The 142,026-nt window shown below is 47.3% G+C and overlaps 24 non-coding genes and 1 pseudogene across 24 annotated transcripts; 11 read left to right on the top strand and 14 right to left on the bottom strand.

The window, feature by feature from the left end:
* The first annotated feature begins 22,856 nt into the window (after nucleotides 1–22,856).
* Nucleotides 22,857–23,015, top strand: LOC121438107. The gene has a single exon (XR_005973054.1). It is a non-coding gene; the product is annotated as a U1 spliceosomal RNA (small nuclear RNA).
* A 1,506-nt stretch (nucleotides 23,016–24,521) lies between these two features.
* Nucleotides 24,522–24,592, bottom strand: Trnag-ccc. The gene has a single exon. It is a non-coding gene; the product is annotated as a tRNA-Gly (tRNA).
* Nucleotides 24,593–29,403: 4,811 nt separating this feature from the next.
* Trnah-gug lies at nucleotides 29,404–29,475 on the top strand. The gene has a single exon. It is a non-coding gene; the product is annotated as a tRNA-His (tRNA).
* Nucleotides 29,476–35,341: 5,866 nt separating this feature from the next.
* LOC121438094 lies at nucleotides 35,342–35,505 on the top strand. Its single transcript, XR_005973041.1, has one exon. It is a non-coding gene; the product is annotated as a U1 spliceosomal RNA (small nuclear RNA).
* A 1,033-nt stretch (nucleotides 35,506–36,538) lies between these two features.
* On the top strand, nucleotides 36,539–36,612 carry Trnan-guu. Its single transcript has one exon. It is a non-coding gene; the product is annotated as a tRNA-Asn (tRNA).
* A 5,940-nt stretch (nucleotides 36,613–42,552) lies between these two features.
* Nucleotides 42,553–42,716, top strand: LOC121438095. The gene has a single exon (XR_005973042.1). It is a non-coding gene; the product is annotated as a U1 spliceosomal RNA (small nuclear RNA).
* Nucleotides 42,717–59,404: 16,688 nt separating this feature from the next.
* Trnan-guu lies at nucleotides 59,405–59,478 on the bottom strand. Its single transcript has one exon. It is a non-coding gene; the product is annotated as a tRNA-Asn (tRNA).
* A 3,130-nt stretch (nucleotides 59,479–62,608) lies between these two features.
* Trnah-gug lies at nucleotides 62,609–62,680 on the bottom strand. Its single transcript has one exon. It is a non-coding gene; the product is annotated as a tRNA-His (tRNA).
* A 986-nt stretch (nucleotides 62,681–63,666) lies between these two features.
* On the bottom strand, nucleotides 63,667–63,738 carry Trnae-uuc. Its single transcript has one exon. It is a non-coding gene; the product is annotated as a tRNA-Glu (tRNA).
* A 4,534-nt stretch (nucleotides 63,739–68,272) lies between these two features.
* Nucleotides 68,273–68,344, bottom strand: Trnae-cuc. The gene has a single exon. It is a non-coding gene; the product is annotated as a tRNA-Glu (tRNA).
* A 4,748-nt stretch (nucleotides 68,345–73,092) lies between these two features.
* Nucleotides 73,093–73,166, bottom strand: Trnan-guu. Its single transcript has one exon. It is a non-coding gene; the product is annotated as a tRNA-Asn (tRNA).
* A 3,482-nt stretch (nucleotides 73,167–76,648) lies between these two features.
* Trnaq-cug lies at nucleotides 76,649–76,720 on the top strand. The gene has a single exon. It is a non-coding gene; the product is annotated as a tRNA-Gln (tRNA).
* Nucleotides 76,721–81,715: 4,995 nt separating this feature from the next.
* On the bottom strand, nucleotides 81,716–81,786 carry Trnag-gcc. Its single transcript has one exon. It is a non-coding gene; the product is annotated as a tRNA-Gly (tRNA).
* Nucleotides 81,787–82,535: 749 nt separating this feature from the next.
* On the bottom strand, nucleotides 82,536–82,618 carry Trnal-cag. Its single transcript has one exon. It is a non-coding gene; the product is annotated as a tRNA-Leu (tRNA).
* A 391-nt stretch (nucleotides 82,619–83,009) lies between these two features.
* Nucleotides 83,010–83,081, top strand: Trnad-guc. Its single transcript has one exon. It is a non-coding gene; the product is annotated as a tRNA-Asp (tRNA).
* Nucleotides 83,082–83,797: 716 nt separating this feature from the next.
* On the top strand, nucleotides 83,798–83,869 carry Trnag-ucc. The gene has a single exon. It is a non-coding gene; the product is annotated as a tRNA-Gly (tRNA).
* Nucleotides 83,870–84,277: 408 nt separating this feature from the next.
* Nucleotides 84,278–84,349, top strand: Trnae-cuc. The gene has a single exon. It is a non-coding gene; the product is annotated as a tRNA-Glu (tRNA).
* A 4,445-nt stretch (nucleotides 84,350–88,794) lies between these two features.
* On the bottom strand, nucleotides 88,795–88,958 carry LOC121438111. The gene has a single exon (XR_005973056.1). It is a non-coding gene; the product is annotated as a U1 spliceosomal RNA (small nuclear RNA).
* Nucleotides 88,959–91,948: 2,990 nt separating this feature from the next.
* Nucleotides 91,949–92,019, top strand: Trnag-ccc. The gene has a single exon. It is a non-coding gene; the product is annotated as a tRNA-Gly (tRNA).
* Nucleotides 92,020–107,647: 15,628 nt separating this feature from the next.
* Trnaq-cug lies at nucleotides 107,648–107,719 on the top strand. Its single transcript has one exon. It is a non-coding gene; the product is annotated as a tRNA-Gln (tRNA).
* Nucleotides 107,720–113,276: 5,557 nt separating this feature from the next.
* On the bottom strand, nucleotides 113,277–113,467 carry LOC121438112 (annotated as a pseudogene).
* Nucleotides 113,468–114,108: 641 nt separating this feature from the next.
* Nucleotides 114,109–114,181, bottom strand: Trnav-cac. Its single transcript has one exon. It is a non-coding gene; the product is annotated as a tRNA-Val (tRNA).
* Nucleotides 114,182–118,411: 4,230 nt separating this feature from the next.
* On the bottom strand, nucleotides 118,412–118,575 carry LOC121438100. The gene has a single exon (XR_005973047.1). It is a non-coding gene; the product is annotated as a U1 spliceosomal RNA (small nuclear RNA).
* A 5,226-nt stretch (nucleotides 118,576–123,801) lies between these two features.
* Trnan-guu lies at nucleotides 123,802–123,875 on the bottom strand. Its single transcript has one exon. It is a non-coding gene; the product is annotated as a tRNA-Asn (tRNA).
* Nucleotides 123,876–132,391: 8,516 nt separating this feature from the next.
* Nucleotides 132,392–132,462, bottom strand: Trnag-ccc. The gene has a single exon. It is a non-coding gene; the product is annotated as a tRNA-Gly (tRNA).
* Between the last annotated feature and the right edge of the window lie 9,564 nt (nucleotides 132,463–142,026).

Raw genomic sequence — 142,026 nt, 5'->3', positions numbered from 1 at the left:
AATGTTAGGAGCCGTAGATAGTGTGAGAGATCAGGGAGGTAAACTCTTGACCATTATCCGACTGAAGCGAGGTTGGTATTAGAAACTGGGGACTAATTTCCTGGAGCAGGACTTCAGCAACTGTCAGGACCCTCTTATTAGTGATGGGAATCCCTTCAATCCACCCAGACATGGTCTCTACCTAACCCGGGAGATATTTAACCCATCTGACTGTGGGCACATGAGTAAAATCAGGCTGTCACTCACTTCCTATAAGGGAGCTCATTTCCTGGTGGGTGTGAAAAGGGAAGCTACAATACCTGGACTTGGAATCTGACTTTTGATAGATTTTATAAGAAGCAATGATAGTTTTGAAAACTCTAAGTTCTCCGGGGTGTGTTAGAGGTGAGCTTTGACAAAGTAGACAGAGCCTGACTATGTGGATGAAGAGTTGACGTAGGTTGGACAGAATTGGCCAAGTGTCAGTTGGTGACTGTGAGAATGTGGGCCGTACTGTATGAACCCCCTGAGGTGATTGAGGTAAGTCTGGGCCTGGAAGGCTGCTGCCCTGGCTGCTTGGTCAGCTCAGTTATTTCCCTTAGAGATGATGGAGTCTGATCCCTTAGAGATGATTAAAGTCTGATGAGACCAGCAGTGAATGATTCCTATAGCTCTGCGGAGATGGAAGGTCTTTAACATGGCCATAATGAGGTCTAGTTAGTTATGAATCCTCCTTTTGTTGTAAGAAGCCCTTGCTCTTTCCAGATATCACCATTGGGAGGGAAAATAACAAAGCAAATTTTTATTTGGTGTGGGAAGAGATGGGACCCCTGTGGACAACCTCCACCTGCTGTCTGGTTTATTAGGACAAGGAGAGAGTGGGAATCTATTCTTAACAAAGGAAAATTATGGACAAGTCACCAAAGCACAATAACCTGAATTTAACTAAACAGGTAAATTTTACACCACTGGCTAAAGATTTACATATGGCAGAATGATCAAAATGTAATTCATAATCATAAAACCCTAGAACCAAATTATTTCAAAAACCACTTGGTGTGAAAACACCGAAATAAATCCAATAAACGGCCAGCCTCTGTCTTGTTTGCTAAGGAGTCCAGGGACTGGTAGTGACTGTTTTGGCCTCTGCAGGTGTGTAGCATCTGCAGAAGGTGCAGGATGGCTGGTTTGCTCCCCAGTTCTTCAGAAGGAACCCAGAGCAGTTTGTCTCCTCTCCAGGTACCCCATCCACCATGGAGAGAAGAGCCATAGAGGGTTATCACGTGCTTGGGGAAAATACTGCACACCTACAAGAGTGGCAATGACCCATGGACTTCTCAGTAAGTGACTGCCCTCACCACCCTACCAAGGCACAGAGGCATTTACTCGGTGCAGCTCACAATGCATAGGCATTGGAGAAATCACTTCTGCAGGACAGGCCAGTCAGAAGGAAGCCATCCGGTCTGAACAGGGCTGTACTTGACTGAGACTCTGGTGAGCACTGAACATCTAGTGCATGGCTGGCCGTGATCATATAGTGGTTAGTACTCATCATTGTGGACGCAGCAACCTTGATTCGAATCCGAGTCACGGCAATCATTGTCCTTCCTTTCTGGTGTGCTGCTTTCTTTCCCCATAAACCTACGCCTAGCTAATGTCTAGACACAGACTCCAGACTCTCTAGTTCAAGTCCCGCAGACAGGGAGGAACTCAAACACTATTAGTACAGTTTGCTGCTTGGAGGCTTCACTGTCAATCACGCTGTCTCAGGTGGACTCACAAAATCACCTTCACTGTCAGTCACCCTAGGCCCAGGGCATAGTAAGCACCATCTTTGAGCAACACCCCTAGCCCAGGTTTTGGTCATGTCAGCATGATGCAGGGTCTGAATTTTCATATCTGTATTTGTCTTAGTAATAACACATTAGTGGGAAATCTTGTTTTCTTTGTCCTGCCCTCCCTTTATGTGTCCTCCCCCATTCCTAGTGATGGCTCCTAGTAATGGAGTCTCAACTGGCCATCTCCTTCACCAGGCAAGGATTCCAGTGGCAGGACTGGGCTGCATTCAATTCAGTTGTTGGTCAAGGGTGCCCCATGTAAATCTCCAAACCACCCAGGCTGCCGCTAAGACACAGCGCTGCTCTCCAGAAACTGCCAGCAGGTCCCATTGCTGAGGTAACATCCAAACATGGAACATGATGAAGTCAAGCTTGCTCATACAGGAAGCCTGCATCCCTATGTTCTAGTATTTGGGTGTGGGAGGGTACTCTGTGGTGTATTGAAAGAGAAAAGCAAACGCCAACCAACCAAGTCACAAAGCCCTTGACCTTCAAAGTGTCCTGCCTTCAAAATATGAAGGACAATGGTGGCACAGAACTTGTGAGAATAGCCAACCGGTATCTGAATTGATTAAGGCCCACTCCACAAGAAGGAACCCACACCCAACACTTGCTTGTGTACCCAAGAACCAGAGTAGATAGATAGATAGATAGATAGATAGCCCAGTAGTAGACATCCCAGAGACCAAGGGAAAACCAAACACTACTGGTTTATAAAATATACATATATATATATATATATATATATATATATATATATATATATTACCATATGTCTCTGGATATCTACTGCTAGGCTATAAAATATCTATACATCTATCAATTCACCTATCTACTGGGGTATCATCTATCTATCTATCCACCTATATATTGGGCTATCAACTATCTATGTACGTATCTCTTGGGCTATCAACTATCTATCTATTTATCTATCCACCTATCCCCTGGACTATCAACTATCTATCTATCTATCTATCTATCTATCTATACCTATCAACCTATGAATCATCTTTTCCCTTTTTTATAGTCTTGCACAGAAACACTCTCCACAGGAGGTATGTGGCCACTGATACAGGCTCCTTTTACTCCAGCTAGTCATAAGGCTCCTCATAATATTGCTTACTTAGACTACCAAGAGGGGTTCCTTACGCCACCTCTACCCATAGAATGTTTGTCTCAAATTCTGCATGTGATTAGACAGTCCTAATCTGTATTGTTAACCTAAATAAAAGTGAAGAAATCCATTCCAATCAGACAGTCAGTGATGCTGGGGCTGGGTCCGGAACCTCTGTGAGCCCTGCATGGATATGTGGCAGCCTAAGACAATTAGCATGCCTACTTCATGAACCTGTCCCTACAGGTCTCAAGAAACTTGTGTCTTTGGTTGGAGCTGATCCAATCTATTGATAGAGCACACAGGACAGGGAGGACAAAGTCAAGTGCAGGGACTGGAGAGATGGCTCATGCATTAAGAGCACTTATGGATGTCTCAGGAGACCCACATGACAGCAAACAAACCTCTTTAATGTGCTTTCCAGGTGGAATCCACTGCCCTCATCTGGTCACATGGAGAATTGCATGTACGTGGTGGCAAAACACCCACAAGTAGAAATAAAAGCACCACAAAATGAGCCAACATGTCTTGAAGGACATTAATTCTACTGTGTGGTTATCATTTTTGCGTATCACTCACAATTCAAGAAAACCAGAGGCAGATTGCTTTGCATTTTCTGATTTTTATTGTACATTCCTTTGTTGAATGTTCTCATTTCCTGAGAGGCCAGGAACAATGTAGTTGTGTGATTTAAGACGCCCCTCTGTATGTTGTGAATATGTTTTACTTTCATTTCTTAATAAAGAGGCTGATTTGGCCAAGGGTAAGGGAGAATATAGCTATGCAAATCCTAACAGAGATACAGAGAGAAGGAAAGCAGATTCCAGGAGATGTAATGAAGCCACCAGAGGAGTGGGATGTCAGAGAATTAGAGGTAAATCATAGCCATGTGGCTATACACAGATTAATAGAAATGGGTTAAAGTAAGAACGAGCTAGTAATAATCTGAGTCGTTGGCCTAATAATTATAATTAATATTAAACCTCAGAGTATTCTTTATAAGCAGTCATGAGACCGGGCAGAACACAGAAAAGCTTCAGACTACAGTTAGTTGTGTTTCCCTTCAGTTTGCTCTGCATGATGATGTCATGAACATGTTGTACAGTGTGTGTACCACATTTTGATGGTAGCAAAATATATGACCTCAGGGATGTAGTTTGTCTAATTTTCTATAGACTAGTGGGAATACAAGGAGGAGGCCATGCCATCCGTATCCATATCCAAGGTGCCATCTGCCTGTGTAGACCATGGTTGAAAAATCATTGTGTATTCCAAATTGCCTGGAACTTGTTGATATTGAGCCATGCCTGAAAGTTGTGTGTTTACAGGATTGTGACAGCTTATCTGACCAAAAAGAGTATTAAGAGTGAAAAGTTGAAAACTGTTTTTTATTCATAAAACATTCATTGTATTCTATGGGCGCTTCAAAATAGCGGTCATTACAGACAGTGTATAGCCTTAGCAAACTACTAAAACTATGAAAATTATAAAAGAAATAACAAACTATAACAAAAACTTACACTAAAATGTAGTAAACCAAAAAAACTAATGCACAGATATCCCAAGATATAAACCACCCAAAGAAACACAATCTAAAACATAACAAAAACAATCAACCAAACAAAATTAAAATTCCCACTTTCCCTTGAAATATTCTTTAAGAAAAAAACAAATCAATAACACAAGACACGAAGTAGATTAGTCTCTGTAGTGAATTATCATCACCAACACTTGTGAGTGATATGGGGTCAGCGTCAGCTCTGCACTAGAGAGAATCCTGGGCTTTAGGGTGTGGTCTGTCTGGATAGCAGTGTGACAGAGTCTTCCTTGTCAGATTCCACATCACATATGCAGTCAGCTTGCCAAAGCCTTGACAGTAGCTGACAGAATGACTCTTGCTCACCCACATATCTCCCTCCATGATGTTTTGCCCACACTAGGACCACTTGGTGATGGATGTTTGGCTTCTGACTAATTTGCAGGGTGTCGTCTGAATTTCAAGCTTATTTCTGATGCAGTCTTTTCTCTGAAAATTGTGAGCCAACAGAGGTGAATCAGATTGTGGCTGGATCCTCTGATGATTGGTTGATATTTGCCTCAATGTTGTGCTCACAGCAGAAAGGGACATGGTTTTTTCAGAGGAGGCCTGGATCCTGGAGTGTAGAATGTCATGCCTTCAAGGTGTCTCTGGTTATCTTCAGGCTTCTCAGTTCCCTTACGAGGTGCTGTCAGAATGAAATAGAAACAGTCTCTCTGGGGCACGGGCAAGAAGAAAATAAGGGCTATTCAACCCTAGTAAAAAAAAAAAAAAAGTCAAGGGAGAAAACCCACACCGTGAACCCCTGGTTGGTGGGAATGGGCTCAATGGTGGCTCACTTGCCTGGCACATAGTGCTCCTGCTGCAGCAGCTCCATCTGCAGGAGGCTCTCCTCCTGGGCTGTGGTCTGTTCCAGTTCATGCTGGAGATGTTCAAACCTAGAGGAGGAAGGCAGCTGGAACACAGGCCTGGTGGGGCCCTGCCATGTCAGCTTTTGAGTCCCCACCAGCTAGACAACCCAGCATCACCTTTCAGCTGAGCTCATTGACTGCTTCCCTAAGGGAAAAAGTCGGAGTGCCCCTGGGATTGCTTTTTTTCTCAGTGTTTAAAAAATGCTATTAGTTGAACTGAAAAATACACTGTGCTGGACATGAAGAAAACGGCATTTTTTCAACAGTCCAAAAACATTATTTGGAGAAATATCAGTATCTGAGTCACAGTTCAGAAAAGATATTCCTGGCCTGAATTAGACACCAGGTGAAGGTGAGCAACCTGTCAAACTCTATGTCTGCCCTCTAGTGGAGCCCACACAACACTGCAGAGAAGGCTCTGATTATCCCTACAGCCCAGAAGGTGCCTTGGACTAATTTGTCAACTCCTAATCTGTTTATGGCCAGAGTAAATCTTCTCACAGGAAACTGATGAACCCTGCAGAGAGCCTGCAATCAGCAGGAGTGTGCTGCATCCAAGTTAGCAAGAAGATGAGAAACTTCTCTTTAAATGTGATGTTCCTGAAGGAAAATAAACTGGCAGAGGACACACTGTCCTTCACAGTTGACCTCCTGCGTCTCACAAGAGAAGGAGGGGACACAATCCCCAGAAGAATAATAACCAAGCATATGGTTTCCTGGACAAAAGTTTCTGGTGATTAGAAAAATCATATTCTGAGGTATTTTGTACCAGGATGTGGGTGTGAGCCTTGCCAAATAGACTAAAACCCAAACAGGTCAGAGACCCCGAAACAGAGAATCCACTAGACTACAACTGGTTCTGTCAGTCTGTGCTCCTACCTCGTCTGGGACTCAGTGAAGTGATGCTGCAGCTTTACTGCCGAGTCCCTTTGCTGGGTAACCAGTTTCTTCTGCTTCAGCAGGAATTGAAGGTGTTCCTCCAGTCGATGATATTCCTATTCATTAGAGGATTGTGTTCTTAGGGCAGGGTTGTCTGCGCACACGTACACGTGTGCATGCATGTACACAAACACAAACAAATATGTTTACACAGTCTTAATCATCACAAGGACATGGATGCTCACATACAAGCACACTGCATTGCATCCACATGTGTAGTTCCTAGCTAACAATATGGAAGAAGAGATCACCTGGGATCCTATGAAGAAGAGAGTTAACTTTTATTAGCCCACACCCTCTCCCCCCGTATTCTAAACCAGGCACAGGGGTGTGGTGATGTGGTGAGGATTCTGTACTTTGTCTCTGTTTTGATGAGTTTTCATTCTATTTCCACTTTATATGTGTGGGGGTTTTGCCTGCCTGTGTGTCTATGCACCACATGCACACCTGGTCCCTGGGAGAAGAACACAGTGGGCAGAGCAGTGAATGTAGTGCTTGCCTTGTGCACCCAGGCCACCAATGGTGGATGCCAGGGTTCCTTGATCTATTAATTAAGCTTGCATAGGTAGTTTTACAATCTGTACCTTATAGGCCTAATTCTGTGGTCCAGGACCACTGCCTGATGGTGGACCAGCTCCTTCCTCTCACTCAGTGTTTCCCCGTGGCTCCAAAGAGGGCAGCTTCCTCCAATAGGAGCTCTCTAAACCACAGGTTACATCATTTTCAGCCCAATGAGTTCAAGAAAAGAGTTCAGAAAACCAGAAAATCTCTACAACCAGATTCAAATATATCTTTGTATCCAGTAAGATGATTATGTCAGGAATTTGTCTAAGTAAGAGAAGAAGGCTGACTCACGGCCTAATGGGTGCATGAATTGCTTCATGCTTAACAATATTCCATGGAAGGGCTTGACTTCATTGAATGTTTACTCATCAATGAAGGGCAATTGAATATTATCTGGTTTGGTGGTGCTATGAGGAATACTTCTATAATCTGGGTATCGCCTAGATTCTCTGTGGACCCTTACTTCTGCTTCTGGAATCACAGAGTCATCTTGGAATGCAATCCATGTTTCTGAAAAATTATACATAGCTCAGCATGGCTATTGGACTTTGGCTGGGGGGGGACACCTCTGCAGTTCAGAATATCTTAAATGATAAAATCCATGCTGAGCTGTGAGAACAGGCTGTCTTAGTGCAGCCCGCTCAGGCTCATCATCGTCTAAAGCACTCACTGCGTGTTGTGTCTGCAGCGCTCAGAAGCTGCTTTCATTCCAACCATCTTTACACTGTGTTTAAATTGGCCTGATGGGGGTTGGCAGAAATGAGGCTCCTCAGTTATTGCTAGTGGCGTAAAACGGTGCATCCCTGTGAGAAACTATGTATAATTTTTGAGAGAAGACCGTGATAGCACCAGAGAATGAGACTGACCCATGGTCATGACCCAACAACTTTGAACCATAACACAGAACATATAATATGAAAATAGCCCCAGATCAGTCAGTAGGAGCCCAGTGAGGTCAGCACAGTGTTGTTCTGAAATGCAGCTCTCTGTACAACTATGAGGGATCTGTACTAAGACATAAGCATGCACATGATAGAGTGAGCATCACATGTCAGCAAAGAGACTGACTGCAGGTTCTGTGTTGTGAAGCCAATGAGACAAACGAGACATTTCCTGGGAGGTTACCTCAGTTCAGTGAAAGGAAAGAAGTCTACTTTTTACTTTCAAAATAGCTCTGGGGATTGATTTTTTTATTACAAAACTCATTAACTCCAAAGTAGTAAAAATGTGTAAAAATTGAGAGAAAACACCTAGTCCTTTCTCTTTCTTACCAAACACACCAGTTAGCATAAGATGAGAGAAAAAATGATAGGAATCTCTACTTGTGAGGAGACAGGAGATCCAAAGAGCTCTGGTCTAGTACCTTAAGCCGAACAAAAATCTTATGTTCTAGCAAACAAATGATCCCCAGGCCCTTGTCCTCACTTCCTAACTCACACAAAGCTCTGTGTGATTCTCTCTTGTGGATCCCACCATAGAACCCTTCCTACCATACTGACATGTAGGTGTGTGATATGTGATTTACCAATTTCCCTAATGGACTGCAGCTTCTACCAGAGCAAAATGGTTTGTTTGCCAGTCAGGTTGTGTCTTCCAAGAGGTGAACTCTCCAAAAAGACTTGTGAAGGATCCCAGAAATGAACTCTTAGATGAAATGGAGGTGGTCAGCTGGGTAACTGAGTGGATGGTTACATGACGGTGTACATGGGTGTGCGTGTTGTTAGATAGGTGGGAGGCTTGCTCCTGCTGCCTCAGCTTACCTGCTGCTGCTTTGTCAAGAGGTCACAGATCTTCTCAAGGGCCTCCTCACACAGCCTCTTTGTCTCCTCACAGGACTCTTTCAGGAAGATCTGCTCCTGCTGCAGCTTTCTGTTGTCCTCTCTCAACATGCCCACTTTTTCCTTCATCTGTGTCCTTTCCCTCAGAAGCCGGCTGTGGAGGGTGCTTAACCATCACAGAAAATGATGAGCTCCAGTCCACCTCCATCTGCCACTCCTACCTACTAATACCATCATCCCTGCAAGGTCCCATGTTCTCAGCCAGCCCCAGACTGCAGCCCACATTAGCCATGTCAGTATCACCCAGGTGATGTACCTCTGAGAACAGGATTCTGCACCCCAACATACACCGGTCCTACACTGATCATGGTATTGGGAGACCATCAACAGGTATAGAGCAAACATGGTCTGAGGGAGGACAGAGATTCCAAGAGGAATACATTCCACATCTGTGTCCCTTAACAAAAGGATCTGAAAGCCCCTGTCAGAGTCCCAGAGACCATTCATGGTGCAAACCATGTTTACTATCTAGAAGCTCTGGAAGCTGACAGGACAATGTTGAGATCAGACTCCTTGCACTGGGAGCACAAGGACAAGGTAAACAAGCTAGAAGCAGAGCCCCCACTTTGGTTCAAAGAGAAATAAGTGCAGCAGCTGTCCTTTCAATGTGCGGGGTCCCATCCAATCAGACACTCACCTGTAGGAGTTGGTCTCAGTCAGCTCCTTGCACTTGGAAGAATCCTCACTAATTTCCTTGGGGAATTTCTCCAGCTCTGACATCTTCTGATGATCCATTTTCAGCTCCTCAAGCTCAGAATTCAGCCTGTGGTAGAACATGGACTCAGGAACAAAGAACCCCACAAAAACATGAATTAAGGCCGTGTCTCGGATTATCCTAGTGCATTGGCTGTCACATCCTGAATCCCAGGTACTAGGACCTGTTGATGTTATTAGACTTGCTAAGCTGCCCCAGTGGCAGAAAGGCAGAGCATCAAGAGGGAGAGAGACAGAGCTACGTGAGCTTCCAAATTAGGCCTGGAGGAACAAACTAGCTCTTTTTAAGCTGTCCCAGGATTCTGTGTTATGGGTTTGGGCCTACCTGAAACCTGTGATGTCATGTCTCCTGTCTTCAGAAAAAAAAAATGTTTATTCTGTGTTCCTTTTATCAAAAGGATACTCAGAACTCATAATCAGGATTTCCATGGAGGAGACCGTACAGTACAATGACTTTATAAACTCCCCAGGGAATTCCATTCCATCACCAAGCATAGCACAGAGAATGAGGGCAGGGATGCTCAAGGTGGGACTCCAGGGCCTCATCACTTATATCACCTGAGACTCTGAGACAGACAAATCCTCAGCTCTGCCACCAATCTCTGACTCACAGGATGTGGATCTCACACACACACACACACACACACACACTCGGAAGAGGAATCATGGAACTTGGTGGGGGAGGGGGCTTCCTCTGTATCAGGCAAGTGCTGAGAGCAAGCAATGGGTTTTATTTTTCAGCAGTGGGTTTTTTCTTTTCTTTTTTTTTTTTTTTTTTTTTTGGATTTTTCGAGACAGGGTTTCTTCCTAGCTTTTGGTTCCTGTCCTGGAACTAGCTCTTGTAGACCAGGCTGGCCTCGAACTCACAGAGATCCGCCTGCCTCCGCCTCCCGAGTGCTGGGATTAAAGGCGTGCGCCACCACCGCCCGGCTAGCAGTGGGTTTTTAAGGAAACAAAGGGAACTCTGTGCAGGGATGAGTTTCTGAGAGCTGATTGGACAGCTAAGCCAGAATAGACAAATAATGAATTTTAATTGCTGGACCTTAATGTTTGTTTGGAGTCAAATAAGGGTATGAACCTTGGCGACAAATTTTAGGAATTCAATTTTATGTTTTATCAAGGGAAAAGGAAGTGAAAAGGGCAAAACCCACCACTGCCGTATTGGCAATATTTAGGACTGTTAGCTTTCACTCACATAAACCCATACACAAGTAGGATGCCAGAGACATGTAGGTAAGTCGCATGATTTCAGATTACAAGGAAGAAGGGCAGAGATGTGCAGGGTTGAGATCCAGGTCTTCAGGTCACACATTGAGAAAAACCAAGTGGGCCCAGGCCCTGCTCACAGAGAAACCACCAAGAAATACCCCAGTCAAATACAAAGACTCTCATGAACTCAGCACCCAGCATATCCCACAAGCCAACACCTGTCAAGGCCTCTTTGAAATGCGTGTTGTGAGCTCACACAGTGGTGCCCCATCCATAGAATGTGACTCAGGACGCAGGCTCTGCTTTTCATTGGGAGGAAGCAGAACAGCCTGTGTCCCCATCTCACTCCTACCCCGGCTTCAGTCCTGCCTCTCAGATGCACTCGGGAAAAGTAGTTTGGGAAGGAGGACACCTTGGAGGTGCAGCCTCAAGTGCCATGAGGAATGCTGGGGTGGACAGAGGAAGGTCAAGACATCACCAGAGAACTGGACATAATGACTACCTGTTGTTCTCATCATTGTTGGTATAATTGGCCAGGATTGCACGAAGTTCATTCCTCTCATTGGTCATCATCTGAAGCTGAAGGCTCAGTTCATCAACCTTGTTCATCTGCTGCTCCTGCTCAGTGAGGGAGGCTGAGGTCCGTGCCTTTCCAGTACTCCCTGTAAGTAGACAAACATCAGTGAATTTGTACAGTTAGATGGTACAGGGCCTTGAGAGACCATGTTGAGTCCCCAGAACAGGCCTGAGGAAGAGGGAATGCATGACCCACTGAAGACCTCACAGAGTAGACAGCTATCCTCTAGTTGAGACCCATAAGCCATGTCTCCTTTCCCAATCACTGTTGCTATTGATGGACCAGATATGTCCATCAGTGTTGGGGATTATGATTTTCAGGTGTGGGACTTTTCTTTGTGCTGTATTTAACTCTGTGAAGCTGCATTACTGTGCCTGTCTAAAACATCTGATGGTTCTAATAGAGAGATGAACAGCCAATAGCGAGGCAGGAGCAGGGATAGGTGGGACTACCAAGCAGAGTATAGATAGAAGGAGCGAATAAAGAGGAGCATAAGAAGAGGGGAGGATTCAGTGGCCAGCCACCAACTCACTGAGCAGCCATGGAGTAAGAGTGAGTCCCACTCCTGAAAGAATCAGCTGAAGCCTTCATCCTTCAGGAATCTCTGTCCCCTGCCCAGGACTCACTGTGCTTTCTCCAGAACCATTTATTCCTTGATGTGTGACTCGGAGACTGAAGGCCATCTTCCCTGTGCCTCTCTCTGGCCTCCCTGCGCTCTCCATCCTGTCTCCCAAGCAGCCTGTTCAGTCGTGTCAGCATGGCTGTGGGTGAACCACACAGGCACTGAACGAATGCCTCAAGGGCAGTTGGCGTTGCCACAACACAGGTGACATCACAGAATTCCAGGCTCTCCAGGATACAGTAGAATGTCCAGGTGGGGGACTGCTGATGTCATATGATACAGCTCTTAACCCCTGCTAACTACTTCACCCAAAAGTGACCTGAAACTAAGGTGCCATTTCCAACAGCCTCTCTGGGGTCACCGGGGAAGCCTTTAGACACATTGTCTTCCTAAAGCCGGAAATCTAGCCCTCTGCTTCTCACGTTTTATGTGAAATTGAAAGCTCACTTCCCAACCGCTGCCCAGGGATGGCTTTTCCCTCCTTAAGATCCACACTCAAGTAACGTGAGAAACAAAGGATGCTTAGAAATGAGGTCAGGATAAAGGGAGTAGAACAGATGAGGTCTCTGAAGTGAACGAGCACTGGTGCCGATCCTCAGACTTTTAGAGATTGGAGGGTTCAAAACAAAGAGAAGACACATAGGAAGTGATGAAAATTTCACTCAGAATGTCACTAGAGCTCACTCAAGCTATGTGGTTGGTAGTGAAGATGTGACTAGCTCTTGGCAGGTCTATCTGGAACCACTGAGCCCAGCGGAGCCTTCAGATAGTGAATGCAAACAGTCGTAGAAAGAGTATGATGGCCCAACCTTGAATCAATGGAGTGAAGAAAGAGTAGTGTCGAACAGAGGTCAGTGTGCGCCATCTAGAGGAGGCATTAGCGATGGAGACACAAGCACACACACATACATAAATACGAAAACCGGCACACTCACACACATATGTAAATAGAAAAACCTGCACATAATCACACAATTCCGTTGCAGAACGAGATGTAGATCCTTGCTATGCTGTGTCAACCAGCAAACAAAAGCCAAATTCCTTCTCTGGAGGCAACTGCTCCAATTCCCATGTTCTTCCATAGGTGGCGCTGCTAGCTTTGGTGTAAGATACATTAGGAGAGCTTAGGAAGGGCAGGCAAGGGGAGAGACTTAGAGTTGTTGCACCATACAGGTATTTTATAGCCATCACCACCGTTCTACGCATCCTGACCGTCCCTGTAAAGAGAAGCCAGTCCATGGTCAGCCTGGAATGCATGTTCTCCAGATATAACCTCTGCCACTGTTGACATCTGCAGATACCACTACATGGGACCTTGCCCCTCCCAGACTCTCCATCAATCCCCACAGTGTCCCTATCTGATAGTAGTGGCTGTCCAGCTCCTTCCCACTTTTGTGGAGTCTCAGGATCTGACCCTGTCTTTTTGCTTCCTCTCATGTCCACACTGGATGCTCTGTTACCAAACTAGCCCCAGCTGGCCTGTGGCTCACATTCCCCTCACATTGGTCCAACCACAATGTTCCTCGTATTCCTGGATCCTTCCAGCTGTGTCTGGTTCTTGCAGATTCCATGCTTTTCCACTTCCACACGTCAAAGACACATTGTGACATATAGATTTGTGGGTCTCTCCAGTCCTCAGATATTTCTGACGAGTCCTTCTTTGCTATAGCAGATGGTTTTCCCGACACCGGAGGACCCCGAGCAATGCCGAGGGCCTGGCCTCATCCATGCCACTAGTGTTCCATGCAAGAATTTGCAGCCAAAAATGGTCTGAACAAATCAGTCCTGTCCAGGCTGCCTAATAACTGTGTGACTGTGGGAATGCACCTTTTCCTGGCACCCCAGGTGGTTAGTGTCATTCACCTTCCTCGTGGACACATTCTCATGGTAGTGACCCAACACCAGACCCTGGGATGCTGGAGAGCTGTTCATTGACTGGAAGGAAGATGTGTGAGACACAAGCCTGTCATGCCAGTGTTGGGGACAACAGCATAGGCAGATCAGGAGTTCCAGACCATCCTGGACTACAGAAACTTTGGTTCAAAGAAGACAGACAGACCAGGATGGGAGCTCAGGTGGTAGAGGGCTTCCCTAGGACATTAAACCCCAAGCTCCAATTCAGCACCATGTAAACATGCCTTGCCATCTAGGCAAAAAGATCACAGCTTGCATGTTAGCCTTAGCTGTATGGTGAGATGGAGGCCAGCCTGGGCTACATGGGAGCTGTCAAGACACAGAGATTTATTTAAAGAGGGGAGCTGGCTTTTCAGGACACAGGCAGGTGACCCCAGACGGGAGATCTGCCATGAGAGATGGAGAGATGGGTGGCAGAGTTGGTGGCAGATGATAATTAGGGTGGCCCAGCACAGTCTTGGAGGGCTGCTGTCTCCAGGACCTTTCCTCCTTCTGAGGCTGAGCACCCAACAAGGTCCAGCAATCAAAGTCTTGAAGTCCAGTCATCCAAAGCCCCAGTTGGCTTACCAAATCTACCTGCCCAATTAAAATTAAAGACCTCATCCTAACATGGGGGTTCCCATTTTACCCTCATTAATCACCATTTTCCTATGTGCCATGTCTGTCTCCTCTCCATCAAGAGCCAGTCCTTTGTGCTTCCAGAAAGCATGCCTGTCTCCTTCCCTTGTCCCTGTCCCCTTCTCCCTCATTCCCTATCTCCTATATCTCGTTCTTTTTCCTGCCCTCTGTTCCTCTGGGGTAAATAAGTCTCTTGTGTGCTAAGAACTTGGTCTTGAGGGTCCTGAGTTGAAACTTTACCTTTCAGTGGGTGTTCAGACACTGCAGAAGAAATGGGGTTCTCATGGGCCCCATGAGTGTCAAGTCTGTCTTGTGTGATGTTTGCTTTACCATACACCCAGGTGGTCCTTGAGAATGAGTCTGATTGTGGAGGTGTGGACAGGTCAGCCCAGCACACAAAATGCAATGGCTGCAGGGGCAGGAAACTGATACTAGCCTGGGCTACATAGCAAGGCCCTGTCCCACACACAGTTATTTCAATTGTGATAAACACACAATTAAACTATCAGCTATTTTTAGAGCCACCCTTCACTACCATAAAAACATTTATGTTCATCAGAGTCCTGGGGATATACATCTTTCACTCAGGAGACAGAAACAGGCAGATCTCTAAGTTCCAGGCCAGCCTGGTCTGCATAGTGAGTTATGGGTTAGCTAGGGCTACACAGAGGGGAAAAAGCCTTCATATTAAACAGCTAAAGAGATAGGTTTTTGGTTAAGAGCACTGGCTGCTCTTGCAGAGGATCCATGTTTGAATCCCATCACCTACATGGAGGCTCACACCTATCTAACTCCAGATCTTGGGGGTCCTCATCCCTTTTCTGATCTCCTCAGGTACCAAAATAACCATGAAGATTGCATACATGCTATGTGATGTGTGTGTGCGTGTGTGTGTGTGTGTGTGTGTGTGTGTGTTCATATTGTGTCAGAAAAAAATAGTAAAGTTTCCATTAAGGCTGAAGACTTAAGTTCAACAACCAAACAGTACTGGTTCATTAAAAAAAAAAAAAAAAGGTTTTACCCTAGGTGCCTGGACTATCTACTTCTGGGTTAACTACTATCTATCTATCTATCTATCTATCTATTTTGGTTCTTGGCTACACAAGCAAGTGTTGGGTGTGGGTTTTCTTGTGGAGAGGGCCTTAAGTCAATTCAGACACTAGTTTGCTATTCCCACAGTTCTGCGCCACCGTTGTCCTTCATATTTTGTAGGCAGGACAGTTTGTAGGTCAAGGGTTTTGTGACTGGGTTGCTTGATGTCTGCTTTTCTCTTTGAATAGCACTCAGAGTACCCTCCCTCACCCAAGAGACTAGAAGGTAGGGATGCAGCTTCCTGTATGACCCAGATGACTTCCCCATGTTCCATGTGTAGTGTTACCTCAGCAATGGGTCCTGTTGGCAATTTCTGGAGAGCAGCCCTGTCCTGTGTCTTAGCAGCAGCCTGGGTGGTTTGGAGATTTCCATGGGGCACCCTTGACCAACAACTGAATAGAATGCAGCCAGGTCCTACCACTGGAATCCTTGCCTGGTGAAGGAGATGGCCAGTTGAGACTCCATTACTAGGAGCCATCACTAGTAATGGGGGGAGGACACATAAAGGGAGGGCAGGACAAAGAAAACAAGATTTCCCACTAACGTCTTATTACTAAGACAAATACCAGATAGGAACATTCAGACCCTGCATCATGCTGACATGACCAAAATCAGGGGAAGGGGTGTTGCTCAAAGATGGTGCTTACTATGCCCTGGGCCTAGGCTGATTGACAGTGAAGGTGATTTTGTGAGTCCACCTGAGACAGCATGACTGACAGTGAAGACTCCAAGCAGCAAACTGTACTAATAGTGTTTGAGTTCCTCCATGTCTGCGGGACTTGAACTAGGGAGGCTGGAGTCTGTGTCAAGACATTAGCTAGGTGTGGGGTGCAGGGGACAAGAAAGCAGCATGCCAGATGGGAAGGATGTTGATTGCTGTGTCTCAGATTCGAACCGAGGTTGCTGTGGCTACAATGCAGAGTACTAACCACTCATAGTATCGCAATGAGCCTCGCGCCTGATGGTGGGTGCTCACCAGAGTCTCAGTCAAGTTCAGATTGGCTCATGCCGGGTGGCTTTCTTTAGACCAGCCTGTTCTGCAGAAGTGATTTCTCCAAAGCTTATGCACTGTGAGCAGTACCGAGTGCAGGCATCTGTGCCTTGGTTGGATGGTGAGGGCAGTCACTAACTGAGAAGTCCATGGGTCGATGCCACTCTTGTAGGTGCAGTATTTCCCCCAAGCACATGAAAGCCCTCCATCGCCCTCCTCTCCGCGGTGGCTGGGGCACCTGGGTAGGGCACGCACTGCTCTGTGGTCCTTCTGAAGAACTGTGGAGCAAACCAGTGGCCCCGAGCCTTCCTTCCATCGATGCTGCTTACCTGCATCTCTTGGATTTATTTTGGTATTCCCACACCAAATGGTTTTTTTAAATAACTTGGTTCTAGGGTTTTGTGTTTACAAATTACATATTGGTTGCCCTGTGATATGCATATCTTTAGCCAGTGGTGTAAAGTTTACCCGTTTTTTCCTGTGCTTTGGTGACTTGCTGTCCATAATCATTTTTTTTTTTATTATTAAGAAAGGAGTCTCAGCTGAGCGGTGGTGGCGCACGCCTTTAATCCCAGCACTCGGGAGGCAGAGACAGGCGGATCTCTGTGAGTTCAAGGCCAGCCTGGTCTACAAGAGCTAGTTCCAGGACAGGCTACAAAGCCACAGAGAAACCCTGTCTTGAAAAAAAAAGAAAGAAAGAAAAAAAGAAAGGAGTCCCATTCTCCCCATTCCCAAATAAACCAGACAGCAGGTGGAGGTTTCCACAGGGGTCCCCTCTCTTCCCACACCAAATAAAAATTGGCTTTGTTATTTTCCCTGCCCACTCTGCTATCTAGAAAGAGCAAGGGCTTCTTACAACAAAAGGAGGATCCATAACTAACTAGGCTACATTATGGCCATGTTAAAGGCCTCCCATCTCCGCAGAGCTATAGGAATTATTCACTGATGGTCTCATCAGAATCTAGTCATCTCTAAGGGATCAGACTCCATCATCTCTAAGGGAAACAACCAAGCTGACCAAGCAGCCAGGGCAGCAGCCTTCCAGGCCCAGACTTACCTCAATCACCTCAGGGGGTTCATACAGTACGGCCCACATTCTCACAGTCACCACCTGACACTCGGCCAATTCTGTCCTACCTACATCAACTCTTCATCCAAATAGTCAGGCTCTGTCTCACTTTGTCAAGGCTCATCTCCAATCCACCTGGAAGACTTAAAGTTCTTAAAAATGATCACTGTGTCTTATAAAATCTGTCAAAGGTTAGATTCCAAGTCCAAGTATGGTAACTTCCCTTTTCCCACCCACCAGGTCAGGGTTTCCCTTCTAGGGACTGAGTGGCAGCTTGATTTTACTCATATGCCCACAGTCAGATGGGTTAAATAACTCTTGGTTTTGTTAGATACCATGTCTGGGTGGATTGAAGTGTTTCCTGCCACTAACAAGAGGGTCCAGATAGCTTTTGATGTTCTTCTCCAGGAAAATAGCCCCAGATTGGAATCCAAACCTCTCTTCAGTCAGATAATGGTCCAGGGTTTACCTCCCAGATCTCTCAAACTTTATCTAAGGCTCTTAACATTCCCTGGCATTCTCATATTCCATACTGTAGACCCATATTTCTACATGGTATGGCGACCAGAATCCCAGGCCACAGTTTGCACCTGCAGCACAGGAGGTGGTCACCTCCCTAACAAAGGGTCAGGATATGCTAATGTTGTTCTGCTCCTTCTTTGTAATGTGGAGGATGCTTGGGATAGAGATGCTAATTTGACCTATGTGACAGAGCTGGCATCAGTGCAGGAAGATAGGGAGACAAAATGGGCATAGAAAGGTGTGGTCAAAAGTGGGGACGAGACCAGAGACATTCGCCTGGTTACCTCGGAAGCAGAATGCCAATGAATTTCCCCCTCAGTTTATGTTCTGGTATATAAGTCTATTTGGAGAAAAAATGCAGAGGAATTTTCAGGATGTGAACTCAGGATTTCATGAGGGATTCCTGAGAATCTCCTTCCCGATAAAGCCATTTGAGTTGTGAGTTTATTCCCACGCCTCTCCTCAGGTCCAGGAGAAATAATTTAGGCTCCGGGCTAGCACCAGACCCTGACATAATGGTGCCCGTATGCGAGACTGATTGGTGAACCCCAAAAAACATGGAAGAAGTGACCAAACGTACAGAGGAGAACGTGAGGAACCCACGAGAAAAAAATTGCAGTACAGGTGCATATGTGAGTAATGTGCACTCAGAAATAAAGAATAGAGTTTCAAGAAGTATAGAGAAGTGGGAAGTTTAAATCAGGAGCAAAAATTTGTAAATAATAAGTTTCATATATGGGATAAGGAAGGAGTATTCAGTAGCTATGTTGATAGCTAAAGGGAGTTAAACTGGAGCAGAAACAGAGGCAGAGAGATTTAGAGCCTGTAAGCATGCTAGCCGCAGAAATGCAACTTTTATCGCTAGCTAAACAGGTAGGAGAAGTAAAGGAACTATGGCATTTGGCCCAAGAATCGCCTAGGTTACTGCTAAGATTGAGACGCCAGGTGCCGGGGGCACACAGTAACCAGCTGAATCTAACCCACCTGCGGGAGTACGTTTAGAGAACAAATTTTACCCCACACAGTTGGTAGCCCAGAGTCGTCTAATAGAACAGCGGAGAGGATTCAGGAATTCTCCTAATTTTACGATTACAAGTTAAAATTAAAAAAACAAAGTTTAAAATCGGTATGACTATACACACCAGAGCTTGTGATGGCAGGCTGGCAGACGGAGGGAGCCTGTGTCCTGCCCCCTGCCAAGTGGCCTGGCTTCAGCAGGGAGTTGAAAGGCAGGTTTGAAAAAGTAGCCTCAGAAAGCTGCAGCTTCAGGACAATTAAAAATAAACAAGCAGGTTAAATATGCTTCTTTTTCCAGTTCACAATTTTGCTTCTTTGTCAAAAATCTGCTGTTAGTAGGCATGTGGATTCATACCCAAGGTGAACTGATACCAGTTCTTTTGATCCTCATACCTTCTCAATGTGTTTTCAGTACTGTGGCTCTGTAGTGAAGTTTAAAACCATGGATTGTGATGCATTCAGAAGTTCCTTGATTTACAGGATTTATAAGATTGTTTAGGCTACCCTGAGTATTTTTTTCTTACAACGTTGAAGATTGTTCTTTTGAGGTCTGTGAAGAATTTTGCTATAATTTTAATGGGCATTGCATTGAATCTGTAGGTTTCAGTAAGATTGTCATTTTTGCTGTGTTGGTTCTACCTTCACAAGAGAATAGGAGATCTTTCCATTTTCTGGTGTCTGAAATTTCTTCTTGAAAGATTTAAAATTCTTATCATATAGAATTTTCTACTTGTTTGGTTAAAGCTACTCCAAGATATTTTATGGTATTTATGGCTATTGTAAAGGGTGATGCCTCTCAGGTAACATATTGTAGAAGAGGTGCATTTTGGGTAGTTTCCAAATTCTGTCTATGACAAAGTAATTTTGCTATAAACATAGTTTGGCGCATGTCCTTATTGGTTGAGCATCTTTGTTGCATAGGCACAAAACTGGTATTGCTGAGTTTTAAGGTAGATAGTTGCCTAATTTTCTGAAAAATCACCATACTAGTATCCAAAGTGGCTGTGCCAGTTTGCACTTCCACCAGCAATGGAGAAGTTTTTTTTTTTTTCCTTTACCGCACATTCTCTTTTTTTTTTTTTTTTTTTTTTTTTTTTTGGTTTTTCGAGACAGGGTTTCTCTGTGGCTTTGCAACCTGTCCTGGAACTAGCTCTGTAGACCAGGCTGGTCTTGAACTCACAGAGATCCGCCTGCCTCTGCCTCCCGAGTGCTGGGATTAAAGGCATGCGCCACCACCGCCCGGCTCCGCACATTCTCTTAAGCACAAATTGTCAACAGTGTTTTTAATCTTGGCAATTCCTACAGGGATAAGATGGAATCTCAGAGTTTTGATTTGCATCTCTCTAATGGTTAAGGATGTTATACTTGAGCATTTTTAAGTGTCTTTCAGACATTTTAAGATTCATCTGTTGAGAATTGTTGGTTTAGGTCTGTGCCATATATTTTTTATTGGGGACTCTGGGGACCGCCCCCCCTTCCATCTTGGGACCTTCCTCCCTCAATCTCAAATTTTATCACCAGGAGAAAAAATTTTTCTAGACACAATCTTCAGCATTGCCAGCATCTTGTCAGGTCCAAGCTGCCTGTCAGCCAGTTCCCAAAGACCAGGAAACCCTGAAGTAACCAGCTACCCCAAGACGTGGTCAAGCATCCCAACTGTCTGACGCCCACACATCAGCAGAAAGTAGTATTGTTAGACGTGATGCCCCATTCCTGCCCATCTGTTACCTTTAACCTCCCAATTTTCATAATAAATATAAGGGTGAAATGTTATCATTTCTATCACCCGTAGTTCTGCCAAAATGTCTAGACACCTGAAGCACTGGCACTTCTGGGTTCCAAAGCAAGGCACGCACCATCAAGTGCTGTGGCAACGTACATAGCCATCCAGGGCCTCAAAGCCTGTGTGATCTTGATCTACCCTGCAGAAGCTACAGCTATGTAAGCCACGTCAGTATGAACATATGCTAGGCGGTTTCAAAGCTGAACTCGCCCACTCCGTATTTTCTTCTCAGCACCAGCTCTCCCCAGGCCTGTGCACGCACGTGTCTTTTCCTCTCTCTAATAAACATCCTTCCTGTGTACACATTCACGGCTGTGGGATGCTTCAGATGTCATGTCTGTGGTTTCCATGCCTCACATCTTGCTGCCTCACTTTTAACAACAGAGATGAAACAGGGCCAAGGAAAAGGATCTCAGGCCCAGAGCTGGGACCAAGCAATGGCCGTCACCTTAGGGAGCAACACATTTCCGGGCCATAAGGACCTGCCCGCACCTACCCGCGCCTACCCGCACCTACCCGCACCTACCCACACCTACCCGCGCCTACCCGCGCCTACCTGCACCTACCCGCGCCTACCTGCACCCTCAGAGAAAGCCCAGACATTGTATAGCTGTGGTTTCAAATCCACAACACGAGGAGAGGATGGCCCCAATTTGAGTTTATTGTTAGGACTTGGAAACAGAGGTGATCTCTGTCCATTGCTAACTGTCCTGAGAGCGTCTGTTAGCTTGACAAGTTCAATTTTCTTTTATTTGGCTTCCTTAATGGTTAACAAATCTGCAGATAAAAAAATATGGTTGTCATTCTGTCTACTTGCCTTATTCCCCGGCAAAAATCACAGACAAGATCTAGACTGTAAAGCAGACTGGTAGGAGCGCTGGCTTCACACGGGGTCCCAAATATTAAAGGACACTGAGGCTGAGACGTGGAGTCTGAGGACTCAGTGAAAGAAATGTTTTCTTAGTATTTGTACTTATTATTAATGGGTGCTGCCATTCCTGTTTCGAGAATTGACATCAACAACTTCTCAGATAAATACGTTCTTTTTGTAGTGAGAGCGAAGCCCATTTATCTAGATATTTTCTCATCACAGACATGGATGTGGTCCCTGCATTTATTATCACCAGTATTACTGTTGGAAGTCAGGCATGGTGCTACACATCTCTTAGCAGCATTTGTGGTGGCGCAGGCTTTTAATCCCAGCACTTGGAGGCAAAGGCGGGCGGATCTCTGTGAGTTCAAGGCCAGCCTGGTCTAAAAGAGCTAGTTCTAGGACAGACAGGCTCTGAAGCTACAGAGAAACCCTGTCTCTGGGGAAAAAAGAAAAAAGAAAGGAAAAAAATGAGGGTATTACTGAAATTTTGTTTGGGGGGGGAAATTACTGATGCCAGGAAGTAGTGATACAGGCCTTTAATCCCAGCACTCGGGAGGCAGAAGCAGGAGAATGGCCTGGTCTACAGAGAGTTTCAGGACAGCTGAGGCTACACAGAGAAACCCTGTCTTAAAACAATAAAACAAAAAGTTTAGAAATTGACTGTTTAGACAAAAATAGTAACAATAAATTGTGGGGTCTACAAACTTGGAAGAAGCAAACTTCACGGTAAGAACTGCATAAGCACAGGGAAGGAAGAACAGTCCTTGAGCACAGGCTGTGGGAAAGTAAAAGGTGGTGCTGTAAACCTTAAAGCAAAATTTCAAAATTTATCACGGCCAATGAGCCAATAAAATAGCGAAAATGTCATGAGGGTAAACCCACAGACTAAAAGCAGGACCCATTGCGAGAGGGGCATGATGTTTGCAGGTAAGTGGCGCGCATGAGCCTCAGGGTCTGCATCTCTTTGGAGACCATGGAGATTTCTCACGACGCGGGAAGAAAAGCCGGGCTGTAGGTGGCAGATAAACTTAGAACATAAATGTGCGTCCAAGAAAGCTAGCACACGCATGCGGAGAAGTGACTGCGTGTTCAGAGCACAGGGTGGGTGGGGCTGAGTCGAGGCTGCGGAGGGGGAAAGCAGGAGAGACACTATGATCAGGTGGGTGGGCTTTCCCAGGCTGAGGCTCACCCATTGCACTTGGGGTGTTCTAACCTCTGCGATTTAGCTCCCAAGTGCGGGAAACTGGACTGCATAATTTGTGGCAGTGGGGAACTGTGTTCGCTCTCTCCCCTAGTTTTCCTTGTAGTTAAAAAGAGGTGGTCTGATTTTGTTTGGGGGGGGGGGGAGGCTGATGTTTAACTACAGCACTGCTCGATACGTGTTCTCTTGTGGATGCGCTTCTCCTTGCTTTCTTTTCCTTGCGGTGGTCATATTAATCCGAGTTCCATCTAACGTCCTGTGTGGGTGTACGTTTGATGTGTACAAAAGGAGCGAAAGCAATCCTAACGTCCCCCAAAGACGGTAAAGATGTTTCTGTCACTGGCAAGTGCCTGCTTTTGTTTGTCTTTTCCGGTCTGTAACGCTTGGAATGAGAATGTAATAAAACAAACCAACAAAGGTTTTGCTTTTGAAGCTTTCGTGTATGAATATTTTGCCTACTTTGTACATGAAATACTTCTCAGTTGTAACACTGGTACCGTAGAGGTCGGAAGAGAATCCTTATGTGGGTTGAGAGAATGCTGAGTTAATCCTGGTGGGGACTGTAAGTTTTAACCAAGTGTGTAGTTGGCATTACAATAGTCCTAGGGCTCTGCGGTTTGTGTCTTCTAACCTATTTTTTTCCAAGTCTGCGTTTAGGATACTATTTAGTTGCTGTCCTCTACAAAATTGTCATCAGAAAGGATGGTTGCAGTGAGAGACATCCAGCTCTGAGACTTCTATTTGGCTCCATTAACTGCAGTTCAGGGATGCTGAGAAAAACCAGGACAGGATCCACAGACATGAAAAGCCTTCCAAATCATTCCACTATTTTTTTCTTTTTCTTTTCCTTTTTTTTCTTACTTTTCTGTTATTGTTGTTTTTGGGTGGTGGTGGTGGAGAATTTTTTTTTTTTTCCTTTTTAGGGACAGGGTTCCTAGACATGAAAGGCTTTTGTTGTGGTTTTTAAGACAAGGTCTCACTCTTCAGTTTTTCCTGGCTTGGAGCTCACTATGTAGGTAAGGATGATCTCAAACTGACAGAGATTCTCCTGTTTCTGCTGAGTTTAAATTTCCTGAATGCTGAAACTAAAGATGTGTGCTACCACATCCAGATTCACAGTCCATTTTAACCCCAATTAACTTGACAGTCACCTCCCTTTTCTGGCTCTCTTGCAGCCTGGTGTTACCCTATAACTCAGTTACAGTCTAGAGCAGATAGGCAGAAGCCTCTGGGGATGGTACTCTTCCCTGAACAAACTGTTTGCATACCTTCTGCCTGCCCATCCTAGTCTCCTTTTCCTGCCCAGAATATCGGTATGAAGTCATCTTCTGCTATGAGAATAAAAACCTCAGGGTAAGGTGTCTGAACGGAAACAGGAAGACTCTGTTTAATTACAGCTGTGGTAGCGATATTCGATATTCACAAATTTGTGCCGGTACTCATTGACAAATGAGAGTACTTAGCTGTTTGAGCCATTGCTAATTAAGTTCACTGTTAACATTTCCAAAATCAGTCTGAAAGGATAGAGTACTGGTCCATTCTCTGGTCGCACAGAAAAATTGCGAGGGTGGCAGGCAGAAGAGGAGAAAAGAACAAGTTGCATTGGCCGGGAATCGAACCCGGGTCTCCCGCGTGGGAGGCGAGAATTCTACCATTGAACCAGCAATGCATCCTCATGAAGGCTCTGTGAAAGCACATTGAGAAAAGGTGAGAGAAACCACGTGTCTCAGTGAATTTTTACTGAAAACAGCTATGTAAACGTTTTCCTCATGACTTTTTGAATTTTCCAGTCCTGACGAGGAAACACATGTCCTCCTACATGCTAGACTGTGATAAATCTGGGCCAGATTTGCCACTCAAGGACTTTCGGGGCATGACTTTCAGCTCATTAGAAAGGAAATGCTAATTCCGGTTCCAAACTCGTACGTGGCTCTGAAAAGCCTCCCTTTAAGTTTGCCAGTGTCCAAACCATGCTCAGTTCAGACGTCGTGGAAACACCCTGGACGTAGATCCTGGGGACAATTCTATACCACACCCTATCTGTGTGAACAGACGGAGGAACACCCTTCTCGGGCAGGCCTCACTCTCGGTCCACTGGAGTAGACAGGAAGAGGGAGAGGTGTGAACGAAGCCTGAGCCTACTTCCTCTCTGCATATGCTTCCTGGTTTGTACTCAGTACATCTCAGGCACCATCCTGCCCTCACCTCTATTACGAATTGTGTCCCCTTGTACTGTAAGCCCAAAAGAACCCTTCCTCTCTTAATTTTCCTAATGTCAGGTGTTTGGTCAAAGCAACAAGGAAGATAACCAATCCGAGGAATAATAGAGAAGGTTGTCAGCATGATAATTCTGCTTGTACGGAGAGAACATGCATCCCCACATCTAACACAGACAAAAGCAAGTCATAAAGAAAACAGAAGAGCACTGGGCATGGCTTACACCTTTAATCCTAGCATTTGGGAAGCAGATCTCCATGAGTTCAAGGTCAGTCAGGGCTACAAAATAGAGAGACCCTGTCAAAAAAAAAAAAAAGAGAAAAGAAAAAGGAAAAAGATGAGGAACAAATGTCTGGGACCATCAAATTTCCCCTTTCTGTTGGACAAGCTGTTTGCAGGAGGGAGGTGGGCTGACTTCAGTCAGTCTTCTCTGGTCCTGTGCCAACCCCAAGGACTCAGTTATCATCACTGGGAAGCAACCATGGAATACCAGGCATGCCAAGGCCCAGGGAGCCATTTCCATCAGTGAAACAGAATCAGACATGTCCTGGGGTTAGCATTAGGAGACAGGACTTTCAGTTATTATGCCTAAATTCCATAGGTCCAGATCTTCAAAACGAGATTCAGAATGTGTAAAATCAACCAAGTGAGACAGCAGAGATTAAAAGTAAGATGTTAGAGAAGGCAGCTTCCCTAGAGGGATTAGTCGCAAGTTACACATCGCAGACCACCTGATCAGGGAAATATATCCTTGAGCAATTGAGAATGTCCAATCTGGGGCTGGAGATGGCTCAGGGGTTAAGGCCACTGACTGCTCTTCCAAAGGACCCATGTTCAATTCCCAGCATCCACACAGTCACCCATAACTCTTACTCCAGTCTCAGGGTCTGGTGCCTTCTTCCGGCCTCCTAGGGCATCAGGCACACATGGGTTGTGCATTTATATATGTTGGCAAAACCCTATACATATATAAAAAACTTAAAAATGTAAAAAAAAAATATTCAAACTGAGATTTAAGGACAAAAAAGAATTTTTAAAAATGGACAGATTCATGAATTCTAAGACAAACTTAAATGATCTAATATGGGAAAACTGGGCCTCATGAAAACTGTGGGTAGAGGAGAAGGAAAAATGTTTGAAGAAACAATGGCTGAAAACCCCAGCCATGGCAAAGATTATAGTGTGGAGTATCTGCCAGAGAAGATTACTCTGGTGTGGGAGGTCCTTCTGACTGTGTGTTGCTCTTATTGCTTAATGAATAAAGAACTGCTTTGAGCCTATGGCAGGGAAGAACAGAACTAGGCAGGGAAAGCTAGGATGTATGCTGGGAGAAAGAAGGGCAAAGTGATGTGGGAGTGATTTCTTATTAATAAAGAAACTGCCTAGACCCATTTGATAGGCCAACCCTTAGGTGGGCGGAGTGGACAGAACGGAATGCTGGGAGAGGGAAACTGAGTCAGGGAGTCGCCATGATTCTCCCACTCCAGACAGACGCAGGTTAAGATCTTTCCTGGTAAGCCAGCTCGTGGGCTACACAGATTAATAGAAATGGGTTAGATCAATATGTAAGAGCTAGCCAATAAGAAACTGAAACTAATGGGTCAGGCAGTGTTTAAAAGAATACAGTTTCTGTATAACTATTTCGGGTAAAGCTAGCCATGCGGGCGGCCGCATGCCAGGGACGCAGCCCCGCCGCTTGTAACACAACAGCAAAGTCAGAGAGAAACCATGGAGCTGCCAGAGATAGACACCAGAACTTTAGCCAGTAAGCCACAGCCACATGGCAATATACAGATAAAAAGAAATGGGTTAAATTAATATAAGAGTTAGCCAATAAGAAGCTAGAGCTAATGGGCCAAGCAGTGATTTAATTAATACAGTTTCTACGTGATTATTTCGGGTCTAAGCTAGCCAGGTAGCCGGGAACCAACAAGCAACCCCTTCTCCAACACTACTCAGACGTGGGTTTAGACCAATAGAAAGGCATTAGTAAGCCAGGCATGGTGGTGCAGGCCTTTAATTATAGTACTTGGGGAAAAGAGCCAGGCGGGTCTCTGTGAGTTTGAGGACAACCTGATCTATAGAATGAGTTCCATAACAATTGTTACACAAGAAAAGCTCTGTCTCACAAAACAAAAACAAGAAAGGAAGTCATGATTAGGAGCTGGTGGTGACCACACTGGGTGTTCAGGATCCCAGTGTAGATGGAACCTTTCTCAGGGTGAGCTTTTAAGCACAAAAACCTCATTCTGGGGTGACACGCCTAAGTTAACAAGAACAGTTCGCCAGAAGCAGAACCACAGAATCTGAAAAGCAAGGTTCGTACATTTAGAGACTTTCTCAGACCTGTGGACTTTGATGGACTAGGTCATTGTTTTCGTTTTGGCAAGCGCAGCTGTCTACGAGCGGAGTGGGCTAACGGAGGTCTGGGCCTGTTGCAATTGAAGGAAGAGATGCAAAGACTTGAGAAACTCAGTCCAGGAGTCATTGTGCGGAATAAGCCCCAGACAGGCTGTAGTCAACTCCAGGGAAAACAGTGTTGTATATGCACAGGAACAGAGAGGAAACGCATGTCAGATTTCTTTCTGCAATTCCTAAGACTCCATCTGACGGCATGTAAAAGAGGACACAGCAAGGAAAACCTATGCTATAACATAATCTTTTATGCTATAATCTTTTTGTCCACTGTGAAGATGTGTCTTTGCCGAGGTGCCTTTTGATTGCTTTAATAAAGAGCCAGTAGCTAGGCAGGAAGAGTGGGGGGTGGAGAGAAGGAAAGAGAGATAGGGAGAGGTTAGGTGGGACTTCCAGCTAGAGAGAGGAAGAGGAGATGAACTTAGGCTCTGGAGAGACATCAGAGGACATAGAGAGGAAACAGAAGGTACAAGATGGAAGAGAGGTAAGAAGTCACAGGGCAATTGTAGGTTAATTTAAGTTCTAAGAGCTAGTGGGACAAGCCTGAGCTGTAGGCTGAGCTCTCCTAATGAATAAACCCATATCATTATTTGGGAGCTGGCTGGCAGAATAGAAAAAGACTTATTAAAATAATATTTATCTTCTAAAAATTGATAAAAAAAAATTCAGGCATAAACCTGAAATCCCAACATTGGAAAAGCTGAGGCAGGAAGATGGGGAGTTCAAGGCCATGTTCTACACATAAGGAACTGAGGCCAGCCTGGGCTACATAAGGTCCTACTTTAAAAAATAATTCATCTAAAGAAGGGCATTTCCGGAGGTGCTGAAATATTTCACTGAGAGATGACACTGCTTAAATTGGAAAGGGAAGAATGTCACTTAAACATGGTCTGTGGAAAACAAAAGGATGTCAGACAACCCTATAGCAAGTATTAAGAGTTTTAGAAAATACACCTCCAAAGGAGAGAAAAAAATTAATGAATGTTTTAAAAAGTAAAATATATAAACACTAAAATAGGGCAACTGGGCTCCCTCACCCCCCAGAAAAACTTAGATCATTGGTCAAAGACATGGGGACAAGAATGGGAACCAAAGCTCATGTCAGAACCAAATTAATTCAAATTGACACAGAAAAATGGCAAAAAAAAAAGAAAGAAAAAGAAAAGAGAAAAAAGAAAAAGAAAAAAAAAAGAATGCCTCCATTGTGAAGAACTCCGAGAGTGCCGGTGACTGCGATGACTGTTTTTATATTTCAAAGAGTCTGTGTGCAGCGGGTTTCCTCGTTGGCTCTTTGAAAGGATCCCAGGGAATGACTTTTAACTTTTCTTTTTTATTTGATTATCCCGTTGTTGTTTTGAGTAGGGTCTTACTGTGTACCTCTGGCTGAACTCACTGTGTAGGCCAGGCTGGTCGTAGCTTCTCGAAGTGCACCAGACACAGCAAAGACTTGGAAGGCAATGAAAATGTCTTGCGAACAAAAGCACAAAAAGAAAATGAAAGTGGCGAGGACGGAACTTTTTACCTTCATCTCATCACACATCCTCACTAGCCAACTGAACCACAGAAGAAAACAGGAGTATTTTCTGTCATTGCAGCAAGAGGAAGTCTCTAGCTCGATGCTTGCCGCAGCCACAGCATTCGGTGTCACAGGCCACTCAAAGGAGACGATAACTAGAAACAGATCCATCCGCGCCCCGCTCGCTTCCAGCGGAGCAGCGGGTAGTCGAGTTACCGCGCAGGCATCCCGGGAGAAGCGGGCGCCAGGGTCAGTGTTAGGCGGAACTGAATCGAGGCTTGACCAGTTGTACAAGCGCCGGTGACGTCCGTGTTGTTCCGTGTGTGTGGCTCGCCGTGATCGTATAGTGGTTAGTACTCTGCGTTGTGGCCGCAGCAACCTCGGTTCGAATCCGAGTCACGGCACTATCGTCCTTCTGCCCGGCGATCTTTTGCTCCAGCTCTGAGCTCGTCCCTTCCAATGCTCTCCTCTGCTCTGCAGAGCACAAACACGGGGAACTGCTCTCTCAAGCTCTGGGAGGGGAGACAACATTCTCCCTCTCCACTTCCTCCACTCCATTATCTACAATAGCGGCCAGCAGGTGGCAACCTTACACTAGGGCCAGCAGGCACTCAGCCTCACAGATGTTCCTAGAATCACCTCCCAAGATCTGAGATTCAGGCAGATTTCCAAATTCAGCTCCATTTTTTGTATTTATATTTTCTTAGGTGCTATTTAGCATACATTTGTATATCAACGTATCACCATCTCCTTTAAGTACTTTATCAGTAAAATTTTAAGGTTTGTTCTATGACACATCAAATTAAGTTGGATGATACTAGGATTCAAACCCAGGACCTTGTACATGCTAGGCAAGCGCTATACTACTTTATACCCACAGCCTCAAATTCATGTTTATGTATAGTGTTCTACAGAAATAAAGTTGATGACATTTTGCTCTCCACCATGGACACCGTGTTAAATTGTTCTGACAGCATGTATTAACGCTATTTTCTTTCCCTCTCTGAACTACTTCAGCTTAAACCCAATTGATTAAAGAACTACGAATTGATTTCAAATCTCATTATTCATCCTTTATGTATTTGTGCCTCCTGTTGCTACTCACCCATTGTCTAGTCTGACGTGGCTTTCACTAACTCTAAAGTCAAGTAGTTTGTCCTTTTCCTCCAACGACACACCACTGGGCATAGCAACCACACTCCTGAGCAGGCCCGTGTTCAGAAATAGTTGTCCAGCAAAAATGAATTTCTCATTTGTTTTGTGGACTTTTTGTTTTGTTTTGGCATCTTTTGTCTTATTGTGGTTTTTTTTGTCTTATTGTGTTTATCTGTTATTATTTTCAGTGTTTTGTTTTGAAGAATGTGAGAGAGAAAGGGCATGAACGTGAGTGGTTGGGAGGATTCGGGAGGAGTCATGGGAGGGAAAAACAATAAAAATACATTGTATGGAAAAAGTTGTGCCATTATGTCTGCCTATATTTCATCTTCTTATATAGTTCAAAATATTCTGGGATCTTACCCTTCACAATCATTGTGAGTACATGCCTTCCAATATGGGCTGCTTGTCCCCTGTGGCCAAAAACTCCAGTAGGCCAGGCAGGGACTGTTGGAGAATTATTATTTTCAGGTGTGTGACTTTTGTTTATACTGCATTTGTTTAACTCTGTGAAGCTGTGGTTCTTTGCCTGTGTAAAACACCTGATAGTCTAATAAAGAGCTGAACAGCTGGATGTAAGGGCGATCTGGCTGCGACATCTGTAACCCCCTTGATCGCCAGGGTTGATTCGGCTGATCTGGATGGCTAGGCGGGTGTCCCCTTCCTCCCTCACCGCTCCATGTGCGTCCCTCCAGAAGCTGCACTCAGTCAAAGAGGACGACCTTCCCTGAATAGAGGAGGACGGGTCTTCAATCAAGGGTATATGAGTAGCTGCGCTCCCCTGCTAGAACCTCCAAACAAGCTCTCTAGAGATGAACGGCCAATAGTGAGGCAGAAGCAAGGATCGGCAGGGCTGGTAGGCAGAGAGAATAAATAGAAGGAGAAATCTGGAAGGAAAGGAGCAATGAGAGAACAAGGGAAGGAGGACATCAGGCCAGCTATACGGCCAGCCAGCCATGGAGTAAGAGTGGAAGTAAGATATACAGAAGAAAAGGAAATAGCACAGAGGCAAAAGGTAGTCAGAATAATTTAAGAAAAAAGTCAAGCTAAGGCCGGCATTCATAACTCAGAATAAGCCTGTGTATGTGTGATTTATTTAGGAGCTGGGTGGCAGGTCCCCCAAGAGTAAAACATTCACAACATGGAACACACTTACAGACCAATATATAATGCTGTATTGGTGAATCCTAAGTTGGAATGGAGAGCCGAAGATGTTGGAGATGCCAGGCTTGTAGGCCTACCTCCAGCAAGGACAGGCACAAAGCTCCGGATCAATCCAGCAGCCTGTAGTAGCTCAGATTCCAACCCTGCTGTCATATAAATCTGCTTGCTTTTCTGCCTTTTTGCTCCTCTCTCTGTCCCCCCTCCCCAGTAGGCCTTGGTAGGGTGATCCCCAATAGATCTTTTCTACCCACAGAGTAGTCCAATTGGGTAGTTTCTCTGTCCAGTCAATTATACTCATTTCACCCTTTTGGAATGGGGATGTTTATGGTCTGCCATTGTATATTGAAAGTGTGTAACTTGAGATTTTGATTTCATAGTGAAGAATCCAAGAATAAGAATAAAGAAATAGCCGGGCAGTGGTGGCACACACCTTTAATCCCAGCACTTGGGAGGCAGAGGCAGGCGGATCTCTGTGAGTTCGAGACCAGCCTGGTCTACAAGAGCTAGTTCCAGGACAGGCTCCAAAACCACAGAGAAACCCTGTCTCAAAAACCAAAAAAAAAAAAAAAAAAAGAATAAAGAAATATAGGTCCCACAAGTAAAAATGTAGAAATACAGAAGTATAAAGTTGTAAGCCCAGAAGAATGTTAGCAGCTTTTTTAACAGCTTAAGGATTAATTGTTAACAGTGGGGTACTTTGCTTTACAACCCATAGCTCTGTCTGCAAGGCTGAAGCGGCCCTCTGCAAACCAAGGGTCAGCTTTTAGATAACCCCAGCCACTCATGACCAACAACTGATGTGAGCCGAGTTAGCCTTGAAAGGATGGGGTGTATGTGACTTTTCGGTTTTACACTGTCCCTGCTCTGTAAAACTGGCAGCATCGGAGGAGGGCAGTACTTCAGTGGACACTGTTGGGGAGCGCCAGGGAGAACGACAACTTAAAGACAAACGCTCCTGTAACTAAAATCCCTGCCCATGGAAATAGTAAAAAAGGGCAATTTGTATCTGAGTTTTACCTCGAAATTGTAAAAATTTCTTGTTGCTTCTTGTTATGAAAAGGGGAGTCCGGAAACAGCCCATGACCACAGCCATCTCTGGCTGTGGCCTCAGCTAGCTGGTAAGCTTTTGTGCCCCATGGAGATTTTTTTTTAATTTTTAATTTTTTTCCTGGAATAAAGTCTGCTTCTGGCTTACTAGACTTTGGTGGTCTGTCCCCATCTTTGCGCTACCCCTATGGGCCCAACAATAGTTAAGAATTGTCTTGAGTCTCAAAAGTGACTGAGCTGCTGTACGGTGCTAGAACTGTTGAGACTACGGGACTCTTGAAGGTGAATTGAATGCCCTTTGCTATATGAAATGGCTCTGATGGAGGAGGAGCAGAATGTTCCAGCGTGAATATAAAATATCTGCTCCAGGCTCTCGGGATGGAGCACATGTTCCCCTGTTAAGGGGCTATCCAGAGAGCTTGTCTTTCTCCGCCCACCAAGATGTGGATACGCACAGTGCAAGGACTGAGCCACTGTAGCTGCCCTGCCTTCTCCCCTGCAATGCTCTGCAGTCTCTGAAACAAACAAGAGGAAACCTCTCTTCCCTTAGGGTGCTCTGCCGGGTCCTTGTCACTTCAGTGAGGAAAGTGAGTGGTGCGAGCTGAGATACAAGGAGGAGGCATAAGCTAGACTCAGCAAGCTGAACTTAGGGCCTGAGTCTGGACACCTGGTTTTGGAGGACACCGATGGGCACATGCAGACAGGTCACTGGAAGCAGCAGATAAATGAAGGACACTTTATAGTTTTCATTTACATGCGATTCTTTTTTTTTCTATTTTTGTAAATATGGTGACCCCAATATGTGGCAAACGTTTGGTTTTGTTTGTTTGTTAATGTTTTCCAAGGCAGGGTTTCTCTGTGTGATCCCCATTATCCTGGAACTTGTTCGGTTGACCAGGCTGGCCTCAACTCATTGATCCACCTGCCTTTGTCTCCTGAGCGCTGGGATAACAACGTGGGTCACCATACTTGTCAAGTTAAATACATTTTTGCAATAAACTCTTGTGTCCCCGATTTTAGATCAAAGAACTCTTAGAAGCAGTAGAGCTGCAAAGTAAAAATCTTTATTATGGCACCGGCCTAGGCACTCCCCACTGGAAGAGGGGGGGAGTGGCAGCAATATTGGGATACACACACAATTGATGGGGGAATACAGAGATGCAGGGGTCAACCATAGGTCAGCCAATCAGGACGGACAGAATATCCACAACCTCACAAAAGCAGAACTGCCTGTTTACAGAAGAGTTTAGCAAACGATCAGCCAACTGGAATAGGCGGCATGTTTATAACCTTAAGACTAGGACACACTTGGTATCATTCCTTAATCATCATTGTGACAGGTTTTACAACCTCATGCTTTTTAACCACCTCTAAGGTTACAACCCCACTATGACAGACTTTACAAGTCCATGTTTCTGTTGTGGGATATCTGTACACTGTGTGAAGGTGTATTGCTGTGGTCGGTGTAAGAAAGAGCTGAATGAGCAGTCAGGCAGCGGTGAAGCGTGCTTTTAATCCTAGCACAGAACAGGCTCCAAAGCTACACAGAGAAACCTTGTTGGAAAACAAACAAACAAAACAATCAACCAAACAAAAGAAAGAGAGAGTTGAATGGCCAATAGCTAGACAGGAGAGGATAGGAGGATTTCCCGGGAGAGAGAGGAAGAGGAATCGAGGCAACTGGATTTCACCAAAGACTCGTAAAAAGTCAGACATAAGGTACACCTCAGAGGTAACCAAGCCACATGGAAGAATGCAGACTAAAAGAAACAGGAATCCCAGCACTCCAGAGGCAGAGGCAGGCAGATCTCTGTGAGTTCGAGACCAGCCTGGTCTACGAGAGCTAGTTCCAGGATAGCCTCGTAAACGACAGAGAAACCCTATCTCGAAAGAAAAAAAAAAAGAAAGAAAGAAAAAAGAAAAGAGACAGGTTAATTTAAGTTATAAGAGTTAGTGGGACAAGTCTAAGCTAATAGCCAGGCTTTTTATAAGTGTTAATAAGTCTTCATGTAGTTACTTGAGGACTGCTGAACCTGATGAGAAAGTATAACTACATGTTTTCCCAAAAGCAAATGTTTTATCTCCTGCTTTACTTAGAGAGATTCACTGACTCCTTTGGCAAACATGGGGGTCATCCAGACCCAGGTGAGGAATTTAACTCGTCTAACACATGTAAAGAAAACAGATCTGCTGTTCAAGAAGCTTCGGTCTCTGCGCCTTGGGGCACAGCACTGGCTCCATCTTAAGGTACATAGGTCTGGTACCTGTGGCTATTTATTTTAGTTTAAGAATTGCCCTGGTTGTACAAGATTTCTCAGAATGGCCTATGGAGCTATTTTTGCTGTGTTGTAACTCAGCAACCACTTATCACAGGTGAATGAGATTTGTAAAACCTGCCCAGCAACTTAGAGAATTTTCTCTCTACAGGGGTCGAATGATCTCATGTACTTCGTGTTGGTGGAAGATAGAGGTCTGCTGGTTCACACCAAAATCAGCGACAGGCTGTGAGGCCATAGCGGCGAGCAACCATCGGCTATTTGGGATTGGAGATAATTCTAGGTGATTTGTCTCTGATCCTGCAACACTCCATCCAGCTCTCCACTAGCAGGAAAGTTCACCAAGCCAACGGGGCAAAGGGGAGGAGTGTGATGTCACCCCTGGGTGCAGGTTGGAGGCGGGGTCTATGCAGATGAGGAGCGCGCAGGGACTGTCACATCCTCAAACTCTGCGGAAACGCGAGGGATTTCCAGCGCGGCGTGGAAGTCACCGCGGGTTCACGAGTAGCAGCGGTGCCCAGGAATGGGGTGCGCGTCCGGGCAAGTCCTGAAGTATGCACGGCGAAAGGACCATATGTTCAGAGCGCAGGACCGGTGGGGCTGAGTCTGGGCTGCAGGACAGGAAAGCATACTTACCTGGCAGAGGAGATACCATGATCACGTAGGTGGTTTTCCCAGGGCGAGGCTCACCCATTGCACTTCGGTTGTGTTGACCCCTGCGATTTCCCCAAATGCGGGAAACTCGACTGTATAATTTCTGTTAGTGGGGGACTCCGTTTGCGCTCTCCCCTGATACTGTTGTAAAGAAAAGGCTATATAAGTAGCGTTTGTGCCTCTAGCTAACTGAAATACACGTGGGAAATATGTACTACCGGATTTTTATTTTCCTCTTCGCATGCACCTGTTTTTTCCTAACTGATAAGAAAATTGGTATTGGCTTTATAGAAGTTATCCTTAGGAAATCAGGTACTATGTTAATGAGAAAACGTCGAAAGCTTTGAAATTATGAGTTTTTTTTTACCTGAAAGCCTGAGTACTTTTTGGCAACAGTCAAAATCTAGGTTGGTACTCCACTCTACCTTTTTTTCCCCCTTGGTTCTTGTGCTTAACATGCACCAGACCCTGACTCGGGAACAGCCCATCCCTTCTCAAAGAGTGTTTTAAATTACCCCTAATTGATACCGTTGTTAGGAAGCAATTCTCTCTCTCTCTCTCTCTCTCTTTCTCTCTCTCTCTCTCTCTCTGTCTCTGTCCCTCCTCAGGTGTTTTTACTGTCACACACACACACCCCTCATCCTAGTGGAATATCGTCTTCCCAACACGCTCCAGTCGCTTACTAGTCACCATTCTCTCGGATATGCCTTGGGGTTCCACCGGGCTCCGGATCCTCTGATGCCCGCGGTGCGTAGCCACACGTACACCCCCAACCAACCCTCGCCTCGCCGGTCCCTCTCCACTCCAGGTCAAGTTCGTCCACCTCTTCCGTCCGGACTTTCTGAGCAAGGGCACCACACTCGCCGCCTTTCCCACGCAGGCCCCGCCGAGGTTCCAGCACACACCAGCCCCTCTCACGTCCGTGCTCGGGGTCTGCAAAGGACCGGACCCTAAAGCACACTTGGGCTCCTTCCCCGACCCCCGGGTGGCGGCGGGGTCTTAACGTACGCGCGAGGTCGGGAAGCGGGGCGTCCGGGCGTCCGGGCGTCCGGGCTGTTGGCTTTGAATCTTCCAGCTCCGGTTGCTCGGCTGCGGACGGGGGGTCTTCCCAGGTGTGGCCGCTGCGGTGTCGCCGGACTCACTAAGGAGACAGGGCATTCGCTTAGGCATCGTCTCTGTGGTGCAATCGGTTAGCGCGTTCGGCTGTTAACCGAAAGGTTGGTGGTTCGAGCCCACCCAGGGACGATGGCTCTCAGGCTTTAAACAGTCTAAAAACACAGGTCAGTCGCTCGTGTGCGAGCATGTTGATTGTTAGTCTGAAAGTGCACGCTTCTACCGCTTTCTCAGCTAGCCTCCAAAAATTCCTTACTAAAGTGCCTGTCGTACGTTTTTACGGCCTGGCCCGCTGGCAGGGAAAACGACAAAGCTAATTTTTATTTTGGGCGGGAAGGGTGACACCTGTGTACCCCACCTGCTGTCTTTAGTTGACTTGGGGATGGGTAGAATGGGAACCCTTTCTTAATAAAGGAAAATTATGGAAAACAAGTCACCAAAGCACAGGAAACGGACCAGATTTTAATAAAACAGATAAAGTACACCACCGGCTAAAGATTTGCGTACGACAAGGGCGATCTCAACGTAATTCCAAATCACAAACCTTAGAACCGATTTCGAAAACCATGTGGTGTGGAAACGCCAAAATAAACCACAGAAACGGGCAAGCCCGGAGGTGTTTGGTAAAGGAATCCGGGAACTGGCGGTGATGGTTTTGGCCTCTGTAGGCGGGCAGCGTCTAGGAAAGCTCTGGACTGCTGGTTTGCTCCCCAGCTCTTCGGAAGGACCCCAGGACAGTTCGCCCCCTACCCAGGTACCCCAGTCACCGTGGAGAGGAGGGCGATGGAGGGCTATCAGGTGCTTGGGGACAATAGTACACCTGCAAGAGTGGCATCGAACCACCGACTTCACAGTTAGCGACCGCCCTCACCACCCAACTGAGGCACAGATGCGTTCACTTGTGCGGGCGCTGCTCCCAAGCTCCCAACCCAGCTGCGTTGGAGAAATCACTTCTGCAGGACAGGCCGGTCAGAAGTCTCGAAAACCAGCTCAGGCTGGCCTGCGCTCAGTGCTGACCTCCGCCCCAGCACCGATGCCAGAAGGGAACAGATGCACATCTGGACTGAGCCACGGTCTTATAGTACTCTGTGTTGTGGCTGCAGCAATCTGGGTTCGAATCCGAGTCATGGCACTATTGTCTCTCTTGCCCATCCCAGCATACTGCTCTCTTACCCCCTGCACCCCACGCCAAGCTAATTTAATGTCTTGCCACAGACTCCAGTCTTCCTTGTTCAAGCCCAGTTGACCGAGGAACTCAAACATTATCATTATGGTTTGCTGCTTGCAGTCTTCTCTGTCAATCACACAGTCTCAGGTGAACTCACAAAATCGCCTTCACTGTCAATCACCATAAGACTCTCACTCAAGTCTGGGATAACATGACCCCCACCCCCCCACCCCCCCCCCCCCGAGGAAATAAGAAAAAGAACACACCAATTGAAGGTCGTGGGCTACATTCTTAGGTAAACATTCTGACACTAGAACAAGACAAAGAAGGCTCAGCTCACACCCTAGACCAAAATATTCTGTAGGCAAACCACTCCCTGGGTGGAATCCATTGTTATCTCCTTAGGGTAGGACCTTAGTCAGATCCTTAGACTTTCGTTTGGGATAGAAACACATCTATTTCTCTATTCATGAAATACAAGGTCTGCATATTAGCCACACCTGCGGACAATAACCTTGAGAGAGCAGAACTCTAGGCTCTAAATCTAGTTGGGATCATTATCTGAGGTAGAATCAGACTGTCACCTTGAAGGAAAAGAGCTAAGTTCCAACTCTCTGACCTTTGCTCAAGGTGAAAATACGCTCACTTTTTCGGGCCCCAGAGTCTATTGGAGTCTGTCTCTCCTTAGCTCTCAATAATAAGGCACAACCTGTGATGAGGATCAAACCAGCCAAACACAAAAACTGTCCCTTCAGCAGTGGCCGGGATGCAGCACAGGGCACTGACTTGTGGAGGGAAAGCGCTTCTACTTCGATCCCACACTGCAGAATCAGGACGTCATAAAAACTGACCATGTTTAAGTTACATGCTCAGTACACGACACACAGCCTCCACAGGCACACATGTACACGACACACAGCCTCCACAGGCACACACGTACACGACACACAGCCTCCACGGGCACACATGCACACGACACACAGCCTCCACGGGCACACATACACACGACACACAGCCTCCACAGGCACACACGTACACGACACACAGCCTCCACAGGCACACACGTACACGATACACAGCCTCCACGGGCACACACGTACATGACACACAGCCTCCACGGGCACACACGTACACGACACACAGCCTCCACGGGCACACATGTACATGAAACACAGCCTCCGTGGACACACATGTACATGACACACACAGCAAAATTCTAATTGGTTTTAATAAATAAAAACCCAAGTCAGATATGGAAGTAAATGCTGAAAGATCAAAGAAACAGACCAGACAGCCCCTGGTTCTTACCTCTAACAAATCCTCTGACTGAATGGGTGATCCTGTCTCACCCAAGTACTGAAGTTAGTAACCTTTCCACGTGATTGTGTGAATTACCAAATCTTTGTTTGGGGAATAAAGAGAAAGTCACATTAGAGACAAAAATCACATAACTATGTTGTTGTTTTGTTTACAGAGGACTTGTTTTGGCTTTAGAGACAGCATCTCACTTTGTAGCCCTGGCTAGCGTGGAGCTCACTCTACAGACCAGGCTGGCCTCGAAATCACACAAATCTACTTGCCTCTGCTTCTGAGTGCTGGGATTAAGGCCGGGCACACCCTGTGGGCTATGTGATTTCTGTTTTACGTGTACAAGTGTTTTGCCTGAAGTGTGTAGCATACCGAGTATATGCCAAGTGCCTGCAGAGGCCAGAAGAGGGCTCTGGATTTCTTGGAACTGGAGTCGTGGCCTTTTGCTGGACAGTTTGTGGATGCTGGAGAATATAGCTGGGTCCCTACAGACAGCAACTGCTCCTAACAGCTGAGCCACGTCTTTAGCTCCCAATACAGTAGTTTGTTGAAATAAGGAGCGGAGGGCTGCGTCCCCGGTACCCGGCCGCCCCCACGGCTAGCTTTACCCGAAATAATTACACGGAAACTGTATTCTTTTAAACACCGCTTGGCCCATTTCTATCTAGCCTCTTCTAGGCTAGCTCTCGCACCTGGACTAGCCCATTTCTAATAATCTGCTGTAGCCCACGAGCTGGCTTAACAGGAATGATCTTAACCTGCCTCTGTCTGGAGTGTGAGAATCATGGCGACTCACTGACTCAGCTTCTTTCTCCCAGAATTCTGGGTGGGCCTAGCAGGAGCTGAATCACATCTGCCTGGGAGAGAGGAGCATGGTGTCTCTGTCTGAGGCATCTTACATCACTTCCTCTTCCTCACAGCATTCCGTACTGTTTACTCCGCCTACCTAAGGGTTGGCCTATCAAATGGGTCTAGGCAGTTTCTTTATTAATAAGAAATCACTCCCACATCAGTAGTTTGAAATTTTCTTTTAACAAAATTGTGTTTTTTAATCTACCAAATATTAATAGCATGGATAGCAATGAGAGGTGAGACCTGTCAAATATCAAGACTTGTATGTTTGTGGGCTTAACTAAATATAACTCCCCTTTCTCCCCGCTCACTATATAACTGTCCACAATCTTAACACTAACCAATAAAATCCTAATAAACTAATTCCAATGCTATAGAATCATTACCACAAGCTTCTTAATGTGTCTGAAATTTATCTATTTTTAAAAATGCAAACATTCCTACGAACTCCAGAGAGCCAAATTGGACCCAAATGAACAGACCAGACTTGCCCAGAATAAGTATCGTTTCCTTCCTTGATCTTGGGACTCCTGGGAAACTCCCTCCTCTATCTTGGGGACTCTGGGGACCCCCTTCCATCTTGGAACCTTCCTCCCCTGATCACCAGGATCTCAGATTTTATCCCCAGGATCTAAACGTAATCTTCCGCATTGCCAGCATCTTGTCAGGGTCAAGCTGCCAGCCAGCCAGTTCCACAAAGCCTGGAAAACACTGAAGTAACCAGCTACCCCCAGGATGTGGCCAAGCACCCCAACTTCCCAATGCACACAAACCAACAGGAAGCAGTCTTGAGAGACGCGACGCCTCATTCCCACCCATCTGCTACCCTTAACCCCCGAATCTTTATAATAAACAAAAGGGTGAAATGTCAGCATTTCCGTCACTTAGCGTTATGGCAAATGTCGAGCCACCCCAAGAGTAGGCACTTCCGGGATCCACGGCCACGCATGCATCATCCAACATTCTGGCAACTTACATAGCCACCCAGGACCCTCAAGCCCTGTGTGATCTTCATTTGCTCCTGTCAAAGCTACAGCAACAAACGCTATGACCCTATGCGCACGCGCCAGGCAGTGTCAGTGTCTAACCACTGGAACCGCCCACTCCACGCACGTTTTCTTCTCAGCATCAGCTCTCCCCAGGCCTGCGCGCACGCGTCTCTCTCTCTCTCTCTCTCTCTCTCTCTCTCTCTCTCTAATAAACTCTTTTTTTAAAAAAAAATTTGTTTATTTATTATGTATATAATATTCTGTGTGTATGCCTGCAAGCCAGAAGAGGGCACCGGACCTCATTACAGATGGTTGTGAGCCACCAAGTGGTTGCTGGGAATTGAACTCAGGAAGAGTTCTGGAAGAGCAGCCAGTGCTCTGAGCCATCTCTCCAGCCCCCTCTAATAAACTCTTAAAGTGGATTCACTTGTATGTCTTGTGATCCGTTCTTGCGGCCGGTAATTTTACCTTTGTGATGTGTATGTTCATCATTGGATGAGTATTTCAGCTGAATCATTCTATCCTTCTTTGCACCTGAAGCTACAGATAAATTCTTGTTCCAAAAACATTGTAGAAGAGAAAGTGCATGTATGACGTCATGATAAACAGTATGATCATCTGTAATCCTTAAAATGCTGTGTTATGTCTGCACGTGGGCTAAAGAGGTTTTAAGGGGGTCAGACAGGGTGGTACCAAGCTCTTATTGCATCACTATGTAGATAGACCCTGTCTGGAGTGGTGTTGGTGGTGGCTTGAGGGGGAGTGCAGAGAGGCAGAGAAGGACAGAGAGGGAGAGGTTTTAAAGGGACAGATAGATGGCTTATAGACAAGGGCGAGGACACTTGCCATCAGGTCTGACCATCCAAGAGCTTGATCCACGGAGCAAGCATGGCAGAAAGAGATCCGACTGCTGCAAACTGTCTGCTGGCCTCCACATGCGAGTCATGGCACATACGCACCTGTCCCTCCCCCACAAACACAACGCAGAAAAGGGAGTGCTTATTTATTTTATGTATGTGTGTTTGTGCCTGATTGTATGTGTGTGCACGACACACATGCAGGAGACCGAGAGAGGGCAGAGTGGATCCCCTGGACCAGGAACACAGACTGGGGTCACCCCAAATTCCATGTCCAGACTTAGTGTCAGTCTCATGGTGTTTCTGTAGAAGAGAACAGAGAAATCCATACATCAAGAGCCTTGTAAAATGCAGTGGTGGAGACATGAGGTGGGCAGGTTCCAGCGAAGCTGGAGACCTCAGCTGCAGGGCTGGCTACCCTTGCTGCCTGGCTTCTCTGACTTCGTGTTGATTGAAGATAGGGGTTTGTCGCTACACACGGAAACCAGCTATAAGGCTGTTAGGTCACGGCGGTGAGCAGCCATCGACTATTTGGGAATTGGAGATAATTCAAGATGATTTGTCTCTGATCCTGCAACACTCCATCCAGCTCTCCGCAAGCAAAAAAATTCACTAAGCAAACGGGAAAAGAGGATGGGTGTGATGTCACCCGTGGGTGCCGGTTGGAGGCGTGGTCTATGCAGATGAGGGGCGCGCAGGGGCTGTCCTGTCCGCAAACTCTGCGGGAACACGCTGGATTTCCAGCGCGGCGTGGAAGGGTGCCTTGGCCCGCGGAGAGCATCGAGTCGAAGGAATGGGGTGCGCGTCCAATAAGGTCCTGGAGTATGCGCGGCGAAGTGACCGTGTGTTCAGAGTGCAGGGCCGGTGCAGCTGAGTCTGGGCTGCAAGACAGCAAAGCATACTTACCTGGCAGGGGAGATACCATGATCACGTAGGTGGTTTTCCCAGGGCGAGGCTCACCCATTGCACTTGGGGTGTGTTGACCCCTGCGATTTCCCCAAATGCGGGAAACTTGACTGCATAATTCCTGTTAGTGGGGGACTGCGTTCGCGCTCTTCCCTGATACCTCTTGTTTTAAAAAAAGGCCTTTTTCTTCCTACAGCTGTTTTTCCTCTTGGTCTTTTTTTATTCTTTTCTATGCTTCTAAATATGTGGTCAAAAGTGCCAAGTTAACTTAAGGTCTTAACCTTACAAGTGACATCTTTAGGAAGTTGGTCCTTAGACTCAGGAGAACATTTCTTCAATTTTGAACTTTTTGTCTTAAAGTCCAGGAGCACTTGTCTTAAACTTTGCTTTGAGACTCCAGACTCTCCTTAATTCTTTTCTGCTCTTAACCCGCACCAGACCCGGGCTCGGGACCAGCACACCCCTAGCTGAAAGACAGATATCTTTGCTAGGAATTCATTCTTCTGATTCATTCAAAACAAAACACCCCTCATGATTTTATTGTCTTCCTAACATAAATTGCCTTCAAACTACATCAGCTCAGTTCAAACGCACCGTTCTCTCTGAGGTGTCCTAGGGCTCCACCTGGCTTCTCCGCCAGTCTCCGCGGTGCGTATCCCCCAATCCCACCCCCAGGCCACCCCCGCCCCCGTCGGACCCTCTCCACTCGGGGTCAAGTTCGTCCATCTCCCTCCCGTCCGAACTCCCTGAGCACTGGCACTGCACTCGCCGCCTTTCCCACGCCGTCCACGCGGAGGCTTCAGCACACACCCGGGGTGACCAGCCGTCGGGCGTCCGTGCTCGAGGTCTGCAAAGGACCGAACCCTGAGGTTCACTTGGGCTCCTTCACGGAGTCCTGATGGGCGCCCTGAAAAAGACTCTGCCAGCGTGGAGTCCTAGGCGGCCCCGTCCCAGCGTCCCGGAGGCGCCGGGTTCATAACGTTCGCGCGAGCTCGGGAAGCTGCCGTGGGGCCGGCAGGGAGCCCGGCAAGTTGGCTTCGAGGGCTCCTGTTCCGGATGCTCGGCCGCGACACGGTGGACATCACAGGTGTGACTGCCATGGTGATGTCTGACTCACCAAGGAGAGGCGGCTTTGTCATGTCAAAGTCTCTGTGGAGCAATGCGTTATTGCGTTGTGCTGTTAAGCGGGAGGTTGGTCGTTCGAGCCCACTCAGGGACTAGGATCTTTGGGCGTTTAACAAAGAGCTTTCTAAATTTACAGTTCCTTGTGTGCTGACTTGGCAATGGAAACACTCCTACTTCTCTGAAATACCGGAAGCCCACTAAATAAGAAAAAAAAAAAGCCCTATGGACTTAAGGTACCTAAGGCCTTACCTTTCTGCTTTCTGTCACACGCTATTTATGGCCTGTACTGAGGCAGGGTAAACAATAAAGCCAAGTTTTATTTTGGAGGGGAGAGGGGGAGGAGGACACCTGTGGACAACCCCCACCTGCTGTCTTTGGTTTATTTTGGGATTGATATAGTGGAAATCCTTTCTTAATAAAAGAAAATTATGGAAAACAAGTCACCAAAGCACAGGAAACGGACCAGATTTTAATAAAACGGGTAAACTTTACACCACCGGCTAAAGATACACATATGACAAGGGCGACGACAACGTAATTCGTAATCACGAACCCTAGAACCGATTTATTCCTAAGGCCAAGCCGTGTTTAGTAAGGAGTCCAGGGACTGGCAGTGATGGTTTTGGCCTCTGTAGGCGGGCGGCGTCTACTGAAGGCTCTAGACCGCTGGTTTGCTCCCCAGCTCTTCGGAAGAACCACAGAGCAGTGCGTGCCCTCCGCAGGTGCCCCAGCCACCGCGGAGAGGAGGGCGATGGAGGGCTATCAAGTGCTTGGGGGAAAAACTGCACCTGCAAGAGTGGCATCGACCCACTGACTTCACAGTTAGCGACTGCCCTCAACACCCAACCGAGGCAGTGCAGCTCCCAACCTCAGTGGCTTTGGAAAAAATCACTTCTGTAGGACAGACCGGTTGAAGGAAGCCTCGGAAACCGGTCTGTGCCGGGCTGAGCTTGACTGAGGCTCAGGCGAGCACCTACCACAATCAGGCGCGTGGCTGCCCGTGACCTTATAGTGGTTAGTACTCTGCGTTGTGGCCGCGGCAACCTCGGTTCGAATCCGAGTCACGGCAGTTGTTGTCCTGTCAGTCTGGTGTGCTGCTTTCTTGCCCCATGCAGCCCATGCCTAGCTAATGTCTTGACACAGACTCCACTCTCCCTAGTTCAAGTCCCGTGGACATGGAGGAACTCAAGATAGTATTATTACAGTTTGCTCTCTCTCTCTCAGGCAGGCTCACAAAATCACCTTCACTGTCATTCACCCTAAGACCGAGGTCTTTAATTTTAATTGGGCAGGTAGATTTGGTGAGCAAAAGGGGGCTTTGGATGATGGGACTTTAATAATTGATTGCTAGACCTTGGTCTGTGGTCAACCTCAGAAGGGAAAAGGTCACATAAGGGAACATACCTTTTGGGATTTTTCTCCAGCACTGGGAAAGGAAACCAAACCTCACACACACTGGGCACTCTACCTCTGAGCTATAGCCCACGACTGACCCTGCACTAGCGAAGCTGAGGCAGGGGGTTAGAAGTTCGGACTAGCAGGGCTACTCATCAAGACCAAGTCTCAAACGAAGACATAATAAAGAACACACAAATTCAGAGGAAGGCAGAGATGAAGACTAGTGGGATGTGACCCGAGACTCAGGCCATCCACGTCCCAGATCCTGGAAGAGGCAGGAAAGAGCCTCTACTTGCATCCTCTAAAGAAAGCAGTCTCCAGGATTTGGGACTTTGGGTCACCAGAACCAGAAAATCCATCCCTGTTGCTTTAAGTGATGTGGATTGTAGCCACTTATGACAACCCAGAACCCACTTCTAGGTTCCCAGGAAGGTAGACATTTATTAATTAGAGCTCACCATCTGAAATAACACAGATCACTTGACAGACTCATCAGTCCTAAGATGCAAGTACCATATTTTGGTGGAGAACGTCCCGAGATCTGGAGAACAAGCAATTCAGGCTGACCACGGATTGGCTTCCCTTACAAGGACTGTCAGGATACTTAGAATGTTGGTGATGGCTATAAAACACCTGTATGGTGCAAGAACTCTGAGTCTCTCCCCTGGCCTGCCCTTCCCATGCTCACTCAAAGCTAGCAGCGCCACCTATTGAAGAGCATGGGAATTGGAACAGGTGGCTCCAGACCAAGGAACTTGGCTTTTGTTTGCTGGTTGACACAGCATAGCAGTGATCTACAGCATGTTTTGCACCATAATTGTAATTGTATGTATGTGTGTGAGTGTGTGTGTGTGTGCTTGCATCTGCATAGCTAACGACTTCTCTAGATGGTGCACACTGACTTCTGGTTGACACTACTCTCTCCTCAGTCTATTGATTCAAGGTTGGGGCCATCATACTCTTTCTACGACTGTTTGCTTTCAATATCTGAAGGCTCACCTGGGCTCAGTGGATCCAGGTAGACCTGCCAAGAGCTAGTCACATCTTCACTACCAACCTCATAGCTTGAGTTGTGAGATCCAGCCATGATAATCTAAGTCTGGGCAGAAAGGAAGTTCTTTACTTCCTCCAACCATTATCACCTGGGACTCTGGCCAGCGATGAATTTAAATGGAGTCTGGAGTCTTAATAGTTTACCCTGAGACAATGCCTGGCAGGCAGAGATTACCTGACCCCTACCCAAGAGCAGACCATTCAAAGGATATTCCTGGCATTCCAAGCACTGTAGATAGGAAACACCTGCCAGCACTTCCCCAGGACACCCCTAGATAAATGTCAGCCAATGAGGGGTCCTGAACCTCAGAGACCCCTCACCCCCACCTTTACTACTATAAAAACCCAATTCTAATTGAGCTCGGGGCTCTCCAGATATTCCAATATGTTGGACATGCAGAGAGACCGAGTTTGCAAACTTGATTAAAATAAAGGCCTTTTGCTTTTACATACGGGACTCGGGCTCCTTCGTTGGCTTTTGGGGGGACCCTCAGATTTGGGCATAACAGAGTGAGCTCTAGTGACACTCTGAGTGAAATTTTCATCACTTCCTATGTGTCTTCTCTTTTTTTTGAACCCTCCAGTCTCTAAAAGTCTGAGGATCGGCACCAGTGCTCGTTCACTTCAGAGATCTCATCTGTTCTACTCCCTTTATCCTGACCTCATTTCTAGGCATCCTTTGTTTCTCATGTTACTTGAGTATGAATCTTAAGGAGGGAAAAGCCATCCCTGGGCAGTGGTTGGGAAGTGATCGTTCAGTTTCTCACATAACACCTGAGAAGCAGAGAGCTAGATTTCTGGCTTTAGGAAGACAATGTGCCTAAAGGCTTCCCCGGTGTCCCCAGAGAGGCTCTTGGAAATGGCACCTTAGTTTCAGGTCACTTTTGGGTGAAGTAGTTAGCAGGGGTGAAGAGCTGTATCATATGACATCAGCAGTCCCCCACCTGGACATTCTACTGTATCCTGGAGAGCCTGGAATTCTGTGATGTCACCTGTGTTGTGGCAACGCCAACTGCCCTTGAGGCATTCGTTCAGTGCCTGTGTGGTTCACCCACAGCCATGCTGACACGACTCAACAGGCTGCTTGGGAGACAGGATGGAGAGCGCAGGGAGGCCAGAGAGAGGCACAGGGAAGATGGCCTTCAGTCTCCGAGTCACACATCAAGGAATAAATGGTTCTGGAGAAAGCGCAGTGAGTCCTGGGCAGGGGACAGGGATTCCTGAAGGATGAAGGCTTTAGTTGATCCTTTCAGGAGTGGGACTCAGGAGGTGGGAGTTCCTGGGAAGCGATGTCCCCTTCTGCTTTTCTGAGTTACTAAAGAGCAGGCCCAGAGTTGAGGATTTCTGATGGTGTGTGTGGCAGAGAGCCAGGGATGGTCAAGGCTTCAATTGCTGTGCTGAGGGCCCTCTGCTTTCCCTTGGCCTCTGCGTGGGAAGCACCGAGGGACCACAGTGGTTCCAGTTCCAGCCCTGCCCTTCACCGTCACTGGATTTCTTTTGCTTGTGTGTCGCTAAAAAGAGGGAGAGTAACGTCCCCCAGACAAGCTCCCAAATAAATCACACACAGAAGCTTCTTCTTTCTTCTGAATGCCTGCCCTTAGCTTGGTATGTTTCTTCTCAGCTCTTCTTGACTTAAATTATCCAGACTACCTTTGGCCTCTGGGCTTTTATCTTTCTCTTCTGTAAATCTTACTTCCACTCTTATTCCATGGCTGCTGAGTGAGTTGGTGATTGGCCCCTAGAGTCCTCCTCTCTTGTTCTTGGGCTCCTCCTAATTCTCCTCTCAGAGTTCACCTTCTATTTATACTCTCTGCCTGCTAGTGCCACCTATTTCTGCTCCTGTCTCACTATTGGCTTTCCATCTCTTTATTAGGACCATCAGGTATTTTAGAAAAGCACAGTAACACAGCTTCACAGAGTTAAACAAATGCAGCATAAAGGAAAGTTATACACCTGAAAATAATATTTCCCAACATTGATGGACATATCGAGCAATGATGAGGGTCCCAACTTGAGGATAGTTGTTCTGCTCTTTGTGGACTTCAGTGGGCTCCACGCATTCCCTCTTCCTCAGGCTTCTTCTGGGGACTCAACATGGTCTCTCATGGCCCTGTACCATCTAACTGTACAAATTCACTGATGTTTATCTACCTACAGGGAGTACTGGAAAGGCACGGACCTCAGCCTCCCTCACTGAGCAGGAGCAGCAGATGAACAAGGTTGATGAACTGAGCCTTCAGCTCCAGATGATGACCAATGAGAGGAACGAACTTCGTGCAATCCTGGCCAACTATACCAACAATGATTTGAACAACAGGTAGTCATTATGTCCAGTTCTCTGGTGACTGTCTTGACCCCCCTATGTCAACCCCAGCATTCCTCATGTCACCTGAGGCTGCACCTCCAAGGTGTCCTCCTTCCCAAACTACTTTTCCCGAGTGCATCTGAGAGGCAGAACTGAAGCCGGGGTAGGAGTGAGATGGGGACACAGGCTGTTCTGCTTCCTCCCAATGAAAAGCAGAGCCTGTGTCCTGAGTCACATTCTATGGATGGGGCAGCAGTGTGTGAGCTCACAACACGCATTTCAAAGAGGCCTTGACAGGTGTTGACTTGTGGGATATGCTGGGTGCTGAGTTCATGGGAGTCTTTGTATTTGACTGGGAGATTTCTAGCTGGTTGCTCTGGGAGCAGGGCCTGACCCCACTTGGTTTATCTTAGTGTGTGACTGGAAGGCCTGGAGCTCATCCTGGCATCTCTCTGCTCTTGTTCCTTATACTCTGAGATAATGCCACCTACCTGCATGTCTCTGGCATTCTACTTGTGTATGGGTTTATGTGTGTGAAGAGCTAACAGGCCCAAACATTGCCAATATGGCAGTGGCAGATTTTGCCCTTTTCACTTCCCTCTCACTTGATATAACGTTAAATCAAATTTCTAAAATTTGTCCTCCAGGTTCATACCATTATTTGACCACTGACTCATTCCTGAAGCCAAACACAAAGGTCCAGCAATCAAAATTCACTATTTGGCTATTCTGGCTAAGCTGTCCAATCAGGTCTCACCAACTCATCCTAGCACAGACTTCCCCTTATCTTCTTAAAAACCCACTGCTGAGAAAAAACACTGGTTGCTTGCTCTCAATTCTTGCCTGATTCAGAGGCAGCGTACCTATTCCATGATTGCTCTTCTGAGTCCATAAATCTCCTTTGTGCTGTGGTGTCTGGTGTGTTCTGTACTGTCTCTGAGGGGTTCCCTGACAGTGTGTGTGTTCATGTGTTTATCTGTCCAGATCCTGTGAGTCAGAGATTGGTAGCAGGGCTGAGGATCTGTCTGACTCAGAGTCTCAGGTGATATAAGTGCTCAGGCCCTGGAGTCCCACTTTGAGCATCCCTGCCCTCATTCTTTGTGCTCGCCTTGGTGACTGAATGGAATTCCCTGGGGAGTTTATAGAGTCATTGTACTGTACGGTCTCCTCCATGGAAATCCTGATTATGAGTTCTGAGTATCCTTGTGATAACAGGAACACAGAATAAATATTTTTTTTTCTGAAGACAGGAGACATGACATCAGAGTTTTCAGGTAGGCCCAGACCCATAGCACAGACTCCTGGGACATCTTATAAAGAGCTAGTTTGTTTCTCCAGGCCTATGAGAAAGCTCATGTAGCCCTGTCTGTCTCCATCCTGATGCTCTGCCTTCCTGGCCCTGGAGCAGTTTATCAAGTCTAATAAATATCAACAGGTCTTAGTACCTAGGATTCAGGACATGACATCTAGTGCACTAGGATAATCCAAGACCCAGCCGTAATTCATGTGTTCATGGGGTTCTGATGACTGTGTTCATGGGGTTCTTTGTTCCTGGTCCCATGCTCTACCACAGGCTGAATTCTGAGCTTGAGGAGCTGAAAATGGATCATCAGAAGGAGACGTCAGAGCTGGAGAAATTCCCCAAGGAAATTAGTGAGGACTCTTGCAAGTGCAAGGAGCTGACTGAGAAGACAATCTCATACAGGTGAGTGTCTGATTGGATGGGACCCCGTACTTGGGAAGGACAGCTGCTGCACTTATTTCTCTTTGAACCAGAGTGAGGGCTGTGCTTCTAGCTTGTCCTCCAAGACTGATTTCTCCCAATTGCAAGGAGTCTGAGAGCCCCTCCCAACACTGTCCTGTCACCTCTCAGAACTTCTAGATAGAAAACATGGTTTGCACCATGAATGGTGTCTGGGACTTTAACAGGGACTTAAAGAGCCTGTTGATATGGGACACAGATGTGGAATGTATTCCTCTTGGGTCCTCTGTCCTCCCTCAGAAGGTTTGCTCTATACCTGATAATGTTCTCCCAAAACCATGATCAGTGTAGGACCGGCATGTGTTAGGGGTGCAGAATCCTGTTCTCAGAGGTACATCATCTTGGTGATACTGACATAGCTAATGTGGGCTGCAGTCTGGGACTGTCTGAGGACATAGAACCTTGCAAGGAAGGTGGTATTAGTAGGTAGGAGTGGCAAATGGAGATGGACTGGAGCTCATCATTATTTGTGATGGTTAAGCACCCTCCACAGCCGGCTTCTGAGGGAAAGGACACAGATGAAGGAAAAAGTGGGCATGTTGAGAGAGGACAACAGAAAGCTGCAGCAGGAGCAAATCTTCCTGCAAGAGTCCTGTGAGGAGACAAAGAAGCTCTGTGAGGAGGCCCTTGAGAAGATCTGTGACCTCTTGACAAAGCAGCAGCAGGTAAGCTGAGGCAGCAGGAGCAAGCTGCCCACCTATCTAGCCACAAACCCACACCCATGTACACTGCCATATAACCGTCCATTCAGTTACTCAGCTGACCACCTCCATTCCATCTAAGAGTTCATTTATGGGATCCTTCACAAGTCTTTCTGGGGAGTAACCTCTGGGAAGACACAACCTGACTGGAAAAGAAACCATCCTGCTCTGGTAGAAGCTGCAGTTCTTTGAGGGGATTTGTAAATCACATATCACACACCTACATGTCAGTATGTAGGAAGGGTTCTATGCTGGGAGCCACATAGGGAGAATCACAGAGCTTTGAGTGAGTGAGTGAGTGAGTGAGTGAGCGAGCGAGCGAGCGAGCGAGGACAAGGACCTGGGGATCATTTGTTTGCTAGAACATAATATTTTTGTTCTGCTTAAGCTACCAGGCCAGAGCTCTTTGGATCTCCTGTCTCCTCACAGGTAGAGATTCCTATCTTTTTCTGTCTCATCTTATTGCTAACTGCTTTGTTTTATAAGGAAGACAAAGAACTATTTTGGAACTAATGTGTTTTGTAAAAGAAAATTCAAACCCCAGAGCTATTTTGAAAATAAAAAGTAGATCTTTCCTTTCACCGAACTGAGGCAACCTCCCAGGAAATGTCTGGTTTGTCTCATTGGCTTCACAACACAGAACCTGCAGTCAGTCTCTTTGCTGACATTGTGATGCTCACTCTATCATGCGCATGGTTATGTCTTAGTACAGATCCCTCATAGTTGTACAGAGAGCTGCATTTCAGAACAACACTGTGCTGACCTCACTGGGCTCCTACTGACTAATCTGAGGCTATTTTCATATTATATGTTCTGTGTTATGGTCCAAAGTTGTTGGGTCATGACCATGGGTCAGTCTCATTCTCTAGTGCTATCAAGGTGTTCTCTGGAGGAGCCTGGGTAAGATTTCTTAGGAGACTATAATGGGTCAGCTTAGAGCTATCGAGAGGCTTCATGTGCAGCTTCTTCCTTTGGGACTTGGTCTTTTGTGGTCAAGCTCAGGTGTGCAGATGTTTTTCACTCACCTGTATGATCAGTGAGTCTTGAGATGAAGAACTTTCCTGGAAGGGGAAAGAAGTTCTGACTAGGGCAGAAGCCAGTGCTAAGAACACTGAGAGACAGCACTGAGGACCGCTGCCTCCCCCTGCAGCAGGAAAGGTGCTGCAACATTGTAGTCTTTTCCTTTGCTTTTCTGGGTTCAGGAGGAGTGTGTGTGTGTGTGTGTGTGTGTGTGTGTGTGTGTGTGTGTTATTGTGTGTGTGTGTTGTGTTTATATGTATCTTTGTGGGTTTGAGAATATGTGTTTAAGCTTCTATATGTGTGTCCACTCATGGAATGATGGACATCTTTAAGGATGACGGAGACCAGTGTTAATAGAAAGTACTGTTCCTGCTCTGGTCAGCATCAGTTTGCATCAGTCACAGAGTACATGGAGCTCCCATCTTTGGCATGTCCACCCAGCTAAGTAGAACAAAGGACCACAAAACTCATGCAGCTAAAAGATTTTCAGGTGTTTGTAGAGACATAAATATTCATCTGCAAAGAAATCCTTTGCAGAAAACCAAGGTAATGCAGGACATTGAGGTGAGAAAGAGGATGCTGAGGTGAATCAAGGTGCCTGAGAGCAGGAAAGCCTGGTTTAGGATGTGTGTCCTTCTCTGTTCTGGGTGAAAGGTGACTGCCCATAACGACTCTGCATCCTGTTTCGTTCTCCTCATCATTGCCTGCTGCCATTTTCCTTTCACCCTTGTCCAATCTTGAGTTGGTTCACTTTGTTTCTGGATCTTGGCGTGGATTTTGTCATTTAGGAGATGCTGAACTGCAGAGGTGTCTCCCCCAGCAGAAGTCCCATAGCCATGCTGAGCTGTGAGAACAGGCTGTCTTAGTGCAGCCCACTCAGGCTCATCATCGTCTAAAGCACTCACTGCATGTTGTGTCTGCAGCGCTCAGAAGCTGCTTTCATTCCAAGCTTCTTTACGCTGAGTTAAAGTTGGCCTGATGGGGGTTGGGAGAAAAGAGGATCCTCAGATATTGCTAGGAAGGAAAATTGTGTAGCCCTGTGAGAAGCTATGTATAATATTTCAGAAACTTGAATTGCAGTCTCCAAATGATGCAGTAATCTCAAAATGAGAATTAAGGGTCACAGAGAATCTAGGGGACACCTGGGTTATAGAAGCATTCCTCAGAGCAACCCAATCCAGAAAATATTCAAATGCCCAACAATGATGAGTAAAAATTCAATGAAGTCAAGTCCTTCCATGGAATATTGCTAAGTATGAAGTAATAGATGTACTATTTGACCAGGAGTCAGTCAGCCTTCTGTTACTTAGAGAAATCCCTGACACAATCATCTCACTGGACGGAAAGGTTTATTTTGACTCCTGCTTGTAGAGATTTTCTGGCTTTCTGAGCTCATTGCTCAAACTCCTTGGGCAGAAAATGAGGTAACCTGTGGTTTAGAGCGTTCTTGTTGGAGGAAGCTGCCCTTCTTGGAGCCACGGGAAAGTACTGAGTGAGAGGAAGGGGCTGGTCCACCATCAGGCAGTGGTCCTGTACCACGGAACTAAGACTTTAATGAACAGACTGGAAAACTTGTATGCAAGCTTAGATAACTGATCAAGGAACCCTGACATCCATCATTTGTGGCCTGGGTGCACAAGGCAAGCACTACATTGACTGCTCTGCCCACTGTGTTTTTCTCCCAGGGACCAGGCGTGCATGTGGTGCATAGACACACAGGCAGGCAAAACCCCCACACATATAAAGTAGACATATAATGAAAATTATCAAAACAAAGACAAAGTACACATTCCTCATCATATCAACACATCCCTGTACCTGGTTTATAATACGGGGGGGTGGGGTGGGCTAATGAAAGTTAACTCTCTTCTTCATAGATTCCCAGGTGATCTCTTCTTCCATATTGTTAACTAGGATCTACACATGTGGATGCAATGCAGTGTGCTTGTATGTGAGCATCCATGTACTTGTGATGAACACGACTGTGTAAGTGTGTTTGTGTTTGTGAACATGCATGCACACTTGTGTACGTGTGCACAGACAACCCTGCCCTAAGAACACAATCCTCTAATGAATAGGAACATCAAAGACTGGAGGAACACCTTCAATTCCTGCTGAAGCGGAAGAAACTGGTTACCCAGCAAAGGGACTTGGCAGGAAAGCTGCAGCATCACTTCACTGAGTCCCAGATGAGGTAGGAGCACGGACTGACAGAAGCAGTTGTAGTCTAGTGGATTCTCTGTTTCGGGGTCTCTGACCTGTTTGGGTTTTAGTCTATTTGGCAAGGCTCCCATCCACATTCAGGGAAAAAATATCTCAGAGTATCGAGTTGCCTAATCACCGGGAAGTTTTGTCCAGAAAACAATATGTTTGGTTTTGGTCTTCTGGGGTTTGTGTCCCCTTCTTCTCCTGTGAGAAGCGGCAGGTAAATTGTGAAGGACAGTGTGTCCTCTGCCACTTTACTTTCCCTCAGAAACATCACATTTAGAGATAAATTTCTAGTCTTTGACTGATTTGAACGCAGCACACTCCTGCTGATTGCAGGCTCTCTGCAGGGTTCGTCAGTTTCCTGTGAGAAGATTTACTCTGCCATAAACAGATTAGGAGTTGACAAATTAGCCCATGCAGGTTCTGGGCTGTAGGAATAATCAGAGCCTTCCCTGCAGTGTTGTGTGGGCTCCACTAGAGGGCAGACATAGAGTTTTACAGGTTGCTCACATTTCACCTGGTATCCAATCAAGGCCAGGAATATCTGACTCAGACATTGATACTCCTCCAAAATAAAGTTTATGGACTGTTGGAAAATATGTTGTTAACAGTGTATTTTCCAGTTCAACTCATAGCAGTTTTTAAACGTTGAAGAAAAAATCCAGTCCAGGGGCCTCTGACCCTTTTCCCTTGATGAAGCAGTCATTGAGCTCAGCTAAAAGGTGATGCTGGGTTGTCTAGCTGGTGGGGACTCAAAAGCTGACATGGCAGGGCCCAACCAGGCCTGTGTTCCAGCTGCCTTCCTCCTCTAGGTTTGAACATCTCCAGCATGAACTGGAACAGACCACAGCCCAGGAGGAGAGCCTCCTGCAGATGGAGCTGCTGCAGCAGGAGCACTATGTGCCAGGCAAGTGAGCCACCATTGAGCCCATTCCCACCAACCAGGGGATTCACAGTGTGGGTTTTCTTCCTTGATTTTTCTTTACTAGGGGTGAATAGCCCCAATTTTGTTCTTGCCAGTGCCCCCAGAGAGACTGTTTCTATGTCTGATTTCTTTTTCTTCTCTGACAGCACCTCGTAAGAGAACTGAGAAGCCCAGAGGAAACCAGAGACACCTTGAAGGCATGACATTCTACACTCCAGGATCCAGGCCTCCTCTGAAAAAGCCATGTCCCTTTCTGCTGTGAGCACAACATTGAGGCAAATACCAACCAATCAACAGAGGATCCAGCCACAATCTGATTCACCTCTGTTGGCTCACAATTTCCAGAGAATAGACTGCATCAGAAATAAGCTTGAGATTCAGAGGACACCCCACAAATTACTCAGAAGCCGAACATCCATCACCAAGTGGGCAAAACCACATGGAGGGAGATACTTGGGTGAGCAAGAGTCATTCTGTCAGCTACTGTCAAGGGCTTTGGCAAGCTGACTCCATATGTGATGTGGAATCTGACAAGGAAGACTCTGTCACACTGCTATCCAGACAGACCACACCCAAAAGCCCAAGATTCTCTCTAGTGCAGAGCTGATGCTGACCCCATATCACTCACAAGTGTTGGTGATGATAATTCACTACAGAGACTAATCCACTTCCTCGTGTCTTATGTTATTGATATGCTTTTTCTTAATATTCCAAGGGAAAGTGGGAAATTTGCTTAATTTTATTTGGTTGGTTGTTTTTGTTATGTTTTAGATTGTTTTGGTTTGGTTTGGTTTATATCTTAGTATATCTGTGCATTAGTTTTTTTTGGTTTTCTTCATTTTAGTGTAAGTTTTTGTTATTTCTTTTATTATTACCATTGTTTTAATAGTTTGCTAAGGTTACACACTGTCTTTAATGATCGCTGTCTTAAAGCCCCCATTGAATAAAATGAATGTTTTATGAGTAAAAAGCTATTTCCAACTTTTCACTCTTAAGAGTCTTCTTTAGTCAGGTGAGCTGTCACACTCCTGTAAACCCACAACTCACAGGCGTGGATCTGTAACTGCAAGTTCCAGGTAGCTTGGGCTTCACAGTGATTTCCCAGCCATGGTCTACACAGGCAGATGGCACCTTGGATATAGATACGGATGGCATGGCCTACTCTGTATATACCCACTAGTCTACAGAGAAACTAGACATATTGCATCCCAGAGATCATATATTTAGCTTCAGTAGAATGTAGTACACACACTGTACAACATGTTCATGACATCATCATGCAGAGCAAACTGAAGGGAAACACAACTAACTGTAGTCGGAAGCTTTTCTGTGTTCTGCCCTGTCCCATGACTGTTTAGTAATTACTCTGAGGCTTAATATTAATTATAATTGTTTGGCCAATGACTCAGGCTTATTAATAGCTAGTTCTTACTTTAAATTAACCCATTTCTATAAGCTGTGTATTGCCACATGGCTTTGATTTATCACTAATTCTCTGGCATCCCACTCCTCCGCTGGCTACATAACATCTCCTGGACTCTGCCTTCCTTCTCTCTGTTTCTCTGTTAGGATTTGTGTAGCTATATTCTGCCTGACTCTTGGCATAATCAGCCTTCTTATTAACCAATAGTAGTAAAACATATTCACAGCATACAGAGGAGAGTCTGACATCACACAACTACATTGTTTCTGGCCTCTCAGGAAATAAGAACATTCAACGACGGAATGTACAAAAGAAATCAGGAAATGCAATGCAATCTGCCTCTGTTCTTCTTGAAATATGAGTGATATGCAGAAGTTATAACTGCACAGCAGAAATAATGTCCTCCAAGATATGTTGGGTCATTTTGTGGTGCTTTTATTTCTACTTGTGGGTGTTTTGCCACCACATACATACAATTCCCACAGTGTCCAAATGAGGGCAGTGGTTTCCACCTGGAAAGCACATTAAAGAGGTTTGTTTGCTGTCATGTGTTTCTTAGACAGTCAAAAGAGCTCTTAATGCATGAGCCATCTCTCCAGTCCCTGCACTTGACTTTGTCCTCCCAGTCCTATGTGCTCTATCAGTAGATTGGATCAGCTCCAACCAAAGACAGAAGTTTCTTGAGACCTGTAGAGACAGGCACATGAAGCAGGCATGCTAATTGTCTTAGGCTGCCATACATCCATGCAGGGCTCACATCGGTTCCGGACCCAGACCCAGCATCGCTGACTGTCTGATTGGAATGGATTTCTTCATCTCTCATCTAGGTTGACAATACAGGTTAGGACTGTCTAATCAAAGGCAGAATTTGAGAAGATCGTATTGTGGGTAGAGAGGTGGGGTAAGGAACCCCTCTTGATAGTCTAAGAAAGCAATATTATGAGGAGCCTTATGACTAATTGGAGTAAAAGGAGCCTGTATCGGGGCCACATACCTCCTGTGGAGAGTGTTTCTGTGCAAGACTATAAACAAGGAGAGATATGGTAGATAGATAGATAGATAGATAGATAGTTGGTAGCCCAATAGTTGAAACCCAGAGACCAGTAGTGTATGGTTTTACCCTTGGTCTCTGTCTCTGGGATGACTACTACTGTGCTATCTACTATCTACCTATCTACTCTGGTTCTTGGTTACCCAGGCGTTTGTTGGGTGTGAGTTCCTTCTGGTGGAGTGTGCCTTAAGTCAATTCAGACACTGGTTTGCTATTCCCACAAGTTCTGGGCCACCATTGTCCTTCATATTTTCTAGGCAGGACATTTTGTAGGTGAAGGGTTTTGTGACTGGGTTGGTTGGCGTCTGCTTTTCTCTTTCGATAGCCCGTAGAGTACCCTCCCTTACCCAAGAGACTAGAAGGTAGGGATGCAGGCTTCCTGTATGACCCAGATGATCCCCATGTCATGTGTGGATGTTACCTCAGCAATGGGTCCTGCTGGCAGTTTCTGGAGATCTGCCCTGTGTCTTAGCAGCAGCCTGGGTGGTTTGGAGATTTCCATGGGGCACCCTTGACCAACAACTGAATTGAATGCAGCCCAGTCCTACCACTGGAATCCTTGCCTGGTGAAGGAGATGGCCAGTTGAGACTCCATTACTAGGAGCCATCACTAGGAATGGGGGAGGACACATAAAGGGAGGGCAGGACAAAGAAAACAAGATTTCCCACTAATGTGTTATTACTAAGACAAATACCAGATAGGAACATTCAGACCCTGCATCATGCTGACATGACCAAAACTAGAGGTAGGGTGTTGCTCAAAGATGATGCCCTGGGTCTTAGGGTGATTGGCAGTGAAGGTGATTTTGTGAGTCCACGGAAGACAGCGTGAATCGGCAAACTGTAATAATAGTGTTTTGAACTAGGGAGACTGGGTTGGGGGCAAGAAAGCAGCACACCAGACCGACAGGACAACAACTGCCGTGACTCGGATTCGAACAGAGGTTGCTGCGGCTACAATGCAGAGTACTAACCACTATACGATCAAGGCCAGCCACGCGCCTGACTGTGGTAGGTGCTCGCTTGAGCCTCAGTCAAGCTCAGCCCGGCGCGGACGGGTTTCCGAGGCTTCCTTCAACCGGCCTGTCCTGCAGAAGTGTTTTTTTTCCAATGCCAGTGAGGTTTGGAGCGGCACAGAGTACAGGCGCCCGTGCCTCGGTTGGGTGGTGAGGGCCGTCGCTAACGGTGAAATCGATGGGTCGATGCCACTCTTGCAAGTGCAGTATTTCCCTCCAGCACCTGATAGCCCCCCCATCACCCTCCTCTCCGCGGTGTCTGGGGCACCTGGGGAGGGCACGCACTGCTCTGTGGTTCTTCCGAAGAGCTGGGGAGCAAACCACCTAGCGGTCCAGAGCCTCCGTAGACGCTGCTCACCTGCAGAGGCCAAAACCTTTCCTGCCAGTCCCTAGACTCCTTACCAACACGACCCGGCCTGCCCATTTTTGTGATTTGTGTGTGTGTGTGTGTGTGTGTGTGTGTGTGTGTGTTTCCAAATCGGTTCTAGGATTTTGTGATTACGAATTACGTTGCGGCCGCCCTTGTTATAAGCGTATCTTTAGCCAGTGGTGTATAGTAGTTTACCTGTTTTATTAAAATCTGGTCTGGTTTCCTGTGCTTTGGTGACTTGTTTTCCATAATTTTCCTTTATTAAGAAAGGATTCCCACTCTAGCCATCCCCATAAACCAAAGACAGCAGGAGAGGGTTGTAGACAGGTGTCCCCCTTTCCGCCAAAATAAAAACTGACTCTTTTGTTTTCACTACCCGGCCTGGCCATAAATAGTGCTTAGTAGACACGTGATGTAGGGCTTTTCGTGCCCTTGGCAAGTTTGTAAGAAGGATGTAAGAGGGTGCATGCTGTTGGCTAAAAGCAATCGTCCCTGGGTGGGCTTGAACCACCAACCTTTCGGTTAACAGCCGAACGCGCTAACCGATTGCGCCACAGAGACGGTGCTCGATATGCTGACGGGTCGCCTTGGTGAGTCAGCCGTCACCGCGGCGCCCACCCTTGGGATACTCACCGTGCCGCGGCCGAGTATCCGGAACAGGAGGCCTAAAGCAAACTGGCCGAGCGCCCCGCGTGTCCCACGGCCGCTTCCCAAACTCGCGCGAACGTTATGAACCCGGAGACTCCGGGGCGCTGGGACCCGCCGTCACCCGGGGGTCGTGGCCTCCGTGGACTCCACGCTGGCGGACTCGCGGTCTCGGAGACCATCAGGACTCCGCGAAGGAACCCAAGTGCGCTTTAGGGTCCGGTCCTTTGAGACCCCGAGCATGGACGCGCGAAGACTGGTCACCCCAGGTGTGTGCTGGAACCTCAGCGGGACACGTGTGGGAAAGGCGTCGAGTGAGGTGCCAGTGCTCAGGGAGTCCGGACGGGATGGAGATGGACGAACTTGACCCGGAGTGGAGAGGTGCCGGCGGTAGCGAGGGTGGTCTGGGGGTGGGATTGGGGACTTCGCAACGCGGAGACCAGAGGAGGCGGAGCCCGGCGGAGCCCCGGGGCATGTCCGAGAGAAAGGTTTCTTTGAACTGAGCTGTTGCAGCTTGAAGCTAATTTACGATAGGAAGACAATAAAATCATGAGGGGTGTTTTATTTTGTTTTGAATTAACCAGAAGAATTGCTTCTAGCAACGGCTTCTGTCTTTCAGCTAGGGGTGTGCTGGTCCCGAGCCCGGGTCTAGTGCGTGTTAAGTGCAGGAACGAATTAAGGAAATTCTGGAGTCTCAAACCAAAATGTGAGACATAGTTTCCTACAAGTGCTCCTGGACTTTAAGACAAAAACTCCAGACCCGAAGGGATGTTCTAACTAATTCAGGACATAATTTCTTAAAGATGTCATTCCTAAGACCAATGTAAAGGGAATGTGAGGCACAGGCCAGCTGGGGCTAGTTTGGTAACAGAGTGGACATAAGAGGAGTGGACATGAGAGTGGACATAAGAGAGCCAAAGAGACAGGGTCAGATCCTGAGACTCCACAAAAGTGGGAAGGAGCTGGACAGCCACTTGTATCAGATAGGGACACTGTGGGGATTGATGGAGGGTCTGGAGGAGCAAGGTCCCATGCAGTGGTGTCTGCAGTACCAACAGTGGCACAGGTCAGACCATGAGAAGCAGGTAGGCTCTGGCTGTAGATGGGACGTATGGCACAGGCCCTGGGAAGCGATGTCCTCTTCTGCTTTTCTGAGTTACTAAAGAGCAGACCCAGAGTGGAGGATTTCTGATGGTGTGTGTGGCAGAGAGCCAGGGATGGTCAAGGCTTCAACTGCTGTGCTGAGGGCCCTCTGCTTTCCCTTGGCCTCTGCGTGGGAAGCACAGAGGGACCACAGTGGTTCCAGTTCCAGCCCTGCCCTTCACCGTCACTGGATTTCTTTTGTTTGTGTGTCGCTAAAAAGAGGGAGAGTAACGTCCCCCAGACAAAGCAGGAGGTTCTCACTTTTTACATCACAACCTCTTGCAGGGCAGGGGCCACCAATTATTGCTGCATGTCAGTGACCCCTAAGGTAGAATCCTCTCCTCTCGCTAGCCAATCATCTTACTTCTAGCTAGAGTGCAGGCATGGGCCATCACTCTTTCTGTCAGTGTTTGTTCCTGTTGTGATGGTGCTCCCTTGGGATGCCCAGGCTTAGGTATATTCAGCCTTAACTACAAACAGTTGGTCATGCCTTTGCTAACATTGTGAGGGCTGGAAAGTATTCTTCTGAAGCTTTTGACAAATTTTTTATTATTACCCATGTGATTTATTGTTGTTCTGACAGACACTCCCAATCCCCCACCACCCCATACAATGTCTCAGTCCCATGCATCTACCCCGATCTGCTTGTTCCCTCCTTGGATCTATTTAACTGAGAGGTGGTGGTGCACGCCTTTAATCCCAGCACTCTGGAGCTAGAGGTATATTTCTGAATTCAAGGCCAGCCTGCTCTACAGAGTGAGTTCCAGGACAGTCAGGGCTACAAAAAGAAACCCTGTCTCTAAATATTTATTTATTTATTTATTATGTATACAATATTCTGTCTGTGTGTATGTCTGTAGGCCAGAAGAGGGCACCAGACCTCATTAAAGATGATTGTGAGCCACCATGTGGTTGTTGGGAATTGAACTCAGAACCTTTGGAAGAGCAGGCAATGCTCTTAACCACTGAGCCATCTCTCCAGCCCCGAAACCCTGTCTCTAAAAAAAAAACAAAACAAAAAACAAAACAGAATATATATTTAAAGTAGCATGGGTTGCCCTTCATCAAGAGCAGAAGTCTTTATGTATGTACACTGTTTCTCCTGGGGCTTGAGCTGAAGGAGGAAACTCCACATTCCAGTACCAGACAGAAGAGGGCGACATTACTCAAATAGAAGACGGAGAAAGATACAGGGTTGGCTCTGTAGCTCAAGGGTGAAGAAAGTACTTAGCATGCCCTAAACCTTTTGATGAATGCACAGTGTGCTCGTAAGCACACGCGCGCACACACACACACACACCCCACGAAACAGAAAGGATATCAAATGAAGGCGTGATAAGTACACCAACACAAACGGACTTCAAACGCGTGGAAGTAACATGACATTTTTTGAGAATCAAGGTGGATGGTCCATATATTCATGCTACTATCAAGAAATAAGACTTAGGTTAGGCATGGTGGCACAGACTTTAGTCCCACCGTTTGGGAGGCAGAAGCTAGTGGATCTCCGTTGAGTCTGAGTCCAGCCTGAACTACTTGCAAGTCCATCAGGGCTAAATAGTGAGACCCTATATTAAGGAAGGTGAAGAGAGGAAGAGGGAAGGGAGGGAAGTCGGTCATGAATAGGTCAGTAGTCACTAATGGTCTTGCTGTAGTAAAGTAACTAAAAGTAACCTGACCTGGGTGTGAATAACGTTTGTCAAAAACACGGCAGCAGTATAATAGAACGCACACACAGCTTGGAAGGCGTTCAGTTTCGTCCCGTTTATCCCGTTTAATTGGGAAGACCCCACCCCCTGGGGGCAATTCTGGAAACAGGCTGTTGTGAGCTGCACAAACGCAGTGATCCCAGAATCGCGCAGGTGAGCTTGTAGCAAAATATCGCTGGGCAGAAGGACGATAGTGCCGTGACTCGGATTCGAACCGAGGTTGCTGCGGCCACAACGCAGAGTACTAACCACTATACGATCACGGCGTGCCACGCGCCCGGCGATGGTTGTCCCGTTGGCGCTGGTGCTGTTGACCAAGCCTCTGTCCCATTCAGCCTGGTTCTGCCCTGTTCTCTTTGTTTGTTCTCGCCGAGCGCTGGGTAGGGAGGGGTGAGCCGTCCGCCCCTTTGGGATCCATACAGTCCTGCCCGATCGGTCTCTGCTGGTTTCCGAGGCTTCGCGGTCCTAAACAGAAGTGACTTCTCCCTGCTGCTTTGGGAGCTGCACCGAGTGCACGTGTCTGTCGGCGCCTTAGGCGCACCTGCCTCCAGGTTCCTGTTCTGAGGAGATCCTGTCTCGGCGTCCTTCAAATGAAGGACCACGATGTGGGTGTATAAGCCAAACAAACCCTTCCCTCCTCAAACTGCTTGGGTCATTGGGTTTCATCAGAGCCACAGAAACCGTGACTAAAATAGACTCATTGGAAAAGTGGGCCTGTCCTGTTCGGGGAAATCCAAATAGCATCTACCTGAAGCTTCTCTAAGAGTCTGGACCAAGTGGGTGCCGGGTTCTGAGGGACAAGAGGGGGCTTCTCTAGGAGGACACAGCCTTCCCCTAGTCTTAGAGGAAACGACACTAACTTTGAAATGACACTGGCAAAGGAAAGGGGCTAAGGAAGCCCAACCCAGAGATCTTGATGGTGGGAATTACTCTCCAATGCCCCGGGGGAAATCTGTAAAATGGAGAAGACTCCAAAGACTCCAAAGATGCTGAGTTGGAAGTTTATGGGAATTAAAGAGTCACTGTTCTCACAACTCTTGTTGTTTCAGAGGTTTCGTTTTCCTCTTGTTTGAAAATGAAAAATTGGAACTAACATCCCATTTCCCCCTCTCTCAATCCCTTTATTTCAAACTCAGCAAAGACAACACTTCTGGGGTCTTCTGAGGCCAAGACTGGGGATTTTGTGTCCCCAAAATGCTGTTTAAAGACTAGAGGAGAAACCATGGAATGAATAAGAGCTGCTAAAATGACGTTCCCTGACCGGGAATCGAACCCGGGCCGCGGCGGTGAAAGCGCCGAATCCTAGCCACTAGACCACCAGGGATACGGATGACCTGTCAAGTTGGTCCCCTTGAGGAAACTCCGAAGAGGAAACCTTACTTTCTAAGGCTGACGCCAGGCTTTGCGCCTGCTCCTCCCGTCCCTGGCCATCATCATTGTCTCTCCCATTTACTGCCTGGGTACTGGGTACAGGTCTGTCTCTGAAACCCACAGACAGGGAGCGCATATGGAACCCACTCCACTCCAGCCTTCGCACCAAGTGCGCCTGGATGGCACATCTCTTCCTCCGACCTTCGGCGTTCTGGTGGGGAAGCTGTCGGGTAAGCGTGGTGAGCGGAGTCCTCCTGGTTCTTGTCGTGGGAACCGGCTCACGGGACGCTCACGCAGGGAGGGGCTCTTTGTCCTTTCCTGTCACCTTCATCACACAGCGGACAGGCACCGAAGTACTCTAGGGTCAGACTGGGCTCGTTCCTCTCACTGTGTTGGTTTCTCTGCGGCTCCAGCCAGCCTGGCCCGCAGCTGTGAGATCTCAGGGTGAGATCCAGGCGAACGGACTTCAGGAGGAAGACCCCCTTGGTTTTCAGACCCCTGACGCCTGTCAGCCTGGACGGATTTAGGCAGAAGTGAGAGGTGGGTTTCTGGATCTAAGGCTGCGGGGACCGCTCCGGCTGCTGAACCTTGGTCCCCGTCTTACAGCGGTGAGCCACGTGGATTCCCCGGATAGTGAGTGGGAAGCTGAGGGTGCAGAACGCCTGTATGTGACCGCAGGTCTGTTACCTCCTTCGCTTCTGAATACTCTCCCTACCTGACTCATTTCCCGGTCTCTTCCTTTCAGTCTTTCAGGAAAAAAAAAAAATTCTTGTGACCGCATCTCCGGTTTGCGTTCCTTCGAGTTTCCTTTCAATTTCCTTTCCTTTTTGCTTTTCTGTCTCCTTTCCGTCTCTTTTATAGAACTACTTTTAAGAGAATGAAGAAGAAATGGTGGGGCGTGGTGGCGAACTCCTTTAATGTCATCGGACAAGCCAGGAAGCGACTTTCTGGTCCTCAATTAGCCTGGTCAGATAGTGAGTTCTCGGCCAGCCAGGGTTACACGGTGGCAAACAAAAATATCGCTCCGCGGTTCAACACGAACTCAGGATAACTGCCAGGAAGAAACTAACCAAGAATCCAGTGATAGCTATTTAGTCTCCCAAAGTGTATGAGTCCCGCGCTCTCCCTCGACCCTTCCCTGGCGCTGGGAACCCGACAACACCCCGAAGACACCGCCCAAAGTCACCTAGCTGCCGGGGTCTCCACGCCGACCAGGGCGCGACCGGGGCCCCGACAGGACTTGTCGAAAGAAACCACGTGCGTTTTAGGGTCCAGTCCTTCGCAGATCCAGAGTGCTTACACACGAGAGCCTGCTCTGGGGAGGCCGGGGCTGTGGACTGGAGCTTTGGCACCACTCTCGGCCTGGGGCGATCGTGGGAAAGGTTGATCAGAGAGGAAGGGCGGGAGGAGGGGAAGAAGAGAGGGAACGCTGTGCTAGGTTAGAACACCGCAGGAGCTGCTGGAGTCCAAACCCCAGGCTAGATGACTTCGTTGGCTGGCGAGGCTTCGCGAATGGGTTTCTGTGGGCGCCCAAGGCTAGCGAGAGGAAGGCAGAAGAGCCGGCAGGGGAAGGAGCGACGGAGCACTTTACCTGTCTGAATTTTTAAACTAAGCCGACGATCATTACACTCACACGCTAAGAAAACTCAAGAACTGCATGCAGTTCATGCTTGCCTAGATGCCCGGATCCGCGAGCTATTGCGTAGCTATTAGTAATTTGCGAGTAACACTGTAACTGTTGTTCGAATCCGAGACGGGGGAATGGGCTTTTTCGGAGCGACTATGGTTTTCTTTTGCTTTCCAATATCCAGTTACTGCAGCATTTGCCTCCGACTACAATGCAAGTCTTGCCTAGGATTCTGAGGCAGAATAACGAAAGGAAACTGCCTGGTACACACCCAAGGCACAGGCAAGAGAATTTGGTTTGGGCTCAAGGGAGGAGGGGCTGCCTCTCGGTCAGTCTCGCTGCAAAGCGCTTTAATGCCATGATGCGGCCAGATCCATTTTTAAGTTTTGTTTCCGTTTTGTTATCTCAAGCCATATTCGACTTCTAAGTTAGAAGTGAGATCGGAGTTCTCACGCAATGGCGATATTTTAAATAATCTTACCAATACACTAAAATTAAACGCCAAGACACTTCCCAACTACTTTTTCTTCACAGTGAGTGATTGGAGTATAATTCATACAGATTGCAGGGCACAGATATCTAGAGTTTAGCCTGATGAATTGTGACAAGACAAACCATCGTCTTCTAGTTCCAACCACTGATTTCCAACAGCCTAAAAAGTCTAAGTCCTTTCTTGTCATCCCAACCCCAAGCCTCGTCACAGTCACCATTTTGATTTCTCTGCCCAGGATTAACTTTTCTTACTCTTAAAATCCACGTAACCGAGCATCATAGCTTTTTGTAGGAGTGTTTGTGTTGTCAAGGCAACCGCTTGCTTATAGGCAGGTACTTGTTGCAGGGGTGAGTGGCTGCGGAGCTGTTGCTTTGATGAGAATTTTTCCAATTTTTCCTGCCCCACGATTCCGCCGCTGCAGGTCCTGAGTCGAGGAGGAGCTTGGGAACAAAGAAATGAACTGTCTGACCACCAGATGGGTTTACACAAGAGACGGGTGGGAAAAGCTCCCGCTGTCTTTATTTATATTTCAAAAACAAGCATGTTTTTCCATACGAACATCTGTAAATCAAGAAAATCTTTAAATCAAGAAAATGCCTCAGATGGGCTTGGTGCCAACTCACGTTTCATCCTAGCAGAGGAAGGTGAATCTGGGAGCAGCGAGTTCCAGGACAGCTGGGACTACATAGTGAGACCTCTGTCTCCAGTAAGTAAGTAAAAATAAAGAGGAAAGAATGAATGAGAAGCCAGCAGGCCGACAAATCCTGGGAAGAACAGAAAGCAGTGGTCTTCCATAGCTTCAGTTCCCGGCTTGGCTTCCCTCAGTGAGACCCAGCTTTAAATCAATATGACAAATGACCGGAAGCATAGGCTTGAGTCTGAAAGGCTTAAGCAGGCCTGGGTCAGAGTTTTCCCATCTCATCAGGGAGCTCTTCCTTCTCCCAGTGTGCCAGCTCCCAGTGTGTCTTCAGATCTCAGAGGGGCAGACGCCTGATCCAACAGATCGAGCCTCTCTACACTACGAAGGGAGTTTTCAGACGCTGGATCTTTCCAATCCCCTTACAGCACCCAGCAGGGACGAATTAGACAGCGTGGCCCTGGATTTGCTTCAGCTGTTGTTTAGTGTAGAGAAGAGGGGCTCTGGCAGGTGGTGGGGGTGAGAAGGGTGAGGGGGTGGGGGAAAGGTGTTCAGGTCCCAAAGACCAAGTGTGGAGTTCAGGAGGCGACAGGATCTGAGGGTGAATCAGGATGGCTGCCAGCAGCGTTTAATTGGGGGGTGGGGGGGAGACTACACCTTTTATACTCTGTAGTTGCGTTTAGGATTAACTGTGAGACCGTGAGCTGGGTGTGGCTTGAAATCAGGGCTTGAGGAAGCTAGCCTTGACCTTGACAGTAGGCACCAGCCCAGCTGTTAATTAAGGGCTGAAAGTTCTGGCCAGGGTTAAAGAATGCTCACTTTAATAAACCGGAACTTTCCTCAAGCCCCAAGGGAAAGGAGACCCTTATCCAAATGCCTGACCTTGGGAAAAGGACTTCTCCTGGGGAGCAGACACTAAACAACCATTTCTAAGTCTTACTATACAGGTCTGTTCCCCTCTAACGCTCCCCAGAGGGAAGGTCCTGCTGTCTTACTCTTTCCCATTATTCTGTACCATTCTGATTTCTCTGTATTTATTAACTGAACTCTTACCCTTTGAGGTAAGAGATGTGTTTTGGCATCAACAAAACTTAAACATTCACCTATTTGTTCAGCTTTTTCAGGGGAGCAGGGATGTTGAGTGCTCAAATAGGACCTTACACATACCAAACACATGTTCTACACTGACATACACACAGGTAAAGTTGGTATTGTAAATTTAGCAAATTCAGCATGATTAGGACTTTGAGTTGGAAATAAAGTTAAGACTTCTGTAAGCTAAGATAAAATGCCACCAGTAAGTTCTACAAAATTAGGAAATCTAGAAATCACAAAAGGATAGAGCTCAGGCCAGTGTTATCCTAGAGTCTGGACCAAGTGGGTGCCAGGTTCTGAGGGACACGAGGGGGCTCCTCTAGGAGGACACAGCCTTTCCCTGGTCTTAGAGGAAACACTAACTTTGAAATGACACTGGCATAGGAAAGGGGCCACGGTAGCCCAACCCAGAGATCTTGATGGTGGGAATTACTCTCCAATGCCCCAGGGGAAATCTGTAAAATGGAGAAGACTCCAAAGTTGCCACTGTTCCCGCAACTTTTGTTGTTTCCCCAATTCCCCTCTCTCAACCCCTTTATTTGAAACTCAGTGAAGATCCACAAGACTATTGTAATCCTGTTCTGAGCACAACTTAAGAAGTTAAAGAAAACCGCGGAGAAGCTGCTTAAAAGGTGTTCCCTGACCGGGAATCGAACCCGGGCCGCGGCGGTGAGAGCGCCGAATCCTAACCACTAGACCACCAGGGATACAGATGTCCCGCTAGGTTGACCGCCTTGAGGAAACACCGAAGAGGAAACCTTTCTCGTTTTTTTTAGGTTGGTGGGCCAAGCACTGTGTTCGCTCCTATCGTCCCTGGCCATCATCATCGTCTCTCCCATTTACTGCCTGGGTACTGGGTACAGGTCTGTCTCTGAAACCCACAGACAGGGAGCGCATATGGAACCCACTCCACTCCAGCCTTCGCACCAAGTGCGCCTGGATGGCACATCTCTTCCTCCGACCTTCGGCGTCCTGGTGGGGAAGCTGTCGGGTAAGCGTGGTGAGCGGAGTCCTCCTGGTTCTTGTCGTGGGAACCGGCTCACGGGACGCTCACGCAGGGAGGGGCTCCTTGTCCTTCTTTGTCACCTCCATCACACAGCGGACAGGCACCGAAGTACTCTAGGATCAGACTGGGCTCGTTCCTCTCACCGTGTTGGTTTCTCTGCGGCTCCAGCCAGCCTGGCCCGCAGCTGTGAGATCTCAGGGTGAGATCCAGGCGAACGGACATCAGGAGGAAGACCCCCTTGGTTTTCAGACCCCTGACGCCTGTCAGCCTGGAGGGATTTAGGCGGAGGGGAAGGAGATGGATTTCTGGATCTAAGGCTGCGGGGACGGCTCCGGCTGCTGAACCTTGGTCCCCGTCTTACAGCGGAAAGCCAGATGGATCCCAGCGGGGAGCAAGTTGCTGTCGGCGTCGCAGTGTTCATTAATCTTCACATTCCTTTCCACTCCCTCATCTTCCTGCCTCTTCTACCTTTCTCCGTCTCTTTTAGAAAATTATTCTTTTCTGTTTTTGAGACAGATCTCACTACGTAACCCTAACTGGTCTAGAACGCCCCTTTAGACCAGGTTGGACCTCCAGCTCACCCAGCTCCGCCTTCCTCTGCCTCCCGAGGGTCGTGCCCCCCATCGCGTCCCACAAAGTCGTTTTTTTGAGCGACTGTGTCTGTGGGATAGCGAACAAGGTCCTGTTTGGCATGTATGGAAACTGCTAAGGGGTCAGGAGAACAAGCCGACGCTGTCCCTGGTGAATATGTCGCCAGGAAAGTCTTGTGTTGTACCCAGTGCAACTCTGGCTGCCCGCAAAGCTCCTGCCACTTCGTGTCCAGGTTCGATAGAGCAGGTGCTCTCCAGCTGAAGCGTGCGCCAGGTGCCTGACGATCTTTCCAGACCAGGAGACTGGGGACCCGATGGACCCCGGGCCGGCACCGGAGGAACCCACCCAGGAGAGACCGCCCTTCCTCCTCCTCGCAAGACCGTACGTAGGAACTCCCGCACTGGCATGCGGTCCCGAATGTCAAGAATGTTTCCCGTTCCACAACGAAGTGGCCACACGCTTGCACCACGCTTGCACCGCTTACATGAGCCGCCGGGCCCCACGTCCGAACCCAGGGTAATCGCGGCCGCCTATGACAGTGGACCAGTTTGGGTCCCTCGGCGGAGGGGGACCAGGTGAGAACTGCGGCCGCGGGCGTCCTGGAGCTTTTCCTGGGATGATCGCTTCCAGCAGTGAGAACCTCAGACCCGGTTCTCCTCCTCACATCCGCGGCCTGAAGAGCTCTAGCCCTTGGTCCACAGAGATTCCCACAGCTCTGGCTTATAAATAATATCCAATTACACTTTGGGGATTTGGGCAAACTGAGGGTCAGCTTTTATAGATAACACCCCACCCCAGGCCATTACGGCCAGAGAGAAACAATGGGCAAAAACAAACACAGTTTAACTGAAAACCCTGTTAGTGAACGTGGTACAAAAAGCAATTTGTATCTGAGTATTACCTCGAGATTGTAGGAATTCATTTGTTCACGCCTAAAGCTTGCTTCTTGCTATAAAAAAGGGGAGTTCGGAAACCACCCATTGCCACAGCCATGCAAGCCCATCTCTGGCTATGGTCACAGCTATAGCTGATAAATTTTGTGTGTCCGTGGAGATTTTTTTTTTCTTTTTCTGGGATAAAGTTTGCCCCTGATGTAACAGACTCGGTGGACTGTCCCTCCATCATTTGTGTGACCCTCCCGGACCCAACATCATCACCGCAAATTCATGGATTCAGCAAAAACAGTTTTCAAAAACCAAAGAAAAATCAAAGGATTCTTGGAGTTAGGAAAATCAGGGACTCTACCTCTAGCAGTTCTACCCCAAAGGATTGGCTGAAAGTGCTCTAAATAGAAAGAAAGTTGTAGCCCCGGACTACTGGACAGTTCGTGAGCCAGGCAAGGGGCTGGAGATTGAAACACATACACACACAGACAGAGACAAGGGTCATCCTTGAAACAAGAATGCCAACTTTATTGTGCTCCAGGGAAACTTATATATGGATCCTTAACCCCAGCTCTTGGGATTTTCAGCTGTAAACCCACCAGAAACCACTCCCCTGCCATCAGGAACCCATGAGAGTCTCGTGCTCAGAGCAGCTGCAGGCACAGGAAAACAGGCCCTTCACTCCGGCAGGCAAAGGGTTCTGGGGCAGGCAGAGAAAGTCAAGGGTCTAAGGGTCTGCAGCCTCCAACAGGAAGTGACAGCAGAAGGATCCCTGGAACATACAGAAATACATACACAAGGAGCAAACCTCCCAGGAATGTCCTCCTCAATTTACAAGCTGCTTAATATCTTGGAGGGCTGAGCTGAGGCTCCTGTATCGATGTCTGTGATGGACAGGGATGATTGTCACTTGGCACAATCTATGATAACCTAGGAAATATATATGGAGGTTATTGTGATTGTGCTGGGATGATGAGACCAGCTCACTGTGTGTGACACCAGTCCCGGCCTGGGGTCCTGGACTACACGAGAGAAGGGAGGAGCTGGGTGACCGTAGGCACTCATTCCTCTTTGTTTCCTGACAGGGCCAGCTGCTTCAAGTCCCTGTCTCTGGCTTCCCCACCATGATGGACCTTGAACTGTGAGCCAGAGTCAGCCTGCCCTTCCTCGTTTTGCTTCTGTCATCACACGGGATCGCAGTAGGAAAGAAGCAAAGCAAAGTCTGATGAGCAGAGTTTCCTGCCCTGGACTGTTGGAGGAGAGGGCTGATTCTTTGTCCTGGAGCCACTCTGTAGACCAGCCTAGCCTTGAACTCAGAGATCCACTGCCTCTCCTGATTAAAGGTGCCGGCCACCACCTCCCTGCTGCAAGCTGTTTTTTAACCTCCATAGCCCTGCTGTGTCCCCCACCCCAACCCCAGTTAGTAAATAAATAAATGCAATAAAATTGTCCGGGCTGGAGAGATGGCTCAGTGGTTAAGAGCATTGCCTGCTCTTCCAGAGGTCCTGAGTTCAATTCCCAGCAACCACATGGTGGCTCACAACCATCTGTAATGAGGTCTGGTGCCCTCTTCTGGCCTGCAGGCATACACACAGACAGAAAATTGTATAATAAATAAATAAATATTTAAAATTGCAACTTTTCGGAAATGGCAGCTTTATTAAAAAAAAAAAAAAAAAAAAATAAAATTGTCCATAAAATGAGAGAGAAGTGGGAGGAGAAAGAGAAGGTAAAAGTACTTGCCCTACAGATCTAGACTTGAACTATGTCCCCAGGTTAAAAGGCTGATGTGGCGGAACACACTTAATCAAAGCACTCCTGCCGCAGGGTGGAGGCAGAAAAAGGAGAATCACCCAGAAGCTTTTTCTTTTGGGTCACCACCCAGCTCCCAAATCCTGACATGGAGATTTTTTATTTGTTATGAATGCTCGGTTGCTGGGCGATGGTGGCGCACGCCTTTAATCCCAGCACTCGGGGAGGCAGAGGCAGGCAGACCTCTGTGAGTTCAAGGCCAGCCTGGTCTACATTTGCTAGTTCCAGAACTGGCTGTCTCGAAAAAACCAAAAAATAAAATAAAACAAATAAAAATAAAAAATGAATGCTCCGTCTAGCTTAGCTCTTATTCTGATCTGTTTCTCGTTATCTATGTTTTGCCTTGGGGCTTTTCACCATTCTTTCCTTTCTTTCTGTGTATCTTACTATCACTGCTCTCACGTCTGGCTGGCTGGCCTGCCTGACTTCTAGCCCTAGGTGTCTCCCTCTGTCTCTCTCATTCTCCTGCTAATTCTCTCTGCTGCCAGTCCTTCCTATCTTTTCTCCCACCTGGCTATGGCCAGTCTGCTTTTTATTACAACAATAGCCTTAGGCAGGCAAGGTGAAACAGCATCACTTCTTTTCAAAATGAAAGAAATACAACGTAAACAAATGTAACACACATTAGTAACACACAACATAAACAAATGTAACACACATTAGTGACACACATTAGTAACACACAACATAAACAAATGTAACACACATTAGTAACACACAAATGTAACACACATTAGTTACAGTCTGGACCTCTCTGGTGGTCCCTCTCTGGGGGTCGTAATCTGGGCACAATACCAGGGGAATAACTGGTTCACAGTAGGTCGCTGTCAGGTGTGATGTTTCCTGCCTCTAATCACGTCTGCTGCGGTGGAGGCATCAGGGACTTGAGAAAGCCTGGTGAGAAATTTCCAGCCCTGTCTAAAAGAAACTAAATAAAATGGGCAGGAACAGTGTAAGCAATGAACACTCCCCCACAGTCTAAACCCTGCCCTGGATACGTCTGTAAACTTCCTTTGTGTAGATGAGAAGTGTTATGTACTGTTGACCCTAGAGGTGGTGGGAGTGGTTTGTGGCTTGGGATGGTTTCTCTTAAGTTTTCTGAGGTGTACTAGGTAAGTGCGAACTTCAGTCAGTTAAGGAACGTATTAAAACTAGGCGTAGCCGTCCCTGGGTGGGCTTGAACCACCAACCTTTCGGTTAACAGCCGAACGCGCTAACCGATTGCGCCACAGAGACACTGAAGAAAAAGGATAGGTTGGCAGGATGTTGAGTGATGCGTCACCAAGTCCACCACGCCTTGGGGTGATCACGGGAGAGAATTCGGTCCTCAATAGAGGGTCGCGGTGCTCGCTGCGTTGCAGCAGTTGGGATGCAGCCCCGCCTGCTTCCCGAGCTCACCCGGAAGTCATGAACCCCGCATGTCCTGCCCGCACCTTCCTATGCTGGGGTCGCGCAGCCACTCCAGCGTGGAGTCTGGGGGGCCCCACGCTGTCGGGGTGAAGATGCCCCCCGTACGCTATAGGATCGATCGTTCCCTGGGGCTGGTCATCCTAAGCGTGTGTCTGAGTCACTGCACTGTCCAGGGCTTGGGCCTGGGAGGCAAGCGTAGGAAAGGCCATGGGTGGTAGGAAGGGGAGAACAGGTGCCGCGGTCCACCCTGGGTTCAGGTCCTGAGTCAGAAAGGGGCTCGGCGCGAGAAATAAATTGTCCGACTGCCATATGAGTTTCACACAGTGGCTGGCCCCGAATAACTTTAGCTGTCTTTATTTATACATCAAAACAAGCATGTTTTTCCACATTAACAAATTTCCCCATCCTCCAACGTTAATCTCCCGCAAAAAAGAATATGCAAACCCGGAGGTTGATGGCGCATGCCTTTAATCCCAGCACTTGGGAGGCAGAGGCAGGTGGATCTCTGGGAGTTTGAGGCCAGCCTGGTCTACAAGAGCCAGGAGAGGCTCCAAAGCTACAGATTAAGCCCTGTCTCGAAAAACCAAGAAAAATATGCAAAATATGTTTTCTTCCAACTTTTACACCAAAACATCTTTAAACCAAAAATTTTGTTAGCTTGGCCGAATATGGAGCCAGGTACATCCTGTCTTTACAAAACTGGTGATTGACATAGGCACACATTTTCAAAAATAACAGTGCCGTTCAAAACACATTTACAGCAAACGTGGTGCTCTGCCTCCCATCTGTCAGCCCTGAATTAGAACAGCTGCTGGGGGCTGCAGTGACAACTGACACCTCCAGACAAGAACCCGGGGAAGCATCAGCTCCCAAGGAATTTTAGGGGAAGATATTAGAGAAAAACTGAGGTTTCCAGGAATGATCATGTCTGTCCCATGCGTGATTAACAAAATGACACCAAAACCGCCAAGAGAATCACCAATCCTTGTAAGAGGGAACAGCGTACAGGCCGCATGGTCCCAGCAGCCTTCTGCGCTGTCCCGAAGTCCACTGGTCCTTGCTGAGGGAGACTGTCCCCGGGGGCTTTGCCTCATCCGGAGACCCGTTGGACAAACACTCATATACTGGTCTGAAACTAGGCAGCGTGGCTCCCAGCAGTCAGGTGGGAGCCGCCCGGTCAGGAGTGAGGACCTGTGGAGACCCAGGAGTGAGCAGGCGTTTGTCTCGCACAGCGAGTCACACAGCTATTTGTTCAAGAGACGAATGTGTGTATTGTTATTGAAAAATGTTTTTTTTGCAAAGCATGAGCAAATACACTACAATGTAATAATTTTGAATTTATTTATGTTATTTTGAGACAATATCTAGCCATGTAGCTCAGGCTGACCTGGAATTGATTCTGTAGAGATCTGCCTGCTTCTGCCTCCCAAGTACTGGGATAAAAGGTAAATGCCTCCACACTAGGTTTATAATCAATTATTAAAAGTAAGTCAGAAAATAATAGTCAGCCTTTCCAGTTTGACATATGGTGTTTTAACATAGCAAGTATGGACTGATGATGAGCCAGCCTGCCTCCATCTCATGCCTCCATCTCGCGCCTCCATCATCTCGCGCCTCCATCATCTCGCGCCTCCATCATCTCGCGCCTCCATCATCTCGCGCCTCCATCATCTCGCGCCTCCATCTCGTGCCATTGGAAGGAAACCAGCCCCCTTGAGCCGATGGCTCTGGCAGGCCTTGCTCTTCTCCCCCATTCCCTCTGCCTTGCTAAAAAACCTTTAGATTACATTCCTAAAGCTAGCCACCAAGGTCTGTCTGGTCCCTTATTTGGCCACTTCCTCCTCCTCCTGAGGCTGACTACCAAGGTCCAGCTATCAAAGTATTAAAGTCCACCAATCAAAATCCCTATTTGACTCACCTAATTAACATACCCAATTAAAATTAAACTCTTCACCCTAACATGAGCATTCCCCTTTTACCTTTATAAACCACCATTTGCCTGTGGGCCATGTCCATCTTCTGTCTATCCAGAGACAGTCCTTTGTCCCTCTGGGACAAATATTCCTGCCCCCTCTCCCTTGCCCTTTTCTCTCCTTTCCCTTTTCCCTTCCCTTTTTCTGGGGCAAATAAATCTCTTTTGTGCTGGGAAGTTGGTCTTGGGGCTCCTGAGCCAATACTGGTCTCTTAGAGCCATCTTACAGTAAAGGCGAACTAGGTTCATTCCTGTTCGTGATTAACCCTCTGTTTCTCAAGGACTGGGCGATGCCCCACCTTAACAAGTGGTCCTGTGCTGTCTGTTCCAGGAAACAGAAGCCATGCCTTTGCTTCAAAACGCTGGAATGGGCTGGGCGGTGGTGGCGCACGCCTTTCCTCCCAGCACTCGGGAGGCAGAGGCAGGCGGATCTCTGTGAGTTCGAGGCCAGCCTGGTCTACAAGAGCTAGTTCCAGGACAGGAACCAAAAGCTACGGAGAAACCCTGTCTCGAAAAAAAAAAAAAAAAAAAAACCGCTGGAATGGAATGCCCATCTTGCAACCCTGTCTTTCTTTTAAGGTTGTTATGGACACCTTGTTAAGTTCTATTTCTGTAACGCCACCTATTTTGCCCACCAAATCCCCCATTTGTAAACCCCCCAAACTATAAAATCCCTGTCTTCCTTATGTCCAATGCTAACCTCTTGAAGCCCACATTTGAGGGAGGCAGAAGGCATACATAATCAAAAAAGCTTGCTTTGATTAATTGCATGCTTTAATTCATTTGGCCATGATGATTTAAGTAGGTGCTCTTTCTCCTCACTTTTTTGGGGATTAACGCTATCTTGAATGCTTTATGTAACTGCTTGTTTAACTTTGTTTTTTTAAACATTTGTTGTAGAAAACACAAAACCCAAATGTGTATACATGCGTATATATAACGAAAAATAAGAAGCTTCCCCTACGTCCCATCTCCCTCCACTGCTGACCCACTTTTACAGATTATAGGAAGTGGCGGAGGACCACTGTGGCTGCTTGGTGACCAAGCAAGGCAGGAACTTCCAAATCTTGCTCTTGGTGTTCCTGGGTGGAGGGGAAAAGGCAAACGACAAGACTCACACCATTTATTGCAGATGTCAGGCCTATGGGAGGGAGTGGCAATCTAAGACAGATGATGCAGGCTGGAAGAACTCCTTCCCAGCTCTGAGCTGAGGGGCTCCCCATCTTTTCCCAGGTGCAGATGAAATACAGTAGGGCAGTCAGCAGGAAAGATTGGATGGTTGACAATCCATTCCACAACCCAGGAAATGTTAGACAGGGAAAGATCACAGTGTGTTGGTTCCATGGTGTAATGGTGAGCACTCTGGACTCTGAATCCAGCGATCCGAGTTCAAATCTCGGTGGGACCTTTATGTTTGCCTTGGGAGATTTTTCTTTCATTTAAATGAGGAGATCCTCGGTTCCCTGCAAAGCTCTTAGGGCGACCTGACCTGAGGCTATTGAGTCCTTGGATGCCCAGGAGCAGGCTTTGCTGCAGTTCAGGCGGGAGCAGAGACTGCAGCTGCCTTTCTGCAGTCTGTTTATATTGTCCTGGATCTTGGTTTACTAACTGTTTTCGGGTAGTGCTGGGAGAAGAGCTGAGCGGCTGTGGCCCAGGGGTCCTCTGGAACCGACCACCCAGGCATGTGTCAACGGCTTTTGCCTCGAAAGCCTCCTCACTTGGCCGGGGCTCAGAGGTTTCCATGCAGTAGACTCCTTGCTGGCTCCCTCAGCACGGCCTAGGGAGGGAACCCACAAACTCCCAAGTTACCTCTACAGGCCCAAGAAAAAAACAATAGTTTTCAGAGATGAGATAAATACCAAACAACATGACGACTGCACTCTTGGATAACAGCATTTCTTAGGGGACGTGTTCAAGTGTTCAGGGGACTGCTGTTTTCATAATAAGATTTGGGCGCATAAACTTTTTTTTTTTTTGAGACAAGGTTTCTCTGTAGCTACGGAGCCTGTCCTGGAACTACCTCTTGTAGACCAGGCCTCTAACTCACAAAGATCTGCCTGTCTCTGCCTCCCGAGTGCTGGGATTAAAGGCAAGTGCCACCACCGCCCGGCTGGACGCATAAACTTGAGAGAAAAGAATGTATAGTAAATCAAAACTCAATCCTTTGTATAAATGTAAGCACTTGAAATTAATCTTTTCAGAGACTTATATTGCTGTTTTGGATTCTGGGGTTTGCACCTTAGGTATGCTGGGTTTGGGACACACGGGCCCTAAGCATGGCACCTTGATACATTAATCATATTAAGCAGAAGCTGGAAGTGCTCTCGCTCCTCCCCCACATCCCCTTTCCCCACTCCAAGCAGGTGCCAAGGCTCCAGGGAGAGGAGCTGTTGTGTAGCTGTTAAAACCTTCAGTGTTGCCTGGGCTTGATTAAGAGATAGGACTTAAAAGGGAAGTGGAACAGTGGGTGTTCTAAGGGGAACTTAAAACAGGGTGTTAAAAGGCAGTGAAGGAAGGAAATCCTTGCAAGGAAGTTCAAGAGTAAACAGCCCAATCGCTTCAGGAAGTCCCTGAAACTGAGCAGATTCACGAGGGCCCTCCCTCCACAAGCATCCAACCAAGCTGTAAGGGCTGCAGAGAGACACTCTCAAACCACCTGAGCTGCCTGCAGGCTCCTGCACTCCAGGTTCCCCGCTTTTGTGAAGTGTCATCCTTGCTGTGATGGCCTTTTGGATTGCCACTGTCTTTTGAGCAATTTCTGCTTCTGTAAGCAACCCCAGTGAAGTTCACTGCTTGCCCTGTGGTCTTGGTGGTGTCCCTGCTTTGTTTTACTCTCCGTTCCCTGACTGAGATGAGTAGGTTTACTCTGTGGGGTGATGAGAGTCACACAGCAAGGACCTGAAGACAGGAACACAGGAGGGAGCCGCCAGCCTGGTCGAGTTTCCCTGAGTGTTAGCCGTGTGTCACAGACCTCTGGCCCTGTCATATTTCTTCCCCACGGTCTGCTCTTCATCAGAGCCCTTGTCTGAATCCTCTGCTTCACCTGTTCCTCCCTGAGATGGAGACCCTTCTGTTGTGATAATGAACTGGGCTTGGGCCACTCAGCACTGCCAGCCATTTTCACCGCTTCAGCCCAGAGCCAACTGAAGGGACTGGTATTTGGCACAGGACACCCCAAGAGTAAGTTCTCAGAACAAAGGATAATTATTTGCCCCAGAGGGACAAAGGGCAGGGAATAAGAGATAAAGACAGGGCAGGCTGGAGAGATGGCCCGGCTCACTTCTCTCAGCAACCATATGGCAGCTCACAACTGTCTGTAGCTCCAGTTCCGGGGTCTCCTCACACAGACAGACATGCAGACAAAACACCAATGCACATAAAAAACAATAATAAAGAGACAAAGACAGGAAAAAGGAACAAGGTGGGAAGGGATGGGATATAATGAGAGCAGATAGACCTGCTGGGGACTTGGGTTCTGGAACTCCCCTAGCCCAGGAATGGCTGCAGAACAGGAAGGACAGGTGTCACAGGGTCTGCCACACGGTTGAGTACTGAGGATGTAACCTAAATGCCATCAGTTTTTATAATGTCTTGTCTCTGATGTCGTGCCTTAAGCAGGAACGTTCCCATTCACCAAGTCCATGCAGTAAGTACGCCAGGTGCCTGCCACTGCTGAGGAGCTGTGGGTGCATTCATTCATTTCTTCCTTACGACAGCTTGATAGGTTTATAGGTTTCTGCCAGCACAAATGGCCAGATCAGACCAAATTAAAACCAGATAAATGCAGATTTATTGGACATCGCTCCCAGGCAAGTTCACCAGTCCCAGAGAATGGCACTAGGGAAGTCGAGTGCCTGGGATAAGGCAGCGAGGTTTTTTTTTTGTTTGTTTGTTTTTCGAGACAGGTTTCTCTGTGGCTTTGGAGCCTGTCCTGGAACTCGCTCTGTAGACCAGGCTGGTCTCGAACTCACAGAGATCCGCCTGCCTCTGCCTCCCGAGTGCTGGGATTAAAGGCGTGCGCCACCATCGCCCGGCTGGCAGCGAGGTTTTATAGATCATAGGCAAGGGGTGATATGCCGGCCAGAAGCTGGGACTGTGCCCAAGTATGGTCAAAAGCTAAGCTGCTGGGCGGGCACTTGGGTGGACTGGCTTCGTCAAAAAGGTGGATTCCATCTACTGCCAGAAATTTAGAACTGGGTTTTTAGGGCCATTCCTTTGTTCAGTTTTCTCAGAGTGGGAGGCGTTGGGGAAATAGGGCCGATGAAGTTTCCCGGTTTGTACAGAGGCAAGCAGGGGTTTCAATAGGACAGTGCCATGTCAGCACGCTTCTTTAAATGTTAGAGGAACAAGGAAAGACGGGCCCCAAGAAACACCTGCACAGGAAGAGATCTGTCCACAGTTAAGAGAATTAAGGAGACAGGGAAGAAGAGGAAGTATGGCTCGCTAATGTGAGGCAGGGAGGAAGACCCCAAAGGAGCAGTCACAGAGATGCAGAGAGAGAGAGGAGTGTGGATATTCGTAGAGAACAGGGATCCACACAGGATGGCAGCCGGGATGTTGGAGGAGGGCAGAGGAAAGAGGAAGGGGATGGACAGAAGGGGCGGGTGTCAGTGAGGAGACAGGAAGCCACGGCACCAGCAGCTGTTGTGTGCACAGGCAACAGTGGTCAAAGAGGACAGAGAGACTGCGGGAGAGGGAGATCAGTAGTGGTCAAAGAGGACAGAGAGACTGCGGGAGAGGGAGATCAGTAGTGGTCAAAGAGGACAGAGAGATTGCGGGAGAGGGAGATCAGTAGTGGTCAAAGAGGACAGAGAGATTGCGGGAGAGGGAGATCAGTAGTGGTCAAAGAGGACAGAGAGATTGCGGGAGAGGGAGATCAGTAGCGACAGAACAGGTACATCTGACAGGTGACAGCCTGCTCCATTTTGTTCTCAGCCATCGGGTGCATATGGTCCTAAGCAGTGGGAGAGCAGAATCTGCACTGGGAAGGAGCAGAGTCCTGTTAGAGGCATGAATTAGGAGTTCAAAGAGCATCTGCTGGGATTCCCAAGTCAGTGTGAACCAGAAAAAAAAGAATTTATTAAAAGCACTTCCCAGCTCTATCACAGAGGGTCACAAGAGTCACGTGAGCCATGAGTTCATGTGTAACTTATGAAGCCTACCGTTTTCAACATTTTATCCTGTGCCGTCACTGGCCTTTGCTTCACATGCAGCCTGTGGTTAGGAGCTCCCAGACTTTCTGGCCACTGTCTTCTTTGATGTCTTCATCCTGATTCCTCTCCCCACCTCCCTCCCTTGCCATAGTCTGTGCTGGAACCAGTGACCACCAGTCTAGGCTCTACAGAGACAGGGTGTACAGTGGTTACACTCAGAGAGTGGGGAGCAGACACCAAGAGAAAGAGACTCAGAGTCAGACCCAGAAAATGAGGGCTCTGCCCCCCCCCTTCAAGGTCCAGAAAGCAGGAGACAGAAAACTAGCAAAAAAGCTAGAGAGGGGAGGCAAGAGAGTTAAGAGGGTTTGTTGTTCCTGCAGAGAACCTCGGTTTGCAGAGGAAATGGTGACCACAACCTTCTGGAACTCCAAATTTCATGGAGATACTGGCAAGCATGTAGTACAGGAACATACATGCAAGAAAAACTCACTTCATATAGGATAAAAGAAGTAATTTTTTTTGTTTTGTTTTTTGTTTTTCGAGACAGGGTTTCTCTGTAGCTTTGGTGCCTGTCCTGGAACTAGCTCTGTAGACCAGGCTGGCCTCGGACTCCCAGAGATCCGCCTGCCTCTGCCTCCCGAGTGCTGGGATTAAAGGTGTGTGCCACCACCGCCCGGCGAAAAAAGTAAATCTTGAGAGAGAGAGAGAGAGAGAGAGAGAGAGAGAGAGAGAGAGAGAGAGAGAGAGACCTCCTGCCGGCTGCCGTCGCCCGGGAGCTCTGAAGCTCTCTGGGCTCTTCAAGAGTTGCTGTTGGTGAAGAATTAGGGGAGAGAAGGCACCTGGTGCCCTGCGTGACTGTCCCTTGGCAACGGAGGCAGAACAGGGTCTGGGGCTAGGGAGGTTTTTGAGGTCCCCGCCAAGAGAGGTTCACCAAGTAAGTGTCGATTGTGGGAGAGCCAGGCTGTGCGTGGACGGCACTGTGGAGTGGGAGGCTGGAGGTGTGGGGTGTGAGTGCCGCGGGGTGGAGTTATAAGAAAAGTGGAGGCGCTGGATGGCGGCTGCGACTGTGTGGACCTGGGATGGTGAGTCAGGAGCTTTGAAGTGGAGTGGTAGCTGTAGCAGAGCGATGGTTAGGGCGGGTGACGGCGTCCCAGTTGAGGAGAGAGGACTAGGCTGCTGGGTCCACTAACCCAGTCATCCAGAGCCTACCCAGGGCATTGGGTGCATGAGGACCAAAAGGGACTGGACCCTGCATGGGCCGGGAATCGAACCCGGGCCTCCCGCGTGGCAGGCGAGAATTCTACCACTGAACCACCCATGCCATGGCCTGGCCTGGCAGCTGGGTTCCAGGACCAGCTAGCTCCTCTTTTCCCCCTGACACCTAGATGCCGGGACTTGGCCCCATGGACCAAGCAGGCAAACACAAGGGCCACGGACAAGAGAGTCCCGGGACCAGACTGAGGCTTCGCGGCTGAGCCTCGACTCTCCCATCTCCGGGACGCCTAGGTCCCACATCAACCCTGCTTCTTCCTGCTGCCAGCCGAGGAGCTAGCGAGCCAGCGAGCTTGCGGGCCGGTGGTGCGCGCAGCAAGGGTCGGCAAATGTGCGCTGGCGACGGCCACCTGCGCACAGAAGAAGCCTGGACGAGCACAGCCCGAGAGGATGGGCGCAGTGGGCTTCTCCCGCAGGAGCTGGAGGAGCAGGAACGAGCGGGAAAGGGGTGGTGAGCTCGAGGGCCGGGCCAAGAAGTGCCGGTGTCGGGTAGGGATGGATGAGGTCCTCTGTTGGCACTGGGCCGGCCGGCTGGGCTGGCGGGGTGCTCAGGATCGGCGCCCTCAAGGAATCGAGCCTCTCCCTCCGCACCCCCCGGAGGTGGCTAATTTAGCAAGGTATCCAGCACGCGCCGCTGCCGCTGCCCTCCAGTAAGTGTCGGGTGTTCAGAGCAGGGCGCTCCTCCAGGCGCAGGCGTGTGAGAGAAGGTTGCGGGCGTGAGGGGAGTTTGGGCGTCGTCGGAGAGGCGGTGGAAGGAGGCAGTCACAGGTTTGGTGGGGTGGGGCAAAAAGGCGAGGTTGTCAGGAGTGGGATTCGAACCCACGCCTCCAGGGGAGACTGCGACCTGAACGCAGCGCCTTAGACCGCTCGGCCATCCTGACTACGAGTGTGAACACGCGGCGGATCTGTCGTGTCGGGGCACCCGGGCTAGTGTGGGTCTGGGTGATCAAGCTGCAAGCGTGGAGCGGTGTCCACCGGGTCCACGTCGAGGTGTTACTAGGCGCCAAAGTCGTTCCCTGTCTCGTCCCGGTCCCGGTCCCGTTTCCAGTTTGGCTCCCCACACCACCCCAGCCCAGGCGGGACCACCCAGGAACGGGACCAGAGTCTCCCGCGGGCATGGGCGGGCCTAGGGGGCTGGGACGCGGTGGTCGCACGTGGCTGCGGGTCTGCGTCCTGGTGGGAGGGGCGTTTGGCCGCGTCGGGGAGACTTTGGGGATGGGTGCGGAGGTCCGCGGTGCTTCAGAGGGAGGGAGGGTGGCGTCGTCGTCGCCGTCCTCGTTAGTATAGTGGTGAGTATCCCCGCCTGTCACGCGGGAGACCGGGGTTCGATTCCCCGACGGGGAGACACATCATCCTTTTTAGCCAGACGGCGGCCCTTGGCCCGTTGGTCATCCTTGCTTGCTTGGTCCCTCGACCCAATGCCAGGACAGTGGTCCTCTGGCCCAAGAGCCGGGCTCGGGCCGCCCACTGCCAGGCGGGCCCACATGCCTCCCGGCCGTCGGGTCCCTAACCTGGCGCTTGGCCCAGGGCTCTGACGCCTGGGGAGGCGACTTCACACACACACACACACACACACACACACACACACACACACACACACTGAAGAGGCGGCCGGGCGTGTGTAAGAGCCGGGGGCGTGCGACCCTCGGTGCCTGAGCCACCGCTGTGCCAGGCGGCTCTGGGTGGTGACGTGCCCGCTCGGTGTTGTCCCGGCTGCTCCCTGGCTCCTGTGGCCCTTGTTGCGTGAGCTGCCCTGGCCCGGTTGCTGCAGTCAGGAGGCGAGAGCGCCGCGCAGCACAGGGTGGCATGGGATGGTGAGGAACAACGCGTGCTCGGCGGCGGAGGCCCAGTTGGGGTTGGCGTGGGTGTCGGTGTCTTCGTCGGTGTCGGCTTCGGCTTTGACTTTGAGGTTGGGGCAGGGTGGGAAGACCTGGTAGGCGACCGCGACATCGTCGCTGTCCGCTGGCTGGCGGCAGTCCCCTGCGTAGTGTGTGTGTCATCGTGTCAGTGTGAGTGTGAGTGAGTGTGTGTGTGTGTGTGTGTGTCATCGTGTCAGTACGGCGTTGGTGGTATAGTGGTGAGCATAGCTGCCTTCCAAGCAGTTGACCCGGGTTCGATTCCCGGCCAACGCACAGGATCCGCCTTTTGCCAAGGTTCAGGGCCGACAGTGGCCCTGTTCTGCGGCGACTCTCCGCCTGTCCCGAGACTGCACTGCGCCGTGGCGGGCCGAACGACCACACAATGGGAGGAGGTTCTAGACCTTTTGAGAGTGTGGCGTCTTAGCGGGAAGTGGCGCCCGGCTTGCCGGAGAAGCGACAGAGGGCACCGGGCACCAGACAGGGCAGGGAGGGGACGGGCAGGGCCAGGGGGCACGGGCAGGCGCCGATCGATCGCATGGGCGCCCAATGCCAGCCGCGTATTGCCGGCCGGGCAGGCGGGAGGGCGGTTGGGGCGAGCGGCTGGTAGTCAGTCAACTTGGCAGACTGGCTAAGATTCTGGCTGCCCACGAGAGGTGCGCACCGTCAGACTCTGTCCGTCGCTCCCTGGTGGTCTAGTGGTTAGGATTCGGCGCTCTCACCGCCGCGGCCCAGGTTCGATTCCCGGTCAGGGAAGTTTCTCTTCTTCCACTCTGTAACTCTCCCCTTTCTTGACACCTGTCAGGCCCCAACCTCACCTCTCTCACTTTTTGCCCAACAGCGTCGCCGCGACACCCTGCTGGCATCTTTGCCTCCGGACACCTCGCCACCTCGCCCCCTTCTTGACACTTGTCCTGCCCTGCCCTGCACGGGGGGGAGGCACTATCCCCACATCACCTCTCTTACCTATTGCCCAAGAGCGTCGCCGCCAGTCCCTGCTGCTCCGCTCCACTCGTAAGTACGTACACCCTCCCTTGCAACCCAACAGCCTGCAGCCTCACTGGCGCTTTCTACCCGCATACTCACCACCCTTTTCCTTGCTTCCCACTCACGCCCACCGTCTTTTCCTGCACACACCAAATCCTCAGGGCCTGTCCAGCTAAGCCCTGCTGCGGCCCGACACACCCAGCCTACACACCGCCATTATCACACCGACGACACACAAACACCCGACACGCAGCGCTCTCGCGCAAGCTTCCGACCCACTCATGGAGCCCACTGAGTCTCCACCTCACTCTATCGCCTGCTCTTAGGTCTCCAAGAAACAGTCTTGCTTGCCCTACCTGCCACACCTGCATCACACGCTCCCTGGGACCTTTCCTCTGCTCTTCACAACTGAGCGCCGACTTCAAGCAAATGCAGTGATTCGTTCCAGTCTACAGTGTGTGTGTGTGTGTGTGTGTGTGTGTGTGTGTGTGTGTGTGTAAATATGTCTGTCTCTCTCTGTCCTCTGTGTGTATGTGTGTGAGCGTAGGCATGCGTATCTTGCAAAACTCCAGGGTCTCTAAGTGATCGTTTATGGTGGCAGTGTTGATATGGAATCGGGAGGAGAGCGCGTGTCCGTCCGTGGGTGGGGGTGCTCTGTGGGGTGGTGTTGATTCGGTGCTGATAACAGACAGGGTGAATGCGGAAAGCACCTGGTGTGGTTACTAAGCTTCCGCATCGCCGCAGGGCGGACAGTGCCCGACCCTAGGCCCGATTTCCTAGAAAGCCCCCAGAACGGCTTGGGGGTAGCTGAGGCCAAGCCTGGCTCTTTTAAGGCCGCTGTTTCTGCGGCTCCTTGTGTGCGCGGACAAGCGGTGCAGGTACCTGTGTGAGTCGGGAAATTGGAGCGGAACCTCTGCCCACCTAGGTTTTGGGTCCGTTGCCGGGTGGGTCCCCTCGGTCGTAACCCTGTCAGCAGGTCCGGGGCACGGAGACAGATGGTGGTGTGCTTACCGCTGGGTTCGGCTCCGCCTCGATGGAAGGCATAGTCTGTGCCCACTCGGGGGGGTGGGGGGGGGCAGACACGCCTTTTTCCCACCCGACCTCAACCCAGTCCCGCCCTGAAGCCTTCCCAATAAATGACACGGAGAGATACCCGTGTCGAGCTGGATCTGGGAAGGGTCTGTCCAGCAAGCTGCCGGGCCAGTTGTGTGGTTCCCATGAAAAGGCTATGGGAAAAAAAAGACATCGGAGAAGCCTACGCTGGCAGGTGTCCGAATGGGGCCGTCGCATGCCAAAGGCAAGGATCCACGCTTGCCTCTATGCTCCCTGGTTTCTCCTCAGCTCGGCCCTTCTGGCTGGAAAGAGGGACTCTGCTTGGAGAAAAGGTCTTTCTAGCATGTGCCTGCGATGAACGATCGAATGATTGCTGTGGGACAGACAGCAGACAGGCGGTAGGGATGGTGGTTGGGGTGCGGGGGCAGAGCCGGGGTGGTTGTGGTCAGGGGCGTGCCATCCTCGGGCACGTGGTCCTGAGGTGTAGGGCAGCAGGCTGAGCAAGCCAGGTGGGAGCACCTCCCCCACCGACAGCTACCTACCGCATCAGGTCCTGCCTCTGCTTTCCTACCGGGGCTGCCCTCTGTGAGGGACTTAGGAGCCCAAGAAACCGACACTTCTCCGCCCAAGCTGCCTTTGGTCGTGGTGTTTGATGGCAACAATCCCAAGCCTGACTCAGACTGAAATCGGTACCAGGAGTGGGGTATTGCTGGGACAGAGCCGATCCCGTGCTTTCGGGAATAAAAGGAGTTCTTGGGGATGAACAAGAAAGGAATGGTTATGGTTCAAAAAAACGCCGGCTTGCCGGGCGGTGGTGGCGCACGCCTTTAATCCCAGCACTCGGGAGGGAGAGGCAGGCGGATCTCTGAGAGTTCGAGGCCAGCCTAGTCTACAAAGGGAGTTTCAGGACAGGCTCCGAAGCTACAGAGAAATCCTGTCTCAAAAAACCAAAAAAAAAAACAAAAAAAAAAAAACAAAAAACCGCCGGCTTCTGTGCTGCGTTGGGGCAGGGTCAACCGTGCTGCTTGTTTCTGGAGAACTTAACAAAACCCTGCACTCATCTGGGAAGAGAGACTCTCAGCTGAGCAGATGCCTCCATGAGAGGATGAGTGGTCTTTCCCCCCCCCTTTTTTAAAATTGATATTCAGTGAGCTCTACATTTTTCTCTGCTCTCCTCTCTGCCTCTCCCTTCCCCGCTTCAACCTTCCCCCAAGGTCCCCATGCTCCCAATTTACTCAGGAGGTCTTGTCTTTTTCTACTCTCTACTTCCCATATAGATTAGATCTATGTAAGTCTCTCTTAGTGTCCTCATTGTTGTCTAAGGTCTCTGGGATTGTGGTTTGTAGGCTGGCTTTCTTTGCTTTATGTTTAAAAACCACCTATGAGTGAATACATGTGATAATCTTTCTTGTCTGGGTTACCTCACTCTAAATAACGCTTTCTAGCTCCATCCATTTTCCTGCAAAATTCAAGCTGTTGAGTTTTTTTTTTCTTTCTGCTGTGTAGTACTCCATTGTGTAAATGTACCACATTTTCCTTACCCATTTTTCGATCGAGGGGCATTTAGGTTGTTCACAGTTTCTGGCTATGACAAACAAAGCTACTATGAACATAGTTGAGCACATGTCCTTGTGGCATGATTGAGCATCTTTTGGACATATACCCAAAAGTGGTATTACTGGGTCTTGAGGAAGGTTGTTTCCTAATTTTCTGAGAAATCGCCACACTGACATCCAAAGTGTTGTACCCACCAGCTTGCATTCCCACCAGCAATGCAGAAGTGTTCCCTTTTCCCCACAACCTCTCCAGCATAAGCTGTCATCAGTGTTTTTTATCTTGGTCATTCTTTCAGGTATAAGATGGAAACTCAGAGTTGTTTTGATTTGTATTTCTCTGATGACTAAGGATGTTGAGCATTTCCTTAAGTGTCTTTCAGCCATTTTAGATTCCTCTGTTGAGAGTTCTCTGTTTATGTCTTTACTCCATTTTTTTTATTGGATTATGTGTTGTTTTGGTGTCCAATTTCTTTTCTTTTCTTTTTTTTTTTTTTTTTGGTTTTTCAAGACAGGGCTTCTCTGTGGCTTTGGAGTCTGTCCTGGAACTAGCTCTGTAGACCAGGCTGGCCTTGAACTCACAGAGATCCGCCTGTCTCTGCCTCGCGAGTGCTGGGTTAAAGGCGTGCGCCACCACCGCCCGGCCTCAAGGTTTCTCTAAGTTACACATTTGATCAGAATATGACGTGATCCTGGTCCCTACTCAGAAATAAATGTGCAGGAAACACAGCAGATGGTCCCAGGACCTGCTAGTGGAGATCAGGCTGTCTCTGCTCCCATCCATTTCCAACGCCCCCTTAACCCAACGCTTCCATACCTCAAAACCACCACCACCACCACCACCAGCAGCAGCCAGGGTAAAATCCCCATCTCTAAGCCACCACGTTGGGTCTCTCTTGCTCGGCTACCTTGTTTGAGCTGTGACTGCCAACAAGAGTCAACTGAAGAGCCCCACTTGGTTCTGTTCCTGGGTTCTCTTTAGACAAAAAAAAAAAAAAAAAACAAAAACTGCGGTGGTCACGACCACTCCCACTCGCCTTTGTTCAGGCTGGTCAAGGACTGACAAGTGGCAGAGGGCAGTCTGTCTCCTGTGGTGAGACAGGCCCTTTCTCTGCCGGTGGGCGGTGGTTGAGTCCGGTGACAGGTGAGTGAACGTTTTCGTTCGTGGTACCCACCGCAGTCGAGCACAAAGAGGATTAGGACCGCAGGAAGGGACACACGGTCCTAGACTTGGGAGGCCAGAGAAGGTGCGCAACACAGAGTCTGGACACCCTGAGCTCGCTGGAGAAGGCTTTGAGCATTACCGGTCGATTGGGCCCGGATAGGGAAGCTAAGCTCCCCGGACAGACGACTTGCCAATGAGCAGCCTACATGAGCCTAGGTCTCAGAAGGCCAGGAGCCAGTGCGGAACCTGCGAGGAAGAGCCATCTTGGCACAGGAGAACATTCAATAGAGTTGCTGCGCGGAGTCGACTTCCCTAAGTTTGCGTCTGTTCCTCATGGGTAGGGATTGTGTATGGGTGAGAGAGAATGAGAAACTACTCTTCACGGTCACTGGGTACTTAATTTAGTAGTGCCAAATGACAGTCTTCTTTCTCTGTACAATTACCGGGGGAGAGCGCGAACGCAGTCCCCCACTAACAGAAATTATGCAGTCAAGTTTCCCACATTTGGGGAAATCGCAGGGGTCAACACACCCCAAGTGCAATGGGTGGGCCTCGCCCTGGGAGAACCACCTACGTGATCATGGTGTCTCCCCTGCCAGGTAAGTATGCTTTCTTCCCTCGCAGCGCCCACTCAGCCCCACCGGCCCTCCGCTCTTAACACACGGTCACTTAACCGTGCCTGCTCCACGGTCTCCCCGGAAGCCTACTCGATTCTTGCGACCCGCTCCCACCCGCGGACCCGCGCTTCTTTTCTTCCACGCCAGTAGAGATCCTAAACATCGTTCGCGTTTTCGCAGTCGGTACGGACCCGGCAGCCCCTGCGCGACCCTTATCTGCATAGGCTCCGCCCACATTCGTGGCCTCAAGAAGGACGTCATCCCTGTCCCTGGCCAACAAACGTACCCGCCACCTGGGAGGTAACGATGTCATCTTGCTCGGCTCCTTCTGGTACCTAATCTGTATAGATGACGCCCATCACCGACCCAGGGGAGATGCCATGCCCCTCCTCTTCACTCCATTGCCTTGTTGAACTTGTCTGCTTGCGGAGAGCTGGAGTGTTGAAGACCCAGAGACAAATCATCTTGAATTATCTTAAACCCCTAAATAGTCGCCTATGTCAGGCAGTTGGGAGAGAATCTGCAACACACCATCTTAGCCTGCAGAGAAGTGGTTCTCAACGTGTGGGTCGCAACCCCTTAAGTGGTCGCCTACGACCATCGGGAAACAGCGAAAATTACATTGCGATTCATAACAGTAGCAAAATTACAATTATGAAGTAGTAAGGAAAATAATTGTATGGCTGGAGTCACCACAACATGAGGAACTGTATTAAAGGGTCCCAGCGTTAGGAAGGTTGAGACCACTGCTGTAGTGTTATCGCTGTTAAAATCTTAACAGGGAGTTGGCAAAAGCCACAACATATTAAATGAGACCACGTTGAACTATGGCACATGTGGTAAGAAATTTCTTGGGAAGAGTGGGCTGGTGTCCACCTTTAATCTCAGCCCTCAGAGGCAGCCTGGCAATTTTGTTTCCGTTTTAAAACAAAAAGCAAGGTATCCAAAAGTCTGTTGTAACCAACAAAAGTACAAACATAAATTGGGGGGTGAAAGGAAAGAGGGGACACCAACCAGGGAGTCACCTGCAGACGCTTGCTTCTGTTATTTAAGCAAATGAAATCAGGGACCTAATGTGGCTTTCGCTTTTGGTACAGATGAAGCGCAGGACTCCTGATGTGTGTTGTGTAGGGAATATCACCATCCCCCGCCACCACGACTCCTGATGTGTGTTGTGTAGGGAATATCACCATCCCCCGCCACCCCCCGTGGGGTGCAGACTGTGAGCAGTTTATTCCCAAAAGTGAAAAGGTGCTGCCTAGAAATGCATCGAATGGAGGAGTGGCTTCTACAGTCGTCTGCAGCATACATTTATTTAAATGCAACCAGAATCTTTGGAACTCAAGTACAGGCCCTTAGAACTTTCCTGTAGGATAGGGATATGCACTGTAATTCCTATATCACCCAGTGGACAGGCAGCATGGGAGTCTAGTACACTCATGCACAGTCTTTTGATTTGGAGCTACCCAGCGATTAACTAACTGTAGGTTTAAGAGGGACTGCACACTCACACAGCCCTTTTCTTTCTCTTTGAAATAGGAGTATGTATAATTGCCGCGCCAGCGCAGCCTGGATGCCAAGACTGGCGGGGCGGGTGTGTGTGTGTGTGTGTGTGTGTGTGTGTGTGTGTGTGCTGGGATTGAGACACGGAGGCTTCTTTTCAGGTGGAAGAACAGCTACCTTTATTTTGCCCCAGCCTTTCATACCTCTACTGCTTCTGTGGAAAACCACCAGCCAGAAAGAACAGAAACATCCTTGTCAATTACGGACCACAAAGAAGTTCCGCTGTAGGTCAGGGGGAGTGAGGGCAGCTAGATCACAACATATATAATAAGAGGTTTAATAAGAGGCAAGTAAACTGGAAAACCAGGGGAGTTTGAGAATGTGGTTCCCCACTCAAGAATACCTCGTGCGTCTTCCTAAAGTCGAGGTGTAGAATTAGGGTCCTTTTCCTTTGGTTGTTTCTGTCTGGTTTCTCTGTTCTCTGAAGCTGTGCTGTGGGGGAGACTGAGCTGAATGGGCTTCCTTAGGAACTGCTTGGTTCTGAGACCCTGAACTCCTGTCAACCGGTAGCGCTGTAGATGAAGAGGAATGGGGGCAGTGGCACTAACCAGATCCTGATTCCCACCCTACTCACGGCAGGGAAGCAAACACTGGCCTTGGATTATTCTCAACTACTGGAAAGGAAAGCAGGCTTCGTAAAGACGGGCGGCTCTCGAGGCAAGGGGGGAATCACTGGAACTATCTGGATTTTCTTCTCCCTGGACAAGCAGCATGGCAGAAATCTAAGAGGTCTCTCTGGCCAGGCTTCCTTGGAGCTTAGTGTAGGACGCCCCAGAAAGCAATTGCGATTGTTGGAGGGCTCCGAAGTGCCTGTTAGTTTCTGCTCAAAACATGCAGTGTTGCTACCTGCAGGCAGCTGCGCTGTGCACTCAGCTGCATTCTGAGGGATGTAGCAACTTCTTCCTGGTAGAAACATTCCATGCTGGCTGGCATGGGGTGAGGACTCCTTAAGACACAGGATGCTCTACAGGGAGAGGAAAGGCTTCTAGCTTTCATGAGCCGTCACCCCTTTCCCACACTCCTGTAACACTGACTTGAGTGGTATCCTTACTTAGGTCTGGTAAACTTCCAGGGAGGCTTTTCAGAGCCACGAGTTTGAACTGGAATTAGCATTTCCCGTCTAATGAGCTGAAACTTCAGTGTCATGACAGGCAGAATTCGAAGGAATTCAGTGGGACAAGAGCCAAAACTTCTTGAGGGGCAAACCTGGCCCAGACTGATAGGGGAGAGGACTTGGGTTTTTTCATTGCCTAGCATGTAGGAGGCCATTTCCTCCTCCTGAACACTGAGAAATACACAAGATACTGTATTTACAGTTTACGTATGGAGATAGTGGATTGCATTGCTGTCAGTGAAAATGGAGATGGATGGGATGGATTCTTTTGTTTATTGTGCTGTCAAGTACCACCAGCAGGGTGCATTGGTGGTTCAGTGGTAGAATTCTCGCCTCCCACGCGGGAGACCCGGGTTCGATTCCCGGCCAGTGCAGTCTAAATTTTTTCTTCTTTCCCTTCTGCCTACCACCCACCTGTAAGGTTTTCTGGTGTGAGCAGAGAAAACAGGATTAGGACCCAGTTCCATTCTTTCAGACTGTTTTTGGCTGAAACGTTGGCAGCGAATTTGACTAATAGAGGCTCAAGCAGATAAGTAATGTCTTCCGTGTGTCAAAGAGTCCAGGCACAAGCTTACAGATACAGAATATCGAATATCACCACCACAGCTCTTTTTTTTTTTTTTTTTTTTTTTTTTTTTTTTTTTTTGGTTTTTTCGAGACAGGGTTTCTCTGTGGTTTTTGGAGCCTGTCCTGGAACTAGCTCTTGTAGACCAGGCTGGTCTCGAACTCACAGAGATCCGCCTGCCTCTGCCTCCCGAGTGCTGGGATTAAAGGCGTGCGCCACCACCGCCCGGCCCACAGCTGTTTTCAAGTTCTTCCTGTTTCCGTTCAGACACCTTAGCCTGAGGTTTTTATTCTCATGGCAGAAGATGCCCACACACCGACATTCTAGGCAGGAAAAAGAGGATAAGACGGGCAGGTAGAAGGCATTCAAACATTTTTATTCAGAGGCTTCCGCCTATCTCTTTTAAACCATAGCAGGGAAGGGGGTTACTACCAGGTTTGTGGGAGTTAAAACCAACACAAGCCTTTAACCCCAGCATTCTGGAGTCAGAGACAGGAGAATCTCTGTGAGTTCTAAATCAGCCTGATTTAGGCCAGCCAGAGCTAAATAGTGCGGTCCTATCTCAAAAAAACAACCAGAAAGGTTTTCATCCCTAGGGATCCTGTCCTGAGGTTTCGGTATTACTGAATTGTAGCTTTTAAGTAAGAAGTTTTGGATAAGGGTTCCAATGTCTCACCAGCGCAAAAATTCTTCTGGGCGAGGACAACAGCCCAGATTAAATTCCATCAAGAAATTCTCTAATAAGGAGCGGGAGGAGGGGGCGTTCAGACTGAGAACTGTTCGAAGAATCCAGGTTTGATGCTCAGCAACCACAGAAGAATTCTCGATCTCCTCTCTTTCCTGTAGCTCCGCGTGACGACTCATCAAAAACCCTTCCGAACTCTTATCAGTTATTTTTCTATCAGCTACCTTTCGTGACAAATGATAAGAAGAAAGCCTGAACGCAGCTCCAGATATACTACGAGTTATGCAGCCGACTTCCCCGCTTTTGTGGAAGTCTCAGGTATCAGCACACGCCAATGGCACTGAGTCTCCAGGAAAATCCCCCTCGGGATAACAGTGCTTTCCCCACCGGGTGAGTATTCTGTTTCCACCCCCAGCCCCGACTCACCCCAGGAGCCCTGCCCTCTGAACGCACTGACGCTTTGCCCCGCAAGCTAGCGGACCTCCCCGCTCACACACGCTTCTCCTGCGCTCCTCTGTCACCCACTGACCCACGCTCTCTCCCACACCGTGCGAATTTCCTCGCGCTTCCAAAGTGAGTGCGGACACGGCACCACATGCACCCCTAATTTTCATAGTTCTCACTTCGCTCTAACTCCACCGATGGCTTCGACTCTCAAGAAAACGCCTCGCTCCTCGTCCGGACCTTTGATGCCTTGGATTCCTGGATGGGACTCAGCAATTCGGGTGTTAGTGAACAACACGGTCTTTCAGGTTCCTTATATGGTAACTGACTCGAGGGAGCAACTGGCATGCTAGCTCCATTTCTTCACTGAACATCTCAATCATGACAGCAGTTAGTCATCTTGAGATTTCCTGAGTAGATGCTCTGCGGTTGCGCTTAGGGAAAGAAGAAAGCAAATGGGTTTCAGCAGAAAAAAACCTTTCTGGTTTTTAGACACTAGACACTTTGACTTATAGCGACTTGGGAAGATGAAAACTGCAGATTCCTGGATCTAATGCCAAGAGATGTGTGCTTCCTGCTGTGCCCCAATGCACAGCACAGCACAGCGGGCAACAGAGGGTGGGGAGCCCATAGTCATTCCTTTTCTGCTCGCTTCACCGCTCCCGAGGGTCTGTCATTTTCTCTTCCTCCCCACACACCCCTTTCTTCCTCCTCTTTCTTTTCCTCTGTCCCCCTTTTCCTCTGTCTCTTCGTTTAGAAAATTGTTTTAAAGTAAACATTACTGAAGGGAAAGCAAGCATGTGCCTCTCAGGAATTTGTCAAGTGTTAGGAAAAAAGTTGAGGGGACCAGGAGAAAAAGCCTACACTATCCCTCGAGGATTCATCCATGAAACTGAACCTCCACCGTGTGCACTCTGGCTGCCATTAAAGTAGACGTGCCACTGTGGTTCCTGGTCCTTTTGCGGCAACATCCTGCTTGACAGTGGGAGAGTATGCCGGAGATTCAACAGTGACTCCAGACCTGGCCACAGTGAGGAAGGGGACGAGAAGCAATGTGCAGAGAGCTCAAGCACAGCAGCCTGGTGAGACAGCATTTACACCGGAAGCCCTGCCCCACCCTCCTTTAGAAAGCCTAGGTACTCCGTAGATTAGAGGAGAAAGACCACTAAAGCAAGTCATGGCCAAATTAATTAGAAGTCTTTTAAAATTTGTGGACACGGGCTGTTTCTCCCTAAAGACAGGGTTCAAGAGTTCAGCACTAGACATGGGGAAGATAAGGGATTTTATAGTTCAGAAGTAGGGGGTCCCAAACAGGTAGAGTCACAGAGGTTGGTCATAATAACCTCCTGAAACAAAGACATGGTTACAACGTAGTCGTAACAGGTGGTCATAACTTTTTGAAGCAAAGGCATGGCTGTCATTTCCTGAAGCAGGCAGCCCAGAACAATTTGTAATTAAGCTTACAGTGGGGCATAGCCCCGTCCTAGAGAAATAGGGATAACTGTAAACAGGAATGAACCAAGTTTGTTTTCTGCTGTACAATGGCTCTCGAGCCTAGGATGGAACCAGGCTGGTTCAGCAGCAGCTGTGAAGAGAGGACCAACTAAGACGGAAGATGAAGAAGGAAGAAGAAATGCCCCTGGTCATTTCACAGGCGCTGTCTCCTAGACCCTCTCTCCATGGCTCTTCTGCAGTGTCCAAAAGGCTGGAAATGACCCTTGGTGTGAGTACAGCCAAGCCATAACATAAACCCTACCATGTGGCTATGGTGCAGGCATCTCCACTATAGAAATAAACATCTGTGGAAGCCACCAAATAACCAGGAAAACAATCCGGTTTTTTAAAAAATTTGGAACAGTGTAAGCAACATAGTGCGCAAACTAAGTAAGATGTGCTCTTTTCCCAAGCAATAAAGTGGGGCGTGGTGTGGTGGCCCACACTTGTAGGCCCGGAGACTAAGTCGAAAAATTGAGTTCCAGGGCTGGAGAGATGGCTCGGTGGTTAAGAGCACTGACTGCTCTTCCAAAGGTCCTGAGTTCAATTCCCAGCAACCACATGGTGGCTCACAACCATCTATAATGGAATCTGGTGCCCTCTTCAGGCCTGCAGGCGTACATGCAAGCAGAATACTGTATACATAGTAGATAAATAAATCTTAAAAAAAAAAAAAAAAGAAAGAAAAAAAATTGAGTTCCGGACCAGTGTGGAATTCACAAAATCTAACATAAAATGTGGCAGTACTAGCACTGTGTGCAGTTGAGTGGTCATGCTGATGTTCTCTGTGCTGGTAACATCGTTGCCAGAGCAATCACTTAAAATTCAGGTACCTTGCTACTCTTGGAATGTCTCTGTCCACTACCTCATTTTGCAGATGAAAGGGAGGGGGGGCACATGACTTAGGGGTCCGAGGCTTAGCAAAGAGATAAAGATCTGTTGATCTAGAACTGGGCAGAAGGGCAGCAGTTTCAGGAATTTGTGAGTCTTACAGGTTTAACACGGATATCCCACCAGCAGGGTTAGGTGGCCCGAACCTTAGGAAGGTATCATTTTTTCGTGTTTATCCATCTGTAATTGACGATTGTGTTTATCTGTCAGACCTTGATAGAGGGGGAAAAAAGCTGTTTAAAATGACAGTAGGTGTCCCGAGGTAGGTGTGAACTTTGAACATTTCAATTAACTGTCCTCTGCAGGGCTGTACTCTTACAGAGGGTGTGGGCACCACAGACCAGACGGCACCTCCCGGATGCTACTGGATCCTGCTGTCTCCAGAGATTCCCAGGATTTAAGCTGACCTGGTTACAGCCAGGGCGCCCAGCAGGACTTGGAGAAGGAGTCCAAGTGCTGGGTCCTTAAAGACCCGGAGCAGGCACAGCGAGGTACTGGCCACCCCAGATGTGGCTGGATCCTCAGCAGCTCTCAGCTCTCAGCCTGGGCTGCACAGGCAGAACAATGGGTTTTCATGGGCGCAGAAAGTGAGGCAGAGGAAGGCTGAAAAGCAAGGGGACAACCGAGGCGTGAGAAGTGGTCTTGTAGCAGTCTCAAAGCGAAAGGAACCTCTGAGAATTATTACTGCAGAAATTTTGGAATGAATGATGTTTTAAAACAACAGCAACAACAAAAACCAACAACAAAGCCACCCGATTCTGGTTGCTTCTGTAGCCTGTTGATCTAGAATAGGGTTTGGGGGATTCAATTTCAAGAGTTTGTGAGGTCACACAATGGTTGTTTTTCTGGGTTGTATGCCCAGGAACATCGTTAGAATCCCAGTCAAAGCTGGTGCATGGTGGTTCACGCCTTTAATTCCGGCATTTGAGAGGCAGAAGCAAGCAAATATCTGTGAGTTCAAGGCCAGCCTGATCTGCATAGTGAGCTCCTGGACAAGAAGAGCCAAATTGTGAGATTCTGTCTTAAAACAAACAAAAAATTCCATCCATGATTCTGTTACTATCCTTTTCTTCAACTAAAAAAAAAAAGTTTAAATTTACACCTATTTATTAGAGGCACATGGGTGTGGAGGCTGGAGGATGACTTTCTTTTCTCTCATAATGTATAAATCTCATTTCTCTTAAAACGGGACCTATTATTTGCAGTATCTATTCAATCTAAGCCATTGACTTTTGAGTGGTGATGATTAAACCCAAAGCCTTGTATATCCTCAACTTCTGCTCTAGCATAGGGAATACTTCCTGTCCCGAACTTACATTGTAAACCATTGTGGGTTTTTGTTGCTATTGTTGTTGTTGATTTGTTTTTGGGTTTTGGGGATTTTTGTTTTGTTTTGTTTTGTTTTTGGTTTGGTTTTTCAAGAAATGATTTCTCTGTGCAGCCCTGGCTGTCCTGGAACTTACTCTGTTGTGCCATGGTGCACAGGACCATACAGTGAAAAGCACAGCTGACTCTCCTCTAGACTCGCCCACAGGAGTATCCCAGCGGAGGAAGCTCGATTTACAAAGCTTCGGGAATACTTGTCTTTTGAGTAGTTGCTGTCATTTCTGCTAAACCCTTGTGAAGCCATGGCGTCCCCCCCTTCCCATAGTGGGATTCATCCAGAAACACCTCAGCAGTGTTTCAACCATTCATTGAGCATAACTCCTTTCTGTACTGGTAACCGGATGACCTTTCCCCATTGTGGGGCCCTGGTGTGAAAGTATTCACTCAGTCAAAGAAACCTTCGTTCTCATAGGCAAATCTACCTAAAGCTACCCCCATCCCCCAATTATCTTTTATAGCAGGGCATCCAACAAGGAGAGAAGCCTTGCAAATAGATTGCATAGAACCTCAAAAGACAGGCACTGAAGGGAGACAGAGTCTGCCCTTACTGATAAGCAGGACAGGGTGGCCCCGGATTCTCTAACAACTGACTCAGGAGAGTGTAACCCACTGGCCTTTGCTCTACCCTAACCAGCTATCAATATTCTGTACTTACCTTATCTCGGTTTCATTGGATATAAGATCATAGTCCTAGAGATACAGGAAAGGTGCTTGGCTCTCTAACCCAGCCCGAGAAAGGAATTCCTGTTCACCTGGGTCAGCAGGTGTGAGTACCTCCGCTTAGCCTGGGGCTAATAATTTACATAAATTTCACTTTAACCCAGGGTGAAGAGATTCCCTTTCTTCAGCTAGCATTTGGCAAAAATACCAATAGGGATCAAATGCCATCCATTTTCCTCCCACCATGCGTGCTGGTTGCCATGGCTACCACAATCGCTGTGTTCCCAGCTGTGCAGGAATGGAAGTGTTTTTAGGATGCACAGCGCTACCGCGTTTCTGTCCCCTTCTCCGCATTTATTACAAACTTCTAGCTCAACTCACCACACAATGTAGCTATCACAGCCCCTTCCTCTATTCACCCTTGTCAGATAATGCCCGGGTGCTTCACAGCCCCGCCCCCTCGGAGATGTAAATAGGATAACAGGCACCTGCTTCGTCTGCCTTATCTGATTCTTGGCCCTGTGAAATGCCTGCCTAGCATCTTTGTTATTGTCAAAGAACTGTTAATTGTGTCCCTGTGGGTATATAAACTGGAGACCTTGTGGGACCAGAGAACATCAAGAACATTGCTGGAGCACTGGAAGAAGAAGTGGGACATAAACAGAAGTGGGACATAAACAGAAGACACATGAGCTTTCCCCTCAGACCCTTTCAGTCAGTTTTCGCTTGCTGTACTGTTCCCTCTGGATCCTGAGAGGTTTAGGGGGCAGACACCTCAATAAATCTCGATACTATTGACCAGGCTGGCCTTAAACTCAGAGATCCTCCTGTCTCCGCCTCTACAGTGCTGGGATTAAAGTCATGTGCCACCATGTCTGGCTTTGTTAATATTTTGGACAAATTTCCTAACATCAAACTCTAAGTGAAATCTGATATTTAACTAATTTTGAGGATTTCTAAAGAGTCCACAAATGATCTAAAATGTGTTACAATTTCAAAAGGCTTGGGGCACGCACCTTTAATTCCATCACTAAAGGCGGAGACAGGAGGATCTCAGTGAATTCCAGCCCAGTCAGAGCTACACACCGTCTCAAACAAACAAAAAAATGATTCTTTTTCTTTATAAAAAATAGACACTAAATAATGCTTACGTGCTATATTTAATTTGTATAGGAAGTGGTATTAGATAAGGCCTAGTGAATTTTTTTTTTTTTTTTTTTTTTTGGTTTTTTCGAGACAGGGTTTCTCTGTGGCTTTTTGAAGCCTGTCCTGGAACTAGCTCTGTAGACCAGGCTGGTCTTGAACTCACAGAGATCCGCCTGCCTCTGCCTCCCGAGTGCTGGGATTAAAGGCGTGCGCCACCATCGCCCGGCCCCTAGTGAAATATTTTGATGGTAGATTAAATTCCTAGCCTGCATGAAGCCTTGGGTTCATCTTCAGCACAGAAGAATAAATGGCATTTTACTGTCTTTGGGTTATACTCACAAACAAACACGTTAGTGACCAGGTTCTGTGAACTGCTGTGATCCCTCAGAAACCCACTATGTCTTGGTATAACAGAGTCATAGTCTATTACCTTCACCTAGTGTGTGACACAGAAATAATCTAATTTTCTTGTTAGCTGGACTGTCACGGTAATGGATTCTCACCAGATCTTTAGCCCTGGCCCTGTTACGTCATCTTTTCCACAGAGTTCATTGATTTGTTCGGTTGCTTTCCCAAGCATCTATCAACCTAAACTCTTTCTTCTTCCAAGAAGTTCATGGAATGGATTGACACGCATTTTTTTTTTTAAGAGTTAAAATCATACTGCTTGGGGCTGGAGAGACTATTTAGCAGTTAGGAGCACTGGCAGCTCTTTCTAGAGGACCAGGGTTCGATTCCCAGAACTCACAAGTAGGTTAGCAATGATCTGTACCTGCAGTTCCAGGAGAGATGACGTCACACCCTCTTCTGGCCAATGTGGGCACCAAGCATGAACAGAGTACACAGACATACATGCATGCAAAACACCATACAAATAAAATAAAGTAAAATAAATCATTTGAAAATGTCATACCATTTGACAGGTAAGGTTTCAGGATTGATAGATAGTTCATAAATCTGTTAAGTCAACATCAAATGGGACAAAAATTATCTGAGACTTAATGAACTGATGAAATATAATTAGTGGTTTTTCCAATTTTTTGGATGAAGTATTATTCATTTAAGTAGTGTTTGTTTCAAACATTGTTCTAATGTCATGTTCTCCAAATATAAGGATAAACTTTGGGAACAAATATCGATTTATTTATTTTTGTGTGTGAGAGAGTGTATGCACACTCATAGGTATGCATGCTACAACATTCATGTAAAGGTCAGAGGGCAACTTTCTTGTAATCTTTTTCATTATTGCTGCCCCAGGCTGGCCAGCTTCTGTCTTGCATCTCATCTTCGGAGTGCTAGGATTACAGCCTTCGGCCACCACGTCTGACTTTTCAACATGGGAACAACACACTGGTGTACACACAAATAAGTAAATGTAACAGAACATACCTGGAAATTGTAGGGCCCGGGCCTACCCTTGTTCCTGGGGTTCTTCTTGAGGACAGTTTCTGGTCAGCTAACTAAAGCATTCTGCTTGTTCCTGTGCTCCCTCTGCCCCTCCTGGTGATTAGCTGTAGGGCATTGTTGACTCCATCTTTGGCATGGTAATTTCCCACCTGCCTGGGCAGAAATCCTTGTGCAGCAGCTAGGTATATAAGGATTTCCCCAAGGTTGAATAAACGGCATTCAGCTGATCTCCTTCGAATGACCCAGGTCTCTTTGTGTGTTCTTTCAATCTCCAGGCCCTTGCCCAACTCGCCTACGGTACAGTGGCGTGCGAACTGTACCGAGGGGGTAACACAAAATCGGGTGTTACAGGAAATACTGGTTCTGTTTATACTGGCAAAGCTTTCCAGAACCAGAGGCCATTAAGGGCAAGAATTCAGAAAGTATAGAAAAGTGCCCAGGACTAGTGGCTTACTGGATGAATGGCAAGATCTGGTATACCCCACGAGGAACAGAGTCTGTTAAGAAGTTGGGCTGGCTTGATCCCCCTCTGCCATTACAGAAGCAAACACTGAAGGAATCAGAATGGTATAGTATAATGGAAAAAGAGTAAGATGTCAGGTCCTTCCCCTTTGGGAGCTTATGAGGGGAACAAGCCATAAGACCAAGGCACATACGAATGCAGTTAGGAAACAGCTCAGTGTTTGCTGTGCTCCATGGTACAGATGCCGCATCCGGCTCTTGAGGAATAAAAACGGCTCGTATGGGTTTGTTTCTCAGAACTCAGTGTCTGACACCTCCTGACCACAAGGGCTGAGGAAGTTTAAAGGTACCTGGCAAGGTTATTGAACCTTAGAAAACAATAGGCATTTAAGTTCTTACTGAACTTACTGAGTTTTGCTTCAAGAAAAAATGCCACAATGAATCCCAGTCATTAAGTCTGCTTTCAGTATTGCTTGTGGTTAAACTACGATGTAATTCCAAAGTGTGGGAGATGTAGCCTGTTTTCAGTAAACCAGCAGCCATCCTGATTCACCCTTAGGTGTGTTCGTCTCCTTCCCTCACTGACTTCACACTTCCTCTTTGGAACCCGAACCCCGCTGGAGCTGGACTCCAGCAGGACGTTTGAAAATGTTCATCAAATCTGATGTCTTATTGAATCCGATGTCACCAAGCAGCTAACAAACTAAGATGGACTTTATGGAGACAATAAACTCGTCATTAAAACCTGATACCTATCCTCACTCTATGGAAGGAGGACCTGAGATTATTATAGCTAGTTTGAGGACATTGGGAGAAGAATTCATCCAAATCTGAGGCATTATAGACAAACTGGATAGCAATGGCTTTTAGTTAGAAGAGGGTTTTGGAAACTTAATTTAGTTTGTGTGTGTATATATGTGCATGTGTGTGTATATATGTGCGTGTGTGTATACCTGTGCATGTGTGTGTGCATGCTTCTGTGTGACAGACTCTCACGCTCTAGCTGGCTTGGAACTTTATGTAGACCAGCCTAGCTTCAAAGTTGTTAAGCCCAAATCCTTGGGTCCCCACAAAAGCCAACAAAGGAGACCGAGTCCCATATGTAAAAGCAAAGAGCCTTTATTTTAATCAAGTTTGCAAACTCGGTCTCTCTGCATGTCCAACGTATTGGAATAACCGGAGAGCCCCGAACTCAATTAGAATTGGGTTTTTATAGTAGTAAAGGTGGGGGTGAAGGGTCTCTGAGGTTCAGGACCTCTGATTGGCTGACATTTGTTTAGGGTGTCCTGGTGAAGTACTGGCAGGTGTTTCTAACCACAGTGCTTGGAATGCCAGGAATTTCCTTTGAATGGTCTGCTCTTGGGTGGGGTCAGGTAATCTCAGCCTGCCAGGCATTGTCTCAGGGTAAACTATTGAGACTCCAGACTCCATTTTTTTTTTTTTTTTTTTCCGAGACAGGGTTTCTCCGTAGCTTTTGGTTCCTGTCCTGGAACTAGCTCTTGTAGACCAGGCTGGCCTTGAACTCACAGAGATCCGCCTGCCTCTGCCTCCCTAGTGCTGGGATTAATCCAGACTCCATTTAAATTTATCGATGGCCAGAGTCCCAGGTGATAATGGTTGGAAGTAAAGTAAAGGACTTCCTTCGAATGACCTGCCCAGACTTAGCTTTCATGGCTGGCTCCCACAAAAGTCATGGTCAATTCTCCTGTCTCTGCCTATAGGTGTACGTCACCATGCCTGTAGTCTGAAGATTCGTTATTAAATATTCTAGTAAACCTGCTTCTGGTGGCACATGCTTCTAGTCTTAGCTGATCTAATCAGGAGGCTGAGGCAGGAAGATAGTGGATTTGATGTTAGGCTATTGTCTTAATGTTCTATTGCTGTGACAAAAATCCTGACCAAAGCTATTTTTATAAAATATAGCTTCTAACTGGGGGCTTGCTTACAGTTCCCGAGGGTTAATCCGTAACATCATATTTGGGAGCCTGGGAGCAGCAGGAATGAGGCTGAAACAGTACCTAGGAGCTTACATTTTGATCCACAGGCAGGAGTGGGGGGAGGGGGGGAGAGACTGGGCAAGGACTTTTGAAAGCTCACCCTCAATGACACACAACCTCTAATCGTCCAAGGTCACACCTCCTAATTGCCAGTGGCCGCGTCAGGGGAGCTGCAGTCAGCAATGGAGCTTATGGAATTATGATGGGTATATCTTGGAGAGGCAAAGCCCCGGGAAGATTGTTTCCAGAACGCCCCTTTCTTCTGCTGGGCTTCCTACTGCTTGTTGCTGCTGTGTTCTTGCGTCTTAATCTACTGTGTAGATGTAGCCTTTTCTGACCACGAGAACCAAACCTTAAAGGGCTGAGAGGCAGCCAAGGGCCCTCCAGGTGCTTCTGGCAGTTGGCTCCACCCCCTCCTCGGTCCGGGAGAGAGGAGCCTTAAGGGAGCTTGTGGGCCCGGCCGAGAGCGAGAGCGGCGTTTAACCAAGAACTACATTTGCTTCTTTTTTCCATCTTCCTCTCGGAGAGGCAGCTTCACTTCTGCCTCTCTTCCCACTTCTCCGCTTCCCCCCTTCTCTGTCTCTTTCTCTTTTTTTCACTCTCTCTCTCCCTCTCTCTCTGTCCCCCCTTCACCCTTCCTCCTCCATGACCCCCTGAATAAACATTCAACCTCACCCTGAAAAAAAAAAAAAAAAAAAAAAAAAAAAGAACTACATTTAACTGAGCCAGCTCTAGGAAGTTGGTGTCCACACTGTGGCAGGCGCTTTTACTTAGCGTTGTGCCAGCTTCAAGAGATCGGCGGCTGCAAAGCACCTCTTAAAGGAGCTAGTTCTCTATCTATCTATCTATCTATCTATCTATCTATCTATCTATATCTCTTTCCCAGGCCCTATGTAAAAATTTGGGTCCCATGTTGAGCGTCAAACGTTTTATCATTGAGACGGTGGCTGGACCTTAGGCTACTGCTCTCTCAGCCAACTGCAACTCCACAGTTCCTGGCCTTCCGGTGTGATTCCTATGTGAAAGGATCCCACCGTGTCTAGTATAGTGTGAGTGTTTCTTGGGAAAATCCCACACCTCGCTGAGCAATTTATTTACAGATCACAATGAAGATAATTTCATAAGAACAATGATAATTGGTTAGATCTATGGTTTAATTGAACTTTCTGAGTCAGCCTAAAAGATGCAGGTGCAACTCGGTGAAAACAGTTAGGGAAAAGGTTTAGGTTATTCTGCCTATTGCTCCAATGAGAGATACAAAAAAGGCAAACATGGGCTGAAAGTCACCTTTCCCCCTTGTTAGATGTGAAATTTGCAGAGGATTAAAAGTAAGAACAAGGGGCCGGGCGACGGTGGCGCACGCCTTTAATCCCAGCACTCGGGAGGCAGAGGCAGGCGGATCTCTGTGAGTTCGAGACCAGCCTGGTCTACAAGAGCTAGTTCCAGGACAGGCTCCAAAGCTACAGAGAAACCCTGTCTGGAAAAAAAAAAAAAAGTAAGAACAAGGAAGTCTTATGCATTATAGACCCGTGAATTCTGCCTGTGGAAAAACAAGCTAATGATGAAAAAAATTACGTCCCCATACCCAAGCTTCAGCCTGAGTTCCTTCATCATGTACCTTACAGAATTAACCACAGGCTCTGGCATGCACCTTGAAAAAACAAATTTGTAAAAGGAAATTAAGTGACCCCTATTGTGTGTAAAGAAAAATAGGTGGGGGCTGGAGAGATGGCTCAGTGGTTAAGAGCATTGCCTGCTCTTCCAAAGGTCCTGAGTTCAATTCCCAGCAACCACATGGTGGCTCACAACCATCTGTAATGAGGTCTGGCGCCCTCTTCTGGCCTGTAGGCATACAGACAGAACATTGTATACTAAATAAATATTTAAAAAAAAAAAAAAAAAAAAAAAAAGAAAAATAGGTGGTTGACTAGACCACTTGTTGAAAGTTTTTTGTAGAATCGAATCCGCTACACTGAAATTGCAAACACCTGCCCACCAGCACAAAGAGAAGTGGCTGAGGCAAACTTAGTTAAATTAATCAGCAATAAAAGAATCATTGCTCTGGGGTGAAGACGTTATGGTGTGAAAATTAACACAAAGGAAAACGTTTAACTACTTGTGGGCTTCTAAGGAAAATGTAACTTGTGATGATCATAATGTGATTTCTTCCTGTGTAAAGATTTTAACTTGTTTCTGGAAAATATGTAACCTATGGTTGTGAGGGAATCTTTTCTTGTGTGGAAATTGTTGTCCTAGAAGGTACAAAAGGGATAGGAGAAAAATAAGAGCAGTAGAAGAAAAGGGATAGAAGGAGAATAACTGGGAAAAGAAGAGGGAAGCAACAGGATAGAAAAACAGAAGAGATCCTCGTTTGTATAGTGGTGAAAAAAAAAACAGAAGAGAGGAGGAACAGCAGAAGAAAGAAAAAGAAAACGAAGAATTAAGCAAAGTCTCTTGTGGGTGTGCCCAGCTGCACCGGTGCCGCACCTCCTCTCCAGTCTCTCGGACCCGCAGAGAGCTGGTCCAGGCATTTCTAACCAATTGGCAAACAAACATTCAAAATACGTGTGCCTGTGGGGAACCGTCCTCATCCAAACCACCACACACACCTATGCTGCACAGCAAGACCCATCTCAAAAGAAAAAAAAGAAATCAAAGGTCATTGAAAAAGAGCCAAAAGTCCATCAACTTTTGGTTTTGTTTGTTTTGCTTTTGTTTTGAGACAAGGTCTCACTATGTAGCTTTGGCTTTCCCAAAGCTCTCTGTCTAGACCAGGCCTTCTGCCTCTGTCTCCTGGGTACCGGGATTAAAGGTGTGTACCCCCATGCCCTGCCAGGCCATCATTTTCTTGCCGTACTTGTATAAACACTAGCCCAATTTTTGCATGCAAAGATTATTTCTGATGTCACATAATAAAAATTTAGGCAACTTTAGAAAAAAAATACAGCTTAGTGGATGATGTATTTCTAGGTACACTCTGGAAATACCAGGCTCTGGTCCAGCCCAGGAGCCTTACAATTTTGATATATACTATAATCTTCCCAGTTCCTGAAACATCACAAGACGGGTCTGGAAATTGTATTCCAAAGGTAGAGGACACTCTTTCGGTCTACTGTATGGGCCATCCAGAGATTGTCCCGTGTCATGACCAGAGACAGTCAAAGTGTGACCATTAAAACTCTCCTGGCTAGGCAGTGGTGGCACACACCTTTAATCCCAGCACAGAATATTGCATTGTATTTATTTATTATGTATACAATATAAATAAATAAACAAATAATAAGAATCTATTGAGTGCTCTTCCAGAGTTTGGGTTCCCAGCATTCAGGCAAGCTGCTCACAATCCTTAATAATTCCAGCTCCAGGGGCTCCAATGCCTCTGGCCTTCCATGGGTGCCTGCACTCGTGTGCGTGTGCACACACAATGTAGAAAGCAAGTGTGGTGGGTGTGAAAGAAAGCCTTGATCTCTGGGATCCTGCATAAGCTCACGGAAGCCCAGGATAAACAGCGAGAGTTGATCATGCGTGTCAGCAATCCCAGTACACTGGTGGCGGAGGCAGGAAGGCTGGGAGGTGGAAGCTGCCTAGCTCCAAACCAGACAGTTCAGACCAGATATAAACAAAAGCAGGGACTTTCTCCATCATAAAGGACTAACTAAGTGGCTTCCACTCTGACCAATCAATCATAATTTTTTATTTTGCTTTGTTTCTCATGATCACTCTCTCCTCTCTTTCCTCTCCCTGAAAAGCACAAAATTGCCACATTCTGCTCAGATTAAAGATAAGTGAGTGATGGAAGGATTTTTATTTAAAACCTTAACGAATACAGGCTTATCTTTAACAATCCAAGGCCGCCTGGAGACTGTTCCTGCAATATGCGCACAGTACTTTTTTGAGATACTTTGATTTTTATCTATTGTTGATTGCCTTTGGGTGGGCTACTCAGTCTAGGGGTTGTAACCCACCCTGCAGTCAGTTATTCCAGGGTCCCGGAGAGGCACTATCTGGAAGATATGAGCTGAGAGAGAGGAAGGAGGCCATGCTAGGTTTGTCAGAGCCTCCGTTTATTAGAGATGGGGTACAGCTTATATAGGGTAAGGAGTTGGGGGATGGCACAGGGGCCTGGGCTCTTGCCACGTGGTTCTTGTTGGTCACATGGTCCGGAGGTTACCTTCGGTCAGGTCACCTAGGCCAGGAAGTCACGAGTTGACACACCTAGTTCTCTAGATAGTTTGGAATGTGGGGTGAGTTCCGCTAACAGATAGCTCTCCATTAACAGCCAATTTGGGTGTGGGGTAGGCTCTGTCAATAGAACGATTCCTAACACAATTAGGGGTGTGGGGTTCTCTGCAGACTCCCCAGGGTGATGGTTTCTGCAATGATTTTAGGAGGAAATTGGCTCCTGACAATCTATGTGTTCTATGACGCCTTGGATACATATAGCCTTTGGCCCTCCAGTGAGGGATTTGGGTACCTTTGGATAGTATCTACTTTAATGAAAATTTTTAGTTATGATAAGGAAATTGGAATGGAATCAATAGGGCCAGTCGTCCAAGGAAGAAGGAAGTCCCAGATCACACCCTTTCGTCTCAGCATCCTCGGAGGAGGAAGAGGGAGAGAATGACAGGCAAAGGAAATAAACATCTTGGTTTTCGGAAATTTCATCTCAGGACAGAGTGTGGTAAATGAAGGGAACCTGTTGCTTTTGACGGGGGCTCTTGTTTGGTTTTAAGACCATATGAGACTTGACTTTAGTTCCTCATTTCCTGAGGTACAGATGAAATAAAATACACAAAACAAATAAGAAAATGGATAAATGTTATCTCACACAACCAAGAGGATGATACAGAGATGCTACATATACAGGTTCCATGGTGTAATGGTTAGCACTCTGGACTCTGAATCCAGCGATCCGAGTTCAAATCTCGGTGGGACCTCTTCCCTTTTCTTCATTTCATTTCTGTGTTCATGCAAGATTTGAGTTTAGCTGCTCCTTCCAGGCGTTCTGCGGGTTCCCAAAGACTAGAAAGTACTAAGTTCTCTTCAGTGAGTTGGGGTGAGGCTCTGGAAGAATACAGCCCTAGGTCAATTGTGTTCCAGGAAGAGGCAACTCCTTTCCCAGACTCACCTGGGACCAGGCAGGAACAGCCCTGGGAAGACGGCCCTCCTCCTGTTAGAACACTTTTGCAGTTCCCTGGGGCTCGCATATTCTCTGAATGGTTTTGCTAAATCCTGTCACCACAGCCTCCTGGTGAGGCAGTTATTCCAGCTCTATTGCACATCCCTGTCATTCACGGATTGAAGTGGCTTTATATTCAAATTCGACCTCATCAACTTGATTACGTGTAGATTACGCTGTGACTGAAGGCGATCCTTCAGACACGGGAAAGGCGAGGTCCATGACACATGTTCTCCACTGTGTGAAGGCTGCAGTTGTCTGTGGTCATACACCCTCTCCTGGAACAAGGTACTCTGGAGGCGCTAGCCAATAGCCGGTCTCAACTAATGTGGTAGTGAGCAACGATTTTTCCACATTTCCTTCATCTTCCTGAATGTTGAAACCTTTGCTATCACTCCCACAGGTCCCTAAGTTTTGTTAATTTTTAGGAAAGTTGTCCCAGTCCCCTCTCTGCTTCGTGTCTGTGATTTCTATTTCTCCCAAGTGCATTAACTTCCTGTCATTTCCATCATGTAATCAAGTCTGGAACATTCTTCCAGACTGAGCATTTAGTTCCTCATTGTTCCTGTCTCCAAGATTTCCTGTTTTAAAATAGATTACCATTATATTTCCCTTTGTATTCCTTTTCATTATGTAGAATTAACCCAGAGCCTCGCGAATGCTTGCCAAGCTGTGAAAGCCTGAACGGGGCAAGAAGGGAATGGAGAAAGGGCAGACACCGAGAAAGAATGTTCAATGTGTCAGGGCAGACATACGTGGGTTTCAGCCAGTATCCTGGGAGACAGAAAGGGAAGGAGGCCTTTAGACAAAGTTAGAATTCAGAAGCAGGAAAGACTTAACAGAGAATAATAGCACCTAGAGGGGCTTGAAGTAAGGCCGTCTCTTGGAGCAGGTCCATTTCTCCTTTCCTGAAAGATGGATGGTGTCTCAATTGTCTAAATTTTTAACACTCCCCAGGACTAAGTTTACAAAACACGCACCCTTGACTAGGAACCAGACTTGAGTCACAGTGGTGAAAGTGCCGAATCCTGGCCTCTAGACCAGGGAACAGACCTTTTTGTTTTGTTTTGTTTTGTTTTTCAAGGTAGGGTTTCTCTGTAGCTTTGGATCCTGTCCTGGAACTAGCTCTGTAGACCAGGCTGGCCTTGAACTCACAGAGATTTGCCTGCCTCTGCCTCCCAAATGTTAAGTAAGATTAAAGGCGTGCGCCACCACTGCCCGCCCGGCACAGTCACTTTAATAAAGGCTGCTCAAGGACTCTTCTAGGTGATCAAATCCTCCCTTTGCCACTCACCCTTCCTGAAATGACTTGGCCTGTGATGGGAACTTGTTGGTGTTCTCACCCATTAGAGTTACTAGCATATGACCACAACAAAATTGTTAAAGTCTGTGTAACTTTATTCACTGTAATATTCCTACGTGCAGAAGTTCCCAAAGACAAACACTCTCTCTCTCTCTCTCTCTCTCTCTCTCTCCCTCTCTCCCTGAAAATGGGCTTGCCACTTTGCAGAATTCAGTTGATTTTAGTTTCTCTGCAGTTCAAGTGGAGTTCACTTGGAGGCTGGAGAATCTATGAGACTGAAGCCAGCCTGGTCTACAGAGCAAGTTCCAGCACAGAGAAACCCTGTCCCAGAAAACCAAAAGGAGAGAGAGAAAGAGAGAGAGAGAGAGAGAGAGAGAGAGAGAGAATGGTCTATGAAAGAGCATTAATGAACATTAGAGCAGTATAAGAGGCCTAAAAACCAGTAACTAAGACTCTTAAATGGACCAAAGGAGAAGACAAAAAAATTTTAGAAACAGTGATTGAAAATTTTCCAATTGTAATGAGAATTATTGATTCACCAACCTAAGAATTTGAACAACCCTACTCACTAGACACTCAAGGAAAACCACATCTGAGCACATAGAATTAAATGGTTAAAACTTATTGGTAAAGGAAAAAAAAATCTCAAAATGAGTCAGAGGGATAAGCGATGGTACATACACGAAGCACAAAGATCAGTGGTTCACCTTTAAAGGACTGGGAGAGGGAGTCAAGGGCGACAGCCCTCCTGCTCTACACACTAGAACCGAGTCTTCCAGCTGACTGGAGCCGCCACTAGCTGAGACTCTGTATGCACACTAAGAATGAGGAACATTGTAAATGGTCTCCATGTTGGACACCGATGCAAATAAAATGGTGAGCATAGCATCTCTAGTCTTGCTATTCTCGGCCTTTTGGCTAAGATCAAGTGTAGTCTTCCTATTTCCATCCCCTTAAACATTGGCAACCCTAAACAAAAGTAATAAAAAGATGGCTTGCAGGGGACTGGAGAGATGGCTCAGGGGTTAAGAGCATTGCCTGCTCTTCCAAAGGTCCTGAGTTCAATTTCCAGCAACCACATGGTGGCTCACAACCATCTGTAAAGAGGTCTGGCGCCCTCTTCTGGCCTGCAGGCATACACACAGACAGAATATTGTGTGCATAATAAATAAATAAATATTTTAAAAAAAAAGATGGCTTGCAGCATCTTTAAAGAAAACACAGAGTGAGTTCCAGGACAGCCTGGTTTACCTACAGACAAGCTCCAAAGCTCCACAGAGAAACCCTGCCTCGGAAAAGAAAAGAAGAGTTCCAGCTAATAAGGCAACAGAAGAGATAATTGCTTCTTTGTTTGTCTTAATCCACCCACTAGCATTGCTCTCCAGGACTGCCTTACCAAAGCGTTTGCGCAAGCAACTGCAGATGGGTGCACAAGAATGGCTGTTATCGTGATTTATAACAATGAAACACGAGACCAAATGTCAAAAGTCCATGGAAGAGATATTAGATGCAAAACAATAGGAAGGAAATCTTATAGTTTTGGTTCTGCCTACCCACAGAACTTAGTTTTTAAGGACCTGAAAGGCGTTTGTACTTGGAAAATAGGGTGGCATTCAGAAAGAAGGAAGCTTTAAGGGAGAGAAGTATTCTCTCTTCCCAGAAGTACTCAAGACTTTCCTCCTCTCAATAGTAAGACCCGAGCCGGGCGGTGGTGGCGCACGCCTTTAATCCCAGCACTCAGGAGGCAGAGGCAGGCGGATCTCTGTGAGTTCGAGGCCAGCCTGGTCTACAGAGCTAGTTCCAGGACAGGCTCCAAAACCACAGAGAAACCCTGTCTCGAAAAAACCAAAAAAAATAAAAAATAAAAAAAAAAATAGTAAGACCCCAGGTGAACTCGAACCACCAACCTTTTGGTTATGGGCCAAACTCGCTGACCAATTGCGACAGGGAGTACTAGGTTCTACTGTTGAAGAAGCAGGTCACCTGCCTCCGGCTGGGCTCCGCTTTTTCGCTTTTTCTCCCTGCACATGCCCTGCTGCTCTTGCTAGGATTTTGGCAGCAGGAGGTAAAGTATTCTCTCTCTCTCTCTCTCTCTCTCTCTCTCTCTCTCTGACTGCCTGTGTGGACTGAATGAAAACCAAAAGATACCGAGTTAGCCCCAGTGGGCCAAAGAGAGGATATGGCACTACCAGGTCTCAGATCAGAATCGATGTGGCCGTAGCTCTTGTAGACTCACAGAGATCCACCTGCCTCTGCCTTCCAAGTGCTGGGATTAAAGCCGTGTGCCACCACCACCAGACTTAATTTATACTTTAAAAAATCTACTTTAGGGGGCTGGAGAGATGGCTCAGCGGTTAAGAGCATTCCCTGCTCTTCCAAAGGTCCTGAGTTCAATTCTCAGCAACCACATGGTGGCTCACAACCATCTGTAATGAGGTCTGGTGCCCTCTTCTGTCCTTCAGGCATACATGCAGAAAGAATATTGTATACATAATAAATAACTAAATAAATATTTTTAAAAAAATCTACTTTACTATGTTATAGATGGAGAGTCTCAATTTTCTCTGGTATCTCCTGTTGGACCCTACAGTCCAAACACCGAGGAGGAGTCACCCCTAGAGACCACCCCTCACACCACAGCTGATGGAAAAGCATGGGGATTTTATTAATTCTGTCATGACAGGGTCCCTCAGCATTCGGGAAGCCAGAAGCCGAGAGACCTCGAATAGCGGGTACAGGCTACTTTTAAAGGAGAAGGCCACGGTTCTTTGACTATTCTGATTGGCTTATTCAAAAGGGTTATTACCAATAATTGGCTGGAGAGCTGTTGCCAGATCAGATGAGGTAAGAGGACATTTTGACCCGGTTTCCCAGAGGCAGAATCAAAACATACTATGTGTATGTGTTCAGGAACTGAGTCAACATCTTAAAGGTTATCTTGCCCCAATTTCTGGAGAACATACATGCATGTGTAGCTGTTAGGTCCTTGGTTCCCAGGGGAGGAGGGGAAGCACTATGGCACGGAGGCTGAGAGGGTTCAGAATTGTCAGAAATGGCTTCAGAATTGTCTTAAAGTTTTACATCTCCCTTTTCTTCTTCTTATCCGAACTCATTTCTCTGAACCTGGTCGGTGCCTCTGATCTACTTTCCCCCATCTCTTCTCTACTCCCCTTTAACCCTCTCGCCTTTTTCCAGTTCCCGTCACACCACTGGCCGCAGCCGAATAGGGCTGGAGGGCGGGAGGGTGTGTGTGTGTGTGTGTGTGTGTGTGTGTGTGTGCGCATGTCAGGGTTCTGGTGGGGAGAAACCTTGGATTTTCTCTGTGTGTCTCCTTTAAGTAGAAAATAGCAACAAGTACTGCACCAGCTCTCTTGTTCTGGCTTCTGAATAGAGAGAGGGGAGAAGGGAGCACTCTTGAGAGACTGCGCCTGCTTCGCTCTTCTGAGACAAAAGGAAGAGCACAGGGAAGGGAGTTGTGGATGCGGTGGTGAGAAGGAAGAAAGGAAGGAAGAAAACAGCCTCATTAAGTGGGAGACTATAAGAAAATGAGGAGAGACATGGGAGAAAGCTGAACTGCCCCGTGTAGATTTTGTTTGTTTGTTTTCTTTTGGTTATCTTTGAACCCACCGACACTGCTTCCAGAGTGCTAGAACTAAGGGAATGAACCAGTATGCCCAGACTAGCGTGCGCCTTGTTTTCTGGTACCAGCAGCCAGAGCCTGCAGGATGGAGACCCCCACACTGGGTGAGAGCCTCAGTTTGGTGCACTGGGCCGTGGGCCAGTCTACAGACTTTTGAATAGACACTTGGGACTAAATTCACTCGCACAGAACTGGGGAGATCACGATGCGCCCAGATTTTTCCGGGCAGTACTTTGCTGCACCCTACTGGACCAGAGCTGGAGCGACTTGACCTAAGAAGACAGAAGCCTGCAGAGCAGCGCCACTCCCGCTCCCCTCAACCCCCAAGTCATCCACACAGACCTGACAATACCTGACCAAGTTGGTTTGGGGTGGGGGGGAGCACAGCCAGAGTGGATCTTCAAAGTGTATTGTTGCAGTCCGCCAATACCGTAAATTATGCAGCCGAAATTCCCTTATACGGTGAAGCCGCATGGACCAGTGCCTCCGGAGTTACAGAGGTGCGGGTTTCGCCGGGGAGAACAACCTTGTTGATTGTGGAATTTCCCCAGCCAGGTAAGTAGGAGTGCTCTTGGGGACACTTTTAAAGCCTCGTCTATCGTCATGTTCCCCGAAGATCACGACTCTCCCTCCAATCCGAATGTCATTATAGCTTCAGGTCGCTCTGTGCAGGAGACTCCATGACATTCACGTGATGTCGCACTGTCCAGACAAGCAGACCACGTTTTAGCTGAGGCTCGGGACGCTAAGCTCCTGGACCCTCTCATCTGCATACCCCACCTGTGCACCAGCATCGGCGTCCTTCCTCTTCCCAGGCCCAGTCTTAGCCTCTCAGCAGTACCGAAATCCACTGGAGACCCGAACTTTCCATAGGGCCACGCCAGCGGGTTTTCTAGAGAACAGCGGATTTTCAGCTCAGGTTATCGTAACAAAATACCAAAGGCTACACTTTAAACAACTGCAATGGCTGCTTTTACGCTAGCTGTGGTTCCTATTCCCAATAGGAAGACCACCCTAGGGAGGGAGAGACAGCTCTCGCGGTTTTCCTCATTTAGGGACACTTGAAGGCGCCACAAAACATCCAGTACTTAGAAGCAGCACAAGAAAGAGCTAGCGGGGGCTTTCCCTACTGTGGTGGGCCAGCTTTTGTGTATTGTTCACTAGATGAAAGAGTTGCAATTTCAGTCTGTTAAAAATAACCACCTGTTTCCGCCCGGTTTCGAACCGGGGACCTTTCGCGTGTGAGGCGAACGTGATAACCACTACACTACGGAAACTGCGCATGAGAACGGTCCTAAGAGACTTTGTGAAAACGGTGACATGCTATCTCCATCAGTTTCTAACAGATGAAATCCAAAGGCATTTCAAATTTCTTGTCTGTTTGTTTTTTCAAGGCAGGATTAGGCTTTTTAAATTTTAAAGGAAGCAGCCCTGCGCACACCAGCAATCCCTCAGACAGGCAGACAGCAGCCTACCAGCAGCTCTGTCTTCAAAGTCTGCCCACGCCGAGGGCGCAGGCCCTGGGGCCGCACACTGTGGGTCGGAATGCTGCGGCTCACCAGGGTTCACGTTCATGGACTGAAAATAGGTGTTATTCTCCGGGTGGACTCGGAAGCTCTCAGAAGCTGTGGAGCCCGGGCATTTGGGTGTGTCGCAGCTTCTGGGCACTTCACTATCTCCCGCTCCTGAGAAGCCGGCAGCTACAGGGTGGTTTATTTATTTATTTATTTATTCATTCATTCATTCATTCATTTATTCATTCATTCGTTTTTCACGGCACCAGCAATCAATAAATGTTCTTGACTCTCGAACTAAGATCGATGCGTCCGTTCCACCCAGAAGCGGTAGGATTCTTCCCCTGGCTCTGCTCTCTCCCCTGACTCGAGTGGCCTGACCCCACACTCTCTCCTCTCAAGTTCGAATTTAGCTTTTAGTGCCTCCACCTAGCGACCCACTTGGGTTCCGGTTGCGGTCATTTAGTCGGTGCAACTCAAAATCCAGTACTCAATCAATCACCTTACAAGTTAAGAAATATATTTTAATGCCAAACACCAGGCCAGGTCAAGCCAGGCGTCTGCAGCCTGGATTGTACTGGTTTTAGGATCCTGCCTCCAGGTCACTGGGAGACTTTGGGATCCCTAAGGCCAACTTCAGAACTTAATTGGTCTTGAGGTTCTTTTTCGGATGACAGCTTTAATTTATTCTTTACAAAATTGGAAGCACCTTTTGTTTGCTTGTTTTGATTTACTATTTTGTTATTTTCCTGTTCAACTGGTTATGAATAAAATGAGAATTTTAACCCAGTACAGTTCACCTAAGAGCAACTGCTGCCAGTAGAGGGAAAGAGAGGCCGAGCTGAGAAGATTAATCAATGTATCCATCTCGCTCCAGTTTCTCCAATCCTGTTTTCCTCTGTACCCAAAGAAACTTCCTGGTAGCTTTAAATGGAGAAATCTCGAGGGACTTTTCTCTCCTACCCTTCATAGTTTGTCTCCCCACACCCACTTCCACCTAGAGAGGTCTCCTCTTCGGTCCCGTCTAGGTCCTTTGGGGTCCAACAAAGACAAGACAGGTGGCAGATGCCCATTCTGCTACCTAAGCTGGAAGGGAGGTGGGCCCGGAGATCACAGACTGCCAGAGGCTCCCACTTCAACACCTGGCCCTTCATGTTCCGTAGACTTGGTGAGCTTGCGGGCTGAAACGGCAGCTGTATGCAGTTCTGCTCCAGAGAGGAGCCGCTTAGATGGACCTCTGTCCTTCCTCTTGCTGGTTCTAGGGAACAGAGCCAGAATTTCGAAGAAAACACCAATTCAACCGCTTCCAAGGTCAATTTAGACTCCAGTTAAAGCTTTTGCTCAAAGTTAGAGTTCACAAACGGAGGGATTGTGGGGACAAAGATCTACACACTTGATGGAAAATGTCCGGAGGACAACAGCAGCAGAGCCTTAGATTCTCACAGAAACTCAAGGTGAATGGGCGCCCAGGACTGCAAGAGCGCCAGGTGCATCGTGGAGAGAGGGAAGCTTGGATCAGTTGAGGGCCCTGGAGCCAAACATTGATGCAGCTTTCTATCCTGGCTGTCTCAGTTCCTTCATCCTTCAGATTCCTTTAAGATGTGGGGGATCTTAGGTCTCCAAGGTCCACCCTTCTCACCCTGGTTAATGCCCGGGTCCCCCACCCTTAGTGTAGCTTCCATACCATGACCTTGCAGAGGCAGGCACATCTTCAGGTCAGTTGTGAGGTGTGTCCCAGACAAGACAACACCCTCTGCCACTTGTGGACACTCCCTATATAATACTGTATTGCTGTGTGTCTCGTTGGTCTGACTTTGAGGTACTCCCTGAGTCTTAGCTAGGACCTATTCATTATTCTGGGCACCATTATTTAGGCTTATTGTTTATTCTTAGTTGTCAAGTAATGAATAATACATCACAATGACAATGAGATGTTTACATAGTGCCGAGTATCTTTGTTTGAAAAGAAGGGCTTCCGAGTTTACCTCATAACCTGCGTGTTTACACAATGCCTGTCACAGAAAACATTTCATAAACATTTATATATATTTGTTGAAAAACAAGCATTAATTTAATGGACTTTCCCTAGAGATAGAAATAAAAGCCATCTCATAGCTCGGTGTGCTGGTGTTTCTCTTCTGCATCAGGAGTTCAAGTCCAGTTTCTGTGGGGGGCGGGGGTACAATCCGGATAAATCCTGATTCTGCACTTACAAACTACACAGTAGTTGGCAATTTACTCAAGCTGCTTATATTCTGAAATACTTATCAATGAAGCCTCAGTTACAGAACTAAATGAACAGACTTCGTGATTGGTGAATTTGCTTCAAGAATTTAATAAAAATATATCATTCAATCCATGTGAGTCTCTACCCCCATTCCCACCCATCTCTGAGGGGTGAGCGTCCTCACAGCATGCAGAATGCTCACTAGAAACTGAAGAAGTTCCTAGGAATACACACGCTGCACAAACCTCCCTGCTAGTTTACAGGAAGATACGGAGGAGGCTCAGAGTGAGTGAGGCTCTGAGTGGTAGGAAAACAATGAGATCAGTGAATGAAGATAAAGGAAGTTTGAACAGGGCAAAAAGATTAATTTTTAAATTCCTACACTTAAGATAAAGGGCATAGGGAATGATTCTTTGGAAGTCAGGGGATAATTTTTATAATTTGAAACTTTTAAGAATCAGAAAGATAAACTGGGCAATGGTGGCACACACCTTTAATCCCAGCCTAGGGAGTCAGAGGCAGGCGAATCTCTGTGAGTTCGAGACCAGCCTGGTCTACAAGAGCTAGTTCCAGGTGGTGGTGGCGCACGCCTTTAATCCCAGCACTCGGGAGGCAGAGGCAGGCGGATCTCTGTGAGTTCGAGACCAGCCTGGTCTACAAGAGCTAGTTTCAGGACAGGCTCCAAAACCACAGAGAAATACTGTCTCGAAAAACCAAAAAAAAAAAAAAAAAAAAAAAAAAAAAAGCTACAGAGAAACCCTGTCTTGAAAAACCAAAAGAAAGAAAGAAAGAAAGAAAGGAAAGAATCAGAAAGATAGAAAAAGTTTGAGATGCCAGCACTGAGAGAGATGTTAACAGGCATCTCAACTCCAGACGCTCCTGGCTCTGCCTCCATCAGCAAATCCTACTGGCCTGTGCCACCAGATAGGCCATACATAGAGGCTGAAAGAAACAGAGGACTCTGGGAGCACTTGGAGTCAAGTGTAAAATATTACCAAATATCTGTGTTGCTAACATGGAAATAAAAATAGCATTACCGGCTCCAAAACCACAGAGAAACCCTGTCTCGAAAAACCAAAAAAAAAAAAAAAAAAAAAAAAAAAAAATAGCATTACCATGGGGGGAAAAACCCAGAAACCAAACCAAACCCTGTTCTCCACGGAGACCTATGTTGATTCTCCTTGTAGGCCTCTGTCATCAACCTGTTTTAGGATCTGTGTACCCTTCTGCTGATACTGCACAGTATTTATATGGAAAGATAAAGCTAATTTCTCTGTATTCAAGGTTTGCTCAGCCTGCTTCCTTACGTTTTGGGACTACCTGCCCAGAGGTGGCACCACCCCACACCAATATGTATTTTCTCAAGTCTTCAGACAACTCTAGTTTATGTCAAGTTGACATAAAATTAGCAAGCTAGCACAATTTTCATGTACTCAACTGACCATTTGACTTGTCTTGCAGCTAAAGTTGTTGAAATATGGTTTACAAGGAATAAAACTCCTTTCTAAGCCCAACCAATGCCTTAATTTTCTTGACAGTTGGGGCAACCTTAACAAAATCTTACATTCTTGGAACTATTTCAGCGTATATACAGAGCCTACCTGCTCAGTTTTTTACAAGGAAAGTAAGACTGAAAAATAGGAACCTGCTTAATACTTTTGACCTTCAGTACTTACTTCAAACTGTTTCGTAGCAGGTAGAAACAGTTGCTTCAGCTAACCTAAGTATGTATGAAAGACCAATCTGTTATTTTTCACCAGGGATACTAGGGGAGAGCGCGAACGCAGTCCCCCACTAACAAAAATTATGCAGTCGAGTTTCCCGCATTTGGGGAAATCGCAGGGGTCAACACACCCCAAGTGCAATGGGTGAGCCTCGCCCTGGGAAAACCACCTACGTGATCATGGTATCTCCCCTGCCAGGTAAGTATGCTTTTCTCCCTCGCAACCCCCACTCAGGCCCACCGACCCTGCACTCTTAACACACGGTCACTTAACCATGCCTGTTGCACGGTCTCCCCGGACGCGCATCCAATTCTTGCGCCCTGATGCCACCCGCGGACCCGTGCTTCCTTCTTTCCACGCCACTAGAGATCCTAGAAATCGTTGGCGTTTCCGCAGCCGATGCGGACCCGGCAGCCCCTGCGCGACCCTCATCTGCATAGACCACGCCCCCAACCGGCACCCAAGGGTGACATCACACCCCTCACCCTCGACCCGTTGGCTTAGTAAACTTTCTTGCTAGCGGAGGAGAGCTGGATGGAGTGTTGCAGGACCAGAAACAAATCATCTTGAATTTTCTCCAATCCCCAAATAGCCGATGGTTGCTTACAGCCGTGGACTAACAGCCTTGTCGCTGGTTTCGGTGTGTACCGGCAGACCCCTATCTTCTGCCAATACGATGTTAGAGAAGCCAGGCAGCAAGAGAGCCAGCCCTACAGCAGAGGTCTCCAGCTTCGCTGGCACCTGCCTACAGCATGTCTCCACCACTGCATTTTACAAGGCTCTTGATGTATGGATTTCTCTGTTCCTTCTACAGAAACACCATGAGACTGACACTACGTCGGGACTTGGGGTGACCCCAGTCTGTGTTCCTGGTCCCCCTCAGGCTCCTGCATGTGTGTTGTGTACACACATATACCCAGGCACAAACACATATACACAAAATAAATAAGTACTCTTTTCTGTGTTGTGTTTGTGTGGGAGGGGCAGGTGTGTGTGTGCCATGACTCGTGTGTGGAGGCCAGCGGACAGTTTGCAGCAGTCGGATCTCTTTCTGCTGTGTCTGCTCCGTGGATCAAGCTCTAGGATGGTCAGGCCTAATGGCGAGTGCCCTTGCCTTTCTGCCATCTTCAGACACCTTAAAATCGCTGTTTCTCTGTCTCTCTCTGAAGCATATCCCTCAACATAGCCCTGGCTTTGCTGGAGCTCCACATGTTGATCAGGATAGCCTCGAACTCACAGAGAAGCCCTGTCTTGAAAAACCAAGAAAGGGGAAAAAATTGTAGATGGGTTTTATTGTGACAGTTAGGCTTTTATTTGAGACAAGATCTTGTTCTGTAGCCCAGGTTGTCCCTGGACTTTCAGTTTTCCTGCCTCAGACTCCTAAGCGTGGGGATAATAGGTAAGGCTCAGGTTCCAGGTGTGCACCATCAACTCTAGCCCTTGTCAAGTTCCGCAAAGAAGCCAGGCATGGTGGCCCACACCTCTATTCCCAGCACTCTGGAAGTGGAGGCAGGAGGACCATGGATTTGAGGCTGCCTGCATCCCACAGTGAGATGGTCTTTTTTTTTTTTTTCCTAGGATTGGGGTGGTAGGGTACTTGCCTGTTATCCCGTTGTGTACTTGCTCTGGGTTTGATCTCCAGCATAGGAAGAAAGAAACTGCTTTGTAGTTTAGAAATTAGAACAGCCAGGAAGCCGTGTCCATGGTCCAGGTGGCTGTGTCCATGGTCCAGGTGGCTGTGTCCATGGTCCAGGTGGCTGTGTCCATGGTCCGCGTGGCTGTGTCCATGGTCCGGGTGACTGTGTCCATGGTCCGGGTGACTGTGTCCATGGTCCGGGTGACTGTGTCCATTGTCTGGGTGGCTGTGTCCATGGTCTGGGTGACTGTGTCCATGGTCCGCGTGGCTGTGTCCATGGTCCGGGTAACTGTGTCCATGGTCCGGGTGACTGTGTCCATGGTCCGGGTGACTGTGTCCATGGTCCGGGTGGCTGTGTCCATGGTCTGGGTGGCTCCTGACTTTCTGAGACTCAGAAAGTCATTTAATGACTCGCAATAGAGCCATAGAGCTTGGGTCTTAAGTGTCCCCCTAAGGGCTGTGTTATAAAGCCCCAGTCTCAGAGACTTGAGGGTCTGTGCCCATTGGATCCCGTGACAAACCACATGTTTATTTACTGCCAGACAATGACAGAATCTCTTTCTGCCTTCCTCCGACCCAGTTAAACAACTGTAAGAGTATTCTAACACTCGAGCCCTTCCTTCATGGCTCTGCTGGAGGCCAGGGACACCCGTATGGGCATTCCTGTTCTTCAGGGAGCAGATGGTGACCGAAGAGCATTCATATTATAGACATATACTGACACCTGCTGGGCGCATAGAATTGTTATCCAGTGTTAGCTAAAATGTGAACCATTTCAACACAGTAGAGTCAAATACCAGGAGCACCAAACTCAAAACATAACAAATACCTCAGAACAAATCAACTGCCGATAAAAAACAACCCATAGATGCATTAGCTGCTGGGTGTCACCTGACGGAGAATGGAACTGTGCTAGCCACTGCTCAGCAGAGAGCATTCTTGACGCTCGGTTCACAAAATCAAACCAAAAGAACAGTGCTGGCCACTGCTCAGCAGAGAGCATTCCTGACACTCGGTTCACAAAATCAAACCAGAAGTCCACATGCACACCACTGATGGGAGAAGAAGAACCGACAGGGTACAATAGAGAGAAAAAGTTGTTACTGGGTGGTGGTGGCGGCGGTGCCTGCCTTGAATCCCAGCACTCAGGAAGCAGAGGCAGGCAGATCCGAGTTCAAGGCCAGCCTGGTCTACAGAGTGAGTTCCAGGACAGCCGGAGCTACACAGAGAAACCCTGTCTTGAAAAACTAAAACCAAACAAACAAAAATCAAAACCAAAAACAAACCAAAAAGAGCTGGAGTCTACAGATAAAGGAATGAGTTCTGTGGAGCTGTTTCTGTACCCATGTCAAAAGGTGTGGGATTCTATTGACTATCATATGCCTCGAATGAACAGTTTATACGGAAAAAGCACTCCCTCTAATCAAGAGATAACAGAGACAGCATCATAGTCAATTTTATGTGCCAACCTAGTTAGATCACAGAACATAGATAATTGGTTCAACAAGATGTTGGATGTTTTGGCAAAGGCATATTTACTTTTTTTAAAAAGGCATTGCCTCTCTACATAGTCCTTGCTGTTCTGAACTCACTGTGTAGACTAGGCAAAAGTATTTTTTTTTTGTTGTTGTTGCTTTGTTTTCTTTCTTGAGACAAAGTTTCTCTGTGTAGCTTTGGAGCCTGTCCTGGAACTCGCTCTGTAGACCAGGCTGGCCTCGAACTCACAGAGATCCACCTGCCTCTGCCTCCTGAGTGTTAGGACTAAAGGTGTGTGCCACCACTGCCTGGTGCAAAGGTATATTTTAAGTGAGATCAATTTTTAAATCAGTAAATGTTGAATGAAACGGAATGTGAGTGGTTTCATCTGCAGCTGGGATTTTCTTTGGGCTGCCAACCAGCTCCCAAATAAAGACACGGAGGCTTATTGTTAATTATAAATGCTCGGCTGAGCTTATACTTGTCCCACTAACTCTTTTAACTTAATCTGTTTCTCTTTATCTACATTTTGCCTTGGGGCTTTTTATCTTTCTTTCATTCTGTATATCCTACTTTCTTGCTTCCTCCACGTCTGTCTGTCTGGCCCCTGGCATCTCTTTTTCTTTCTTCCTTGGGCCTAAATTTCTTCTACTACTTACTCTCCCTGCCTGGAAGTCCTGCCTATACCTCCTCCCTCACTATTGACTGTTCAGCTTTTTATTAGACCAGGTGCCTAGGCAGGAGAGATAAAGCAGCAACACATCTTTAACTAATTAAACAAATATTCCACAACATTTATCCAATCACTTGAAGGCCTTAATTAAAATGGCTGTCCTTCCCAAAGAGGGAATCAGTTATATATATTAATTTCATAACATACTTATATAATTCTAACGTTACATTACTAGTCCTAGAAGATACACTTAAACCAAAACTTTGCCAGAACTCATTTGCCAGGTCACACGGCCAATTTTGGATTTGCTGAGCCTCCACAGTTACGTGAGCCAATATCTTAAAATAAATATTGATTGATCAATAGACAGATAGAAGTTGGTTCTGTTCCCTTGGAAAACTTTGAATAACAGAGCGAGTTTTACTGATTCTCTCCTGTCATCGACAGAAGAGAGAGAGAGGAGGCACAAACATCAGGGGTCAGTGACACAGTTATCCTTTTGGGTAAGATGGCTGAGTATAAACTACTCAAGGAGCCACTCTGGGCATTCACCCTAGCCCTGGCTGACCAGGTCACCAGAAGATGACAATTATACAAAGTACCTTGAAGATGTAGCTGATGGGCAGACAGAGAGATACCCTACTTAGCCCTTGCTGTGTGCTGTGCCTTCCTCCTACTTCCAAGGAGAGCGACACTCTCACAGGATGCCATTCCTAGTCGGAGTATGCTGTAATCTCTGAGGCACAACATTTGTAAGTCTAGGGCTCAGCCTCCTAGAAACACTTGGATGACTGGCAAATGATATTTGTATGAGAATGGCTGGGCTAGCACTGTGTGTGAGCATAAAATCATGGAAATAGCCTAATTTTATTTATTTATTTATTTATTTTGGTTTTTTGAGACAGGGTTTCTCTGTGGCTTTGGAGCCTGTCCTGGAACTCATTCTGTAGACCAGGCTGGTCTCGAACTCACAGAGATCCACCTGCCTCTGCCTCTGCCTCCCGAGTGCTGGGATTAAAGGCGTGCGCCACCATCGCCCGGCCAATAGCCTAATTTTAAAAGCCACCTGTGTAGGAATAGATACTGGCACAACAGAGGAAGAAGAGGCACAGTTATTAGACTTTTAGAAAGGGCTTGTGTATGTGTGCATAGACACCTAGAGAGGCAGACGCTGGTGGATTTTCCTGCTGATAATGTGATGTCTGGCACAGTTGTGGGGAACTGAACTCGGGGCCTCTGTAGGAGCAACACCTATCCTATCCATTCATCTATAACTTAAATCTTCCAACAACTCCTTTCAGGTGCTGGGGATCAACCCAGGGCTCAGGAATATCAGACAAACATGATAATAATGAACTTTTGCCCTTCCTGGCAGCATTATGGGATGGAGCAATTACTAAAGCCACCTTGTCCTGTAAATAATGCAGTATGTATTATTATATTAACATTACAGTTGACAGAGAAACAAAAACAAAATATTGGTACAGAACGTTTCCTCTTGCCCAAGACCACACAGAAAGGGGCTTATTTGGAGGTGGGGCGATCTGCTCAGTTAACAGCGGACCTAATCAAGTTTCCTAGAGGTCAAGAAAGTAGTTTTGTAAGAAAGTCCGTCCTGTTGCAGACTTTAACATAAAGTTCATGGGGCGGCCCTGGGTGGGCTTGAACCACCAACCTTTCGGTTAACAGCCGAACGCGCTAACCGATTGCGCCACAGAGACACAGCCGCTTCATGCATTACATCCTGATGGAGAGTGCCCACTAACCAATAGCGCACAGCTATTGCAAAATTACTGGGTTAATTCCAGCGCCTTGAAGACCTGGAGTGTTTGGAACGGCGAATTCTTGTCGTTTGAAGCCTGCTGAAGCCTGCGTTTTGATCCTGAACAGCCGCCGAAACGCCCCTTCTCCTTAGCGTTCCCAAACTCAGAAGTCCCGTCCCGCCCTGCGACAAGTCTGCCATCCGGGTCTGCCCAGGCGGGACCTGCGTGAAGCTAACACCCTGGGAGCTCCAGTAGAACTTGTTGGACCGGTCCTCTCTTTTCTTCTTTTTTAAATAGTTATTAGTTGAGATAATGAAGTTTCATCATTTTCCCCCTTGCCTTTCCTCCCCCACCAAACCCTCCGTACTCTCAAACTCACGCTCTCTTTTGCCATTGTTGTTACATATACATATTCACTGTATTGCATAGGTCTATATTTCTAAACACATAAATGCAGTCTGCTCGTTTCTGTATACTGTTAGTCGTATGTATGTTTTCAGGCTGAGCATTTGGTACTGGATCGCCAATTGGTGTGCTCTTCCCTGGGAAAGGACCCATTCCTTAGCATTCCTTAGCTGCAGGTAGTAAGCCCTTTGTGCAGGACTGAGGCTTTCCGGCGCTCTTCAACAGGCTTAGGCACTCACGTTGGTGAGACATCACTAGGAGACAATCTCACAGCAAACTCCCAGGCACTCTGGGTCTTACAGTCTTTCCAGTCTGTCTTCTACAGTGATCCCTGAGATCACTTAGGTCTGAGAGTGTTTTGTGGATGTGTGCCCTGGGACTGGACTCCACAACTACATTTTGATTGGTTGTGCCTTTCTGGAATGGTCTCCAGCATTTTTTTATTACTATTTAAATTTTTTTTTGAGATTAGAATTACATCATTTCCTCCTTCCCTTTCCCCCCAAACCCTCCTATGGACCCCTTCTTGCTCGCTTTCAAATGCATGGCCTCTTTTCGCGTTAATTCCATCTGTGGGTGTGTAAACATATACGTTCCTAAATACAACCACTCGGTCTGTGTACTTACTGGCTTGTATGTTTTCAGGGCTGACCATTTGGTATTAGGGAACCGACGGCTGCGCTCTTCCCTGGGGAAGGCTATTTCTCCTGCCCCCAGCATTCCTCGGTCACCTGCAGTTCTCTGTGTAAGGCTGAGGCCTCGTAGACTTTCTCCCATCCATCCTGCCTGGTGTTAGCATATTGTTGCTGTCTTTGGTCGGTTCACGCTGAGGCAGACCTGCTGGTGAGACTTCATGTCACTTCTGACATTACTAGGCGACACAATCTCACAGCAAACTCCCTGATCCCCTGGCTCTTCAAGTATTTTTGCCCCTCTTCCGAAAAGTTTCCCGAGCCTTAGGGGTTGGAGAGTTTTATAGATATATCCACTGGGACTGGGCTCCAAAATTCCGTATTTTGATTGGTTCATGATTTTCTATTTCAAAGAGTTTTCTTGAGAGGAGAGGACTACACTTATCTGCAGTTGTTATTGTTGTTGTTGTTGTTTTCAAGACAAGGTTTCTCTGTAGCTTTGGTGCCTGTCCTGGAACTAGCTCTTGTAGACCAGGCTGGCCTCGAACTCACAGAGATCTGCCTGCCTCTCCCTCCCGAGTGCTGGGATTAAAGGTGTGTGCCACCACTGCCCAGTTTATCTGCAGTTATAAAGACAAATTAGGGATAATGCTGGTTTAGCAAAGGGGGGTTGTAGATTCTCCTCCAATATCTGTGATCTCACTAGCCCTAGTAGGTAGCCAGGCCTGTTGGTGTGACTCCCTCAAGTCCAATTAGAAAGCTGTTGGTTGCTGTGTATGCCTGTTTGCAATGCTGGTCATTGTTGTGATTTGTAGCTGGGGAGGACTGTTGGTTATTTTCCTCCTGTGGAAGCTTGTGTGGTGCCTTCTGGTATCGTGGAAACAACTCCTTAGGGAGAGGGCTCTCAGGTTAGTTCCAGCTCAGGGTCCTCTGGGCCCTGTGTCTGAAGTACACAGTATCTTCAGCGGTGGGGACTTTCCTTCTACCTCCAGGGGACAACCAAGAATAATTGCAATCACCTGTGATGTTTTTGAGAGAGGTGACTCTAAGCAACAACTCAAAAGAGGGCTTCTCATAGCTAGTGGTTGTAAGACTTTAAGACAACCCTGAAGCCATTTTTGACAATTCTGAATCCTCTCAGCCTCTGTGCCATAGTGCTTCCCCTCCTCCCCTGGGAACCAAGGACCAAACAGCTACACTCACACGTACTCAGTTCCTGAATAATTACCCATATACGTATGTTTTGGTTCGGTCCCCTGGGAAATGGGGTCAAAATGACCTCTTACCTCATCTGATCTGGCAACAGCTCTCCAGTCAATTATTGGTAATAGCCCTTTCGAATAAGCCAATCAGAATAGTCAAAGAACAACCCCCCTTGCTTCTGTGGCCCCTTTAAAAGTAGACTGTACCAGCTAGCTATTTGAGGTCCCTCGGCTTCCCGAATGCTGGGGGACCCTGTCATGACAGAATTAATAAAATCCTCATGCTTTTGCATTGACTGTGGTGTGTGAGATGGTCTCTGGGGGTGACTCCTTCTTGTTTTCTTGTTTTGTTAGGAGGTCTCTGACTCTTGGAGGGATCATTGTCAGACCAGATGGGAAAAATTTCATTTGAACACATACAGACACACACAAACACACACACAGGGACACACAGACACACACACAAACACATAAACAGAAGACACATACAGACACAAACACACACACACACACAGGCAGACAGACACACACACCAGAAGACACGCACACAGAGGAGAGGGTTTTTTTGTTTTATTTTGTTTTGTTTTGGGGTAGCTAGTTAATGATTTTTTTTTTTTTTTTTGGTTTTTCGAGACAGGGTTTCTCTGTAGCTTTTGGTGCCTGTCCCGGAACTAGCTCTTGTAGACCAGGCTGGCCTCGAACTCTCAGAGATCCGCCTGCCTCTGCCTCCCGAGTGCTGGGAGGAAAGGAGTGTGCCACCACCGCCCGGCTAGTTAATGATTTCTTATGACCTTTTGATACTCCCTTCCTGTTGTTCTGCTTCCTCTTTCCTTCTGAGTTTATCTCCCTCCTGCTCCCTAATTATCATCTCTTGCATTTTCTGTCCCCCCCCCATCATTGTGTCCTGCTATTCCCTCTCTCTTGCTCCCCCATCCCCCAACCCTGGCAATGGTCCCTTTACCTCCCTGGTTTCTGCAGTTACTCCAGGATTTTACTCACATCTGAGGATTTGGGGTTGTGAGTCTCAGAAGAGAGAGAACACACAACTTTTGTCTTTCTGGGTCTGGGTTGCCTCATTCTATAGGCTCTTTTGAAGTTTGATCTACCTGCGAAGTTCACGGTTCCATGTTTCTTTACAGCGGAGTTTTATTCCATCATGCGTATGCAGCACATTGTCATTTTCCATCCATTGGTCGAAGGACACTGGGGTTGTTGGGAGTAGAGAGAGCGCTGAGGAACATGCTGAGTTGGCTGTAGAGGAGGATGCCAAGTCCTTTGGGAATCTGTTAAGGGTGAGACAGCTCGGCCCTATGATATGGTAGACTTATTTTTAACTGTTTGAGAATCTCTGCCCCGGTTTCAGAGTGGTGAGACCAGTTCACTATCTCATTAATAGTGAGTTTAGGGTTAGTTTTGGTGAAAGGTGGCAGACAGAGGTCTAATTCTGTTCTCCTGCATTTGGTGTGAACAATCAGGGTCAAGGGGAGCACAGACATACAATGGAGAGCAGCCAGGGATTCAGCTTCTCTGGGGAGGGGAGTATCTGCTAATGTCTGCTGTTCCCTTACTGGACAAAGATCAGCTTTTTATATGGTACTAATGGAACCTTTTCTCAGAAGACAAATGTGAAGACCATGATGCCCGACCAAGGAAGTACTTTTGGAGTGTGAGGGCAAAGCATCCTCTTGTTTTCAAAGGACGTCTAGCAAGTGCATTGTCCTGCCTGATGTCAGTTCAGAAATCTGCAGGGTGGACATGCAGTTTCCCCAGCACCATTTGTTGGCGGTCTTTTCCCCAGCATATGGCTTTGGCATCACTGTCAAGCATTAGATGACTGAAGTCATTAGTAGTCATGTTTGGATCTTGACTTTTTCCCACTGGTCCACACGTCTGGTTTTGTGCCGCTTCCACGCTGTCTTTATTACCATGGCTCCGCCATATTTCTAAGATCTGGAATGGTAATCTCTCCAGAACTGCTCTTTTCGCTCAGGATTATTTTGACTATGAGTCCGTCCTCTTAAGAAACTAAATGTACAAATGGACAATGTTCAGACTACTTATAACAACAGAACTCTGCTGAGGTGTCTGAGTTGTATAGATGGAGGGCTGCTTGCCTCGGTGGGTGGCTGCAGGTCAAGGGGCAAAGGTTCTTTTTTTTTTTTTTAATTATTTATTATGTATACAACATTCTGCCTCGATGTATGCCGGTACGCCAGAGGAGGGCGCCATATCTCAGTACAGGTGGTTGTGAGTCACCATGTGGTTGCTGAGAATTGAACTCAGGACCTCTGGAAGAGCAGTCAATGCTCTTAACCTCTGAGCCATCTCTCCAGCCCAGGTTCTTGTTTTTTATTTGGCAGAGCTCACTAAGTAAGTGAGGCTGGTCCGGAACTTACTGTGTAGACCAGGCTGGTCTTAAAGTCAGAGGTTGGTGTCAGAAGCCATGAGAGTTACAGCAGCCGACAACTAGAATCCAGATATCAACCCACTGAGGAATGATTCTCTGATGGAGGAGAATCCTGTCCAGGCAGGACCTATGGGATCACCGACTCTAGAAACTGTGCTCCTGTCTGCAGTTACACATTTGCTAAAGCAGCTATGGTGTCTCTTTAATACCTGCACGGTAGTGTGCAATTTTATATGATGTATATATGTGTGTATATATATATATATATATATACACATATATATAATCTTGTGATTGCATCTTAATCTTATGGGCACAGATCAGAGGGTGGTCAGGAAGATGACTTCTCATTAAACTGTATAATTGTATAATTTTGACACGTAGAAAACGTATTAGGATTTGCTTCATAACTAGATCTATTGTCCCACAAGGACTGTAAGACATTTAAAAGCATGTTTTGTTCCCTTTACTTAGACTAACACAAGAAAACAGCAATTTCTCCCTAATCTAAGAAGAGCGACACACAATCAGCTCATTTTTACCTCAGAGCAAGTTCAAACTAGACTGAATGCTTCTGTAAATGGATCATAAGTTTAAAACTTTACAGATATGCACAAGGAGTTGCAGATGTCTAACCAAGGTTATTACCACAAAGCAACCTAAAAAATTCTTCACTTGCCAAGTCTGGTTGATAAAAATCTGTCTCCCAGCTTGTCTCACTGAGCGATATGGCCTCAGCCTCTGGTCACAGTCTTACACCAGAAACCTTGAACCCTCACGTTGCCATGGTAAATGGCTCTGTCCTTATCGTTTACCCAGGGAACGCACCGTGACCAGTGAGATATAACTCGTCATTTTTTTCCTTGTTGCCTCAAGCCTCCTGCAAAAAGTCTACTTAAGCTAGGTGAACAAGGAAGCAGGGGAAATCAGAACCAATGATTTAGGACAGAGAAAACCGGAACTAAAGAGAATCAGGGACAATTAGAACAAGGGAATTAGAGCCACAGAATAATAGAATGACCTCAGCTCCTGTGTGAGGTTATTACAGAAATCTCTCACTCCTGAGACGCCTTCTCTGAGTCACCCTGGGTAGAAGCTTGGGAGCTGGATCTTCATACCCTAAAGATCCGCCTGTCCCTCCTCTCCAGTACTGGTTAAAAGGGTGCGTTCCCTGCCCTTTTCTTTCTGGTTTAGACAGGGGTTCTCTCTATAATTGAAGCTAGACTCGAGCTTTCAATCCCTCTCTATCCGGGATCTCTGAGTGCCAGCCTCACTGTTCCTCCCTTCAGGGTTCAGAAGACTCACAGCGAGCACGGGACTTAGATCTGAGGGTGGAATGAACTCTCTCCCCTCCGTACTTCTCTGCATCAGTTTCTTTATTCTTCCCCTGCTGATCTCCTCCCCTTCTGTTCTCCTCTAATTCTGTAAAGTTTCCAGTTCATATACACACACAAACAAAGGCAATCCTCTGAGCTTGGACGACCCTTTATCTTCGAAGGTCCCAAATGTGATCTATATGAAAGACTCCTTTCCTGACTGCACGTCCTGCCAAGTGGAAGATAACTGCAGGAAAGTAGCTTCTACCGTAGCTCAGGGGATGAAGCGGAGGTTAAACTGTGGGAACCAAAGTTATTGACTACGTGACTTAATTTCTCACTGGAGGTCTCAAGTTCAGGTGCTGCCCAGCTGTGACCATCTGCCCGGGAAGTCAGGCCTGGGAGGCAAGATTTCAGCTCAGCAGCCTTTGGGGGCATCTGATTTCCAGGGAGGCTGACTATGGCTTCCCGGTGCCTTTGCTTGAGGACACACTGTGGGACTCGCACCCTCCTCCATCTCTCCCCAGCCTGCTTTCTTACTTACCACCAGAGCCACCTGTCCAGGGGTGACATTGCTCACAGAAATCTGATCTCCCCACCTCAATCATTAATCCAGAAACATCCACAGATTTGCCTATCGGTCAATCTGATGGAGGCAGTGTCTCAACAGGGGCTCCCTCTTCCTGGATGACTTTAGCTGGTGAAAAGTTGACAAGAACTGACCAGTAAAGCTCTCCCGGGTTAGTCTCCTGGAAGCCTGCTCCCTGTGCAGAGCAAAGTGTTAGAAGCAAACAAACACCAACCAACCAAGAAGCTATGCAGCACGTGACAGTCTCTATTCAGAGATTTCCAAACAAGTTCAAACAAAAGAAAACAAAAAAGCCAAATCTCAAAACAATAACAAAACTCTGATATAAGCGGGGCGGTGGTGGCGCATGCCTTTAATCCCAGCACTCGGGAGGCAGAGGCAGGCGGATCTCTGTGAGTTCGAGACCAGCCTGATCTACAAGAGCTAGTTCCAGGACAGGCTCCAAAACCACAGAGAAACCCTGTCTCGAAAAACCAAAAAAAAAAAAAAAAACAACTCTGATATTTTCAGCACAGTATGGCCATTAAAAACCCACAAAGGCATACTAGCAGAAGAAAGAAACTTGAATGCAAAGAAGTACATACATTATTTTATTTTATTTTGTTTTGTTTTATTGAGACAGTTTTTTTTTCTGTGTAACAGCTCTGGCTATCCTGCAACTCACTTACTTTGTAGACCAGGCTGGCCTCCGACTCACAGAGATCCACCTGCCTCTGCCTCCTGGATGCTGGGATTAAAGGTGAGTGCCACCACCACCAGCTGTAATACATTGTTAAAAAGAGAAATATTGAGCCTTGAGTTGGAAGACCGCCTGGACTACTGAGTGAGTTCTGGGACAGCCAAGCCTACACAGAAAGAAACCCTGTCTTGAAAAATAAAAAGAGAGAGAGAGAGAGAGATTGAGATTGACTGAACATTGAGGAATGTCAGCACTTGGGGAGTGGAGACTGAGTTCACTGCTAGCCTGTGTCTAAATAAATAAATAGAAGGATTATTGTCTAAAACCCCTCTTTAAAAAAAAAAAACTTAGATTAAGCTATTCTTGGATAAGAGAGAATTTGGAGAATCATCATCTTTGCACCACAGTGGCATTCACACTACTTTTCTAAAATAAAAAAAAGTTTTATCTAATTTGTTGTGTGTGTTTATTTGGGGGCACATGAGGGCAGAGGTCAGTTCTGGCCTTGTTCATGGGTTCCTGGGATCGAACTCAGGTCATCAACACTTAGCAGCAAGCTCTTTTGTCTGCTGAGCCACCTCACCTGTGCCCACACAGATTTTCTGTTGTACACTTTTCCCGAAGCCTCCTCAAGTGCTAAGAAACAAAACCAAACTTGTTTTTTTTTCTTATTAAAAGTACAGTTCTTATTATTTATTTATTTATTTATTATTAAAAGAATAGCTTTTGGGGCTGATTCTGTTGACACACATTGCCAGGGATATGGACTGCTTCCTCCTTCGAACTCTGAAGGGCCTGTGGAACACCCGGAGAGCACAGCCGCTAGCGGTGGTGACAAACTGGATTCCTAAACTCAGGATACGCACCCGGGTCTTCTGGTTGAGTCGTCCCCCATCCTCGCCCGTCCCCCATTCACGCTTTTCTGGGATCAATGGATTGACCCAGGGCCTACCCCCTCCAGCAGCTCTCCTTTCTCTATAGGGAACCGCACCCAGTGGTCAGCCTAAGGTCCAGCCGGAATTGGGGACCTGCTGGCTTTTGAGGTTTCTAAGGTTCTGTAACAGAAACAGTCATCTTAGGCACCGACACGCAGTATCGTAGCTCCACCATTTTCAGTGTTTAACTCTGGTGCGGTCGGAGAACGGCAAGACTGCGAATTGTAATGGACGGTATAATAGAATTTCAGACACTGTGTGCTGTTTCTACTAATGAGCTAGAAATGTAAAACAGAATTTCGAAAATCTTGCATTGGCCGGGAATCGAACCCGGGTCTCCCGCGTGGGAGGCGAGAATTCTACCACTGAACCACCAATGCTCCCTGTACACTGAGTTTTGAAGGGTGGAAAGACCTAGTGTTTCAACAAAGGTGCGTGCTTTGATTTGGTCTCAGCATTGATTGAAAAGTAGCCAATGCATCCAAAACAGTTGCTTTTATACAAACATTGTACTAGAAGAAACCCTGTCTGTTTTGCCTGACCCAACTCTACCCGAAAAAATAGCTTTTAGGCTGCATGCATCTCTTAGTTCTGATCCCTAATCTTCAATTTTTAATTTCAGATGGTTGCCTTGGTGTTTGTTTCTGTGTTTCTTAGGTGACCAGTCTGTGGGGACCTAGTCTAACCAAGGAAGAAATGAGAAAAATTAAAATTAAAGGAACAATAGGGGCAGACGGGCATAATCAAATTTTGGGTTGCAGAGTTAGTTTTGGTAGTTGATCATGTTATGTGACGTTTGTTGATGTGATCAGTCTCCTAATTATTGTAACTACAGGATGTGCTTTCGCTTTATTTTTGTTTTGGCAGAGTTTAGAGGTTGGAGAGATCTGTCTCTCCAGTCCTTCAGGAGGGAACAAAACAGAACAGAACAGCTGCCCTGGGGGTTGAGCCCAGGAGTCCTCCTAACTTTTTAAAAGACAAGAGTCATTCTGACAATTGTGCTTCTGTTTTTGACAAACACAGGCCTCAGGTTCTGGACTCGGGTGCAGATTAAATCACAAACCTGAGATCTGCAAGAAACCTCAGCTCCATACTGACCTTGCAGAGTGATTGCGTCTAGCTGCCCTTTGCCCAACCGCGAAGACACAGACAGCTTTGGCAAGCATGCTGTCTGAGGGCCACGTGCATTTATTTCCCAACCTGCAAACTTGCACTTCCTCCTCTCAACTCCTAACTCCCAGAAAGCCTCAGATGCATACATAGTGACAAATTCTGCACTGCCACACTCCAGTGAATCCAAGGTCGGTAGCCCATGCCACCCTCCACGTCAGCACAGTGAGCTCCCTATGAGCAGCGCGCTGTTCTGAGTTTCAGTCCATCACAGAAGTCTGTCCCTATCCCTGCCTGGTCCATGTGCCCTCATTAACATTCATCTTACTGCCTGACCCAGAATTTGACATTTCCCTTAGATAAACACTCGCAGTCTCTCAGCACTACACTTTGTTTCCAGCTTAGTTGTTTGGATTTGCTGGACTCTCCAGACTCATCATCAACTGCATCCTTCATACACTACTTCTTAAATCCATTAAATATAAACGGCTCAAACACTGGCTTCCTTACAGTCAGTCTCACCTATTCTGCTCCATTTGCAACACTGTATCCCAAGTGACTGTTTTGCAATAGAAATATGGACACATCTATAGTCAAAACAAAACTATTATCTATTGATACAGTGTCTGTTACTCGGCTTCCAACACTAACAAACACAGAAGAAAGTTCAACATAAGGAAGCTGTGTTATACATTGGAGAGATGGCTCAGTGGTTAAGAGCCCTGCCTACTTTTTCAAAAGTCCTGAGTTCAGTTCCCAGCAACCACATGGTGGTTCGCAACCATCTGTAATGAGATCTGGTGCCCTCTGCATGCACACAGACCACTGTATAATAAATAAGTTTTTTTTTTTAAAAAAAGACAAACAATAGGGTGGACTTAAAAAAAAAAGAATCTGTGTTACTTTAACTCATTGTTTTAGAAGTTGTCTTAGGTGCCTATTGCTGTGATAGACACTGTGACTAAAAGAAACCTGGGGAGAAGAGGGTTTATTTTATTTTGCAGCATATAGTCCTTCATGAAGGGAAGTCAGGGCAGGAACCCGGAGGCAGGGCCTGAAGTAGATCAGGGAAGGATGCTGCTGACTGGCTTGCTCAGCCTGCTTTCGTATATAGCCCAGGAGCACTTGTCCCGGAGTGATTGGGCCCTCCAGCATCCATCAGTAATCAGGAAGATGCCCCACAGAATTTCCTACGGGCAATGCTGTGGAAGCATTTTCTCACTCATGGTTCCCTCTTCCCAAATAACTCTAGCTTGTGTCAGGTTGACAAAGAAACCAGCACAGAAATTTTAGTTCATTTTTGATTGGTTGTTGCTTTCGGACCTGTGGTGAGGCCAGATATCATGGTCTGTGCATCTATGGAACAAAATCCTTTACCACACAACCAGGAAAAGATAAAGAGGAAGTTTCTGGGGCTCCACTATCCCACTCAAAGGCATGCCCCAGTGCCCTGAAAACCTGTCACTAAGAACTGCCTCTTAGAGGTTCCACTGCCTCTGGATACTGCTGGCTCCGTGAAGAGGGAGGTAGTTTGCATAAAGAATCCATATAGATGAGCATTTGGTATACAGTGGGAGGGAGGAGACAGATGAGCAGGAGAGCCGTGAGCGTCCGAAGCCTAAGTGTTTGGACATGTTGTGGTTTGGATATGAAATACCCTCCCCGCCCCCAGCTCAGGTGTCTTAGCCTTGGTTCCCTGATGGTGACACTACTTTGGGTGGTGTTGAAATGTTTAGAAGATGGGGCCTAACCGGAAGAAGGTACCGGGCTGTGTTCTGAAGGAGCCTCTTAGCATTTACCCCTCCTCTTTGCTTCCTGTCTGCCTCACCGCACAGTACCCACAATGACGCTGAGCCTCGTGTTAGGCCACAGCACTAAGTCCTCTAGCGGGCCATGGACTGACACTGTGAGCCCAACGAAACACGGCCTCCTCCAAACTGTGTCTCTTGGGTACTGTCACCATGACAATAAGCTCACCCGTGCACCGTCATCCATCTTTGCACCAGAAGTGATGCCGTCAGGGGATCTTTCTCATGGTTTTCGCCAGGCGGTTAAAAACTTGGGCTCTTGGGGGAATAATGGCACATACCTGTAATCCTACCACTTGGACGGCAGAAGAAGAGGACTGAGAGTTCAGGCTGTCTAAACGACAACACACAACTTATTCCTCTGCCTAACTATTGGCCATTCAGTTTTTTATTAGACCAATCAGGTGCCTTAGGCAGGCAAGGTAAAACTGCAACATATCTTTACATAGTCAAACAAATACTCTATTCCACAACACAGGTCCAAAGCAGCAAGACTAAGTGACTACAGATGGAAGCCTCTCGAACCCTGAGGCAAAATATTCTTTTCTTCCCTCCTAGTTGTTTACCTCAGGAAAAGCTAACAGACACCGGAAAAGTATTCACACATTTTTACACAGTTAATATGTGCTGATAGTTTTATGTCAGCTTGACACAAGCTAGAGTCATCTGAGAGGAGGGAACCTCAATTAAGAAAAATGTCTCTGAGCCGGGCAGTGATGGCATACACCTTTAATCCCAGCACTTGGAGGGCAGAGGCAGGTAGATCTCTGAGTTTGAGGCCAGCCTGGTCTACAAGAGCTAGTTCCAGGTCAGGTTCCAAAGCTACAGTGAAACTCTGTCTCTAAAAACCAAAAAAAGAAAAATGTCTCCATAAGATCTGGCTGTAGGAAGACCTGTAGAACATTTTCTTAGTGATTGAAGGGGTGGGCCCAGCCCATTGTGGGCAGTGTCACTCCTGGGCTGGTGGTCCTGGGTTATATAAGAAAAGAGGCTGAGCAAGCCGTGAAGAATAAGCCAGGAAGCAGCACTCCTCCATGGTCTCTGCATCAGTTCCTGACTCTGGGTTCCTGCCCTGCTTGAGTGCTTGTCCTGACTTCCTTTGATGACAAACTGATACTGAAGTGTAAGTAAATAAACCCTTTCCTCCCCAGCTTTCCCTGGGTCATGGTGTTGCATCGCAGCATTAGTAACCCTAACAAAGTTACGACACCACTCAGATTTCTCCTCATGGACTTGCTTCTCTCTTGCCCTCACTTCATTCTGGCTCTATCTTTCCATTTGAGACCACCCTCACCCTCCATTATTTTTGTGTGAGAAGTAGCATTCATTGAGGTTTTTTCTTCATGTTGATCTGTTGTCTGCTGGTGAAGAATTGTCTCAGGTCTTCCCCAAGCTCCATCAAAGTATCATTAATTTGCATTGATCACCGAAGCCTGCCTTTACTGTACACAGAATCCTCAGAGGCACTTACTTCCTTTCAGCACGTTGAAGACACTTGCGTTTGATTTTTGCCTTTCAGAAGTCAGTGGTTCTCTACCTGCTACTGATTGAAATAGATTCCTTTTTATTTTTCCTGCCTGCCCTCCTCACTATTTTTTTTCTTTGTCTTTGATTTTACAAGGTTTTACTGTGGTGGGGAGAGTCATGAATTTCTCTCTATTTATCTGTTTACCTCTATTTACCTTGTTTGTAAAATCTGTTGACTTATATTTTCATTAATTTTTAAATTTGCTCTAACACTCGCACATGCGTGTGCATGTGTGTGCGTGTGCACTTGCAGAGGTAAGAGGGCAGACAACTCTGTGAGCTCAGGTCTCTCCTTCAGCTTTCCCATGGGTTCTGAGGACTGAACTCAGACGGCCAAGCTTGCAATGATCTTGTCGTCCGACATATACTCTCATGGCTGAAAAGCCGAGAAGCACGTCTTAAACACACCTCTGTTCTCTCCCCCTTCTCACCCCATTGGCTGCTTCTCAGAGTGTGCTTGGCCGTGTCTTCTGCTTTGCTCTTTGCACCTTGGATCTCTTTATCCTCCACTCCACTGACTCTCAGGAGTGATTGCTCTTTTGTTAAACTCTTCCACTGAGTTGTTGATTTTATTACTTTTATTTCATTTAGTAATTTCTTTTTTAAAAGTTGTTTCTATTGAGTTATATATTTTTCTTCACTCCTCTCCCTTCCTCTCCCCTCCCCTTCTACCCTCTCTCATGGTCCCCATGCTCCCAATTTACTCAGGAGAGCTTGTCTTTTTCTACTTCCCATGTACATTAGCTCCATGTATATCTCTCTTAGGGTCCTCTTTGTTGTCTAGGTTCTATGGGATTGTGCTCATTTAGTAATTTCTATTTTGGTGTAGGAGGTCCTTCTTCTCTTTGTGTGCTGCTTTCATTGGTTGAATAAAGAGACTGCCTTGGTCTTTTGATAGGGCAGCCTTTATGTGGGCGGAGTAGACAGAACAGAATGCTGGGAAGAAGGGAAGTGTGGCAGACGCCATGGCTTTCCTCTCTGAGGCAGACGCTAGTTAGACTCATGCCGGTAAGCCACAGTCAAGTGGCAATACACATTAATGGAGATGGGTTAAACTAATATGTGAGAGTTAGCCAATAAGAGGTTAGAACTAATGGGCCAGGCAGTGAATACAATTTCCATGTAATTATTTTGGATGCCAGCTAGCTGGGCTGCTGGACGCAGCCTGCTGCGCTCTTTACAACACTATTTGACCCTCTAAATCTGCTTTTTATTGTTCCCAATAATGTGTGTGTGCAGTGTTAACAAAGCCCTTTCATTTCTCTGCATGATAACCAGACCTTTGACTTGTACAGTATCAATCCCAAAGACTGGAGGAGAAAGACCACTGACCCAAATCACTGTGGTCAAATTAATTAAAGAAAGTTATTAATTGTAATTAATTATAAAGCAAGCAATTGATTAAAGCAAGCTTTTTATTTGTGTACATGAGCTACCTCTCCCTAAGATGGGGTTCAAGAGGTCAGCATTGGATGTGAGGGAGACAAGGGTTTTTACAGCTCAGGGGTAGGGGCCTTCTAAATGGAAAATTTGGGCAAAATAGGTAGGGTTACAGGAGCAGAACATAAAAATAACAAGTTGATCAGAACAGCCTCCTAAAACAAAGACACGATTGCAGGGTAGTCACATAACCCTTTGAAACAAAGGTAGGCTTGCAAGATGGTTATAATAACTTTTTGAAACAAAGGCATGGTTGCCATTCCCTGTAACGGCAGAACAGAACCGTTCATAGTTAAAGTTACAGATGGGGTATGGCCCAATTCTTGAGAAACAGAGGTCTAATCACAAACAGGCACTAGCCTGGCTGGTCTTCACCTGAAGTAAGATGGCTTTCAAGCCTAAGATGGAAGCAATCTAGTTTATCACCAGTTTTTATTCATGGACACCTTACCTCCTGACTGATGGATTGCACCTGGCTCAGGGGAACAGGCCCGCGCCCTGGTGAGAGGGTACGTTCAGAGTTTCTGGGTATGAGATGCAGGGAAGCTGCATGCACCTCTGTGGGCATTAGAAGCTGCTCTGCCAAGTCCCTTTAAGAGCTTATGGCTCCCACGGGACCAGGCCTTTCTAAACCAGCTTCCAAGCAAGCAGTCAGCTGTCACCCCCCATGTGGTTGGTGAGGGGCGGATGAGTGGCCCCCACCTCACCACCAGCCCCCCACCGTTGCCACCCTGGAAGCAGCTCCTGATGCCGGTCCTCCCCCACTTTTAAAGCCAACTGTGGTTCTTACCCTTCTAATTGACTGGTATCACGTGTGGTTCATGAGCCTCTTAGAATCCTGAATGCTGACGCTAAGAAATCCTCTTTCTAGGCAAAAGTCTTCCAGATCCTTAATGTTTCCCGAGCAATTTTAGGTGGCATATCTTATGGCTTTTCTGAAATTTTCCATACTCCTGACATATTGAGAATCAATTCCTAGCCCCTCGGTGTTTATTATCTCTGATTTTGTGCTGCAGAAAATAAACCAAGTGAACGCGAGGCTTCTCAGCAGGTGCTCATCTTCCCCAGAGCAGGGTGGGAGCTGGGCCAGCACAGGACATTGGCCCTGCTGTCAAAGCGACTCTGGAGCTTGCGCAAAAGCAGGGGAAGACGGCTTACTCAAGGACTCTAATGAACAGAGTAATTCTCCACCATCATACCCTCCCGATGCTCTGGGGGTATGGCTGGACCATGTCATAATCCAGGGATTGTGTAACGAATATCTGTAGATATTCTAACTGTAAGAAATAATTCAGCTAAGACATATTAAGATGCTGATGTTGGGGCACCCCAGCCCTCCTGGCGCCTACACTACAGATTCATGGGTAAGTTAATGCTGGCTCTGGCAATGGTCACTGTGATTGCTCCCTGTTGGCCTGTTTCTTGCTATGTAGCCCACACTCTTGGTCCCTCCATCATCCTGTTTTTTGAGTGCTGAGATTACAAGTATATAAATCTTTAAGAAATAATTAATTTTATTTTTAATTATGTGTAGGTCTGTGTGGGCATCTACACATGAGTGCAGGTGCCCGCGGAGCACAGAGGCATCAGGTCCCTCTGGAGTCCCAGGTGGTTGTGTGCTGCCCAATGTGGGTACTGGGAACAGAACCTGGGCCCTCTGCAATAGCAGGATGTGCTCTGAACCCCAAGTCATCTCTCCAGCTCCTTGCATCCTTGTCTTTAAGTAGCAGGCTGCCTTCAGGGATCAGACGTTAAAAATATATACAGACATTGTTTAATCCCGTAATGTTGAAGGCAAGCTGAGTTTGAGCTACCAGCGTAGGAAGAACCCTTAGATGGTGAATTGCATCCGCTGGAAAATAAACCGTGAAGATGTTTCCTTGAGACTTGGAACAATGGCAGTGAGGAGCAGCTGAAATGATTTGATCCTCACATCCTAAACGGGAGGAAATTCTCTGATCTACTTACCCAGGAGTTAACTGAGGGCCTCTAGCAATGGAATTATCAAACTGAAAAATGAATTATGGCAAACTGAAATAATAGCCTGCCTCAATTCCTTTCTGACCTGTAAACTCTTGAAACTAAAAGTAGTTAGCTCTTTTTAATTTAGTGTGGGTAATATTTTTTGAAAACTCAAAATATACTAAACAGATTTTTCTAGGGGAGCCGTTCTCAACGTATAGGTCGCGACCCCCAAGACCATTAGAAAACACATATTTACATTGTGAGTCATCACAGCAATGAAATTACAGTTACGACGTAGCAACAAAAATAATCTTATGTCTGGGGGTCAGCACAACATGGGGAACTGTGTTAAAGAGTCGCAGCTTTAGGGAGGCTGGGAACCACTGCTTCAGAGAGATACAGTTCAAATCTTGGGTTCGACCAGTTTCTGTTTCTAGGTCTCAGGCCTCTTCTGTTAACGGACAATGGGCCTGGGAACTCCTGTAAAATGTCTGTAGTATGTCTGGAATGAGCACTAACTTCTAGTAGTTGCCCCCGTCACATGACTGCTCAATTAATAATGGGCGCTGAGAAGTTATACACTTTTGGGTGATTCTTTATGTTTAACATGATGATTTTCACACCAAAATAAACAAAACATATGTGTTAAAATATATGCACATGCAGAGCCTCGAGAAGTCCAGGCTGGCCTCGAACTCCTGATCTTCCTGCCTCTGTCTCCCAAATGCTGGGGTTACAGCCTGAGCCATGCTTAGATGAGTTCTGAACAAAGTGCTTTGCATACAAGGCCATCTTGTCTTCGAGTCTCAGTCTGTCACGCATGATCATTGTCTCAGGGTCCTAGAGAGCCTTCTTGCGTCAGGTTTTTATTTGAAGAAAGTCTTAGGGAGAAGGAAGATGTTGATCATGTTTAAACATGAGACAAATACCTGTGGACACGGAGTCTCTATTCTCTCCCCCACTGACCATGGTCTAGACAAAATCCTTTTTTCTTCCTTGGTAAGAAATCTTTCTATAATGAAAAAAAATACCTATTTAACTTTTATTTATTATATGAATTTAGTCTATTTAATCTGTTTTATTTACATAGGTTATTAAGTTAATTTTTCCTATTAAAATAATGGAATCGCTGGGTGGTGGTGCACACCATGCCTTTAATCCCAGCACTCGGGAGGCAGAGTCAGGCAGATGTCCGTGAGTTGGAGGACAGCCGGGTCTCTAAAGCTACACTTAATGTATTTTAGTCTAGAGGCCGTGTTTTCAAGTACAAATCAACAAGTAAACATTTGTACACACGTTATATTAGCCCGAAACTGCTAATATTTGAGTTGTAGATCCAGAGCGTCCTCTGGCTTGCCACAGACTGAAGGAAGCGCTGGTGATCAGCTCCGTGCTTACTCTTGGGTTCACCACCACCAAGCATGCCGATGACATCATATGAGCGTCCTTGTTGAAGCAACACACGAATGAATCAGGACAGTGACTCTTCCTCTTTGAACGTGTGGACTGCACGACGGAAGTGAAAAATGCTGAGTGTGTAACAAATGCACCCTTCACACACATACACGCACGCACATGCGTGCACACGCACGCACATGCACACACACATACACACACGTGTGTGTACGTGGGCCCAAGCTCTGTGCAAACACAGCAAAGAGTGATCTTCATATTCTGAAAAAGAGGCCAGGGTGTCTTCTCAAACCACATCATGAAGAAATTTATGAAAAAGAGAAGGACCTGGAAATGGGGAAACGTGTGATTCAGTTGAGCAACAGAAGCAAATGCCCTTTCTGGTATCTTCACTATTTCCTCTAAACACCCCACAGAGGTTGGTTTCTTTTTTGTGTGTGTTTGATTTTCGTTTTTTGTTGTTTTTTAAATGTTTGACTTTCACCCAAATCTGGTGGGAAATAAAGAGAACCTGAGTGGTTGATCCCCCAGTTAGGTCTCATCTCAGAAGCCTTGACTAAACAACAATTGTCCAGCCACGGAAAGGAGAAAGAAGTCTGTCTATATGAGTATGAGAGAGAAATCACTCAAACCCAGTGGCTTGAAGGAGAGGGGCATTGAAGTTCTTACGGTTAGGAAATA

Source organism: Microtus oregoni, unplaced genomic scaffold (genome assembly GCF_018167655.1).
Source record: "Microtus oregoni isolate MIOR12 unplaced genomic scaffold, Mior012 000054F_ref0000373, whole genome shotgun sequence".
NCBI lineage: Eukaryota > Metazoa > Chordata > Mammalia > Rodentia > Cricetidae > Microtus > Microtus oregoni.
This window is presented reverse-complemented; position numbering and strand designations above follow the sequence as displayed.